This window comes from Vicia villosa, linkage group LG3, assembly GCF_029867415.1.
Source record: "Vicia villosa cultivar HV-30 ecotype Madison, WI linkage group LG3, Vvil1.0, whole genome shotgun sequence".
Taxonomy (NCBI): domain Eukaryota; kingdom Viridiplantae; phylum Streptophyta; class Magnoliopsida; order Fabales; family Fabaceae; genus Vicia; species Vicia villosa.
Window position 1 is genome coordinate 62,116,779 of NC_081182.1, and position 119,032 is coordinate 62,235,810.

The following is a 119,032-nucleotide window of genomic DNA, read 5'->3' on the forward strand; positions in this document are numbered from 1 at the left end:
ATGATTCATAGGATGAGAAGAAGCCCGTGGGCCGGGACCGAGACCAAGGCCTGCTAGGGTTGAGAAATTCGTAGATGCTGAAGATGCTGATGCTGCGAAAGGTGCAATCGGGCCACCGGTGAACTGTTGCACCATGGCACGGAAATTGGTGGTGTCTGTGTTTAGTAGAGTGGTCGGAGTTCGTCTTGAGGCGCGTGATCTTCTTCGGATGGGCTTTGAGACACGGCCGTCTGGGCCTAAGTTTGTGGCGGATGTTGGTGAGGTTGGGTTTATGGTCTCCGGCGGGGGTAAGGTTGTAGCGGGGGTGGTGTTGGTAGTAATAGTGGTGAAGTTAGGAGGGGGTTGGTTTGGGAAACTTTGGTGGTAGAATTGGAAAAAATCATTTGGTGGATCGGACATGGTTTGGAACATGTCAAGTGACCGTACAAGGAAAGGAAGAAGAAGAGTTAGAGGGAAGGAAACATGTGTGTCTTGTTGGGTATATATGGTGGATTTTTTTTGTTTTATTTTTTTTTTTGGGAATATATTTAGTAATATTTTAGTCAAAAGTGTGAACGTGAGGGGAAATCCTAGTTCGGATTTGGGAAAAACAGTAGTACATTCCTAAGGCGGCACCATGTGATGTGAGTCATCTGACACGTGAAAATAGATTTTTTTGGTAATAAAAAAAGTTGAACTTAATTCTTAGCATCATATTATACACTTGTGGGAATAACATACGTGAATCACATTCATGAATTATTTTTTAAATTTTGAATTATATGAAATTCTTTTTATATGATTTTGATTGATTTATTAATCATGTTACTTTTTATTTTTTATTATATAAAAAAGATGGTCGAAGCTCAAAGAGGAAACAATTACAATTTACAATGAAATCATCATTCGGATAGTGATCCTCAAACATTCACTAAAAATAAATGGTGGATAAACATCAAAATAAACACAACCATCATCCATATTACAATCAATATTGATTAAAGTATCTGCGCATTAGTTTGCTTCATGGTAAGTATGATGAACCAACACCTTCTCATCCAAATCTATTAACCATCGAATTTTTTCAACAAGACTTCTTCATCTGACACTACCAATACTTTCAATGCTATTGGATGTTATAACTTTGACAACCACCAAAGAGTCCACATGTAACTCTACACGATGGAAGTTCCTCATTTTCGCATACATAAGACCTTCAACCACACCCCATAACTCCACTAAATATACATTAATGACTAGCAAATTTAACAAAACCACATATCCATTCATTGTTGCTAAGAGTGAGAATAGGTCAGCCAATTAACAGGGACATATAACCTAACCTACACAAGTCCAAGCCAGGTCAGGTTTTTTTTTAAATAGAAAAGGTCTCTGCTTTTTTTATAAACATATTTAGCTCAAAAAGCTAGATCTCAGGCCATAAAAAAGACTTCTAAGCCTATCAAACTGGCCATCAAAATAAACATAAATAATTTTTTATTATTATAGAATTAAATTACAAAAATAAAACTTAATTATCTTAAAGAACTTATGAAAATATGATGAAAACTCATTATGAACAATGTCATAATTTGTTTTTCATAAGTAAATAGTCTCACAAAACTTATGTTACTAAGTAAGCTCAAATAATTCAATGCAAACTAACTTTTAGTATCATTGATCTTTTAGTTTTTATGTCTATAAAAACATTAATTTAATTACTAATTTACATATGTTTAAATGAAATAGGCTTTTAAGTATGATAACAAGCTAATCATACCTTCAAAAAGGTCAAACAAAATAAGCATATGACAAACTATAGGCTAGGCTTAGAAATTGTTAGTAGGTCAGGCTTAGACTTGGCAAAGCCTAACTCGACCTAGCCTATTTCCACCATTACACTACAAGAAAAACACTCCCTAGCCACGTGAAGTTGTGACGTGATTATCACGTGGGTAAAAAAAGTTAGTTGCGACGTGATAATCACGTCACTAATTTTTTTAATATTAAAATAATATACATAAGGTAAACATTGTGGGTGTCAGAACTTTATTTTTATTTAAAAAAAATTGCGGCGTGGGAATCACGTCGCAAAAATTTAAGAGGGAAATGGTCTGACTTGAGTAGGTGAGAGAAACAGGTCAGGTTTTTTTTTAAATAGAAAAGGTCTCTGCTTTTTTTATAAACATATTTAGCTCAAAAAGCTAGATCTCAGGCCATAAAAAAGACTTCTAAGCCTATCAAACTGGCCATCAAAATAAACATAAATAATTTTTTATTATTATAGAATTAAATTACAAAAATAAAACTTAATTATCTTAAAGAACTTATGAAAATATGATGAAAACTCATTATGAACAATGTCATAATTTGTTTTTCATAAGTAAATAGTCTCACAAAACTTATGTTACTAAGTAAGCTCAAATAATTCAATGCAAACTAACTTTTAGTATCATTGATCTTTTAGTTTTTATGTCTATAAAAACATTAATTTAATTACTAATTTACATATGTTTAAATGAAATAGGCTTTTAAGTATGATAACAAGCTAATCATACCTTCAAAAAGGTCAAACAAAATAAGCATATGACAAACTATAGGCTAGGCTTAGAAATTGTTAGTAGGTCAGGCTTAGACTTGGCAAAGCCTAACTCGACCTAGCCTATTTCCACCATTACACTACAAGAAAAACACTCCCTAGCCACGTGAAGTTGTGACGTGATTATCACGTGGGTAAAAAAAGTTAGTTGCGACGTGATAATCACGTCACTAATTTTTTTAATATTAAAATAATATACATAAGGTAAACATTGTGGGTGTCAGAACTTTATTTTTATTTAAAAAAAATTGCGTCGTGGGAATCACGTCGCAACCATAAAATTAAAATAAAAAATTGAAAAGGCAATGACGTTCACATGGGGGAGTTTGAAAATTTTCAAAATTTTAGTTGTGACGTGGGATTCACGTCGCAAAAATTTAAGAGGGAAATGGTCTGACTTGAGTAGGTGAGAGAAACAGCTTTTGCAGGTGAGAGAATATTAATTATGATTGTTGGGATGGTTGCGACGTGAATATCACGTGGCAAAGTTGTGACGTGATTTTCACGTCACTGATTGGCTTATATACACAACACGTTTCACTTTCCCCATAAGCCATTCGTTCCCATTTTTTCTCCTCTTCTCTTCTTCTCTTCCAATCTCATACCCACCATATCTATAGATTCAAATCTAAAAATTTTTTCTCACAAATTTCTTCCAAATCTTGTATCAAAGGTAAATTACATCAATTAATTTTTATCATTTCGTTTTTATAATTGCAACAATTAATATTTCTGTTTGTTAATTTAGTTTTTTTTAAAGGTTTTTGAAGAGAAGAAGATTGAAGAAAAAGAAGGTTGAAGAAGAAGAAGGTTGAAGGAGATTGAAGAAGAGGTATTTTTGTAATTTTTTTAATAAATTTTAATAGAATAATTGAAATTTTTGTTTAAATATTATATTTTGTTTTGTTATAAATTAATTTAAAACGGAATTATATATATTTTTTATTATATATTTTGTAAAAAGAATATATTATAAAAAAAAGAATTTGAGAAATGAATTTTCTTCAGTTAATTGGAGGTCTGAAATTGAATTAAATGTTGAGATTATTAATTTAATTTATATATTTTAATTTAATTAAATGTTGAATTAAATTGAATTAAATGTTGAGTATTTATTTTAATTAATTTAATTTATATATTTTAGTATATTTAGATTATTAATTTAATTTATATACAATTTATTAATTGGGTTTCAAAAATTATTTAAAAAAAAAAAAAGAATTAGTGACGTGATTTACATGTCACTAAATAGTGACATGGGAATCACGTCGCAACTCATCAATTAACTACAATTATTAGTGACGTGATTTTCACTTCACTAATTAGTGACATGAAAATCACGTGGCAAATAAAGCTGCTTTTCTAACACCATCTGTTGCGTCTGCTTTGAGTTAAATGTTGATAATCTCTATGCAAACATTTGCGACGTGATTTTCATGTGACTAATTAGTGAAGTGAAAATCACGTCACAACTTAGTTGCCACTTGCTCTCAGCGGCGTAATTACTCACGTCGCAAAAATCAGTTTGTGATGTGATTTTGCTTGTTGTGGCGTGAAATTCACGTCACTAATGAGCGTTTTTTTTGTAGTGTTAATTGTCGCTCCCTGTAACAATACCTCCACACCCTATATGACCATCTTCTTGACACGGACCACTCATGTTCAACCTTATCCATCCCCTAGCGGAAATTTCCACCTAATAAGATGTTCCACCCATCTACTCTTATTCTCACTTCTTAAAGCCTGATTTGCTGGAGCATAACTACATATATTTCTCATAACCTTCGAAGTTGGTGTAACAGGCCTAACAAAGTTAACACCATGCCTCTTCTTGTTTCTCCAACTTCGTGCTAAATGATAAGTTGTAGCCCACAAACAATGTTTCAAATGATGAAACAACTGTTGGCCTTCCTTCAATAATGGCTAGAGCCGATGCTTTTGAGTAACATTTATAGGAATAAGACTCAATTGATCAACAAAATGAGCTTGTGGATTTTTACTCCAGTAAGTGTATCAATAGAGATCTTAATTTTGACATTCTTGTGTGGTGGAAACACAATTCAGCATAATATTTTATTTTATCTACAAAAGCTAAGGATATTTTTGCCACACCGGTGTCTACAGTTGCATCAGAGAGTGTTTTCAGCATGGGAGGGAAAGTCTTATAAACTTATAAGAGCTCTCTAAAATCTGAAATGGCGGAGGCATTAATTTGCACCGAGAATTGGTTAAAGTCGTCTTTTACCTATTTCAAAGACATGAACCTCATGAAAGATTTTGAGCTTTCTGAAGATATTATCGCAGGTAAAATTATTAATTTATTTTGAATAAATATGATGTTGTAATGTTATATATTTTTAATAACTTATTTTTATTTCATTATTTCAAAGTTCGAAGAAAATTCTTCTGCAACAAGAGAAAATAAGTTATCTTGATTTTACTTTGCTGACTGAAACTACAATTTACAAGCTAGCTGTAAATACAAGGAACTGTATAATAAATTTTGAAGAGAATTATATGAATGTTTATAAACATGAATAATGGCTTAGAACATTAAGTTTTATGCTAAAATGTCATTTTTCCTTTCATTTTCAAAGTTACTAAATTATATAATATATAATATTTGTTCAAAATTAAAGCCCCCTTTCATTTCCTTTCAAAACTATCCATTCATTTCCTTTCAAAACCATCCATCCAAACACACTGTAATAGATTGAGCTTATTTGCTTTAATTGTTATAGGGTGTAATGAATAAGAAGCTATGGGATTCCATAAAGTCTTTGGAGGCACTGCAACTTAGTTCCAATGCTAAAAGCAATTATATTGGTAATAAATGTTGACTTAAATTTCTTAGTTTTCTATTAGGGAGGCATGTGACGACCAGAAGTGGGCAATTTTTATTTTTTAGGCTTGTGATATAGTGGCTACGACATAAAACTTTGTCGAAATGTTCCTATTTTACATCTTGGTGATTAGTCTTTTGTTTTCTTTTCACTTATTAGTTTCATTTTAAATAACGTCATATATTTATTTGCTTTCTTTTCACTTATGTTTGTTTACTGTTATATGTAAAATTCTTCTAACTAGCCATGCTTTTTCATATCTTCATGTTAGCTTCATTTTCATCTGATAGTTTGATGCTTGTTCAGAACAGCTTGAAATTGATGAGATTAGATGCAATTTTATTGGAGATAAGTTCATGCTGGCAGGTTTTATCGGGGGCTGCTCATGCTTCTCACGAAAGGCTTCCCACGTTGGCTCCATTTATGAGGCTTCTCATGATACTATTATTATTGGAAGGCCATTGATAATAGTTTATAATACTATTACTATTTAAATTATGGAAATTAGTTGTAATTTATATTTATGTGGATCTTTGATTTATGTTGTATAATTTAGATTATAGAAATTAGTTGTAATTTATATTTATGTTGATCTTTGATTTATGTTGTATAATTTAGATTATAGAAATTAGTTGTAATTTATATTTAAGTTGATCTTTGATTTATGTTGTATAATTTGGATTTATGTGGAGGTCATTGATTGGCCATTGGATTTAAGTTGTGGTAATTTGAATTTAGTTGTAGTAATTTTTAACTCAAAATGTGTTATTAAGCTCAACATAAAAGAGTCCAATAAATTGATTAAACCGATTAAACCGTTCATATTAACCCGCAATTTGTCCTAATCCAACCCGTCCAAACTGATAAAAAAGGGCAGAAATGGGCCTATATGGCTCAACTATGGATTGGGTTTGGTGAGCCTTTTGGGCCCGAAACTGCCAGAGCTGAAAAACAATCCCCGAATTTAATTAATTGGTTAATTAGATTAATTGAGGATTTAATTATCGGAAATTATCGAAGTTGGGATTTATCGGTATGATTCTAAGAGGCGTAATTAGATTAATATGTTGATTGGAATCGTTAAGTTTAAAGTCGGATTAATTAGTCGGACTAGTCGGAGAAGTATTAATTGCGAGTTGGTATTATTAAAATTATGGATCGATTGTAGTTGTGGAATATTGTTGGAAATAGTATTCAAATATGTTATGTGACTATTTAATTATTCGGAGTATTATAAGACAATATTATTATAGGCTTAATTAAGTGTCGATGGTAGTAGGAATAGGGGGTGTATTGTTAGGCCCAATAAGAACATTATTATTTGGTGAAGTTGAATAAAAGAATAGAACTTAGGTTTTTAGTGGTAGCGGGAAGAAGAGAAAAAGAGAAGTACGAGGGTTTGGTTGTGAAGAAAAGAAAAGAGGTACAAGAATAAGCTTGGAATTAACCGTAGAAGTTCAGACGAGGAAAAAGTTGGAAGCTGCGGCAAAGCGGAATTCGACCGGAAAACTATAGAGGGACCGTCAATCCAAGGTAAGGGTGGGGTTCAATCTCTATAACCGGGTATATGATAAACCGTATGTGGGTTGGTATTGTATGAATTTTGCCATGGACTATTCTGTTATTTCTGTGATGTTTTGATATTTAGAAATTGGTTGTTTGATCGATTTGTGGTCTTCTGATGAATTGTTGTTTGGGGAAGGAATTATTTACCGTTAATAAGTTGTTGTGTTGACGTTGTTGAATCGATTAATACTATTATTCGTGTTGCTGAAATTATGAAACGAGGAGAAGAAGAATTGAAATTGGTACGGGGGCCACCCACTAAGGGGAAGGCACCCCAGAGTTAGAAATGAGAAAGAAAATAAAACGTGGGCCACCCTAAGGATAGTGGGGCAGGCGACCCTTGGTGCTATTAGGGAGGAGGACGGGCGGCCCTTAGTAGAAGGAGCATGGGACGATCATCCCTTAGGGATGGTGGGGGCCATGTGTTCCTTTTTGTCTCAGTAGTTGCTGTTGGTTGCTCCAATATTTTCGTAATATATATATATATATATATATATATATATATATATATATATATATATATATATATATATATATATCAATTGCAGAATATATTTTAGTAGTAGCATACTAATAGAATTAAATAGAAAATGGATTAATAGAATTAATATAATTTGTAGGAATTGTGCAATTAACAGAGACGTATGAAAAATATTAGAGTAATAGCAGACTGATGGCAATAATATATTTGATGACCGTTGGGTTTTAATAATAGAAAATAAATAGTAGCATTAGTAGGAATAGTCTGGTAAATAATAGAACCATAGTAGAACTTTATAATCAGTGGCAGGGATATACTTTGATAGCAGGTTGAGTTTGGTAGAAGAATATGTTGTGTCAGTAGCCAAGAAAATTAGTAGTAGCTATGTTAATTAATTTCTACCAGTGCAGAAAATCAAAACAGTTATGATTAGCCGAATTAGCCTAATTAAGCGGTATAATTAGTTGTCCAGAATTGGTTGAAAGTTATAGGAGTAGCTCGTATGTACTTGTAAGTATTTTTGGTTGATTCATTGTGCTAGAACTATGTCGGATTTGTTGATTTGCAGGTGAAGTAAAATTATGTATATTTGTCCCAATCTATGGACATTATTAAGTTGCAGGTTTTATGACCAATGTTGTGTTAAGTCGAGCTCTTGCTATTATCAATTGTTGTTGATTACTTATTGATGAATATGTCGTTTTTGAATATGTTATTGTTGTTGATGAGTTGTTGTGGTTGTAAGTTATTGTTGCTGCGTTGATTAAGCCGTAGGCCTATGGCAAGTGTTGAAGTGACGATGAGTACCTCTAATTATTGGTACAATGGTGATATAGGTTTATGCATTTTGTTACGAGGATTATTGTTGTCTGTGATTGTTGCATTCATTGGGTCACATACATTTGCATTTTTGTGACGGCCTGAATTGGCAAATTAGAGACGAAGGCTTATGCCTTGATGCCTCTATTAACTGACAATTTTCTAAGTTGGGAGTTTTGCTTCATTATGAAGTTGGGAGATATGCTCCAATAGTACCACATGCATGTGCACAGTTGAGTCGCATCTTGAGTTGTGTGTTAAAATAATTTATTGTTATTAAGCTGTGTTGATTTAAGTTATTATGCTGATGTGATGATTAAATGAAGTTGTCTCGTGGATGTTATTATGTTGTTTGCCGGTTTTTGCATATTTGTTGTTATAAAGTGGTGATACTTGTATGATTTAATCTAATATATTGTTTATCATACACCTGTTTATATTGATTTGATATCTCACCCTTTCTTTTGTTTCGCCGTTACCTTTATACTGGTAACGTACAGATGATTCGGAGTGATGAAGATTTAGTAGCTTCATTGAGTCCAAGTTAGTGTTGTTGCTCTGATATGTAGCACTCGGGGGGATGAACGATAGTTATTTCTTTTGTGGTTTTAATTGTTGTTATTACTTTAGATGTTGAACTAAAAGTTGAAGTTATGAAAGTACTTGATGTTGTCTTATAATAAGTTGAATAGGAGTACGACGTTATGAATTATATTGAGTTAAATTAGTTGATTCCGCTGCGTAGTAATAATAAAATGACTTGTTTTCAAGAAGATTAATATAAATTGTTTGAGGTTCATCCAAGCATGTTGTGATATATATCTATGTGTTGAATGTGATTATTTGTCGTTGTTTTAAGTTGAAAATGTATCATCCCTTGTTGTGTTGAATTTTTATAACTCTGATTTTTGTTATAATTACCGATTATTAGTTGGGTAGAAATGGGGTGTTACATTAGTAGTATCAGAGTAGGTCGGTTCGTCTGATTAAGTTGTCTAATGTTGTTTATCCCTTAGTAAGCGACATGTGTGTGGAACACTGTCTGTACTTGTTTGCTTTGTTGTAGGAGTTAGTTTGAGCGAAGTGGGGGGAGAAGCTTTTCTTCTCGGGTGCGTTTCAGTTGCAAGTTGTGAAGGGAATTGTTGTCTCGGTGTTTCGGAAATTGAATTTCGGCGAAAGAATGTGCCTTGCGAGTTATGAGAAGTTGGGAGTTAGAGATATGTTAAGCGTTGTTTGGAATATGTCTAAGTTGAAAAAGGAGGAGTTTTGAAGTGGAATTTCCGTAAGCAAAACACATGGAAATTGTTGAATCGTTGTGAAACTTCAAAAATTCATAACTGAAGTTCTAGACATCCGATTCAAGTCCCGTTCGAAGCGTTGGAAAGCTAACGAGATGAAATTAATTTTAAAAATGGTTCCATCAGCTGTAATAGACTTATTTGTAACAGGATGATGTTGGAAAGAGGTGGAATTTATGGTTACGCTTGTCCTTGGAACTGGATTTGTTCGTTGGTGCCGCACGGGACGTCGGTGTCGGAGTTGAGTGAATTGAAGGAACAATTAAAAGGTTTGTTGAGAAGCAATTTTATGATCGAGTGTACCATTTGAGAAGCTTTAGTGTTATCGTGAAGTGTGTCAATGCATGACGTCGATGTTTGCATTTTCGGATGACGTTGAGAATTTGTGTCTTGTGTTTCGAATGTCAGATTGATGTTCCGTTTAAATTTTTGGAGGGATAAAAATGTGTTGTTGGCAAATAGATTGATGAAGGAGATGGTCTGCATTAATTAGGATGTGAAATATTGGAATGATGATGATGTAGGTGACTTGAGTACAAGTTCTGAAGGAACACTATTGTAGTTAGTAACGATAGTTTATACTCCATTATGATTGTCGGCTATCTATTGACAAATTGAAGAACTGATTACCCTTAATCTCTAGTTAATAGTGGGCAAAATCGTGAGTGGATGGTATGGACGTATCTTACTACCTTGATGGTGAGTGAAGCAATGGAGGTTGTATTGAAAGGATTGTCAAGATGATGCTGCGATGTTGTATAGTTAAGGATGACAGAGTGATGGTCGTTACTACTTTGTAAGTTGATATCCCAAGATATTGTTGGAGTGGTTAGCAAGTTAGTAATGGTTGACATGTGTGTAGTTGATTTAAGATGTGTTAATTGGTTGTTATATCGGAAGGTTAGACGTGAGAGTGAAGCTAAGTATGGTTATGTCGGATAGATTTTTAAGGACGAAAATATCCTAAGTGGGGGAGAGTTGTAACGCCCCGAATTTAATTAATTGGTTAACTAAATTAATTGAGGATTTAATTATCGGAAATCATTGAAGTTGAGATTTATCGGTATGATTCAAAGAGGCGTAATTGGATTAATATGTTGATTGGAACCGTTAAGTTTAAAGTCAGATTAATTAGTCAGACTAGTCGAAGAAGTACTAATCATGAGTTGGTATTATTAAAATTATGGAATATTCTTGGAAATAATATTCGAATATGTTATGTGACTATTTAATTATTCTGAGTATTATAAGACAATATTATTATGGGCTTAATTAAGTGTTGATGGTAGTATGAATGAGGGTGTGTTGTTAGGCCCAGTAGGAATATTATTATTTGGTGAATTTGAATAAAAAAATAGAACTTAGGTTTTTAGTGGTAGCAGGAAGAAGAGAAAAAGAGGAGTACGAGGGTTTGGTTGTGAAGAAAAGAAAAGAGGCACAAGAAGAAGCTTGGAATTAACCGTAGAAGTTCAAATGAGGAAAAAGTTGGAAGCTGCGGCGAAGCGGAATTTGACCGAAAAATTATAGAGGGACCATCAATCCAAGATAAGGGTGGAATTCAATCTCTATAACCGAGTATATGATAGTCCGTATGTGGGTTGAGATTGTATGAATTTTTCCATGGATTGTTCTGTTATTTTTGTGATGTTTTGATATTTAGAATTTAGTTGTTTGGTCGATTTGTGGTCTTCTGATGATTTGTTGTTTCGGGAAAGGAATTATTTACCGTTAATAAGTTGTTGTATTGATGTTGTTGAATCGATTAATACTATTATTCGTGTTGTTGGAATTATGGGACGAGGAGAAGAAGAATTGAAATTGGGACGGGGGCTACCCACTAAGGGGCGGGCACCCCAGAGTTAGAAAGGAGAAAGAAAATAAAACGTGGACCACCCTGAAGATAGTGGGGCGGGCGCCCCTTGGTGCTATTAGGGAGGAGGACGGGATGGCCTTAGTAGAAGGAGCATGGAACGACCGTCCCTTAGGGATGGTGGGGGCCATGTGTTCCTTTTTGTATTATTAGTTGTTGTTAGTTGCTCCAATATTTTGGTTATATATATATATATATATATATATATATATATATATATATATATATATATATATATATATATATATTTGCTCTAATTTGAATAAACCAATTACATAATATATTTTAGTAGTAACATACTAATAGAATTAAATAGAAAATAGATTAATAGAATTAATAGAATTTGTGCAATTAACAGAGAATAATATATTTGATGACTGTTGGGTTTTAATAACAGAAAATAAATAGTAGCATTAGCAGGAACAATATGGTAAATAATAGAACCATAGTAGAACAATATAAGCAGTGGCAGGGATATACTTTGATAGCAGGTTGGGTTTGGTAGCAGAATATGTTGTGTCAGTAGCCAAGAAAATTAGTAGTACTTGTGTTAATTAATCAGTAGCAGTGCAGAAAATAAAAATAGTACCGATTAGCCGAATTAGCCTAATTAAGCGGTATAATTAGTTGTCCAGAATTGGTTGAAAATTGTAGGAGTAACTCGTATGTACTTGTAAGTACTTTTGGTTGATTCGTTGTGCTAGAACTATGTCGAATTTGTTGATTTGCAGGTGAAGTATAATTATGTAGATTTGTCCCAATGTATGGACATTATTAAGTTGCAAGTTTTATTACCAATGACATGTTAAGTCGAGTTGTTGCTATTATCAGTTGTTGCTAATTACTTATTGATGAATATGTCGTTTTTGAATATGTTATTTAAAAACGTACCTATAATATTGTGACACAAAAGGAAATAATTCAGCCTTGTTATGTAAAATACAAACAATAGCATGAACACATGGAATGCCACTTAACAAGGCTGAACTATTTCCTTTTGTGTCACAATATTATAGGTACGTTTTTAAGCTTTTGTTTGAACATACTGTTGCAGTTTTTTTACATTTGAATGATATTGTGTGCACTGTTAGTTATTGGTTTGTGATGATGAGTCATGGATCCTTTGGAGTCTTTCATTGCATCCTGAGTTTTTATCGAGTGAAATAGTTGGACAATTGCAGGAACTCTTGTGTTTTCCAATTGTCTCATTCTTCATTCAAGAAAAACAAAAATCAGATTCATTGCCAAGAAAACAGTTTATAACAGACAGATAACCTTTTATCATCTCAAACCAATGAATATATAAATTTCTCACCTTTCTAGTACTGCTAGTTGTTGCAACAGCTGCTAAATTAGCTTGAGCAGTAGCAAGATTCTGAGTAAGCTTTATATTCTGAGCATATGAATGATATTGATTGAGCATATGCTGCTGTTTATACATTTAAATGCTACTGCAGAATTTATACATTTAAATGCTACTGTTTGCAGAATTTTTAGATTTGAATTTATACATATGTTGCACGTTTCGAATGTATACTAATGTGGCTGAATTTATCTGCTGCAGAATAGAACCATTTATGTGGCTGAATTGCATACTAATACTGTTATATATATTGCAACAGGAAATCGAACTTTTTGGCTACTTACTCGTATATTGTGCTGCCGTCTAATGGACCTAGACTATGGCCTGCTGCAACTACTGGGGAAATGATAAATCCACCGGTTATGAGAAGAGCTCCGGGACGACCTAAGAAGAAAAGAAACAGGGCTAATGATGAACCAACGTCAAGCAATGTACTACCAAGAAATTTGACCACTGTTAAGTGTAAAAGTTGTGGTACTTTAGGACACAACTCAAGAACTTGCAAAGGGAAAACAGCAGCGGATCGAAAATTAGCAAAAGGTAGTAACAAGGCTAAGAAGCAAAAGAAGACAAAGGAATCACACACTGTGTTGACACAAGGATCACAAGCACCACAAACTCAAGAGACTAATTGATTGAAAATGTTGTCAAATGTCTCTTTTTTTGTTGAAACAACTTTTTGTGTTATGGAACATGAATGTTTATTATGTAATGGGTCACATGTTTATTGTGAAACCTTTTTTTGGTGTAATGGTTAACATGTTTATAGTGACAAGTTATGGATCATATGCTATTATGAAACCTTTTTACTCGTTACTTTTTGTACTTGATCCATTATTAATGATAAGTTTTGAGTTAAAAGGTTATGGCAATAGCAGAATAACGAAATAGCAGAATAGCAGAATAAGTTTTGGCAATAGAAGAATAACAAAATTTTAACATTGTATCATAACAAAATGAAAATTTTTGAACATAAATCTCATAACAGAATTACATTACTTCATAATTATAGTAACATTACATCAAAAACTCATTACATTACTAATCCTTTTGTCTAATAATGTACCATTACATAAAAACCCAATTCTAGTGGTGATTACAACAAAATCACATCATCCAACCAAGTTTCTTATGATCAATATGATGATCAAAACCCAAGAAAAAATCAATAAAATAACCAAAATCTTCATCTTCTTTTTGAGGTCATCATCAATCTTCTTAACTAAACCATCATTCTTCTTCAAATCATTAACCTTCTTCAAAAGTGAGTTAATCACTTCCTGTGAACGATCTGTAATTTGCTCATCGTACCAGTCAAAAAAGGAACACCCTTTTCTTCCTTGTAGCTGAATCATACAAACAAGATAGTGGAAGTAACAAATTAACCAGAAATGTCTGAATTTAAAATCCAAATATACAAACTAAAAATTAGGTTTTAAAGGTACCTTGTACAACCCACATCCATAGAACCTCCGCCCTGGATTTTGAGATGTCCACGAAGTTACAAGTGGTGAATCCAAGCCACAGTAATAGTGTAACCTTCTCCTCCTAGAATGGGAAGAAGAACTTGATATTTGAACTGACTCAGAACCCATGATTTGAAACAAACACATAAACGATGGAGAACAATGGAGATTTGAAACGAAGACAAGGATGAAGATTTAAATCGAAACAAATACTCAGAGAAGGATGAAGGACGAAGAGAACAATGGAGATTTACTTTTTCAGAAGCGTGAACTAGGGCAGCAAATACCCAGCCCTTTTATTTTAACTATTATATTTAAATTAATTAAATAATTAATTTTTGTTATTTATAAATGACTTGGAATTAAATAATATGACACGTATTAAAAAATTGACACATAGGCGCTTTTTTAGACAAAAATTGGAATGGGGGATCAAAATTGTTTAAAAAGAAAATAGGGGGACTAAAACCGTGAGTAGACTAAAACAGGGGGACCAAAACTGTAATTTAGCCTTTTTTTTTATTACATAAAGCTCTTGAAAGTTGAAACAACACAAAGGTGAAATAGAATCAGCACGTAGGTAGTAGCATTGAAAATATAAAGTGTCATTAATGAATTTGGGGTTAAATTACAATTATCTAAAAATTCAAATGTTAATAAAGAGTACACAAAATTGACACATAAGCATTTAGTTGGGTTAGATTACCCAACTTTTTAAAGAGGATAGATAAGAATTCACCTTTATAAATAAATTGTTCAAATTACTGAAATACGTTTAAGACCAGACTCAAATAATATATTCTGATCTCATATATTATAATAGAATATTTTAATCCTATCTTATAAAATAAAGTCAAGTCGTGTGATAGTGTAACTAGGACCGAGTAGTTCTAACTATCAGAACAACGGAAAATACTTACGTAGACACAACCATAACACATGTACTTACACACAGTCAATCACATTTTTTTTATTAATTAAAAATAAAATTGTCTCTCTCCTCTTTTATCTCAACCACTCCCAAGATGTCAATTAAAAACGAAATTAAAATTTAAATAAATTTATATTCTCTCTCTTTTTATTGGTTGTGTCTAAAAATACGAATTTAGGTTCGTATCCATGCAAGTATTTCTCCAGAACAACATGTGTATCAAATTAACAGTCATGGATCTTAGATTGTTAATTACATACGAAAGACTTTAAATCTTATTAGAAGAAAAATGTAAAAGAGAAAGTTAAAGTGCTCATAGATAGAACAGAAGAGCATCTGATCAGTGGTTAAATCATTAATCATTTTTATATTTTAAATGAGTTAAAGTAGTCAAAAACATAAAAATGTTAAGAAGAATATAAGACTTATATTTCATAAAAACAAAATACTTAAGTTTGATAATTCTTAATCGTTTTAAAATCAATTAGAATTAGAATTATTTTAATTTTATGTAGGCAGTGTATCTAACTTTGTCTGTGGGTGGGGTTGATGTTTCTTAGGGTTCTGGAAGACGTCGTTTGGAAGGTATATGTATGTATCAATGATGACATCAACCATTGAATATTTACACATCAGCATAAGACTTGTGTTGTGTTTTGGTTGCTGCTGGTTGGTAGGTGAATATGGGTTGGCGACTTGGTCAATGATGACATCAACCATTGAATATTTACACATCAGCATAAGACTTGTGTTGTGTTTTGGTTGCTGCTGGTTGGTAGGTGAATATGGGTTGGCGACTTGGTCTTTGTATGAACCTGCCAAGCACCTTCCATTATAAAATAAAATTGCACTCCTTTCATTTTCTCACTATCACACACACACACACTTCTTTCTTTTTTGTCAATGGTCAATTCAATGGAATGAATAAATCAACCTCTTGAGACCATCATTAAATATTAATGTTAGGTCGCTATAAAAAACATATACTAATGTATAGGAGGATTATTGTCTTGTGCATTGGCAGAGCCAGAAATTGTAGGCAGCCTGGGCAAAAACTTTACACCATTTATTATTCATCTGTTTTAATTTTCACACCTTATTTTTACTAATTTTGCCCTTAATTTTACCCCTAATTTTATCTAAAAATTGACTATTACATTGGAGGAATACAAAGAAAATAGGGGTTGAGCCCGGGCGCCTGCCCGGGCTGGCTGGGCCTTGGCTCCGCCCCTGGTCTTGTGAATAATGTTTAGACTTTCAGAATTGAATGCATCACTTATTAATTTAAGACAAATTTCTATTTTGAACGTGTATTTTAAGGTATTTGTTAACATTTCTCGAATGTGTTTATATATTTTATATGGGATTGACATGTTTTAGATTTGAGTGGTGAACAATTAAGATATTGTCAACAAAAATTATAAAACAACCAACATGATGCAATTTCTTCTCTCATTAGATGAAAAAATCAAGTATAAGTATAAAGAAATGTAGTTGGGTCTAACTCATCTTTACAAAATCGGTTAGTAGGGTCAAAATTGCTCCCACTATAAAAACATGTTCATGCTATATAATTGATCGACGTCGTGAGACTCTTAATATACCCCCTCACGTCCAGAACTAAATAATTAGAACGTGAAAATAAATGATAGATGATCCGATAACGAAAACCATAATAGATGACACAACATATCTAAATATAAAAAAAAAAAAAAATTAGCCAAACATGAAAGAAGAAACTAAAAAAAATTGTAACTTAATAAATGATACTTTTGCAACACATGTTAAAAGACGGAGTTGCTTAGAGTGGCGGATCTTTCTTAAAGTTTTAGGAAGAATACCAAATACAAAAGGCATGTAATAGAGATATGGATAATATATTGAAGAGAATTGTTATTCATACATCAAAACTCTTACACTTATATTTGAGAAATGTTATATGTACACTTAATAATGTTACATATACACCCTATAATAATAAGGTTTGAGTTTTTTTTTTTTAAATCTGCAATAATAATTTTTTATTTGTTATAAGACAAACAATCACCTGGCCAAGCTCTATTTTTATACGGTGTACACCTAGGTGTTAAATTTTAGTGTACACATATACCAAGCCTCTTTATATTTATATCATGTGAAATACATCAAAGACATATGTTAATATGTATATATTAAAAGAAGTGAAAAAATAATTATTAAATATAATAAAAAAAAACTAAACTGTATAAATGTTGTCATGTTTAAACATAGAGTAATGTTATTTAGTACGAAGGAAATTGGAGAAGAAATGCAAAAATGTCCACATGTCACTATATTATAGGGAAGTTTTTAATTTATTTTTAATTCAATTTCCTTTTTAATAGGAATCATGGGGATTGTGGTGATAATGAATGGTTGAAATTTATTCTTACTTTTATTGTTTTTATGTTTTCTTAACGATTAACATTTTCCTTAAACATATCATTACTCTTATATTGAAAAACAATCAAAGCTTGAAACAAGGTGTTAATGCATTTCACAATTAATCAAATGAGAACAAAAGATAATATCAATTCTTTACGTATTAATAAATAAATCAATTGTTTAGAAATTTGATTATAGTCAAACCTAAACTTTTACAAATTAACACTATAAATGCAATAAATTTATGAAACATACAATTCTAGATAAATGCAAAATATAAAATATATATATATATATATATATATATATATATATATATATATATATATATATATATATATATATATATATATATATATATATATATATATATATATATATATATATATATATATATATATATATATATATATATATATATATATATATAAAGAGAGAGCACTATGATACATATTGGTTTGATGTTATTCAATGAAAACAAAAGATAAACTATGATTATACAATATATCTTCTTCCTTGTGTTTTTGTTAAACTTGTCTGTAACTAGCTACAACCACTATTATCCTTTTGTTAAACTTGTCTGTAACTAGCTACAATCACTATTATCCTTGATCTTCAACCTTTGACGGGCTTCAATGATAAGTTCTTTGCTTTTCACCCTATCTAAAAGTTATATGCCTTGAATCCTTCCCTTCAACAAGTTAGCAAATCCTTAGAAAAACTCTACAACAATGAGCCTTTGAATTCCCAAGATTAAATTTATGCTTGCAAGAACTACACATTTCAAATAAAAAATTAAATTCTTAATGTTTCCTCACAACCAATTATCACACACAATCATTATAGTGATTCTCCATAAATATAATGAAGGTGATGATTTGAAAGATATGAAGATGTATTTGCAAACCTTTTTCTCTCTAAATTTTTTTATCTGACTTAATCTTGATTGAGAGTTTTCACATTAAGTTATTAAAGAAAATGAAAAGAAAAAACTATTTATATGTGCATGATTAGAAGCGCAAAAATGAGTAGAAATTCACTAAATGAATTAATTTAAGATTGTAATAAATTGATTCAAAGTTTAAAGATAGTTGAAAAAATGACTTGAGTCAAAGCCAAAACGAATAAAGTATTTTGCTAAATTTGACTTGATTCGACAAGGCCATAACTTGAGTCGTTTCTGTCTCTGACTCAAGTCATGTAGGAGAATGACTCAAGTCTTGCAAACAGAGCCAAAAATACACTAAGAGACAGTTTAATGAAATGAGTATCGTGAGCCATGATCCGAGTCAAACGTGCAAAACTAAATGAATTAAGTCATTGACAAAATGAATATATTCTTGCAAATAGAATAAAAAACACTTAGAGATAACTTATTGAATCGATTCTTACTGTAAATGAATCAAGTCAAATTTTCAAAATGAATCAATCGATTCAGGAGCAGCATTGAATAAATTCCAATTGCCTTGGCTTATTGAATCAAGTCATACAACACTTGAATCGAGTTAAAAAGAGTTGACTTTAGTCAACACTTCAAAAATGCATGAAAAGTCATTATTTTCATTTTTCTAATGAGAAATTCAACGAGGAAACTAAAAATTATGATAAATCATAAAATGCAAAGTGTCAAAACAACCGAGTAAATGATAATATGCTAAAGGGAAATTTTAATCTTCCGCTTTTTTAATGTTTGGCAAAACTTTAGTAATTTTTAAGTGAAATGGAGCTATGCTCCTCCTGCATCAAATACTTATTGGATCAGTCAAATGTATTTCAAGTTGAAATCCTTCTCCCCCATTGATAAAATCAAAAAGGATGGATGAACAAAAAAATGAGAAATGATGGAATCACACAAGAATAACACACAACCAATATATATCAATACACATGCAACCATAGATCACAATGATAACCGATAAGAAACTTTCAGAAAGAAAATCACACACAGGATATAATAGTAAAAAAGACAACAGAATCATATACAACTGATTACTAAAAAAATACTTAGATACCAGATTTCTAAGGTAATTAAAAGGTAGCATAACAAAAACCTTGAACAAATTTTAGAATATTCATAAGATAAACAAAAATTTACATGTCAATTTCTTTAAATGTAAATCCATTCAAACATGGAAACATGTAAATAAGATTGCATTTAAAAAGAGATCAAATGCGGAGAAGAAAACTAAACATGTATGAGATGAAATATAACAAAGAATAAACACACATATGAAAAGCTACACAGACATATAAATTGATCAGATACAAAAAAAAAAAAAGATAAATGTATTTGAGAGATCATACCATATGAGATTGATTGCATAGAAATTTTCTACACAAGATACGATTAGTAAAACAGAAATTATGAGACAATAAATAAATATAGATCATTACTTATTCAAAGCAAGGGGGTCGAGAATCCCTATTTTCTTTGAATCTTGTGGAACGGCTCCGATGATAATGCTTTAGCGAATATAAACAAGTTGATTTTTAGTATCCACATATTCAAAAATTTCATCGTCTTTTTCCACATGATCAGAAAGAAAATGATGCTTAATATCTATATGTTTAATGTAGCACAAGGCTTTTGGTTAGACTTATAGCACTAATGTTGTCACATTTGATCGACACATGTCCTAGTTTTAAATCATAATCAAATAATTGTTGGTTAAGTCAAAGAACTTGTGCATAACAATTATCGATAGTTACGTATTATGCCTCAACGGTAGAAAGTGTTGGACACGTAATTTCACACACGGGGGGGGGGGGGGGGGGGGGGGGTTGAATTCCGTATTTCATAAAAACATGGGTTTGAAACACTTTTTGGATTTTTTTTACAGAAGCACTTTTTGGATTAAATTTAGAGTTTAAAAACATTTTTAGAAAAGTTTTGAAAGCAAGCAGCGAAAAATAAAATTCAAAAGGTAAAGAGCGGAACATAAAAGTTAAGGAAAAAAGAAGACACGAGGAATTATATAGGTTCACTAACAAACGACTTAGTCATGCCCTAATATTTGGTCTTGAGATTATCGAATAAACTTAAGAGCTTTTAGTAGGCTGAACTTAAAAGGTTCATATCCCTTCTTTATTTAACTTGAAGCAAGAATGATTTCCTGCACTTGCAATCCATCATTGAGAATTTTTCCAAGATTTTTTAAGTTCCAAAATTTCATTATCTTGAGTAAATATTATCAAGAAAATGCTTTCACAAGAAAGATATATAGTGGTGGATGTAGATAGTTTGTTGTAGATTGAAGTCTTGACAATATCTTGAGCGTTATTTCTTTAAGAATGTAGGGTAGAGATTCATTGTTGTAGCTGTGTAATATATTCCCTGGGTTTTAAAAAAACGAGGGAAAACGTATTTTCTATTTCAAATAGAAAAATAAAATAAGACAACTAATCCCCTCGACTTTAGAATAAAATCTGGTTTGTTAGTAGAACACTAAAAAAAATTGTCTTGTAATTCATCTCGAAGAATGATACGTACTAGTTTGGGGCGGCAACATACAAGTTAAGTTTAGGATAAATATGTTTAACGAGTATTTTTATAGTAAAATATGTTTATGTCATCCCTCAGTTTTTAAGGAAACTGGAGGGATAGATCATTTTGTTAGACGCTGGCCTATAGATCTAGAGGGGGGGGTGAATAGATCTCACTAAGTTTTTACAGATTTTTCTACAGACTCGAGCGAAAGCGGTTCTGAATCGACTTGCGTCTATTCTGGACCGCTATTGCAAAGGTCATATGTGTTTCAAAACCAAAGAGTAAGTGGAATTAATGGTGAAGTAATATGATAGCTAACCAATACGTTTAACAACTGAAATCCAATTAACTTCTAGATTGACAACTTTGATTTGCAATGCAGTAAGATTGGATTAAGCAAAAACACAAACACTTGGTGATAGGTTCAAATTGATAGTGATTCAAGTTGTGGTGAATTGTGATGTTTGTGCAGAACTTTAATTCACAATTTTAACACTTGAATCGTTAATCAATTTTGCACTTATAACCAATTATGAACAGAAAGTAAAAGAGAAAGTAAAAGCGACAAGAACACGATATTTGTTTAGGCAGTTCGTCGATCGTCCTCGCTACGACTACGTCTGCCCCCAATTCCAAATTGAAATTGGGTAATCTTTCATTAATGTTGAAAGTAGTATATACAAAGAAGATAACAAAGCGATAAACGATAAACCAATTATGTCGATCCTTTGAATCTTCTTCCCCCTTAATCTTGAGCCAGATCAAGGTTATCCAAGAGCTTCACTTTGATTCCCTTCTGCAGTGTCTTGATTCCTTGAACTCCCCGTTCCTCAATCGTTACACTCAGCCGAATCCTCAATGAACGCCTCTTGATAAAAACCCCCAAGAACCACCCGTCGTGGAGGACAAAACCCGCAGATTTTATTCACCAACAAACCCCACAAACCTTCACCCACTAGGAATCTTCAATTCCGTTCCATGGACGTTATCGAACTCATCACTAACCCGCAACGCAAGAATGATTATGTGTAATTGTGTTGGAGATGATGAAGAACGAAGATGAGAAGCGTTTGTGTATCTTTCAGTCGTTGGTGTTGCTTGAATAATTACCCTTGTACAATATATATGATTGCATAACAGTTAGAAACAAGAAAAACTGATTTTTGAACTTTCTTGATCAGTTAGGTCGACCACTTGTAGTGCTTAGGTCGACCTAACAGAGCTTGCAGAATTTTGCTCCCAGTTAGGTCGACCTGTTGAAGGAGTAGGTCGACCAGAATCCTCTTCTGATGCATTCTGGGGACATTTTCACAGATTAGGTCGACCTAGTTGATGTGTAGGTCGACCTAACAGGCTGTTATGTAGAATTCATCAATTTAGGTCGACCTAAATGATGTGTGAGTCGACCTAACAGGGACATATGAGTTTTTCTCCATTTTAGGTCGACCTGGGTTGATGGTAGGTCGACCTAACTGCTGTTTTTCTGCATTCTTCTTGTTTTGCTTGTGTTGAGGCAACCTATAAACACATACACATAATGGGTTGACTTATGAGTGATCAATGCTTGCTTTTCTTTAAGTTTTCTGCTTCAGTCTTGTTGTTTGAATGCTTATTTGAGTTTGCCATGAATCAAAAACATCTTTGAGTGTAATCTTGTATTCACATACTCCCCCTTTTTGATGATGGCAAACCATTCGACTAAGCTCTGGTAGTAAATGATAAAGACTCAGCAGAGCTCCCCCGTACATCCAGCATCTATCTCTCAACGGGGCAATCTCTCAACAAAGCTCCCCCGTACATCCAGCATCTATCTCCCCCTTTGTCAACATCAAAAAGAGAAAACAGGAGAATAGAAGAGTAACAAGAGAACCATAGATAATAATGCTAGCATGTATAGTATAGTAGGTAAAAGGTAGTTAATGGTAGAATGAGACACATATGTGAGCAGGAGCAGTTTTTATGCATGAGGTCACTATAAGCATGTTAATTGATAGCATATTATAGTATCAATGATATTTTTGGAAGTGAACAACAATTACGTTACCGCTTTTTCAATATGACGCCTGGCTTGATGATGAACTACCTTTATGCCAAAAAAATATTAGCAAGACAAATAGATATATACATAAAGTAAAGAAATAATATTAAGAGAAAACAAACGTAATTAGCCCAAATTAGAGATATCGAGTATCCCTAATTCCCTACGAATGTTGAAATATTGCTCCGTTGCTAGCGGTTTGGTGAAGATGTCAGCTAGTTGCTTCTTGCTTTCTACATGTTCAAAAGTAACGTCTCCTTTCTCTACATGATCTCGTAGAAAGTGATGCCTTATTTCAATGTGTTTGGTACGTGAGTGTAAGACAGGATTTTTACTCAAGTTTATGGCGCTTGTGTTGTCGCACATGATAGGTATGTGATCAAGCTTAATACCAAAGTCAAGAAGTTGTTGCTTGAGCCATAATATTTGTGCACAGCAGCTTCCAGCAGCTACATATTCTGCCTCAGCAGTGGATAATGCAACCGATACTTGTTTCTTACTATGCCAACTTATTAATGAGTTTGAGAATAGATGACACGTTCCACTAGTGCTTTTTCTATCGGATTTGCAGCCAGCAAAATCTGAATCGGAGAATCCTACCAAATGACACTCATTTCCTTTTGGATACCATAGGCCATATGTAGTAGTTCCACGTAAGTATCGCAGAATTCTTTTGACAGCTTTCAAGTGAGATTCTTTTGGACAAGATTGATATCTTGCACACATACACACACTAAACATAATGTCTGGTCTTGAAGCAGTAAGATACAATAGTGAACCTATCATACCTCGGTATAATTTCACGTCAACCTCTTTACCTTTCTCATCTTTGTCTAGATTTGTATTTGTTGCCATAGGTGTGTCAATTTCCTTTGCTTCACTCATTCCAAATCTTTTGAGCAGCTCCGTACAATATTTAGTTTGATTCACAAACGTTCCATGACTGAGTTGCTTGATTTGTAGGCCAAGGAAGAAATTTAGCTCACCCATGAGACTCATCTCAAATTCACTCTGCATAAGCTTAGAAAAGTCTTTGACAAGTTTTGCATTAGTGGACCCAAATATAATATCATCTACATAAATTTGGACTAAGAGAATATCCTTATCTTTTCTTTTAATAAAGAGAGTAGTATCAACTTTACCCCTAGAGTACCCTTGACTAAGGAGAAATTTGCTCAAACGTTCGTACCAAGCCCGAGGGGCTTGTTTAAGACCGTATAGAGCACGTTTCAGCTTATAAACATGAGTTGGATACATGTAATTCTCAAAGCCGGGTGGCTGAGCAACATAGACTTCTTCATTTATATAGCCATTTAGAAAGGCACTCTTAACATCCATTTGGAATAGTTTGAAGTCTTTAGAACAAGCATAAGCAAGTAAAAGGCGAATAGCTTCGAGACGTGCTACAGGAGCGTATGTCTCTTCATAATCAATACCTTCCTCTTGATTGTAACCTTGAGCAACTAATCTAGCTTTGTTTCTAGTAATAACACCGTTTTCATCAAGTTTGTTACGAAAAACCCATCTAGTGCCTATTACTTGATGATCTCCCGGATGAGGGACTAAGTCCCAAACATCATTCCGTTTAAATTGGTTTAATTCTTCTTGCATGGCCATTAGCCAATGCTCATCAAGTAATGCGTCCTTAGCGTTTTTCGGCTCAACTTGTGAAACAAAAGCAAAATGATGGCAGAAGTTACTTATCTTTGAGCGTGTTGTAACGCCCCTTGAGATGTCTCCTATTATATTGTCAATTGGATGGTCTTTCACGTTTGTCCAGGCCTTGGGAAGTTCTTCATTGTTTGAGATGCTTTCTTTTTCATTTTCATTGTGAGACTCATCTTTCTCTCTCTCAGCATCTTTCTTTACAATACTTTCATCCTCATCTTCCTTATCCTTTACAATGTCTTCAGTGGATGGGCCTGCACCATTAAATGAAAGACCTTTCTCGACATATTTTGCATAAGATTCATCAAAAGAAACGTGTACTGACTCTTCTACTATAAGTAATCTCTTATTATATATTCGATATGCTTTGCTAGATTGTGAGTAACCAAGGAATATGCCCTCATCAGCTTTAGCATCGAATTTGCCAAGATTATCCTTACCATTGTTCAAAACAAAACACTTGCAACCGAATACATGGAGATGAGATACATTTGGTTTTCTACCCTTTAGTAATTCATAGGGAGTTTTGTTCAGTATAGGACGTATTGTTATCCTATTCAAAACATAACATGCTGTACTAATCGCGTCAGCCCAGAAATACTTTGGTAGATTACCCTCATTCAGCATTGTTCTTGCCAGCTCCTCTAGAACTCGATTTTTACGTTCAACTACTCCGTTTTGTTGAGGTGTTCTAGGAGCTGAAAAGTTATGCTCAATTCCATGTTTATCACAGTATTTTTCAAAAAGAATGTTTTCAAATTCTCCACCGTGATCACTTCGAATTGCAATTATTTTGTTGTTCATTTTGTTTTGACATAATCTTGCAAATTGAGTAAAGGCTGAAAAAGTTTGATCCTTACTAGGTAAAAAGATTGTCCAACAAAATCTCGAGTAATCATCGACAATGACAAAACCATAGGTGTTTCCACCTATGCTTTTAGTCCTTGAAGGGCCAAAGAGATCCATGTGAAGTAGTTCAAGAGGGCGTGATGTTGAAACCACGTTCTTTGATTTAAAAGAGATTTTTGTTTGCTTTCCCTTTTGACAAGCATCACATAGATGATCTTTTGAAAACTTCATTTTGGGTAAGCCGATTACTAAATCTTTTGAGACAACTTTATTTAGTAAGTCAAAATTTATGTGGGCGAGACGTCTATGCCAAAGCCATGAGTCATCGCCTAGAGCAACTAGACATTTGGTACTAGACTTAGATACCTCATCCAAGTTTAGCATGTAGATGTTGTTTACTCTTAAGCCCTTAAACATAATGTCTCTTTTCTTAGTATGTTCTATTGTGCATCCAGAATTTGTAAACATTACTTTAAAATCTTTGTCGCACAATTGACTTATACTTAAAAGATTATGTTTAAGACCTTCTACTAGCAGCACATCAGTTATAGTAGTGGTAGAAGGGTTACCAACACTTCCTTTACCAAGTATGGCTCCACGATTGTTATCTCCATAGGTGACATACCCCTTTTTCTTTGCTTGAAACTCAACGAAAAGAGATAGGTCTCCAGTCATGTGTCTTGAACATCCGCTATCAAGGAACCACAACCTTTCGGCAATGTCAAGACACTTTTCCTGCAAGATTAATTTAAAGAGGGAGGTCCCCAATTTTCATTGGGTCCTTGGTAGTGAGTACACAATTTGTTGCACTTAGGCAACCATTGAAATACTCCTTTAGGAACTAAAATTCTCCTAAATTTGCATTTTTCAATGGTATGTCCCTTTTTGCAACAATAATGACAGGTAATATGATGAGAATATGGAGTTTTGCTAGTTGATACTTTTGGTACAAAAGTGTATTTACTATATAAAGGAGTATACGATCTTTTGAACTTGTTTGGATCAACCGCAAAAGTCACTTTTGGTTGTAGAGCCTTGTCTAACTTGGCTTTTAGATCTCTCACTTCTTTTTGCCAAATGTGACATGTCTCACAACCAAACCATGATGTAGGATCTAATTCAACTTTGTCCTTTTGAATGTCTAGCATAGATTGTTTTAAGGCAAAATACCCTTTTTGGTCCCTTATGTTAACCTCGGGGTTCACTTTGGTCCCTTAACTTCAAAAAGTGTCATATTGGTCCCTTAACTCTTCAAAAGGTGTCATTTTAGTCCTTTCTGTCATATTAGCGACGAAAATAGCGACCGATTTTTGAGTTTTTCCGTCGCTAATGTGACAAAAAGGACTAAAATGACACCTTTTGAAGAGTTAAGGGACCAATGTGACACTTTTTGAAGTTAAGGGACCAAAATGAACCCCGAGGTTAACATAAGGGACCAAAAAGAGTATTTTGCCTTGTTTTAAAGCTTCCATATCCCTTTCGGTTTTCTCAACTTTTGATTCAAGATATGAAAATATTTTCTTATTTAAGGCCAAAAATTTGAAGGCTTTAATTGCATCTCTATGTAATTCTTCAAAAGCAAGTTTTAGTTGAGAATGAGATACCTTATCTACGAGTTCAGGTTTAAGATGACTTACAGCTTTCTTTTTCTTGTTTTGATGAGCCATGAAACATAGATTTGCTGATTCTTCTTCATCGCTTGACGAGCTTTCACTAGATGAATCACTTTCCCATGCTATGTAAGCTCTTTTAGATTTGTTATGACCTTTGCTTTGGTTCTTCTCCTTTTCTTTCTTAAGGTATGGACAATCCGGTTTGTAGTGACCGGCTTTCCCACAATTGAAGCAAAGACCTTTGATCTTTCCTTTGTTGTCGTCATCTTGTTTGAACATGTTTGATTGCTTTCTATAGTTGATCAATCCTTTGTCGGAATGTTTTGCTCCATTTTTCTTTAGATATTTGTTGTATCTTCGCACAAACAGTCCCATTTCCTCATCATCGGAGTCTTCGTCATCACTTGTGTCACTATCCTTTGGCTCTCATTTTGAGGTCTTGGAGCTCGAAGCTTTTAGAGCTATTGACTTCTTCTCTACCTCTTTCTCCATGTTCTTTTCTTTCTTTGTCCTCTTCTCATGCATGTCAAGGCATTTAAGATGCTGTTCATGTTCCTCTAGTTTACCAAAGAGAGTGGTAATGTCTAAAGTGTTGAGATCATTTGCTTCCTTAATTGTTGTAACTTTGGGCTGCCATTCCCTGTTCAAACACCTTAAGATTTTGTTAGTAGCAACTGCATTGGAAACAGGTCTATCAAGAGAATTTAATCGATTTTTCAGGTGAACGAATCTTTTCTGCATGCTTTCGATGGTTTCACCATCTTCCATGTGGAAAAGTTCGAACTCTTGAGTTAACGTATTGATCCTAGCTAGTTTGACATCATCCGTTCCCTCGTGGGCAACTTGCAATGTGTCCCACATAGCTTTAGCTGATCTACAATGGGAAACGCGATAGTATTCATCAACTCCTAGAGCTGAGATTAGAATGTTTCTCGCTTTCCAATCGTATGCATATTTCTTTTCATCTTCAGCATTCCAAGTATCTTCTGGTTTTGGAACAACTGCACCAGCTGCATTTGTCATAGTGATCTGAAATGGACCATTGACAATAGTTGTCCAGATGTTCCTATCAATTGCATTGATATGGACACACATACAATCCTTCCAATAGCCGTAGTTTTCTCCGTTGAAAACTGGAGCTCTATTATGAGCCCCTTTAGGTCCAGAAGCCATCTTTCCAATAAGTGTTTCACGTAGCACGGAATAAACCAGAGCTCTTGATGCCACTTGTTAGACGCTGGCCTATAGATCTAGAGGGGGAGTGAATAGATCTCACTAAGTTTTTACAGATTTTTCTACAGACTCGAGCGAAAGCGGTTCTGAATCGACTTGCGTCTATTCTGGACCGCTATTGCAAAGGTCATATGTGTTTCAAAACCAAAGAGTAAGTGGAATTAATGGTGAAGTAATATGATAGCTAACCAATACGTTTAACAACTGAAATCCAATTAACTTCTAGATTGACAACTTTGATTTGCAATGCAGTAAGATTGGATTAAGCAAAAACACAAACACTTGGTGATAGGTTCAAATTGATAGTGATTCAAGTTGTGGTGAATTGTGATGTTTGTGCAGAACTTTAATTCACAATTTTAACACTTGAATCGTTAATCAATTTTGCACTTATAACCAATTATGAACAGAAAGTAAAAGAGAAAGTAAAAGCGACAAGAACACGATATTTGTTTAGGCAGTTCGTCGATCGTCCTCGCTACGACTACGTCTGCCCCCAATTCCAAATTGAAATTGGGTAATCTTTCATTAATGTTGAAAGTAGTATATACAAAGAAGATAACAAAGCGATAAACGATAAACCAATTATGTCGATCCTTTGAATCTTCTTCCCCCTTAATCTTGAGCCAGATCAAGGTTATCCAAGAGCTTCACTTTGATTCCCTTCTGCAGTGTCTTGATTCCTTGAACTCCCCGTTCCTCAATCGTTACACTCAGCCGAATCCTCAATGAACGCCTCTTGATAAAAACCCCCAAGAACCACCCGTCGTGGAGGACAAAACCCGCAGATTTTATTCACCAACAAACCCCACAAACCTTCACCCACTAGGAATCTTCAATTCCGTTCCATGGACGTTATCGAACTCATCACTAACCCGCAACGCAAGAATGATTATGTGTAATTGTGTTGGAGATGATGAAGAACGAAGATGAGAAGCGTTTGTGTATCTTTCAGTCGTTGGTGTTGCTTGAATAATTACCCTTGTACAATATATATGATTGCATAACAGTTAGAAACAAGAAAAACTGATTTTTGAACTTTCTTGATCAGTTAGGTCGACCACTTGTAGTGCTTAGGTCGACCTAACAGAGCTTGCAGAATTTTGCTCCCAGTTAGGTCGACCTGTTGAAGGAGTAGGTCGACCAGAATCCTCTTCTGATGCATTCTGGGGACATTTTCACAGATTAGGTCGACCTAGTTGATGTGTAGGTCGACCTAACAGGCTGTTATGTAGAATTCATCAATTTAGGTCGACCTAAATGATGTGTGAGTCGACCTAACAGGGACATATGAGTTTTTCTCCATTTTAGGTCGACCTGGGTTGATGGTAGGTCGACCTAACTGCTGTTTTTCTGCATTCTTCTTGTTTTGCTTGTGTTGAGGCAACCTATAAACACATACACATAATGGGTTGACTTATGAGTGATCAATGCTTGCTTTTCTTTAAGTTTTCTGCTTCAGTCTTGTTGTTTGAATGCTTATTTGAGTTTGCCATGAATCAAAAACATCTTTGAGTGTAATCTTGTATTCACATACTCCCCCTTTTTGATGATGGCAAACCATTCGACTAAGCTCTGGTAGTAAATGATAAAGACTCAGCAGAGCTCCCCCGTACATCCAGCATCTATCTCTCAACGGGGCAATCTCTCAACAAAGCTCCCCCGTACATCCAGCATCTATCTCCCCCTTTGTCAACATCAAAAAGAGAAAACAGGAGAATAGAAGAGTAACAAGAGAACCATAGATAATAATGCTAGCATGTATAGTATAGTAGGTAAAAGGTAGTTAATGGTAGAATGAGACACATATGTGAGCAGGAGCAGTTTTTATGCATGAGGTCACTATAAGCATGTTAATTGATAGCATATTATAGTATCAATGATATTTTTGGAAGTGAACAACAATTACGTTACCGCTTTTTCAATATGACGCCTGGCTTGATGATGAACTACCTTTATGCCAAAAAAATATTAGCAAGACAAATAGATATATACATAAAGTAAAGAAATAATATTAAGAGAAAACAAACGTAATTAGCCCAAATTAGAGATATCGAGTATCCCTAATTCCCTACGAATGTTGAAATATTGCTCCGTTGCTAGCGGTTTGGTGAAGATGTCAGCTAGTTGCTTCTTGCTTTCTACATGTTCAAAAGTAACGTCTCCTTTCTCTACATGATCTCGTAGAAAGTGATGCCTTATTTCAATGTGTTTGGTACGTGAGTGTAAGACAGGATTTTTACTCAAGTTTATGGCGCTTGTGTTGTCGCACATGATAGGTATGTGATCAAGCTTAATACCAAAGTCAAGAAGTTGTTGCTTGAGCCATAATATTTGTGCACAGCAGCTTCCAGCAGCTACATATTCTGCCTCAGCAGTGGATAATGCAACCGATACTTGTTTCTTACTATGCCAACTTATTAATGAGTTTGAGAATAGATGACACGTTCCACTAGTGCTTTTTCTATCGGATTTGCAGCCAGCAAAATCTGAATCGGAGAATCCTACCAAATGACACTCATTTCCTTTTGGATACCATAGGCCATATGTAGTAGTTCCACGTAAGTATCGCAGAATTCTTTTGACAGCTTTCAAGTGAGATTCTTTTGGACAAGATTGATATCTTGCACACATACACACACTAAACATAATGTCTGGTCTTGAAGCAGTAAGATACAATAGTGAACCTATCATACCTCGGTATAATTTCACGTCAACCTCTTTACCTTTCTCATCTTTGTCTAGATTTGTATTTGTTGCCATAGGTGTGTCAATTTCCTTTGCTTCACTCATTCCAAATCTTTTGAGCAGCTCCGTACAATATTTAGTTTGATTCACAAACGTTCCATGACTGAGTTGCTTGATTTGTAGGCCAAGGAAGAAATTTAGCTCACCCATGAGACTCATCTCAAATTCACTCTGCATAAGCTTAGAAAAGTCTTTGACAAGTTTTGCATTAGTGGACCCAAATATAATATCATCTACATAAATTTGGACTAAGAGAATATCCTTATCTTTTCTTTTAATAAAGAGAGTAGTATCAACTTTACCCCTAGAGTACCCTTGACTAAGGAGAAATTTGCTCAAACGTTCGTACCAAGCCCGAGGGGCTTGTTTAAGACCGTATAGAGCACGTTTCAGCTTATAAACATGAGTTGGATACATGTAATTCTCAAAGCCGGGTGGCTGAGCAACATAGACTTCTTCATTTATATAGCCATTTAGAAAGGCACTCTTAACATCCATTTGGAATAGTTTGAAGTCTTTAGAACAAGCATAAGCAAGTAAAAGGCGAATAGCTTCGAGACGTGCTACAGGAGCGTATGTCTCTTCATAATCAATACCTTCCTCTTGATTGTAACCTTGAGCAACTAATCTAGCTTTGTTTCTAGTAATAACACCGTTTTCATCAAGTTTGTTACGAAAAACCCATCTAGTGCCTATTACTTGATGATCTCCCGGATGAGGGACTAAGTCCCAAACATCATTCCGTTTAAATTGGTTTAATTCTTCTTGCATGGCCATTAGCCAATGCTCATCAAGTAATGCGTCCTTAGCGTTTTTCGGCTCAACTTGTGAAACAAAAGCAAAATGATGGCAGAAGTTACTTATCTTTGAGCGTGTTGTAACGCCCCTTGAGATGTCTCCTATTATATTGTCAATTGGATGGTCTTTCACGTTTGTCCAGGCCTTGGGAAGTTCTTCATTGTTTGAGATGCTTTCTTTTTCATTTTCATTGTGAGACTCATCTTTCTCTCTCTCAGCATCTTTCTTTACAATACTTTCATCCTCATCTTCCTTATCCTTTACAATGTCTTCAGTGGATGGGCCTGCACCATTAAATGAAAGACCTTTCTCGACATATTTTGCATAAGATTCATCAAAAGAAACGTGTACTGACTCTTCTACTATAAGTAATCTCTTATTATATATTCGATATGCTTTGCTAGATTGTGAGTAACCAAGGAATATGCCCTCATCAGCTTTAGCATCGAATTTGCCAAGATTATCCTTACCATTGTTCAAAACAAAACACTTGCAACCGAATACATGGAGATGAGATACATTTGGTTTTCTACCCTTTAGTAATTCATAGGGAGTTTTGTTCAGTATAGGACGTATTGTTATCCTATTCAAAACATAACATGATGTACTAATCGCGTCAGCCCAGAAATACTTTGGTAGATTACCCTCATTCAGCATTGTTCTTGCCAGCTCCTCTAGAACTCGATTTTTACGTTCAACTACTCCGTTTTGTTGAGGTGTTCTAGGAGCTGAAAAGTTATGCTCAATTCCATGTTTATCACAGTATTTTTCAAAAAGAATGTTTTCAAATTCTCCACCGTGATCACTTCGAATTGCAATTATTTTGTTGTTCATTTTGTTTTGACATAATCTTGCAAATTGAGTAAAGGCTGAAAAAGTTTGATCCTTACTAGGTAAAAAGATTGTCCAACAAAATCTCGAGTAATCATCGACAATGACAAAACCATAGGTGTTTCCACCTATGCTTTTAGTCCTTGAAGGGCCAAAGAGATCCATGTGAAGTAGTTCAAGAGGGCGTGATGTTGAAACCACGTTCTTTGATTTAAAAGAGATTTTTGTTTGCTTTCCCTTTTGACAAGCATCACATAGATGATCTTTTGAAAACTTCATTTTGGGTAAGCCGATTACTAAATCTTTTGAGACAACTTTATTTAGTAAGTCAAAATTTATGTGGGCGAGACGTCTATGCCAAAGCCATGAGTCATCGCCTAGAGCAACTAGACATTTGGTACTAGACTTAGATACCTCATCCAAGTTTAGCATGTAGATGTTGTTTACTCTTAAGCCCTTAAACATAATGTCTCTTTTCTTAGTATGTTCTATTGTGCATCCAGAATTTGTAAACATTACTTTAAAATCTTTGTCGCACAATTGACTTATACTTAAAAGATTATGTTTAAGACCTTCTACTAGCAGCACATCAGTTATAGTAGTGGTAGAAGGGTTACCAACACTTCCTTTACCAAGTATGGCTCCACGATTGTTATCTCCATAGGTGACATGCCCCTTTTTCTTTGCTTGAAACTCAACGAAAAGAGATAGGTCTCCAGTCATGTGTCTTGAACATCCGCTATCAAGGAACCACAACCTTTCGGCAATGTCAAGACACTTTTCCTGCAAGATTAATTTAAAGAGGGAGGTCCCCAATTTTCATTGGGTCCTTGGTAGTGAGTACACAATTTGTTGCACTTAGGCAACCATTGAAATACTCCTTTAGGAACTAAAATTCTCCTAAATTTGCATTTTTCAATGGTATGTCCCTTTTTGCAACAATAATGACAGGTAATATGATGAGAATATGGAGTTTTGCTAGTTGATACTTTTGGTACAAAAGTGTATTTACTATATAAAGGAGTATACGATCTTTTGAACTTGTTTGGATCAACCGCAAAAGTCACTTTTGGTTGTAGAGCCTTGTCTAACTTGGCTTTTAGATCTCTCACTTCTTTTTGCCAAATGTGACATGTCTCACAACCAAACCAAGATGTAGGATCTAATTCAACTTTGTCCTTTTGAAAGATTTTAGTTTGAAGGGTTTTAGAGGATTTGATTTTCTTCATAACACCAAAAACCCCCTAATTTGGGGGAATTTAAAATTTGTATTAAAAGAAGATTTTGGAGAGCTTAGACAAAATGTTCAAATATAATTTTTGTTGTTATAGTATTTCAAAAAGTAAATATAGATTAATGATAAACATTATTTTATCATTCCAAACAAATTTTTTTTCAAAACATATTAAAAAAATTCTATATTTTAAAAAAAAATCAATTTTCGAAGCCCTCTCTTCTCTTCCTCTCCCCTCCAAACTCCCAAACATAGCCTAAAGAGATTGGTTAGTAACTTTAAGATCTCTTGTCCATGTATTATGTTCCGTCAACCATAGTGTAGGTTTGACAAATCAATAAAAATTGAACACATGCATGCCACTCATGTGTTTCAAGACAAAGTTTCAATGACTTTGCATTATTGTAACTTTGGTAACTTTAGTACACATTTCATTTTTTCACATCACTATAATATTCATTAATAATTCATTCATTTATTTTATGAAGTAAAGTTACCAAAGTTATGAAACAGTAAAGTCACCCAAGTCATTCCCTCTGTTTCATTGGTAGTTTCGTTGGTACTAAATGTTAGTGTGTGAGATAGTTTTAGTGAGGAGAGAAAGAGAAAGTAATAAAGGAAATAAGGATTATATTTTTTTTTAATTGTACAAATAATGATACAGACTATGACTATTTATATACAGCGTGATTAGACTTGGGCTTACACAACTGGAATTATATTTGATATTATTATAGTATATTTGATATTATATTAATAATATATCAACATACCCCCTATAATCCAAGTTGTCGAACATACTACCTATTTATTTGACATACTTCCTTTGATGTAACACCACACCTTGCTTCGACATTTGAAATTTCATGCCTAGAAAATAAGACAATTTTCCCAGATCCGACATTTCAAATTCCTTCATCATCCGCTCTTTGAACTTAAACAAGTTCTCCAAGCGATTTATTGTTACCAACAAGTCATCAACATATAAGCAGGTGATTGTTATGTCTTGTGCTACAACCTGAACATAGAATCCATACTCAGATTTGCATTTTAGAAATCCTAATTCGACAAAGTATGAGTCAATTTTCTTGTTTCATGCCCTAGGTGACTGCTTGAGACCATAGAGCGGTTTGTGCAACTTATATACTTTACTCGCTTCCTTCTGGCTCACAAACCCTGGTGGTTATGTGACATAGACCTCTTCGTCTAAAGGACCATTCATAAATGCTTATTTCACATTTAAATGAAATGTCGACCAGCCTCGTCTACATGCCAATGCTACCACTAGTCGAACAGTCTCCAATCTTGCTACTAGAGCAAATACTTCAGAGTAGTCGAGTGTTGCCCTTTGAAGAAAACCTAGAGCTACTAATCTTACTTTATATATTGCTATCGACCCATCAACATTGTGTTTTAACTAGAACACCCATTTTACATCGATAAATTTTGTATGTATTGTCAATTCGACTAACTCCCATATGTTATTTCTTTTGATTGCCTGTAACTCTTCGATCATAGCTAACTTCCACTGTTGAATCTTTAAAGCCTCGCTATAGATGATTGGTTCAACACCTGCAAGTAGAGAAAAATAAAATATTTCGCCATCTGAGGTGACTTAATCATCACCAGCCACTTCAAAATCTTAAAGTCTAGTGGGACAAACTCTAGTTCGTTTTTTAACTTGTTTTAACCACAACCTCTTCGACTTCGACTGTGTTAGGAATGTAAGTAACTGCTTCAACTTTGAATTCAACTGGATTCTTAGCAATTCCTTTGACTTATACTTCATCATTTTCTTTGTTAAAATCAGAGCTCATAAATGGCTCGTTAATTGATTAACTAGAGTTCTAATCCCAAGCATAATTTTCATCTACTACAATATCTCAAATCAACACAATCTTTGCATTAACTGGATTGAATAATCTGTAAGCACCAGTCTTATGATATCCTACCAGAATCATAGGTTCATTCTTGTCATAAAGCTTCCTTTTTCTTGCATCAGGAACATGGTTGTAACACATAGAGACAAACACCTTCAGATGACTCACCGATGTTCATTTGCTACTCCACACTTCTTCAAGAACCTTATTCTTCAACTTCTTGGTAGGGCACCTGTTTAAAATATAAACTGCAATCGAAATAGCTTTAACCCATAAGAATTTTGGCAAATTATTTTGCTTTAGCATGCATCTCACCATATATAATATGGTTATGTTTCTTCTTTCTACAATTCCATTATGTTGAGGTGTATAAGGAGCATTTACCTCTTGATTGATACCATGTTTTGCGCATAAATCTTTAAACATCTTGGATGTATATTTGCCACCTCTATTTGGTTGCATAATTTTGATTTTCTTTTCACTCTGATTTTTGACAAGTATCTTAAATCTCTTAAAGATTTCAAATACTTCATCTTTTCTCTTGATCACACAGATCCACAATTTTCAACTAAACTCATCGACAAACGAAACAAAATATATGTTCCCATCAATGGTATGTTGTTTGAATGGACCACATACATCGGAGTGTACCACTTCGAGTATGCGAGATGATCTCATTGGCATAGTGGAAGCGAAAGAATTTATGGATTACATTCCGACTAAATAACCTTCACAAAATTTGTTAGACATCTCAAGACTTGGAATACCAGTAACCATATCTAGAGTAATTAGTTGATTGAGTGATCAAAAATTCACATGTACAAAATTCAAATGCCACAACAAACTATACTTGTGGTTGACAACAATTTTTAGACATTCAATCGAACTGATCAAGGTATTAAATGTCTTGTTCTTCGACAGAGGAGATTTCAATATCAAATTATTCTGGGTGTCGAACAATTTTAAAACTCCATATGTCATGACAACTGAGAAACCTTGTTTGAATAGTTGTCCAACACTTAGAAGGTTGCACTCCATTATAGGTACATAGAGCACATCTTTGATATTAGCTTTCCCACTATTACTCATTTGAAAAACTATGTTGCCAGTACCTTCTTCTTGCAATGAACTATTATCAGCAAGTGTTATCTTGCTCTTCTTCGACTCGTCGAAATTTGCCAACCATACCTTTTGACCAGTCAAGTGATTCGAGCAATCTGAGTTGAGAAACCAGATATTGGATTCGACATGGTTATCTGCAACTATAGCCGTAACCACCATACTTTCATAATCATCTAAATCTTGGCGTGCAAGGTTCGCTCCTTCGTTCTTGCCTTTTGTCGATCCATTGTCTTTCTTGTACCAACAATATTTAGATAAGTAACCCCACTTTTCACAGTGATAGCACTGCACACCCTTCTTATCTTCTTTGTCCTTTCGATAGTTTCCTCCTCTTTTTGAGGATTCAGAAGTTCTGTCTTCGACCTTCTACTCGTGAGGGTTCAACCAAGGCTTCTTTCCCTGAGTCTTGTCGACTTTGCCTTTGAATTTGTTGGAACCGTTATTCTTTTTCAATGACTGAGCCTGCAAAGCTTGTATCAAATCTTTAATTCTTTTCCTTTCCACAATCCTAATCTTATGTGCTTCCAACGAACCAACCAAATCTTCTAATTTTAGGGTTTCAGTTTGATTGGATTCTTGAATAGCTACAAAAACGTGATTAAAGTGAGATGTCAACGTACGTATTACCTTCTTCACTATCATCTTATCAGTTAGGGTTTCACCACAACCCTTCATGAGATGAATGAATTTCAGCATCTTCGACACATACTCTGCAACATTTTCGTCTTCTCCTATTGACAACAATTCAAATTGTCGCTGCAAGGTCTGCAACTTGACAACCTTGACTTTCTCACCTCCTTCATAATACTTGACAAGAATATCACATGCCTCCTTCCTCGATTCAGCATGAGAGAATCTGTCGAAGTTAGTTGTACCGAGCATCGTTTGAATGCAATACGTAGCCTTACAATCCTTCGTCTTGGCTTCGGTGTGGGTAGTTTTCTGTGTGTCGGATGCATTTGCAGCCAGCGCTAAAACTCCATTAGTAACCACTTCCAGGGTTTCATGAAAGCCGAACAAAGATTGCTTATGTTTTCTCCATCGACTCCAACTCTTTCTTTCAAGCATTGGAAGAGAATTCAGAATAGTACCGTTCATCTTTGCAACAAATTGATTTACGTTTCCTAGAAACACGACCACTGGCGTGATGTTCTTGAAAACACAATCAAGAACAGTAATCGGAAGCTTTGATAACAATTTGTTAGTGTATGATGCACTTTTAATGAGGAGAGAAAGAGAGAGTAATAAAGAAAATAAAGATTATATTATTGAATTGAATTGTACAAATAATGATACAGACTATGACTATTCATATTCAACTCTGATTGGACTTGAGCTTACACAACTTGAATTATATTTGATATTATTATATTAAATTATATTTGATATTATATCAATAATATATCAATCCCAATAATATCTCAACACTAAATATTTCTTTCATTCTAAAAGAATTATTTTAGTTTATTATTTTACATATTAACTAACAAAATTGAATAAATAACATAAAAATTAATATTTTTATTAAATTGTTATGTACATGTATACTTATATTCATAATAAATAAAAATTAAAAAAATATTAAAATAAAAGTAATATAAAAATATTAATTAAATAATATAATTTTTAAAATTAAACAATATAATTAAAAAAATTAAACAATATAATCAAAAAAATTGAAAGAAGTCAATTATTATGTTACTTTTTCAATTTTCTATTAATTTAGAAATAGAATAGAAAGAGTAACATTGCTGATTAATATAATTTTCACAATGAATTGTAAACAAAAATTGTCAGATAGATAAAGCATATTAAAAAATATAGTTAGAATTCCAATAAATATTTTAGTAAATTATCAAAACTACCTCTATTACTAATAAATTAAATTATTGGAAATATTAAAATTTAAATTAAATGAGAAATAATTTATTATTAATGCTAAAGTAATATAAAAAACACAAAGAAATTATGATATTCATTTATATTCTATCCTAAATTCTTTTTTTTACCTATTTTATTTATATTTTATTATAGAAGAGGATACACTCACTCCATAAAATAAAATAAAAAACTAGTGCTGCTTTTCTAAAACCACAAATCAACAAAACAATTGAAATGTGAGTCAAAACTACTTTAAAACACCAATAAAAGTTAATTCAATGGTAAGAATTTGACTTATATTCTAAAAAGTTGTGAATTCAACTTCCATTATTTCCAATGTGAGAAAACTATTTATACAAAAAATTCTTTAAGATATATTGGTATTAGTTCTTTAGAATAACTAACCTGACTTATGTTTATGGTTGTCAAGCACAATTTAATAATTCAAGCATTTCAAAACTAATATATCTACTTCAAAAATCTAAGAAAATTGACTTGAACATTTATTCAATTAGACTATGCTTTTGGAATTTAAAGGTAGATATAAAAAGAATAGGATATTTAATTCCTTAACTACTTTATACATAAAATAAAAGAGCAGAGTGGAAATTATCATGAAAGGGATTAGTTGGTGGATCATAACAATTTTCAAGTATTAAAGAATGCTGCAATTTGTTTGGTGAATAAGGGAAAGTGAGAGAAAGTGAACAAAAAGATAACATGAGTCTTTCATTTGGTGCATAAGAAAAAGAAAGAAATGACACTTTACATTTTTTTTCTTCTATTTTTCTTTAAATAAAGAGTTCTAATTGAAAATATTATTTCTCTTATTTTTATCAAAATCCTATAAACAAAAAATTAAAAATACTTTTTCTTAACTTTTTTTACCACTAAACAATCCAAAATACTATTTTCAAATCAATTTTCTTAGTTTATTGTTCATTATTGCCAGCTTCTCCTCTGCATCTTCAATTCTTCATACTCAAGTATCACCGGAATCTCTCTTTGATGGACAAAGAAGGTGTTGAACTTCAAACTGATGCAGTTTCAATCATCACAGATTCTTCTCTTCTTCATCACCAGGTGATTTTCCAAAAAACCCTTTTTTTTGCTTCTTTGTTTGAAAAAACTCAATGCTTATGACCCTTTTGTCTATATAGCTTGATTTTTCTACAGATCAATTGGTTTCCATTTGGTTTCATCCACAAGGTGTAAAATAGTATAGATTCCTATTTTTTAGCATTTGGGTTAAAATAAAGTTTCCATTTTTATTATCCCCACTTTTAAAAAACAGTTTTTTTTAGGGTCAATTTTCACATTTTAATGAAGCAATGATACAGATTTCTATTTTTAAGCATCTGGGTCTAAGAAAGTTTCATTTTTTATTTTCTAGTTTTTTGTTTCAATTAGATATTTTTGTGTCACTTTCTGCATTTTGATGAACCAACTTTGAATTTGATAGGTTTCAAGAAGACCTAGTCTTTCCTCTTTACAGATACCAACAAGGTCACTTGAAAGTGCATTATCTTCTTCTACTAAGACAGATGGTCCTACATTATCAAGTCCGGGTTCCACTAGAGGACTGCCACCAAGGCCACATTCTACCAAAGTCAAATCCTCTATGAGAAATTTGCTTTCTGATAGGAGCTTTAGGACAAAAACTTGTTCGCAAGATTCTGAAAAGACGGTTTTGATTGTTCCTGATACTTTATCATCAGATGGTCCTTTGGATAAGCCTTCTACTTCGAGATCGCTTTCACTTAACAAGATTTTGTTCCCTTCATCGACAAAAGCTGCACATTCGTTGCCGGTTACTCCAATTGCAAATTCAGATGCAGATAATGTAAATGGAAGACATGCCGAGGGTGATTCTGATTTGAATGTATGTTTCTGCTGTTTTCGTTATTGTTTCGTGAAGTTTTTAATACACTTTTTATACATGAGAATATGATCTTGAAGTATGGTGCAGTGATGAATATCTTCTTTGTGTACAGAAAGTGAAAGTGAATAAGCATATGACTCGATCATTTTCAGTTCCGGTTAATGTTAAAGCAGCTAATTTAAGGCCTACAGATTCGAGGCGCCTGGTTCGTGTAATTTCAGCAAGACCACATACAGCAACTACCGATGGCATTTCAACTCGCAGTGATTCAATGCAAGAGATTGGTAAATCTTCATGATATATGAAACTTAGACTACTTTATCTATGTATCCCTTTTAAATTCAATAACTGAGTATGGTAACTTTTTACGTTTCGTCATTTGGTTCCTTTCAGTCATTGAAGATGCTTCTGAGGATATTCCAGAAGAAGAAGCAGTTTGTAGGATTTGTTTGGTGGAGCTTACGGAAGGGGGAGATACTCTTAGGATGGACTGCAGTTGTAAAGGCGAACTTGCACTTGCTCACCAAGACTGTGCAGTAAAGTGGTTTAGTATCAAAGGAAATAAGACTTGTGATGTATGCAAGCAGGATGTCCGGAACCTTCCAGTAACACTTTTAAAAATTCCTAATCCTCCAACTGTTGTTCGACATCCATTGAATGCATCGCAGCAGAGAGAAGTAGCTAATTACAGGTAAATCTAATGACAGAATCAGAATTACATCGCACAATTTTCGTAAAACAATATTTGTTAGGTCTACAAATCTAGCTTTCAAATAATAATGTAATCTACAGGATCTGGCAGGATGTACCGGTACTTGTCTTGGTCAGCACACTTGCATACTTTTGCTTTCTTGAGGAACTACTGGTATGCTATCGATCTTACAATGCTTTGTTCGATCATTTTACTTTTGAATACAAAACAAGTTGAAACGGCCTCTTTAGAACATTTTATACAAAATGGAAGTATTTCTGATTCGGTGAGTTTTAGTGTACCAGGTTTCGGATTTGGGTCCACGTGCTCTCGCCATTTCTTTGCCTTTCTCATGCATTTTAGGTCTCCTTTCATCTCTAATTGCCTCAAGCATGGGTAAAGTTGCTTCCTTCATTTTGCCTTAGCATGTCTAAGTAACTTCTTGTTACCGTAATCACTTGTTACCGAAAATGATTAATATGTTAAACAAATTTCAAATCACATCTGTTTTTTTTTTTTTTTGTGGCAGTGAGCCGGAGTTACATATGGGCGTATGCATGCTTCCAGTTTGCATTTGTCATTCTGTTTGCTCATGTATTCTATTCAATAGTAAGATTTTTGTGTTTCTTGTTTCTTGTTGCGCTTGTCATTTTCCTCCATGTTATAAAGATGTTATTTATGTTAACACGCGCATTTGATATATTTCTACTTGTAGCTTAATGTTGCTGCAATATTCTCGGTTCTTCTTTCAACATTCACCGGATTCGGGATTTCAATCAGCGTGAATTCTCTCTTAATGGAATATATTAGATGGAAAACAAGTAGACAGATTCAATCTTCTAATCAAAATATCATTTCTAGACAGCAGCAGCACCACCAAGAACATCAACAGCACCAATGACAATAGTTGATACTATCAATTTTCACAACTATGGAGAATTTTTCAGTTTCTTTTTATTTATTTTACTCAATTTTCTATGATACAATGATTGACATTCTTCTAATGTGTGGATCAAATTATTTAAATCCACCATGAGCTGCAGTATGTAAACTGCTGACACAGAATATAGGAATGTTTTTTCTAATATAAATATATTTAAAGAGTGCAAGTTTTCAATTTGCTTATAATATATGGCTCTCATTTTTTATCATTAAATTTTCTTTCAAGATTGTATAGTATAATAATAATGATATTAATTCAAAGATAACTGACTTATCCTTGGAATGATGGAATCCATTGAATTGTTTGTTTGAACATCTAGCACGTTCAATGTATGTTTTTATTATAATCAAATTTAATAAACTTCACACTTTTTAGTAAATTCAGTTTATAATTAATCTCCTTCGTTTGGAAAATAAGAATAAAGACATTTACGAAAATATAATTTTATGTTACATCGTTGACTCTTATCATTTCAGTTGCCGGCTAACACAATGTTTAAGTGTATTATGATAATAACATTAAATAGTTTTTTATATTAAAAATACAATATTATCCTCTCTTTCAAATTGATAGATAGATAAACAAAACAAATTCCGCTTAAAATAGAAAGAATAAAACTACGAACAAACTAACATAACAAAACAAATACTGCTTAAATTAAAAATGAATAAAAAAAATAAACTACGAAACAAAATATCACAAACTATCATCCAAATTAAAAATAAATAAATAAAATAAACTATGAAACAAAATATCACAAACTATCATCCAAGTTATGTTACGAGTCCTCCCTTCGTTCCAAATTATAAAACTTAATAATTAAAAAACTTTAAAATCATTGTATGGAAAAGGTATGAATTTACACTAATAGTAATGCCCTTCATAATTATCTATTAATAAGTCATCCTTACTGCCATTCTACATAATCATACATGAGATTTTCACCGCAAACAACTGCTCGTTCAATTCTCTTGACATGATTAGATTCTTTACCTCATTCGATAATCTCCACTTCTGCCCCCAATAACAAAAACTAGTTAAGTGAGTCACGATTTTACATTTTAGTTGAACACTTCTTTTTTTTTTTTCCTCAAAGGAGAAAATTATTTTTTTACTTTTACCAAACATATGTACATTCAATTATAATCTTATAATTAGAAGAATAAATCTCTCAACTTTAAAGGCGAACTCCGGCGACTAGATTATATGACAAAAATAAAATAAAATGTGTTGAAAACGTCAAAATTATTAATTGAATATGTATTAAATTTAAATGTAAGATGATAAGTTAATCAGAATCAAATGAATACTGCAACGAAACCAAAAAGAAACAACTCAAACAAAAAGAGGGGTGATTTTAGGTCCAAATTAATCCTAAATCACTCCTCTTAAACAAATAATGGAAAACAAAATGCAAAACTTATTTTAGACGTCTAAACCTTATTTTATATATATTCTTTCTCATTAACATAAAATAAAGTTAAAGGCTATTTTGCATATAATTGAGACCAAAGTACATTGACTAATAAAATGGTCTTATACGTTTTATCTCGTATCATTGCATTAGAAATGAATTCTCATCAGCTAAAATTTAAAAGTGACTATAGGGAGACCTTAACATAATAATAATTTCACAGTTGAAACTAAAACTTAAAAGTGATTATAGGTAGAATTTAACCATATAATAATCTCACAGTTGAAACTAAACGCCTTAAGTCACTGAATATGTTAAATTGATACCCCTTTAAATGAACTTGTACTATTTTCTTCTTGGATATTAAAATATTACAAATTTGAGAAAAGGGTTTGAGCATAACACTTCATTTTCAGTACAAAATTTGTTGATCTCTTTTCTTGAGAAAGAGATAGAATTAATAATATATGCACTAACAGCAATCTTACAGGTCCAATGCTAACTTAGAACATTCATATTTTAAAAATGTTATTTGAAATATAAAAATAAAATAAGGAACTCTGTATGGAGTAGCGCAACTGCGAGAAACTGACAATATAACTCAATCACTATATTCAAAACACCCATTGCAAAACAAGAGGGATTAAGATCAGCTAATCATTTGTCAGACAATACAAGGAATTCTATGAGCACAAAATTGTGAAAGTTCAAATATTGATACTTGATTCAACTGTGCTGCTGCATTTCAAATCTGTGAATATGCAAGTAAATTCCAAATAGTGCCTGGAATCTCTTGGAGATGCAGGAGAGTTGCTTCAAACTGTCATGACTGGTCTACTTTTTAGTCTTTGGTTTAGTTACAACTTCAATAAGTCTGAACATCCATCGGTCCAGCATCCCTGTTCATGTAATGTGTGGGTTTTACACAGAATTTGAGTGTAAGAAACAAAAATAAATCGAGGCAGGAAGAGTTTTAAGCCACGAGAATTCCATAAAATCAACATTTAAGAGCTTAATTACAAATATCATAAACTTTACATCCCTATTGATGCAAGGGTATATCACCTAATAAGCTTGAATTCTTGCTGAAAATGCTAAACCAGAGTCGAATAATCTAAATTATGTGGTTGGACTTAAATCATACTAAACCAGAAGAAATAATCATATCGAATAGATGTTGTGAAAACTGGCCTAGACCAATCTGGTTTGGCTCATCGAACCGAAAACCAATCAGATGTCTAGTTGAACCGATACAAAACCAGTGATAAGAACCAGCCATTTTCTTTTTTTAAAATAATTTTTCTGATTATTATTTTTATATAAAAAAATATATTTTTTTCACCCAAATTAAGGTCCAATGAAAAGTAAATATTCACATTGGTGAATTTTTATTAGTTATTTTACTTAATGCAAAATATAACTCAACACAATAATCATGGTACTCATTCAGTAGTTAATTAAAGGAAAAAATACCGGTTACAGCGAAGGTTCCGCCAAGCACGGCACAAAGCCGAGTAATAAAATGAAGAAAACTGCGGCGCTCTTCCTTGATAGTGACAGTAATAGGCGATAGATCATACAAAAAGTAGACAGCTGCATACACAATCAATATGGGAATTTATTAATATTTGAAAACTGAAACCAAAACTCAGAAATGTGCAATGCCAACTTCAAACTAAATCCAACCTGGCCATGTCCGATCAAATTGACTAGTAATGGGGGAAAAGTATTCTGTAACTGAGAACTGATTAGTCGGTAGAACTTCTTTTGAAATATACCTATATTCAGTTGGAACAATCTGCAACATAATTTGAAAGCTGCATTGTTAATCAGGCCAGGTTTAAAGAATATTCAAGAAAGAGCTCAATATTCAAACCTTAATATAGTATTTAAAAGTTCCACTCGCATCATGCAAAATCCTTGATGTCTCATCAAGTGGGTTATGAATTCCTGGATATTTGGGGCCAAATGACAAATCATGGATAACGTGACTAACGTTCACATTCTTTGCTCCGTCAAAGATCTGTAGAAATCAATCACGGGTGAATTAGGTATCTGACATACAACAAATCTTGACAAGCATCTTTGTAAGAAAATTTAAGACAGAAAATTCTGATACAAGCTGCTGATTGTCACATTGCAATAAACTTATCAGCAAATTCCTAATAAAGTAATTTCTTTGGTAGTAAACTCAATCTTCTTAGTAAGTTATCCTACATACTTTATTTACTTATTTGCATAATTATTTAACAGAATAAACTACTAAGAAGAATTCAAAGTAGTTTGTCGTTTTATGTGATGTTAAATTCTATGCAAACTTGCAAAGTACCTGCACCTTTAAGCTTTACGGAAAAAACGTCAAGGAATTATAATATTCATATATGTTTAGTCCGTGCACTAAAATATGGAATTTTAATGAAGAAAGAAGAATATCTTGCCATTTGTGCAACATATATGTTAAGTCCATGAACTGAAATATGGAAATTTCCAGCAACCCTTTGAACATCTAAAACGCCATAAACCTGCAATAGAGTTAAACTAAATATTAAGTTTATTTCAAAATGGACAGAAAACACCATAAGCAATTCATGATATAGTAACTGCAGAGTTTATACCCGGCATCCTTCCCCATTTTTTAATGCCTCCTTCACCTTCTTGATAGTATTTTCAGTGGCTTCATCAAAGGATTGTAAGTGAACTTTTTCTTCTGAATGCTCATGGTGATCTTTACCATCACCTGTTAGCAGTTTTTGAAATGATGTAAGTAACGAGAAAGTAACTATTAAAGAATGTAAGTCTAAGACAAATTGTGAGCTCTACACTTGTCATAATATGAACATGCTACACAGTCATGTATGTGCTTAACAGCTAAAGTCACACCGGTTAATCTTTATTATACTTAGAAAAATATGATTTATGGCATTCAATTTCAATATGACGGAGAATCTTGGGTTCTTTATACAAAATGATGGGGAAATAGAGACAAATGTAAATCATAGGATTCAAGAAGGGTGCATGAAATGGATGAATGTTGAGTTATGAGTGTCAGGATACATCCTCTCTCCAGATACAGTACATCCAATCAAATGCAGCGCGTGCAATTTAACCTATTGTTTTGAAATTACATGCATGATGTAACAAGAGATTACCATGACTGTGAGCAGCATGCTCCTTTTCAACAAGATCAGATATATATTCTGTGCCAATTATCTGGCCATAACTGTTCAAACGAAGCTGCAATAAATCCAAACAAATAACGGTAAATAACCATATGATACGAGAACACAAAACTATGGCTATAAAACAACAACTAACAACCACAGCAATAATTAACAATTTCCTATTTATTCATATATGATGAAAGTAAACAAATAAATAGTTGAGAAATATAATGAGACGTGTCTCACAGTCACATCTGCACAAGGGGTTGAATATACTCAATTTGGGTAATAAGTGCAACGATACAATTTTCTAACTATTATGAGCACATTATTTGATTAAAATAAAATGATACAATTTCCTAACTATTAACAATCACATTATTTGATTAAAATGCAACCTATACAATGAATCTAAACTTACTTGCAAAATATATTATTTTCATTACTCTCCATCGTACTAGAGCATATAGATCACGCACCATGCTGATTAAAATATAATTTATCCAAGAATATCCAAAGGGCTAAGTGAAAACATCTACATCTACTAGTTGATAATGTTATCTCCAAATAGGATCTTCGCTTTGATAAATAAAGTGACAACCTATCTCAATGTATGTTGGCATCTCAAGGAACATTGTATTCAAGGGTTTATGTGAAGCAAAATAAGTTTGCAAGTCTCTGATTTTTTATTACTAATGACAAATATAGCTCGAATTTTAATTATTTAACTCCATTATTCAGCAATTTTATTTGTGTTTTATAAATTATAAAATTATCCGAATTATATCTATTAGCTGCCATCCACTATGTTGTTTTTGGGATCAGCTGCTCCATGATGCTATCATGTACTCATTCGGGTGACCTTGTATCACTTAGAGTGAGAAACAGAATGTAGTTGTAGACATGTAAATTAACAGAAAGAACTGAAATTAAACAAATTGAGGAACCCACTACCAAAATCAAGCAAATATAACTAACGAAGAAATGGGTTCTTGGTTCATTGTTGGTGTACTAGCCGCTAAAATTGCAACCTTTCCTTCTCCACTGAAACTTTTAACAACATGCTAGCAACAACACTCTTTTTCTACAACACAATGTATTGATGTCGCCATGATAACACTATTACCCCACACAATACCCTGAAGTGAAACATCTATCAACAGAAGAACCTATCAATTCAGCATCAGAATATCGAACAATTTGAGTTATCTTCAAAGATGGGAAATTTCAAATCCTCTTTGAAATCATTACTTGTGGTTTGGACAGGAAATAAGTTTTGGAGGATTTTTTTTCCAAAACAGATTACTATTAATCTGAGGGTAAAACAGTAAAACTATAACTCAATGCACACTCGGCAATTTTCTAATTACGCGAAAGTAAGCAATATGAGAAAGAAGAGGTCTATGTCTTTCTAACATGAAAGGATACAATACATCAAGTAACCTTACAATAGACATCAACATGTTACAGAAATGATATAAAATGAAGCAAAATACATACTTTAAGAAAACAACAACACATGAAAAGATATCTATCTATAATAGACTACTAACAAACTTACTTTCCATATGTTAGTATCAAGATCCACCTCATGCTTGCCAGACATATCAATAGCATCCACACTTAAAACTGCCCACAGACAATAACAAAGAATATCATTCATAATCTTCATCATTATACATAATGACAAATCCAAAACAAAAAACAATCTCGAAAGCAACATCAAGCAGAATAAAAAAAGTTTGTTCTAACCATCACAAGGTAAAGAAGGGAATGTCATATTTATATGAATCGGAAGAGTCTCTCCACGATTCAAGTCCACTGACATCTGCAAAAGATCACAAGTTTTGCTAATATAAATATACAACTAGCTAGCATCATTGATATTAACATCAAATTAAGATTGTAAAAAAGAATGCAAACCTCATGAACAGTGTAAGTTGTGAGATAATAACCCATCTCGTGCAGAAACAGCGTAGCCATTATAATTAAACCAATTACCGAAACTGCAACCCAATAACAAAAAAATAAATATAAAATCTATATAAAAAAATCACCGAATAGGGAAAAATGGATCAGGGAAGAAAGAAAAGAGGATTACCGAGAGCACCGGATTGCGTTTTCTGCAATAAATGGTCCTCTGCGCGAGGAAATGCGTCGAGGTTTTTGATTACTTGTTTCATTCCCATTTTTCCCCTTTTTTGTTTGTATGATCGATTGAATTGAGAAAGAGAGTGTTGAGGATGATGAATCGGAAAAAGGAAAACGAAATTGGAGAGATAATTGACGGAGAAGGGGAATTGTGATGAGAACGGAAAATTCAAACGAGAGGAGGTTCCACCGTGCCGCTTCACCAACCCGCTTCCTTCTTCCGAGAAACGTGTTTCTTCTCTTCTCTTTTTCTTTGTCTTATTTTTCCAAGTCTTCTTCTTCTTTTTTTTTTTTAAATAAATATCTTACCCCATATCTTCTGGTGTAAATAAAATGTAAAACATGAGATTGATTACTGATTTACCGTATTAAAGTATATTATATTCTTATAATAACATTAAAATACTTAAAATTTAGAGAAAAATTTACACTATCAATCAATCACAATTATGTATCTAATTAAAACACACTTTTAATTTAAAAAAATTAATATGATATGACAAGAGTAAAAATTTTGATTAATTGTACGTGTAAATAAAATATTTTCAAACGAGTTTCAAAGTGTACAAACAATATATTTTGAGATTAATCTTATGTAATACTACTTTGAATCTGACTATTTTGATTCATAACCACTCTTATGTAATATTTTGATTGTGATTAAGACAAAAGCTAAACGATTATAAAAATTTGACGATAATAATTAATTGAGGAAGTGAAATTGCTTAAATTTAAAGGTAGTGTACTAACACTTTACACATATAACCTATCAAAATTTTTATACTTGTTATGTCATATTAGTTTTTAAAAACTAAAATTATAAAATATTTTATACTGTGAGGGAATATCCCTTTTTCTCATATTTCAATTAAATTCTATATTTTTATACTTGTTATATTATATATAAGTATTTTAAAATTAAATATATTTTTTAATTAAATATATGTCTCTTATTAATTAACATGGGTATTTCTTTTGAGTTTAAAGGTAATGCACTGTCAGTGTAAAAAATTTTACACGGTCAGTGCATCAAAACCTTTAAAAATAAATACTTTATATGTGATTTAAAGAAAAAGTCAAAAGTTTACAAAAATTAACGATTTGGATTTCATTGACAGTGTAAAACGGTTTTGCACTGTTGGTGTATTTTAAATTCATTTCTTTTTGTCTTATCAAAATTTTAGAAAAGTTATTAAAGTATAATATACTCCGATGATAAAATATTCAAACATTTACGTTCTTTTATTCATTAAATTTTTTATTACTTAGTACAAAAAATAATCTAAATTTCATTTTTAAATAAATAAATCTGTTTAATGTAAATAAAGGAGTCGTAAAGTTTTTTAAGGTGATATGTATAATGAGAATTCTTTTAAATAAAAGATATACAAAAAAGTAGAAAGAGCCACTAAAGATATAAAGATGTCCAATATAAAACAATAATAAGAGAAAACAACATAAAATAGAAAAAATACTTTGAATTGTACTTTCAAGTGTAAATAAATTCCCCATGCCTTGCTTTATCAATTATACTTTGAATTGTGAGATGATGGTATTGCTTCTTTTTCTTTCTTTCAGGGTGCTGTACTCAGGCTGCACTCAGTATTTTCAACTTCAATTAAAATTCTTTCATGGAATTTGGTTCATGGAATTTGGTCTCTCCCTGGCCTCAATGGAGTCACTTCTTGTATATAAGATGCTAGATTTTATGTGATCTTTTAAAATAATAAAAGGAAAATCCTTTGATGCATTCATTGAAGATAGAAGTATCAATTATTAACAAATAAAGATTAGCAGTTTCACTCTTCCATGTAACAAAAAAGTATAACATTTTATGATAAGAGGAACTTCTCTTTTTATTCCACAATTGGTAATATGGTATATGTAATAATTAGACACCAGAAACATATACACATTTTCTCATATAAGTTAAAGATTCAAACTGTTTACAGAAAATTACCAGGGTCTAGTATCAGATACCATGATAAACCAGTAACCTAAATGATATGGGATAACTAAAACAACCACGCCATTCTCACTGGGTAGATACTGGAGGATTATCTTCAGTAGCCATTGGCTCCACCAGAGGAGCCTTAATTGCGAGTGATTTTGGTATGTTGATGTACTCTTGGATACAGCGCTGCTGAGGATGTGACAATAGAACTAACACATGACGAAAAAGAATCCTTGCGGACGCATGTCCACTCTCAAAGATATAACCCTCGTAGTCTGTAACATGTTCAAGAGTATCGACCAGTGTATCATAGACCTCTTGGGGGCAATTGTCAGGGCCAGGTTTGTCATGAAGGTACAAGATATCCAAAGTGAAGAGCCTCTGGTTCTCAGGCCACTGATGTTGTGGGCGCCCAGTCGATCTGCAGTAGAATAGAATCTAGAAAGGAATAGCAAACAACATATTCCTATCCGTGAGTATATCCCGTAACAAATAAATTTTGAAAACTTCAAACCAAGCACATGATATCAGATTTACACAAACCAAGATACATGAAATGATTTGACAAACCACTGATGGCAGTCACTACTCACCACTCTGAAAATGCGACCCTGTGTACTGGATTTTTTAGCTTCATGAGCAGCAAGTTGGAACAAAGTAGTAAGGTCCGGTTGACTGCTAGATGTAGTAGCCGAAAGCCCTCGCATTGCTGCAATTGTTGACTCAACTTCGCTGCTAAATTCTTTCCTCAGCTGTAATAAATAATAATTATTAAAATGTAACAAACAACAAAGTTCAGTACACGCTTTGAGCATTTATGTTGCCATCTATGCTAATGTCCAATGCTAGATAGCACATCAAATTTGAAAGAACAAGAATATTTTCTCAAAATATGAATAGGAAAGATGAAGATGATAAACAACAAAACATATTTCCATTAGATAAAAATGGCCACATGGATCAATAATGACATATTGCTCAATCAATAAAACACATCTAAGTACAGATCATTCAACCCAAAACACTTGTAATGGTTTGAGTTACAATTTTCCTTTGTCCTCATCCTCTAACCATTGGTTTGTCCTGCAAGTAGCCTACCCTCCTCACTGTTGGCTCTACAAAACTACTTCGCACCCGTTCAAATCACCTAAAACAGATTTTATCATTTTCCAACAATAAAGGAAAGGCATCCTTCCTATGTTAAAGGAAAGAAATCATGAATTATAAAAGAAATCCATGACCGCTCCAAGGACAACAGTAAAACAGGGTTATCTATGATATTGTTATGGTCGTAACGGAATCTCTCGTTACCAGTTCAATGCAAAGCCTGCTCAATTGAAAAATCAAGTGAACAAGAAAGAGGAATGTGAAATCCCTCTAAAATCCTTCATTGGTTTACAATCTTTATCCATTTAAATCTGATTTTACACTAGAATTCTCAGAAAGAAAGGACCCTAAATATCATATATCATGCTTCCATTGCAGTTCATTCTTAAAGAGTATACTGATGCAGTAAATGCAAATACACAGATCCACAAAAATTTCAAGAATAATAACAAATAATCAGCGAAAAATATATTTTTTTTACTAAAAAGAATTACAAGAAACTGTAACGAAGCATGGAACCACTATTATATTCAATTGCAAAATTAGGGTTTAGATAAAGGAATAGAGAGAATGATGAAATACCCATGAAGCGGAATTGGAGAGAGTGGCGAAAGCGAAGCGGTGATGAGGATTGATGGTGAGTTTGGCATTGACGAAGAGAACGATGGCTTGTTTAATGGCGTCCAAACGGGAGAGGGGTCTTCCATTGGGTCCAGTGACACCTTTCATCTCAACCATGGATTGAGGATCAACGTCGATGCAGAAGAGTATATCTTCGTTGTCGATTTGTAAGGGTTGCAGTTTGAAAATGCTGCTGGTTCGTGTATCGTTGTTGCTTCCTTCTCCTTCGACTCTTTGTTCCATGGCGCTTTCTTGGTTCTCGTTAGGTTCTGTAACTGTGTTTTGAAAGAAAATGAAGGAAATGTTTTGAGAGAAATGAAATGAGGAAGATGAGTGGGTTTATATAGTGGAATGTATAGGGTTCAGATTGTTTTACTTTCTTTGACTGGACGGTTGAGATTAGATTTATAGATACATTAAAATAAAAAGATGAGGTTACTTTCATTTAATCAAAGAGGGATTATAAGTATTTCATGAAAAAAGATGGATCAAATTTTAAGCACTTTTGGTTGGTACATGATCCAATAACAAAATTTTGTTAATTTGTTAAATGACTTAAATGAATGGAACTCAAGATACTAACTACGAGGCGTTAACTATCGAGAAATGAGAGAGTGAGAGATGGAAACAAGTGAGCGTATGGAGGGGAGTAAGGGAATTGGATCGTGTTGTGAAGGATAGACCTACAACAGTTAAAGATGGAACAATTACATGTTATGTAAACATCTTATCCGCCGACATCAAAGAGATGGAGAGAGCTTTTACAAAATGGGGATAAGTGATGGATGTGTATATTATGAAGAAAATAAACAAGATGAGAATTTTTTTGGATTCGTTAGATTCACTAGAATAGACGACCAAATGTGGTTAGAGAATCAGCTAAATGACATATGATTTGGATCGTATAAAACATGGATCAACATATGTAAATTCGCAAGAACATATAGAAATCCGATGCATTTAATTAGTAATATGGTCAACACACAAAGAAAACCAAAGTTTAAACCTCTGGTGGATCAATAAATAATAGCAAACAATTTCAAGGAAAGGACTGAGATGTTTCAAAGCAGAAGAAGGGAAAGAAAATCGTATGCCGATGCAATCAAAAATAATACAAGGTCAAGAACAACTAAGGAACAATTGAGTGGAGACAAAAAGATGATAAGAAGGAAGAAATGCAAGAGGTTGCAATCATATCATTAGCGATAAGTGAGGAAGAAATGTAAGAGGTTGCAATCATATAAGTGAGGAAGAAATGTTATGGGAAAATAAAGGATTCGTGGGGTGCGTGCGAAACATAGAAGAAATACCATTTTACATCAAAGATTAATTTAGGTAGGTATTGTCACAATAAAAATCATTCCTTTGGGAGAGAAAAGGCGTTCCTAAAAATTGACAAAGACGGATACTTCTGAGAACTAGTAAAAGATTCAAATTAATTATTTAATAAATGGTTCATTGTAGTCAGAGAATAGGAAATAAGAGACATGGCAAAAGCTAGATATATATGGTGCCACATCTATAGGGTATTTGTCCATGCTTGAAATAATAAATTTGTGTAGTTCTGGAAACATCCTTTAGAAGATTAATGAAGATAGACTCTGCGACAGAAAACTTACATTGATTAGACATGGCTCGAGTCCTATTAAGGACATCATATAGGAAGAGGAAAATTCTAAGGTCAAATTGGTGTGCTTGATGAAGAAGAATTATTAAAGGAAAAAAAGGGCAGAACGAGTATTGAGGGGGAGAAGGGGAAAATTCAATTGGTTTGAAGTCAAATATAAATAAGGAGAGAAAGTTTAAAGGGGAAAAATTGAATTTTAATGCTAATAATGAGGAATAAGGCAGAGAACAAGAAGTACAAGAGTTAGGTGGAGAAACCCGTAAAATTTATCCTAGACCAGGTAAAGTAGAAATGGATCAAAGGGGTGACTCAGACTATGTTTTATCCAAAAGCCCATAATCAAATAAAAAGGAAATAATGAGGTGAGTGAAAAGTTAGGTTGTAACTATGAGGCAGACATTGACTTGGGTTTCGACCCACCTATTAATCTCAACAAGCAAATCAAATAATGTAACGAAGAATTTCTCCAATCCCTCAACCAATACAACGACTTCTGCACTAAAATTATTAAAACTCGACAGAGGAGCAAATCGAAGAAACATTTGCAAGATTCAAAAGGAGGAGCAACGAAAATACTTGAGCATTAGAAAAGTGTTATCGAGAACCATACAAAATCATCAAAAGACCAATCTTTAATCGGGGAGATTATGTATTTTAAGGAAATAAAAACAAGAAGATCAAAGATTTTAGAAGAAAAAAAGAATGAAGATGAATATGATGACTTCTAGCTTCAATTGTATCACCCGTAATGCTTCACAAAAATCATGTATGTCTTAATTCCAATTTAAATTTCGTGGGGAGTGAGGGAAAAAATTGTTAGGTCATTTTACATGGAGATGCTATAGAGGTGTTCAAAGATGTATGGAATTTAGGGAAAGAATTTGGCCTGGTTCACATATGTGAAGAGAGAGAAATCTTTCAAGAATTGGCAATTAGATTGAAAGGAGGAGAAGGAGATCCCTAAGTTATTAGATCGGGGTTTAGAAAATTTAATTAATCAAGTTAATCATTTACAATATTATGGATATAGGTGATTTGGCAAAGAAAAAATAAATTCAACATCTAATTTAGTCCCAAAAATTAACATTTATGAGTATTTAAGAAAAAAAGATTGAGGTTCTAGATAGAAAGATCTATTGTTTGTTATGGAGTTCTAATGACTTCGATTTTGCCAACAAATTATCAATAGAGATATATGGAGGAATTCTTATAGTATGGGGCAAAAGACAAATTTCAGCTCAAAATATTCAGAAGTTTGATTCTGATAAATAGGTAGAAGGGGGGTGGTGCTAAGACAAGATTAAAATAAAGATTATGAAAAATTTATGCACCATGTGACATCATAAGAAAAAGAGACTTATGGGATGAGTTATCGACAAGAATTTAAAGAGAATAATGGAGAACAAATATGTGTGTTAGGAGGCTTTAAGTCCATCAGGGTGGAAGAAGAAATAAGAGGAGCAACTGAGAACAACAGAAAAGAGGAAATGAAAGAATTTGATGGTTTCATCTTAGGCTTAGGCCTAATCGAACTACCACTTTGTAGTAGGGAGTTCACTTGGTCTAGGCTTCAGGGCACATCAATGAGTTGTCGGGACATGTTTTTGATATCAAAAGGCTGGTTCAAATTGTGGCCCAACAATACTCAATGGCCTTTAGACAATGGGCTATTAGATCACTATGCCATTTTTATTGGTATTTCAGTTCAAAAGGGGGAGTTGAAGCCTTTGTGCATGTTAAACTGTTGAAAGAACATTGAGGGTTATCATAACTTTGTTAAATAATAATGGCTAAATTTGAAGGTGGAGGGTTAAGGGATATTTGTATTGAAGGAAAAGTTAAATATGATCAAGATCAAATTAAAAAAAGTTTCACAAAACACATCTTAAAACTTTTAGGGGAAAATTAAAGAAACAAAATAAGAGCTTAATAATCTTGAGATTAAAGGTGAATAGATTGGGGCTAACATCAATGAAGATTATTTGTAAAAGAAAAGTAATTGCAGATTTATACAAACCCGTGAAACTTAACTATAGCATTAAATTCTAAAGATCGTGTAACATGTGGTTGAAAGGAGACGTAAAATCTAAATATTTCCATGGTTGTAATAATAAGAGAAGGAAAGACAACAAAATTCTTACACTATAAGTAAATGGAAGAATATTGAAAGAAGCAAATGATATTAAAAAAGATATTGCGATCATTTTCATAATCTTTTTTAGGGAAAAAGTGTGAGACTTGTTCCAGTCAACATCGAGTTCACAAAATTGGACGATATATATAGAGATTTATTGATTTGCGAACTTTTAGAAGCCAAGTCCATAGAGAAATTTAGGATTAAAAAAGCCCAAAAAGTTCAGGCTCAGATGGAGTTAATCTTGGGTTTATAAAAGAATTTTGGGATAAAATCAAAGGCAATTTTATGAGGGTCATGTAATAATTTCACACTTATGGTCGAATGGTTAAAGGAGAAAATTTCTCTTTCCAAGTTGTTATTCCAAAAAAAAGTAACACATCAAGGATTTTAGAATGTAGATTGATATATTTGATAGGATGTATTTACAAATTAATATTAAAGGTATTGATTATTAGATTAAAAAATGATCCATGCCATCATTTAGGAGACAAAATTTGCGTTCATTTTAGGCAGACAAATTTTAGATGGGCTTCTTGTAGCTAATGAAATTGTTGTAGAGGCTAGGTGAAATTATATGATTCAATTGAATATAATTTTCTATATATGTGATGGAAAAAATGGGATTTCACAATATATGGATGAATTGGATTTCAAAATATTTAAGATCTTCTTTAGTTTTGGTGTAAGTAAATGGAAACCCTACTAAGGAGTTCAAGATGGGTCAGGTATTAATACAATGAGACATCTTTCTCCATTCCTTTTTCTTAATAGTTAGTATCGGAAGGATTTAGCGTTCTGATAAAGAAAGTCGTGGAGATGGGGAAATTTGTGGGATAGAAATTTTAGATAGGCGAATATCCTTTCTCTCATATATAATACACAGACGACACCATGATCATAAGTGAGAAGATATGCTCTAACATTTAGATTGTAAAGGTAATTTTTTCTTCTCTTTGAGCCAATGTCTGAATTGAAATAAATTTTCATAAGAGTTCGATTGTTGGGATAAAATTTTCTAGCAATTGGATTGTTGAGGCATCAAAGATCTTAAATTGTAGATTAAGTTTGTTCCCTATCAATTATCCTAGTTATACATGTCGTTGCAGTGGTTTCCCTCCTCCCGAGTCCTCACAAGTCATAACCATGTTGCCTATATAGACCTCGAGGTTCTATCATATATGATACAAAAAGACAACATTCACCAACCTCTGGTAAGTGGGACACACATTCTTGAGTCTAAAAGGCATGACCTGGTAATAGTAAATACAATTGTTAGCTATAAAGGCGATTTTGGTTCAAATTAGAGGGTCCATATTAATCTGCTGGTTATACTTGGAGTAGGCGTCTATGGTGCTCAAGTTTTTATACCCTGACAATACTCCAATAAACTTATCTAAGTTAAGTAACAAACAGGGGGTTCATGGGGCACACCAGGTTTAGGTCTGTGAAGTCTATGCACATCCAAACAATTTCTAATGCTTTCTTACTAAAGCCCTATTTGTTAGCCAAGTGGGATATTTGATCTTTGTTATGAACCCAATTTTTTTAAACTTCCTTACCTCTTCACCGATGGAAATCATTTTTCCTCGCCCGCCTTATGCTTCCCTTGGATTACTAGTTTCATAGAGGTGTTGAGGGCGAGGCGATGATATACGAATCTAACATCAGTTTTTGGCATTTTAGAGGGAGCTAGGGAATATGGATAAATGTTTTTCTACAGAAAATCAACCATATTCCTTTCTTCGACTTATGTCAAGGAAGTGTCCAACTTTGTTGTTTGGAAGTCAAATGGGCCTATCCACACCTCTTCCAAATCTTATATGGGCATAATTCTTTCCCTTATATACTCTTCTCTAAGGTCCAGGTTGACGAAGTTCATTGTGGTTGTTTGGATTTAGTGCAACACATGTGGCCATTTTCATCTTCTTTATTCTCAAATTATTTTGATAGCCTTTTAGGGAAGTCTCTTGATCTCCTTTTATAATGTATGCTTTCCCATTGTCTAGTGGATACTTAATAGTGATGTAAAACATTGATAGGGCAGTCTCTAGAAGGTTGAAGGTGGGCCTCTCGATGATGGTGTTATACGATGAATAACGTTGAAGACAATATATCTCACACTGATCATCTTGGCATTTTCCTTCAAACCAAACACAGTTTTGAGGGTAATGTACCATATGACTTGGAATTCCTCGCCTGAAAATCCAAACAGGGAGCCTCTAAACGATTGCAGATTCTATGGATCCAATCATAGTCTTTCGAAAACATCCTAGTACAAGGCGTCATCTAATCTACCACAACTCGCTTTATTTCCTAGTCTGGCATATATATCTTTATCACCATGATCCACTTTGTGGGGCATAACTCTTGCAACACTTTTAAAAGAACATGATTTTGGACTCGGAAATTGACCTCGACTTAAAGGGGTATTGAAGATAATATATCTCACCTTAATCATATTGGCATTTTCCTTCAACCCAAACACAATTTTGAGGGTAAGGAACCATTTGACTTGGACTTCCTCACCCAAAAATCCAACAAGGGAGCCTCTGAGCAATCATAGATTCTCTGGATCCAAACGTAGTCTCTTGAAAGTGTCCTGGTACAAGACGCCAATTAATCTTTTAGGATCTATCATAACTCGCTTTATTTTCTAGTCTAATAGATATACCTTTATCACCATGGGATCATTTTCATAGGGAAAAACTCGTGCAACACCTTTACAAGATAACATGATTTCGGACTCAAAAGTTGACCTCAACTTCGGAGGTGAATCCCTAGAGGTCATTACTTGAAGGGCATATCTTCTTTGGGAGGATTTGAACTATCCCCTTTAACAACCCTCCGAAGATGATTTTGAGTGTATGGAGGACTGATATGTCCTCCATTCCTTCTCTTTACTCTTTTTGTTTTTTTTATATTGGGGCTTATAGTTTGGTCCCGCCCATGGGAGGAGATCTACTCCTTATTTGCTGAGAGTTTCCTTAGACATATTTTCTCAAATGAACTTCTTGGATAAGGCGTTTTATTTCCCTCTTCAGCTGGTGGTTATTGTTGTTATGATGCCCATTAACCTTGTGAAATTTGCACCACTTGTTGAGCTATTTTCCCATGACTTCCCACTTTGAGGTCGCGGGAACCAAGATGTTGTGAGTATGGAATACTTCATGCCAAATTTGTTTTTCGTTTGGTGTTGAGTGATATATAGTTGCTTGAGGGATTTCCAATGAATTAAAGGTCGTAATGTCTCGAACAAACGATGTGTAATGGATATTGCATTGTTGTTGGGAGGGTTCAAAACTTACAATGATGCGCTATTTTCCGTCTCTAGTCTTCTTATCTACACTGCTTTATTCTCCCTTTATGTAGCATCAGTTCGCGTTATCTCAGCCATGGAAGTAGCAGGATTTTGGGCGTGAGATTCGTTTAAGTGCCTGACTTTCAAGCCATTTTGAAATTCCCCCGCGAACATTTCTTTATTGGGTTTGACCACTTTCATGGTTATCTCGTTGAACCTAACGAGATAGTTCTTATATGATTCAGTGTGCCCTTGACGAACATTGATCACGGTGGTGGTCGAGAGCTTTCGATATTTACTTGTCAAAAAATGATGAATTAGCTTTCTCAAAAGGTCTTGGTAGCTAGTTAGTTATAGTCTAGGGAGGTTCATATACCACCTCGGTGTTTCCTTCTTAAACACATAGGATATTACATTTCAAGGAATCAGTGGTGTTTATTATTGCCATCTGAGTGTTGATGGCTACGATATGCTCTTGAAGACCACTCTTCCGTCGAACCTATCACGTACAGAGGCTTAAATATTTTTGGTATTAGAGCGTCCCAGGTTTTGTTGGAAAGTGGTTAGGGGATCTAGGATTTCGTTTCCATCTAGTGGGCCACCGTTATGTTGTTGTTGAAAGTGCATCATGTTGGTCTATAGAGCTTCGTTGGAGGGACTAAATTTTTTCCATATTGGCCTAAATCTCTAATATGGGTTCATCATTAATCTCTGATATGGGTTCATCATTACTGTTATTGTTGTTGGCGTTGCCTTGTCTCACCATCGCAGATGGATGGTTATGGGAACTGAAATTTTAGATGTAAGTGTGAATCATGTCAATTTTACTAGACTCTACGGTGGACACCAACTGTATTAATGGTAAGTACAATAAATAATACCGTGCTTGAGATAATATGCACTATAGAGCCTTTCTAGGTTCTAATTTGTGAAAAAGTGATTGATATTTTTCAACCGTGCAATTAAAATATTTATAGATCTGGCCTTTTGGCCAAGTTGTTACTAAGGAACCAGTTCCAAAACCTAATTTCATAGGAAGAGCACTTCCTAGACATGTGGGCATTGCACTTATCACGGTATCTGGTTTGTCATGCCCTTGTATGGCTCAGGGTTAGAGTGTGTTTGGTTGAACAATGTGTATTGAGCCAGCCTGGATGATATAATGTACTCGCCACATGATGTCGCCCTTCACGTCCAATCCTATCCTATATCATTCTTGAGTCAAAACGTGATGGGTCGGTCTATTTAAGGATCCTAAAAAATTGTAAGTATTATCCAATAAAACATATAAGATGCACAAAAATTTTACTATGATCAAAGAGATAATTTTTTAAATTCATATGATTTTAAAGAAACATAAAGTATAATGAGCAACTTTCTATTCATTTTAAAAAACTTAATGAATATACCAATATTGCACATTGATATAACTTCTTTTTAAAGCCTTCCGGAGAAAATAATCAGAGTTTTCAGTCAGGAAAATTTCCAGTTTAAGAATTAAGTCTTCTCATTGGCTTTTTTCTGACTTTTTTTTTTTTTTTGCGAAATTTGTTTATAACTTGTACCTAACATTCTGTCAAAACAGTAGATGAGAAATAAAGTAGGAGTATAACAAAAAATGTGAATATTGTGCAGCAGTCTTCATATGAGCTGGTAAACCAGGTGAACTTCATACTTCAAATTAAGCCTACAATCTATCAAACAAACTCGAGTGATTTGAATAATCAATTTCTTGTAGCTTAAACCTTAATTACAATATTATTCAGCGCAAACTTGAATTGAAGACACTGCATTCAAGTAGCAGAAAATCAGCAGCAAATTTCCTCTTTGCTGTCAATACAACACACAAAAAAACACTGCTTAACTACTTTGTCAAGCCTATAGTAATTTCTGGAACTACAAGTACAGTATTTAGTTAAAAATCATATCCCAGAACAGTGGCCAATCCTACCTTCAAGAAAATTCCTACAAAAATGTAAAACAATTGTGTGCATCACTATCACAATAGACAACCAATGAGATAGCACAACCTTCCACCCCAAAATTTGCATATGTGCGTCCCTACTATCATGACACAGTAGGCTAGCCTGTGATTGTGCAACACACTCAACAATATTAGGCAAATTCTTGAAGGTTACATGTCCATATAGACAAGAAAGCCTCAACAAATGTATATAACTGAACCTTATTGGTGAAGAAACTACCAAACACCCTCCAGACAGAAACTAACATCTCTAAGGCTATGTTTGGGAGTTTGGAGGGGAGGGGAGGGCTTCCGAAATCGAATTTTGAAAATAATATAGAAAAATATTTGACATTTTTTGAAAAAATGATTTTGTTTAGAATGATAAAAGACTCATTATCATTACAAAATTTTTAATTTTCAAAATAGTATAACAACCTAAATGATATTTGCAAAATTTATGTAAGCCCTCCAAAACCCTCTAAAACCCTCCTTCAATACCATTTTTGAGTTCCCCCATTTTATGGGGTTTTTGGTATTATGAATAAAATCAAATCCTCCAAAACCCTCATACCTTAAATCTTTTTATTCTTTTCACCCAATTCTTCCTATTTTCCAAAGCCCTCCCCTCCCTTCCCCTCCAAACTCCCAAACATAGCCTAAGTGAATTTTATGGCATTTTGAAATAGTCTTCATGGCAAGGTCGGACCTTCTCCGAAGTCTATTTTGATGTCTATTTTGATGGCTAGTCAAAATCATACATTTACCCCCTAGATAAACATAGTCCTCCAAAGCATTACATGATAGCACTGCTTTCATTTTCAAGATCATAATTCTTAGAATGTAGGTAATATATGGCTTATGGGATTGTAGTGTTTGTGACACTAGACTTTGGGTACCATTACCAATGGATATTTCCCACCAAAAATTTGCCAATCCCCTCGGACTGGTTGCTAGCCCATAGCCAGTTCTAAGCTCAACAAACTGAAACATCCTCTTGAACTCTTGTGACCCTCCTATAACCAAAGTTTCTGCATCTGAATTTATGCACAACAGGCCTCCAACATCACTAGCTAACATCAAATTTTCATTTTGCCTCCAACAACGACCATCATCGTTATCAAAAAGCTTGTCCAAGCAAGACCTAACACAAAGTTCAAATGCAAAGCAAATGAAATAGCCAAAAAAATGTACTTGGCAATCCACTGAGGTGTCAATATAATCTTGGACAGATTCACCTATGATTACCACTACTAGAAAGACATTCTCAACCAAGGTGTTGATGATCCCCCAATAAAACATAGCCTTGAATTGGTAATCGGATAAAATAGCAGACACAATTGGGACAATAACAAAAACACAAACAAGAATTGGCATAAGATTTGATAATGGAAGAAGAATTGACACACTACATATTCACATAGATGGTGAATGAATAACAAATTGAGATTCATCCATCCAATTCTGAAGCATCAATCTCTTCTTGCAATATGTCAATCACATGTAACAATTCAATCCTAATGGTTTAATAGCACCACCAGCACCTAGAATAGCCAAATCTGGTATGTGCATTTTTACGTAACATTTTTTCATGCTTCCAAATGGAATTCTTGTCTCATATTTGGTCACTTTCAACTGTTTTGTTTTAAAGCTTTTCAGAGAAAATAATCAGTTTACAGTCAGGAAAATTTACAGTTTAAGAATTAAGTTTTCTCATTGGTTTTTTTCAAACTTTGTTGTAGCGAAATTGTTTCTAACTTGTACCAACATTCTGTCAAAACAGTAGATGTGAGACATGAAACATCAATTGAAATAGCATTGCAAGGTTTATAGCAATGAGCAAGATGAAATAAAGTAGGACTTAACAAAAAAAAAAAAACTAGTCTACAGGAGTCTTCATATGAGCTGGTTAACCAGGTGAACTTCATATTTCAAATTAAAACTACAAGCTATTGAACTAACTTGAATGATTTGAATAATTAATTTCTTGTAGCTTAAGCCTGAATTACAACATTATTCAGCACATACTTGAACTGAAGACACTGCAATCAAGTAGCAGAAAAACCAAAAAATCAGCAGCGAACTTCCTTGTTGCTATCAATTCAACACCCAAACAAACACTGCTTGACCTCGGCCAGTGATTCAAGGTCTCTCAAACAAAAGTCAGGGTACACTCACGATCACTAAAAATTTGGGAAGCTGCTCTACAGCCTTCTAAAGCTACGCAAACACAAAGGATAAAAAATCCAAAAATGAATGAAGAGTGAAACCACCAAGTGATTTACTAATATTGAAGGGGTAGTTGCACACTCCGTTCCTTTGAAAAGGTTCGTGACAATTTGATAAAGCAGCATCGTACTCTTTCTCTCATGTCAAGATAGACTTGGATTTCATCTACGATAGATGAATTAATAAATCTTATGGCAGCATTAATCAGAACAAAGGCTGTACACTGTACAACAATAGGCCAGAACAGAAATTAAAGCTGGAGTCTTAAACATACAGATAGAATAAACCAGCAGTGATGTCCATTACAGTTTGCTCATTTATCATTGGAAGATAAAGAGATTGCAATAACATGACATTAAAAAAGAAAAATAATCTTCATTTTATGTTTTAAAGAACCAATGTCAACCCTATAGTGGCTTCTTATTTATCAATAAACCTGCTGCTACTCACATCACAGGACTCAGACAATGTGCAATTAGATGGCTGTAAGGGTTGCAATTAAATGCAGAAAATAAGCTGTGACTACAATGAGTGAAAGGGTCTTGTAGCAATTTGATTTAGTGAAACTTTATCAAATAAGACATTAATCCTAACCATCATAAGTCCCTCCTCAATTAACCTACAATTGAAAGTCCAAGACTCCCTCGGAAATCTAATGTTTAGTCTAGACTGCAGTTTGATATACGATAAAATAGAAAAATAGCATGGTGGGTAATGGTTAACTTTTGCACAAATCCAACTGGTAGAGCTATTAGTAAATTAGAATCTCTTCTACTCTTAAACCCACATCTCTACCTCATTCCAGATAGGAGAAGATGAACTTTGGATTTTTATGATCTGTTACATGTCCACCAATCTATCTTTCTTTTAAATTGCATCTCGTTCTCCTAAGTCCTAACCATCATAAGTCCCTCCTCAATTAACCTACGATTGGAAGTCCAAGACTCCCTCAGAGATTGAATGTTTGGTCTAGACTGCAGTTCTATATACGATATATAGAGAAAAATAGAATGGTTGTGATTCGGAGGACTAATAGTCGCGCAGTTTTCTCTACTTATGTGTTTTATGTTCAAGTCTAGCTCTGAAACAGCAGCTAACTAATTTCTGCATTGAGAGGCAGCAAGCTTCTTATGCAATAAATTATTTTGAGTTCTTGGAGGACACTGGGTATGCTCTCCCACCTTGGAGTACTTTCTCATCGTACATACATGGTCTATAGGTTTATGAAGGAAGGAGTCTAATGTTTTGTGGCCATATATAGTCAATGCAGTTCTATGGTACATTTGGTGGAATACTGGAAACAAACCGCCTTCATATTCAAGAATATACCTCTCCCTTTATAATTGGTAAGAGGCAGAATTGTGTTTACAAGTGACCTCTCTTTGGTTCTCTGCCCACTGTTATTTTATCTCAAAGGACGAGGATCTTCCATCATTGATGCGGAGACATTGAACAGATCTCATTACATGTTTGACCCCGTTTGGTTCAATATTTTGTTACTGTTTTACTTATAAGGATTTTTTTATCTTCAACTAGCAAAAACCACATACATGAATAAACAAATGAAGGATCAAGATAAATGATCCAAACACAAGGAACATTGCTGAAAACTGGAGTTAGCAAAGAGCGAGAAGACGGGACGCTAAGATTCGCGAGAATTGCAGAGCTAAGAGAGCGAGAGTTGCAGCACGGAGAGAGCGAGAGTTGAATCCGCGTGCCATATTACCAATCCAAACAACTCCATAGTGCCATAGTGATACAGATTTTGTGCTTCCTTCAAAAAAATACTGACTATGACCATATATACAGATACAACCAAAAGTAATTATAAGAAATTCATTAGGGGACCTATAAGAGCATAAAAGAATGTATTTCTCTTTAACTGTGTGCAAGAGTAAAATTCCTGCAGATACATTTATGTAGCTTTTTCGCAATTAAGTTACTATGTTACACTCTAAGCAACAGCCTAATAGCTATTCATAAAATACACATGAAGCTGAAAATGGAACATGCAATACTAGACATACCAAAATACATAGAGGACAGAAAAAAAATGGGGAAAAGCCCTTTTAAGAAAATTGAAGTTTTTATTGCATTACATGCAAGTTATGCAACACTATCCATGAGTATATGTTTCAAAGGAAATCCACAAGAAAGAAGCACTGAAGTGGCCAATATAATTAAGTGCTATGTTTTGTCCAACATTAATTAACGAAAATAAAGAAATCTGGGTATACTAGTGTCAACATTAAACAGGAGGAAGAGGAACTAAATAAGTTTTATTATAACAAAAAAGGCCAGTAAGAGATGTCAAACTCATCAACAATCACTTCAGAAAATTTCTCCTACAGTAGTTTTTGGCATGGAAATTGTAACCTAATAATAAAAGAATTACAAATACCAGGATTCTCACGTTAACGTCGCACTGCATAATGTTTAGGCCACTAAACTACCGCTTTGAGCCTCCATAGCCTCCTTTTCCGTTTCCTTGACGGCTCTAACTAGGGCTCGGGTGATGCCCTTGAGATATAAACCCTTTTCTTTCATTTCTTCTTGCAGCTTTTCTGCTCTTTCCCAATCCAAAGCCTTCAAGCAGAGAGACTGGATCAGCTTCTCGTATTCATCGGCAGAAGCACGTACACCAAAATCCTTCATCTCAGACAACAACTCCAAAGCCTCGTCAAATCTTTCCAATTTGCAATATCCACGGATTAGAGTGTGATAAATTACAGGGCTTAACTTTAAATGATTCTTTTTAGCTTCTTCCAAGATCTTCCTAGCCTGTTCCATCTCGCCTCCATTTGAATAAGCACTAGCAATAACAGAGTACGCGTACACATCGGGTTTCAAACCCCTACTTTCAAGTAGCCTCAAAATCTCCACAGCTTGCCCCATTTCCCCAGCTTTAGAGTAACCAGTAATAACATAATTGAAAACAGCATTTCCAGGAAGTGGACCATCCGTAATCATTTTCAAAACCAACTCCTTGGCCGCATCAACATCTTTAACCCTGCACAAGGCTCGGACAACAGCCGAAAACGGCTTGATTGCCCGCTTCCTCCTCTCCACCGGGATATCATTCAACACCTCCAAAGCCAGTGGTACAGTTTCATTTTTATGACATAAATGAGAAGCCAAAAAGTTAACAGAAGACAGAGGCGGATACCTCTTGTTCTCTATTGCTGCCATATACACTGCATGAGCTTCTTTAGCCTTTTCGCCCTTACACAACCAAGACAATATTCTAGCAATCTTTTCACCATCCGGAATTCTCTGAGCATCAAGCATCTTCTGACACACAGACCAAGCCAAATCAAAGTCCGATCTCCTAGAAAGTCCTTCAATCGTAAAATAATAAGTGTCTGCATCCGGCACACACTGAAACCCCTCGAATTTTTCAAACACCCCTAATGCAGCTTTCCCTTTTCCCAATTTAGAGAATGAGCTCACTAACTCATTAAGAATGGTTACATTGACAACCCCAATTTCTTTCTCCCCAATTTCCTTCACCAAATCCCACAGAGAGTATACATCTTTGTCCCTCAATGAACGACCGCTATTGCATATTGTGATAACAAAAGACTCTAGAACCTGTGTGGTCACCACAAGCGAATTCTCAGTCCAAGCCCATTTGAAAAACCTCACAAGATTCTCAGCCAAAACAGTTTCTACTGATTCAATAGCTTTGATAACGAAATCCTGACGTATAGTCAAATTCATGTTATCGAGAGAAGACTCAAACGACTCATCAGCACTAGTCTGCAGAAGAGACACAACTTTCTCCAATTTTTCATCATCAATCTGGAAAGCTTCCGTTTCCTCTTCTTCTACTACAAAATCGTGTTCATTACCGTCATCATTAGGAACAGCGACATCGTCATTTTCGAGGCGAACAGCGTCAAAGTGGTTTTCAGAAGAATGAGAATCAACGGGAACCTCATTTTCAGTGGCGATTTGTTGAGAGAAGAATCTAGGGTTGTTAATAGCGCTGGGAAAATGCGAAAATTGAGGAGAATCTAAGGAAGAAGAAATGGTTGATTGTGTGGGGTTTATTGCGAAATTAGAGAGAGGAACCTGAATTGGTGAGATGTATGCGGCCTTGTAGTTGCGAAGAACAGTGAATCTTTGTCTTGCAAGTAACGACCTCCACATTTTTTCTTTGGATCTGAAACTATGGCGGCGCTGCCTCTTCTCCGGTAGGGTTCAGTGAGCTAACGAGAATGCTATATGTTGCAGGGACATAATTGGAATATTATAATTTCACTAAGGTTTTACTTTTAATATTGTTCTCTCGTCTGATTTTGTATTTCACTACTTAAAAAAAAATTGGAAAAAAAAATTCAAATAACCATGTTTAATAATTTATTTACACCAAAAACCATCTTTTCGAAAAAATTACCGACCAGGTTTTAGAGGTGGTCTTCACATAGGAGCCACCTCAGGTGGCGCCAATGACCAATCTCTCCTAACCTATGTGCCACCCAGGGTGGCATCAATGTACATTTTTTCCTTTTTAGCCACCTAGGGTGGTGCCTATGCACATTTCTTTTTCTTTTTTTTTTTGTTTTTTTTTTGTTTTTTTTTTAAATGTTTATATACTATTTTTTTTATTTATTAATAAAATTGTTTTTAACATAAATAAATAAATTATATTTTGTTTTTTTATTCATTAATAAAATTGTTTTTATTTTAAAGTATTAAAAAAATATATATATTAAATTGCAACAGATAAGATCAGTGAATCAGCTAAGTCGAGCGTCCACGGAAAAGAGAAGTTCCTATACTAGTTTTTAATTTAACCAAAAATAATAATAACTTCTTGCATCACAATTGCCATTTCATCATTTGCTTCTTGGATCACTACTTCTTTGAATTTAAGGAGAATTACATTCATCACTCATGAATTATGTTAAAATGGCACTGCCATTTCCTTTAATTTTAGAATACACAAAAAAATTTACTAACAAGAAAAAAATATTGTAAATAAATGTTATTCATGCCTATATTTTTTTAGTTTTTATTAAAAATTATATGAGTGTCAGTGTTATTTTAATTAAACTTAGAGGATATTAATGCATATTTTAAAATTAGAATGGATGTTTATGTTATTTTAATAGACTTCGGAGGAAGTGACCCTATTATCCTCTTGAATTTAAGGATGTATCTGAAAAAAATATTTTGATGTTAAAATTACATATTGTGCTAGTAGCAAGTAGTGATTAGGTATATTGATTTCAGAAAATTGAATTTTGAATCTTACGTGTGCTAATTATATATGTTGAATAATTTCGATTGAGCTATGTTTGATTGGGTCCCCACATTTGGCCTTTGGTCGGCCCAAAACATTATGTTTGGGACGATGAAAGAAAAAATTGATTGGTTGTTCTACTGTCGATTCATTGCAATTAGGATAAGGGGTGACAAAACTTAAACTAATACTTGTATGGCATGGTTGGTTTAAGAATTTCTTTTAGAGAAAAAGCTAAAAATGTGGTTAAGTTATCACGTTTAGTGACATAAACAAATTAGCATCCTAGGAAAGAATCTTGGTTTAACCCGAAAGCAAATCTACTTTAAGATAAGAAGAAAATCGAGGGGTTTCGTCTATCGAATAGTTACCCATAAAAGCAAGATGCTACAGAAGGAGAAAAACTTGTTAACTACAATTTTCTAGTTGCCTTAACTGGTAAACCGAACATCTATGAGGATATCTGGGGTGTTCACATCACCTTTGGGAGAAATGCACGACTTGATAGCTCATCTGCAACCCTTCTCTTGTTCGGGTGATAAAAGTGCACTCTAGAGACTTTCCCGCTTAGTTACATAAACAAATAAGCTCCCTGAGGAAAGGAAAGTTACCCACCTCTTCCGCTCTAAAGGGTCAATGTGGGAAAAACATTTTCCACCGTATGAGTTAGGAAAGCTCGTATTTTGAATGAGTTAACAAACCTTTCCCCTTCATGGAGTAAGGTCGTCATAAGAAAGTTTTAGAAAATTGAAAATTTCCACTTAAAGAGCGATTTATCTCCATAGACTTGGATAAAATCAAATTGTCTTGACCTGACTTAAAAAGACGCAATTTACGTATGAACAAAGAAGATGTAGAGGGCTCGAGAGAGCTCTAAGATCAAACTTAAATGATTGTAAACGATCAGACATTACATGTCTAAAGAGTAAAGATTGACAATGAAGACGAATTAAATATTATTTAATCTTCAATATTAAGATACAATATGTTTAGAACCATTCGGAAGCTTTCAGCAATGCTTCCATTGGGCCTTGGAGGCTTAGGAATAGATGGGATATTTGTATTTAAGCTCTCAACAATCTCAACTTCATGGCAACTCACATCTACAGAGAAGAAAATCATTGTGTAGATAAAATTGTTAATTTATGTCTTTTAGTGGCTAACTATACTTGGTGGAATTGTTTACACCCCCAATGTAACTAGAGATTTTAATATAAACAATTTAGGTCTTCCTAACTTTCGTTTTTGTTAGGTTTGAGGTTTTGGACATTGTCCCCTCATTTTTGTGTCCTTTTTAAATCATGGACAAATACTCTCATTTAATTAAAAAAACATTATTTAGCAAAATTATTATAATTTAATTTAAAATAATAAAGTTAAAAAATATTTTTTTTTTAATAACTACTAGTATTAAAAAGAGTTTATAATAGGAGTAACTACACATTTAGCATTTAATTCCAACACTTTCTTTTTTTACCTTTTGTGAGAAAGGGAATGATAAAATTCAGACAAGATAGAATCTTGATATTTGTTATTTCATACTCGTGATGTGACGCGTGGTTCTCACTCTCGAATAGTTCAAGGAATTTTTTTTAAAAACTCAGTATAGAGGCGCGTGAGGTTTATTTGGGGTTTGAATTTGCTATGACACTTGCAGCTGTTTTTGATGTTGAAGTGTTTGTACAAAAGACAAAAAAAGAAAGTTACACGGTGGGATTATTAAAGTTTACAAAGTCACCTTTGTTTGATTAAATCTTAGGGTTAAATATATTTTTAGTCCCTTTAAAATTACTAAAAACTATTTTTAGTCCCTATTAAAAAAAAGTCGACTTTTAGTCCTTATAAAATTACTTTTGCACTCACTTTTAGTCCCTGTAGAGGGACTAAAAGTGAGTGCAAAAGTGATTTTATAGGGACTAAAAGTCATCAATAAAACTCAAACTCTATTCAAGTAAAACAATTCCTTTTAATTATGCATATTGCTTATAATTCCTTTTATTAATATTATTCATATCATTACAAAAATACTACACCAGAAAAAAAATCACCCGTGCGGAAGCACGGGTCTCTGACTAGTTAAAAGGTACATAGAAAATAACCAACAGAAAAAGATAAAGTAAAACATCTAAGAAATCACCACGGTTAAAACAATGTCATTAGGTCCATGCATCATTTGAATGGCATCAATGTCGTATTCCACGTTATCCCAGAAAGTTATCGTTGCTCCAGTCACATCATCAGCCCTTGTTTTAAGCCTCTTGATGCTTCTTATCTGTTCGCCGGCCTCGTACTCCCCCTCTAAAAATCTCGGGAGAGTCCTCTTGAGTTGCTCGACGGAAGAGATATTCCAAAACATAACTGGCATGGGAGGTTTGACGGCGGAGAATATGACATGTCCGTTCCTTCTGCGATACTCCGGTTCAGGTTCGGCACGCCATGTTGATCTCCGGGGCGGCAACTCTGTTGTCCGGTGACATCCATCTGGCCTAATGGTTGTCCGGCGAGGCATGGTTGTGTTTGTGTGATTGTTTGGTATATGGAGTTTGTGTATCTGTGTGTAAACTCAACCATAGGAGCCCCTAATTTATAATAGTAGTGGGTAAAAAATAGTAATGATGTTTCGTACTGTTTACAAGCACGCCTAACATGTACGATAAATGCAGACACACTGATCAATGACTGACTTGATGGGACTAGACGAAAGCATGCGTATTTGACTGACTGTCCAAAATAAAGAGTGGCAGTATGGGCCATGAAGACAATTTCACTACGAGACAAAGACATTAGACAGTAATGATTTTAATTTTTAAGTATGGGCCGTGTTTCTCGTAGGCAGTAAAGATTTTAATTTTTAAGTTAAGATTTTAATTTTTAAGTTAAGATTTTAATTTATTTTTTTTGACAAAAGAGATTTTAATTTTTTTTAAGCAATTTGGTTTAATTTACATGTAATGGTTTTATTTTGTTGACGAGTAGTACTTGTTATGAGGGGGCAAAGACCTGACCTCAAACCTATCTATACCTAAAAAAAGAAAAACCTACCTTGTTCTTGTTAAAATCCAACAAAACACTTGGAGGAACCACATTCCACCAAGTAAAACAGCTAACCTGTAAGCCTAGATTAACAATTTTATCTGCACATTGATTCCCCTCCCTAAAAATATGCGAAGCAAAAAAATTAAAGTTACACAACTTAAATAAGCAAGAATCCCATCTATTTCGAAGCTTCCACGGAACAACCATAGAGTTGCTAAAAGCCGAAACCACTAAAGAGGAATCAGACTCCAACCAAAGATTCAACCAACCGTTACCAATAGCAATCTCCATGGCAAGAATTGCCCCCATGAGCTCCGCGAAAAGAGCATTAGCAGATCCCAAATTACTGCAAAAACTACCGAGATGATCGCCCTCCTCGTTACAGAAGATACCGCCACACCCAACCAACTGAGGCAAACCCGCAGAAGCTTCGTCAACATTTTACCTTAACCCAACCTGGTTGAGGAGGGAACCAGAGAACTTCAATAGACGAACGAGTTCGAGGGGGATTGAGAGAAACCGGAAAATGCTTTAAAATAACAAAATCAGACATGGAAGAATTTGTAGGGCTCTGAGTTAGATTACCCGACATAGAAGAGAGGGAGATGATACTCGCACAATGAGACTTCCACAACAGCTTTTTATTCTGAAATCTAACCAAGTTTCTAGCATTCCAAATGCTAGCCACTGTATTAAGAATAGCAGCCAAGATAACCACATGGCATTGAGCAGAATGAGATCCTTCTAGAACAGAAATACAATCATTCAGGCTGCATATACCACTTCTAATATTTATCAAATTGCAGATCCACTTCCAAATAGAGATAGAATAAGTGCAATCGTAAAAAAAGATGTTGAATATATTCAGGATTCGAAAAGCAGAGATTGCAAACTGAAGGAAGGTGCTAACCTCGTAAACGAAGATTGTTATCAGTCGGTAATTTGCCATGAAACAATCTCCAAAAGAGAAGAGACTTCGAATGCGGGATGGCCCGGTTCCAAAGAACTCGACCCCAGGAACTTTGTATAGGCCTGCAGCAGAAATAATAAGCCTCTTTGAGGGTCAAAAAACCATTGTCTGAAGGCTTCCAGATCACACAATCCTGCGCTTGAGAATTAATCACCGTCGTCTCGCAAACTTGCCGCAAATCAGGACAAGAAACAAAAAGCTCTGGGGGGAGAACTATCTTGTCGTCATAAATGAAATCTTTCAGAATGCCGTTAAAAACCGCAAGAGGTTCTTCAATGAATCTATCCTTAAGAGGATACCCATTCCAATTGTCACTCCAAAGATTAATATTTTCCCCATTTCCAACCAGCCACATCGAACTGATCTCGATAATATTAAGAAAATACATGCTCCCGGACCAGATTGAAGAAAAAACATGGTATTGCACCCGTTTTCCTCTTTTGAAAACTCTAGATTTAAGAATCTGAGCCCAATCGTCCCGACCATTATAAATAGTCCAGCATTGTCTCAAGTCTGCAACATCATTGAGAGTCCTTAGAGATCTAATGCCCAATCCCCCATCTTTCAAACTTCTGCAACAAAGCTTCCAAGCCACGGTAACTAATTTCCTCTTATTCATATCGACACTCCATATGAAGTTACGACACCACCCTTCAATGATCTTAATAAGACTAATAGGCCAGGAGTAAACCATTATGGAATAAACTGTCATGCTTTGAATAACCGACATGACCAATTGCACTCTACCTGCTATCGAAAGCAAACTAGCTTTCCACGCAGCAAGCTTGGCTTTAATCTTATCCGCCAGAGGCTGGAAATAAATCGCTTTTGGTCTGCCTTTGAAAATCGGAACTCCCAAATAGTAAAACGGAAGCTGACCTTTGCAGAAGCCAACGAGGTTAGCTAACAAACTATGACGATCATTGGACATGGAACCTGCATAAATAACCGACTTGCTGGGGTTGCAAACCTGACCAGAACACTCAGCATAATAAGAGAACAACCCTTTAAAAGCTTCAATAGAGGAGATACAACCACGAGAGAAAAGGATAATATCATCGGCATACAAAGTGTGAGACGGAAACATGACGTTTCGCGAAGCATGCATAAGCTTGACTTTATTATCAGAAACAAGTTTAGAAATTACCCGACTTAGGACGTCTTCATCCAAACAAAAGAACATAGGCGAAAGCGGATCTCCTTGCCTAACCCCCCTTTGACAGTTGAAAAAGACATGTTGCTGCCCATTCAATGCAATAGAAACTTTAGCAGAGGATAAGATACATTTGATCCATAAACAGAACTTCTCGCAAAAACCAAATTGATGGAGAACCTTCAAAATGAACTTCCAACTCAAAGTATCGAACGCTTTTGCAATATCAACTTTCAAAATAATGTTTCCACCAAGAGTTTTCCTATGTAACGAATTGGCTGCTTCGGAAGTGAGACATATGCAGTCCCGAATGCTTCTTCCACTAATGAAACCATTTTTCTCCTTAGAAATAATGAGAGGAAGAACCTTAGCTAACCTGTCAGCAAGAATCTTTGTAATAATTTTGAACTTAAAATTAGCAAGCGCTATGGGACGAAACTGCTCAATACTGTCCGCTTCTTTAACTTTAGGGATTAGAACTAAAGTGTTAGAATTATACCCTGGAGAAATCCAACCATCTTTAAAAAAAATGAAGTGTAGCATTAAGAACATCTTCTTTTATCAAGTTCCAAAAAGTTTGAAAAAAAACTAGGACCAAACCCATCAGGACCGGCAGCACTATCCTTATTAAGATTGAAAATAGCAGAATGAACTTCCAGCTCAGTAGGAAGCATAGTAAGAAGAAAGTTAGTCTGGTCGGACACGAGCTTAAGAATGACATCCTCCACCAAAGAATTATCCTGCAAAACAGAAACATTGTCAAATAAATCTTTAAAATGGTTCACCGCATTCTCCGCTATAAGACCCGAGTTGTTGAAAGTAACACCCCCAAACTTCATAGAATGAATAGCCTTAGTAGCATTTCTAAGATATTCAACGATATTCAACGATTAATACCCTGTTAAGAGTGTATTAAGAGTTTAAGTTCAATTTTTTTAATAGAACTCTGTTTAAACTTTAGCCATATATAGCACCCCTATTTTTAAATCTCACACTCGCCATATTTCAATAATGGTCAAGTTACCCCCTTGGATAAATGAAGTTAAAAAATTCGGACGAAATATTTGGTAGTATAAACAAAATATCCAGTAATTACTTAAAAATTTAGTCGTTTATTCAAAATATGGGGAACTTACCTAAATATTTGATTGTTTATACAAAATGTCTAGCTCATCGGCAGAGCCGACCCTAGGGGTAGGCAAATTAGGCGTTTGCCTAGGACCTCTAAATTTCAATTTTTTTTAACCCTTACATTCAATAGCAGTTGATTGTAAAAAAACATTTCAATAATATTTAATTGATATTATTAGTGTTACTATTTTGGCCCTTTTCAATAAAGTGGTAATAATTAAGTTTAATATACCATTTTTTTCTAATTCTATTGCATCTCCCTGCTGTACTTATTACTTGACTTACTAGTATATCATCAATTTATATAAATCTTTCATCCATTAATTGTATTATTTTATAATATTAATTTATATAAACCTCCTATATTTTTCATTATTTGTATTATTGATGTCAATAAATTTATCAATTAATTTGTATAAAATATTATTCTTAAAGTCATAATAATCAAAAAAATTGATATCTTCCACGCATATTTATGTGAAAGGATTATTCGTAAACAAAAATAATTTAATGAAATTATTATCAACAACATTATAAAATTTTCAAAAATCATTGTAAACTCATATATAATATACTAAAATAATATTTTATTCTATTTGTAATCATATTTTTTATTTTATTTTTATTAATAAAAGGGTAATGTTAACGAGTGCTTCTGAGACACTGGTTAAGAGATTAAAAAGATAAGTTAAGTATTGAAAGTAAAAAGATAAATTTTTATCTAAAATATATGTATTTAATACATTAAAAACATAAATAATTAACTTAATGTAGCAATGCGGCTTTAACATCTTACAATGTCTTCTTTAGTTTGGTCTAAAGTATAATTGTACTTCAATGGAGCAGAAATTCTTGTAGAGTTTCGGGTTCCGACAAATAACGCATGTTTCACCATCTTGATATCTAAGTTGAATGATTTGTTGTCCGACACAAACAACAAAAATGTAAGAAAGATCAAATTTTGTGAAGATTGGATTGATACTAATGGACGAGTGAAATACAACCTTATTGAATTGAAGACCAATGAGAATTTGAAAGCTATGTGAAAATTGTTTGATGCGACAATTTCTAGATTTGTGGACGACTTAATCACGATGTAAAAATGACCAGAATCATGTGGTAGTGCCAAAATATTCTTATTTATTATTATTATTATTATTATTATTATTATTATTATTATTATTTCTTTTAGGGTATGTTTGGATATCACGAAATGAACGGAGTGGAATGGAATGGAGCGGAGTGAGATGGAGCGGAGTGGAACGGAGCGGAACGAATGTACCATTCTATTGTTTGGAAATTTTAGAACGGAATAAGACAAATTATTCATTCCGCCCAAATCGAAGGGGAAGGAATATGGTGGTAAGTGATGGAATGGAATGAAATCCATACCACTCCTTTCTGCTCCGCTCCATCCGTTTTTACATTATCCAAACAACGGAATATCATTTTATTCTATTCCATTCCGCTCCACTCCATCCGATCCCATCAATCCAAACAAAGCCTTAAGTTATGTAATCATTTAACAAATGTTAAGCTATGTGACAAAATATTATATAATAAACATTGTTGTAGAAATGTACGAGTAGTATACATAATATACAAATAAAAGTGTAATTCAATAAGATACAAATCTATTATTGGTTCCCGTATAAAAAAATTTATATCTTTTATTAGTGTATACTTCTTTTTCTGTACTTTTACAGAGTATCCTCAAAATATATTTTTTTAAAAAATTTTGCTGAAACAAAAACAAAAAAAAAATTGCTGAAACAAAAACAAAAACAAAAAAATATTGCTGAAACAAAAACAAAAACAAAAACAAAAACAAAAAAAATATTGCTGAAACAAAAACAAAAAAGAAAGTAAAAGTAAAAGTTGTTGAAAACAAAGAAGAAACCTTAACCAAATCGTAAGTTAAAGCCGTTGGAGAGAGATAGAGTACAGTTTGAGTGTATGTGTCTGTCTCTGAATCTTTTCTTTGTTATTTGTGAATTGAAAAAACAGAGCGATGTGGTTAAAGACATTAGTAACCTCTCCTATTTCCGTAATCGCACTTCTCGTCCTCTTGATCGCTCTCTTTCTCAGATTTCCCATCAACTTCCCCACTTCACACTCACAGGTTACTCACTCCCCATGATTTTTTTTTTAATTATTATTTTTTTAATTTTAAATTACAGTTATAGGTTAAGTCAATGATTTTGACTTTACATTCTGTGTAGAGATTGTTCAGTACAGAAGAGCTTTCATTGTTCAATGGAACTGATCAAGGGTTACCAATCCTTTTAGGAATTCTCGGGTACTTGTCTCTTTCTCTCTTACCTAATTTGCAATTCGCATAGTTGCAATTACAAACTCTAATATCTGTTTATGTATCTTTCATTGTATTTTTTATAGATCTGTTTTTGATGTAACCAAAGGAAAATCACATTATGGTTCAGGAGGAGGTTACAATCACTTTGCTGGAAGGCATCTTCTCATATCCTTTCATGTTTCAATTCCTATCAAATATCACAATTTCAACTCATGTTTTTTTTTTCTATCATTGTCATTTTAGGGATGCTTCTCGCGCATTTGTCTCTGGAAATTTCACAGGTGAATTACTTTTTTAGTCATCTCGTTTTGATTTCGCATAGCCTTATCAGAATTCTCAATTTCTGATTTTGTTACAGACTTTCGCCACTACTTGGCGCTGGAAAACTTGCACAATGATCTTCCTTTAGTTCTTTGAACAATATAGTATTGTTTTAATTCTTAATATACTTTCTTACTCATCATGTAGGAGACGGCCTCACAGACTCATTGCGCAATCTATCTAGCACTGAGGTTGTAATTCCCGTTTGCTCATTTTTCGAACATTGACTTACTCACATGATGCTTCACTACATCGAGATTTCTGATGAAAATATTCATTTCATTAAATTCTAGTCTTTTAAATATGTAGCCATCCTCTCTTGGCTTCATCACCTTAGAGTATTTCTGTACAAGTGTCAGTGTCTTGTTATCATGTTCTTCTTTCCAAGAACTTATTACTTTTATTTTTTTTCCGAACTAATCTGAAATATAGATGTAAACCTTATCCTGAATTAAACTGCATGCAGGTCAAGAGCGTTGTTGAGTGGAGAGATTTCTACCACAAATCTTACAAGTGAGTCATATTTCCTTCAATTTGTTACTTCCTTTTAACTATTAACTATCTGAGTAAGCCATGTTTGCTTTGCAAGAATAGAATAATACCGATACCTTCTTATGTCTCATTAATCATGATGGTTTTCTCAAGGATAGGATACTAAATTACCGGGTACATTTCTGTTCGACATCTGCTTCTGCAGTGTTATGTCTCTATCAATTAAACCTTTGGCACATCAGAAAGTGTTGGTGTTGTCCTTAGTTGTCTACCAGTCCGATAGGATAGTCTGAATTGATGCATTTTGATAAGTGTAGGTTTAGCAGAAATGAAGATTAATTTAATGCTAGTTGAATCAGTTCCCTTTATAGTGATTAGATATGGAATTTCAAATTTGATAATTTAATCATGGATTGAATTAGCTTGCTGGAATATTTATCCCTATTTATATAGGTACGTTGGTAAGTTAGTTGGTAGATACTACGATAGCCAAGGGAATCCTACAAAATATTTGAAAGGGGTTGAAGCAAAGGCTGCGAGAGGTGCTCAGCTTCTAGAAAAACAGAAGATCGAAGAGGCTAAACAACCTTCATGCAGTTCAAGTTGGAGTCAAGACGATGGTGGTCAGGTATACACCGTCGAAACTAAAATAATTAGCAGTTCAACCTACCTGCATAAATGCAGATTTTAACGCAGGTTTGTATATTTTGGTCAGGTATGGTGTGATGCTGGCTACCCGAGGTTGATTCTGCGACCGATAGAAATGGCTTTGACCGGGAAGATAAGTAAGCGATGCGCTTGCTTTGAAGAGTCTCAGTTAGGCCAATCTGGTTTAGAATTATACGAAGGATGCGACTACCATGCCAACAGGTGCAAAGCTTAGTCACGAATGTAACACCAATAGGAGAATACTTTTTGTCGGGTATACACGTGTTTTTGAATATGTATTTTAAAACTTAATTTAATGAATCTGGTATACTTGCACGAACAAAGTCTTCTACTTTCACAGTGACAAAATGTGTCTGCATCGATTTTGGGATTATCAAATATCTACTCAGATGTTTAAATTGTAAAACCGAATTTTGAAATTCCAATAGTGAACATTATTTATTTCAGAAGTACATTCAATCTCCTAAGCCATATGGAATGAATAATCATATGGAATACATCGTATCGCTTCGGAGGATCATTCACTACAAAATGTCTTTGCACTTTCTTAACACCTTCATACAATTTCATATATTTCTCATCAGATATACCCAACAAAATTTCCTTAAGCTTAGGAATTTCACTAACTTCAATCTGAAGAGAGAAAGAATCCCAATTAAGAACATCACTAAAAGGAAGCACATATTGTTGTGATACTATAATAGGTACACATTCTGCATAAATTGCCTCAACAATTCTTGGACTAGCAACTTCATAACCACTTGGACAAATACAGAATTTACTCTTCTTCATTGTTTCATGGTATGAAACATTCTCTGGAAGTTTTTCATAAACTAAAATATCTTTGTCTTTGTTCTCCCAATGCTGGAAAATCATTGGTCTGATTTTGCCATGCATTCTTCCTGCAAAGAAAGCCAAAACCGTTCTGTTTTGCGACGGATAGCCACCAAGTAAACCTTTTGTTTCTCCTAATAAGTTGATTTCGGGAAATGATGCATCTTTCTTCGGATTGAAATGCTCCGAGATATTTGCGTTGCATAGTACTCGAATTGCAACGAAATATAATTCCTTAACATACCAAGTCGCTCTTGGTCCCTGCGCACAACAATGTAAATATCAGTCTAAAAAAACACGAATAAGCTGAAAATGTGATTGGGTGTAATTAGTGACCAAATTGAAATTACCCAATCATGACAAGAAAGCATGAAATGATCAGCTCCATAACTTCGATTCCAATATGCATATTTGTGTGATATGATATCAACATAATCACCAATAGTTCTTCCCAAAACAGCTTTATCACGAATAACCGGATGAAAGAGATGTTGAATGATCATAACAACGCTAAACGGTAGAAAAAAGACATGAGCTTCATTTGGATTATGAGTTCGAAACACAGTATTGCTTTCCAATAAGTTGATAAATATTCCTTCCATTGAATATATATTCTTGCAAGGACCATAATGAAAAAGAGGAGGCTCTCCTTCTTCATACACATAGATTCTAAATAGCTTCTCCATCAAATGGTAACTCCTATAACAATTCAAAACAATGAAATTTTAAAGTTTGAAAAAAATGAAAGCTAAAGCCTTTGATATTATTAATAAAATGGTTGTCTTTAAAGGCACGTAAACCAAATTACCGTACATTGCACAGAATCTAAAATTTGTAACGATTAAACTGTTATTAAACAGAGATGAAAATTTGAGGCATCTCTGGTGATAAAATCATACCTATGAAAAGCAAAGGCATTTCTATAAATGTCTCCTTGTGGAACATAATCATGAGAATCCTCAATAGGAACAATGTCATTGGTTTTCAACAATGCTTGTTTTATCAAAGCTCTTGCTTTTGCAAGACTTGCTTCAACTTTCTTCAAATTTTCATCTCCTTGTATTGATATTCTTTTAGACAATTTGTGCAATTCTCTATTATAGGACATTGTCCTGTGTCTTCCCTCATGCTACATGGTACAAAAACAAAAACATCAATCCAAAACCTTAATCAACCTTAAACTATAGGTGCACAAAACAAAATTGCATGCATAAGATTATTGATGATACCTTGTATGAAGAAAGGATTGATCCTAAATGTTTCTTATGAAGCCTTTGATAATTCAACTTTGACACCCATTTAAAACCCTTAAATGAATCAATGCTAAATAACACCAAAAAGATAGAAAATGCAAGTAGACTCAATTTTATTTTGTTGAAATGCCACATTTTCTCAGAACTCAATGTGGATTCATTGCCATATCTCTCGTTTCATTCTTTGACGAAGTCTTTTTTTGTGGAAAGATAATGTATAATGTGAATTTTCCTAATTTTTTCCATGTGGCTAGAGCACAATATAGTCTAATAAAGTGTATATAAAGTCATTTATCTACAAAAAGACAAAAGATAAATTAAATTTGAGTTTGACTTGTAACCAAAAAAAACTTTTGATTCTGATTTCACCGAGTAAATTTTGGGACCATCTGAGGCTATAAAGTTTGGTGAATTGAGATTAGAAAAGTTTGCATGATAAATCTTGAGTTCATTACTTTACTTATTTGGTAAGATAATCTAAAACCAGCTTTATAAATAATTGAAGTAGAACTTAATCAATTTAGTCAATCATGGAATCCAATTCATTTAATCTTCTAACTTTTTTTAGCATTTAAGAAAAATGTAACTCTTTTTTTTGAGGAAATGTAGCTAGTATCTTCTAGCAAAAAAAGAAAAAGAAATGTAGCTAGTATCTTCTCAATAAATTTGCATTAATTTATTTCTTTCATAAGAAAAAAGAAAAAAGTGAATTTGCTTTTATTTATTTATTTATTTATTTATTTATTTTAATAATAATAATACTAATACAAAATTTAAATAAGTCATAAATATCCGAATAAACTAAATATATGAATTTCAACTATATTCAACATTTTTTAAATTTTTTTAATATTAATTATTATATCTTTTAAAATAAATTAATACTTTTTCAAAATATTAGCTTTATTTTAGTTTTTTTCTACTAAATAAGCATAAATATATTGAAAAAGAAGATAAATAAATCTAGAAAAAGCAGTCTTAGTCTATTCTTTTTTACGTTAATCCTGGCCAATACCAACTCAAAAGAAAATAAATCTAAAAAAACAATCATAGTCTATTCTTTTTTACATAATATTGCCCATTACTCAAATGTACTAAATAAAAAATTGTAAAGGAAGTAGATGTAAATTGACCATAAATATTCAATGGAGTTGAAATGCATATTAAGCTTTAATAGTTGTGCTTAGCCAAAGCCCTGATTAGGAGGAAAAGAATGATTGTTGTGTTGAATGAAATATATAACAAATGAATTGGGACTTGTGGAATACTCCCTCCGTTTTTTATCGTAAGTCGTTTTAGACTTTTTACACCGTTTAAGAAAAATAATAATTATTGTATGAAAATAAGAAATTATGAAGGTTTTTACAAAATTATCCTTCATTAATGATATATGGAAGATAAATTTATATAATTGAAAGGAGAGAGAATAATAAATATTTAAGGATATAATAGGAAAAATATCATTAATTATTCATTGGAATTGTAAAGCGACTTATATTTAAATACAATTTTTTTTTCTAAAACGACTTATAATAAAAACGGAGGGAGTAATATTTTAGAGTGATCATCTTAGTAGCATTCAATAAAGGTTATCCACACCAAAAATATTTTCATAAATTTATTTTGGATTCATCTCCTAGTAATTAACCACTAAGTTTAGTTACTTATAGTATTGAATTTAGGTTTCACACCATACCAAATTGATGACTAAACATGATAACTAATGATCTCTAAAGGTCTCAAAACTCAGTCTTTTATCAAAGAATCCCAGGTTTCTTCACTGATCAACATGTCACAACCTAGCTTTATGGTTGATGCCTCATTGAGCCACATTAAATATCTAATACATAATCCATAGTTGGATTAGGGGTATGTAAAAATATGATTAACTGAATCATATACTAACCAAATTGCATTGAAAAAAACAATTTGAACTATTTAGATCATTAATAAACTAAATAAAAAATTATAAACAATTCAGTTATCTAAATATAAGTTAAAGAGTAGTTTAAACTGTTAAATAACTATTTTAAAAAATAATTATTTAAATAAAAAATAGATTTTTTTTTTAAATTTAAAAATAATTTTTTTCTGAAAATTTAAAAAACTAAAAGTAAAAAATATATATTTCTAAAAGTATAAAAAATAATAATTTATGTATAATAGGCCCTAAGAAGGTGCTCTTTATTATACCGTTATAATTTCGATTGAGCTTTTTCCTTAAGTGACTAATATATATACACACTGAATCAGAATCGTAAAAGTAGAACTTTTAATACCTTAGAATTCGAAATTAGTAAAACATAACATAACACCGACTAGTTGATGTTATGCTAATAACTTTATTTAGAGAGAGTTTAATTCTATACAAAACTAATCTTACGTCATGATATTTATTGGCTATTACAGCCGCAGTCATAGACTAAATATTTTAACACAACTAGTGTCTCTACCCGTGCGAGGCACGGGATAAAATTTCTTATACTAAAAAAAATATTTTATAATTATTCATAATTTACAAATAAAGTTATATTAACATTATAATATGTCTTTGTTATTAGTTGCACACAATAAAACTTTTTATCAATAATAAACTATATTTTGTTTATAAAAATATTTCTATTGGAAAATTCTTAGGTGGACACATACCTAAGAAATTGTTTTACACACAACCAATCACAAAATTTTAATTAATTAAAAAAATAAATACTGATTTTCTTTCTCCTTCATAATCTCAATCATACCATGAATCCAATTAAAACCAAAATTAAAATTAAAATAAATTTAAAAAAGACTCTTTCTCATTGGTTGTGCCTAAGAATGTGGATTTAGGGTCGTGTCCATGCAAGAATTGCTCATTTCTATTACTTAAAAATTTAATTTATTTAACCATAAAACTTTTTTTTTTCATTTATAAATTATGATGCTAATTTAAAAATAATAGAATTTATTTTATTTTTTTGTCAATTATCAAAAAAATTATTTAGTCTTTAAATATATAATATCAATTAAGAAATTAAAATAAAAATCTTTTTTAAAGTTACTCGATACGAAATAAATAAATAAGATCTCATTTTAAAGATGACCTTCATTTCGGAGAAATAATCTATATGAAATCAATTTTAATTTAGAAAACTTATATATTTTTAGATTTTTGTGAATAAAAAATGATAAAGATTAGAATCCAATCAAAGAAATTATAAAAATTAAAAGTTTAAATATTTATAGTATGTTATTATCCGAAGAGATTTAGTTTTGGAAAACAACTTAGTTTTATTATTTCATGTTTCGAATAATTTATAGATTTAAAATGTCAAATAAAAACGTTTTAAATAATTTAAAATTAGTTTACTAATTACTACTATTAATTATTCTGTTAAATAATAAAACAAAATAAAAAATAGAGTTGTTAGGAATTAACAAATTAGATAATTAAAAAATAAGTTAAAGATATATATATATATATATATATATATATATATATATATATATATATATATATATATATATATATATATATATATATATATATATATATATATATAGAAAGTTTTCTATTAATAGCAAATTTAAAAATAAAAAATTTAAAAATAATAAATAAATATAATATAGTAATGGTAAAAAATGTATATAAAATATAAAAAGAATAACAAACATTTCTTTTCATTAGAAATTTGTGTATTCACCAATCATAATTATCTTTTTTTTATATAAAAAAATACTTGAATATTTTTTAGTATAAATGTTAACATTTTATCATTAAAAAATTAATGTTTTTTCAAGTCAAATTTATTTTGGGTGCGTGTGAAACACTTGGGTCCTGAGATTGTGCTCCTCTCAAGGTCTCAGGCTCGAAACCCACTAGATACAAATTGCTTATTAAAAAAAAATCAAATTTATTTTTTCTTATATCAAGTCATAATATCATATATCATTTTTTTATTAAGTATATGTTTGTTTATCAAAAAAAATATAAAAGAAATCATACTAAAGAGAAGTTGAATATTTTGTAGTAAATTTTAAAACATAAATATTTTTTTCTAATATCTTTTATTTGATTTTACACTTTGTCAGTTTAAAATTCTATGTTACGAAATTGAAATAATCAAAAAATAAATTAAATAATAAAAAAATCAAGTGATTAACCTATGTTTTGGTTATACTAAATTTAGATAAGTCAATCAATTGAAATAATATTAAAGGTAATTATTATTATGTTTACTATTTAAACTCAACAAAATAAAATTCTTAATCCTGCCCTTTTTTTGGGACGCAAGCGGTTGAAAATGAATTTTGTTTTAGATTTTGAGTAGCATTGCCGTTGGAAATATATAAATATTGATCCTATATGATAGGTTATACTTTGTTCAAAACCAACGCAAAATATTTATGAGTATCAAATACATATTTTTTTAAAAAAAACATCATAAATAAATACAATTATAAATATTTATTTGTTATATAATATTTTTTACATTATTTAATGTGATTAAATTTTTTTTTCTCGAGCTATTAGAATTTTGTGTACTAATTACAGCAAAAAAATAAATAATTATCTCTGGTTGTTTCTTATATTATATTAAAATGCTTCTTATACAATAAACTAAAATTGAATTGATAAAACCTCATGATATGTTTAAAAGTAGCATATTAATAAATTTTATTTTTCTTTATAATTTATTTTCTTATATGATGGTCAAACAAAAAAACTGGAACGTAGAAAAAAAGCATAAAATTATATCTTTTAATAAATACGACAACAACCCATTAAAAAATTGAATATTCATAATTATTTTTATTTAATTGTCTTCTTAAATGTTTATTTCTACGTATAAAACCAACGCATTAAATGACAATAATATTTATTAATACAAAGAAAATAACCTCAGCATTGGAAAAAGAAACAAAAATGAAATGATTAAAATTCTATAATAATACTATATTGGGAAGATATGAAAAATAAATTAAAGCAACACCATAAAAGATAATAATTTTTTTTAATCAGATATAAAGGCCAAATTCTTCTATGTCCAAGTCATTCAGTCAGGTAGACGTTGGCCATATATGCAATTGAAGCAAACATGGACGTTATAAGCAAACGTCATATATGAATATCTCCATCAAACTACTGTCAAATTAAGTTATTATAAATTGTTTAAGTTTTATTGAAACATTCATATAGCATCAATACAATATAAATCAAACTGGTATAAATCAACACAATTTTTGAAATATTAGTATGTATAAGAATAAGGACTTTATATAACTCAATGAAAAATCATACGACTAAAATGGCTAGTCATCACAACATTACAATGTAATCCAACAACCCTATAAATGGTGATGATGGCAAAACAAAATGTTATTTGTGTTATTGTTTTCCCACAATTTCTTTGTCTTCATCCTTCAAGCAATACATACACAACATCACACTTACTCACACAATTCGAACTAATTACAATATTAAAACTAAAATATAATAACAAAAACACAAATCTCAATGATGTTTCATCATTCTTTTAGAAAAACTTACGGAATAATAGAGCTAAATGTCACCACTAACAATATCTCTTCCAGTCATAGAAACCAAAATGCCCTTCATTTTTAAAACCAATATACACCAACATCACCAAAGAGTGTCAACAACACACCTCACTAAAAGATCACATGCAAGATTAAATAGAAATAGGTAAATTATAAGTAGTAACAGCAGAGTAGATTAAACATTACCATCCAAAATTATCATCACCAGAAGCAAGCAACTTCACAATTCCTTCAACCTATTTCTATAACAATCTTCACCAAATTGCAATAATGGGTTTGAAAAAGGTTTTGATTTTAAGAAATGGGTTTGAGAGCACTGAAACTTGAGATCTAAAATTTCCGATGGTAATAAAGAATCGAGTAAAATAATTACACCAACAGAAAAAGACATATGCAACATTGCAACATTGTTTCCAAGCAAGAGCAGATTTAAAAAAAAAAAAAAAACTCAATATGCTCTGTTTGTGTTACTGATAAATGAAGGTTGTGTTTGGTGTTTAAGTGATATTGACGGTGGAGGTGATGAATTTATAGAAAATGAATTTGCATAATCTCTAATTTTCTATGGAAATGGATAGATTCACGGCCAATTTATGTAGTTGCTTTGGAATATAAATCAATTTATGGGAATACATTTACTTTATGGGTAATGCTAACGAGTGCCCCAGGGGCACTGGTTAAGAGTTTAAAATGGTATATTTTGTTTATTAAATATTTTTATTAAATGTAGTGAAAATTAAAATAATTGACTATGGTAAGAAATAAAAGGTATGTTTTTCTTAAAAACACTTGTATTCAATGCATTGTAAGTTTAAATAATTGATTTATTTGAAGAATATTTTTTATATTTGGAATGCTTAACCAGTGCCCCTGGGGCACTCGTTAGCATGACCCTTACTTTATTATATTCATTATTATTATGACTGATTTTTTCGATTTACGGTGCATTGATATCATTCAGTATAGAAAGTAGATATTAGCAATAATAAATATAAATTGTATTGGAATACTAACGAAAATCCGAAATAAAATAAAAAACAATTAAAAATAAATTATAACAAATATAGTAAGATTACTTAAAATAGAAATTTTTTAAAATAGTAAGGTGTCTAAAATGCTGACACTTGGCAAACTTGCCCAAATTCTCATTTTGCTTTATTATATTGTATGATACCACCAAAATCAATAAATTATGTAATATTTGTTATAGAAAATTAAAAAAATAACTGAAAAATAAAATATATATTTTCTTATAAAAATAAGAAATATATTTTTTTCTTGATTTAAAAAAAAAAAGAAAACTAGAAATAATAAAAGTTATTTTTTAGAAAATAAAAATTATCTTTTTTCAAAAAAAAAAATCTGTAAATAATTTTTTCCTTAAAATTAAAAAATTTCTTTTTAAAATTTTTATTTTATTTCCAAAAAGAATTGGAAAAAATTGGTTCTAAAAGAGTTATAAATATAAAACCAGTATATTTTATGAATACAAACCGATTATAAACCAATTTATAAAAATAAACTGGTTCTAAATTAGTTTTAAACTAAACTTATATTGTTTTAGCAATTAATTGGTTTGTTATTAAAGTTGTTATTGAAAATTGAACCGAACCATTAATATGATTTGCTCCAGTGCAGTTCATGAACCAAGAATACTCCTACATTAGACTTAGGTCTGAATACTTTTTCCAGAATACAATCACCACACAATCACCACTTTCCTTTTGTTAACATCTCCGCTCCAAAAAAAGTTTCTAATGGCCATCTCAAGGGTTCAGAGGAGTGAGGTGGCCCAACAGTAGACACTAATTGAGCGAGTTAACATGTTGTGAACAAAATATTGAAACAAAAGTGTTCCACATGCTATACATAGATATGAAACTTTTCATACAGTCAGTTCGAAAATTATTTTGTCAGCTATTCGTCGGAGATGTCGTGATATAACTTTATCTAAGAGATTAATTGCCTGAGATGCTAAGAAAATGCAATTTTTTATGTTCCTCTCTCTAATAAAATCTTTCTTCTTCTTTAAAATCAGAGATGGCATGACATGAGTCAATCTATCTGCCATGATCTTGGAAATGATCATGAACTTAAAATTAGCCAAATTAATTGTTGTTTATCAATTTTGAAAAAATTGCCAGTGAGAAATTATCGGGTCGTGTTGCGGATTAGGTCTCTCTAAAACGTTTTGTGACACTGTCTAAAGTTGTACAAAACAATCAGTCAACCACGCTGCTTCCAAGATAAAACAAGTAAGTTCTATACAATACAATTATTACTTGCACGGTAAATAATCTGTCGAGAAGTACACTCTTTGATGGTAAAAAAACCATTTGAATATGGTATAAATATCAATCGTAGTATTGGATATAACGATCAATCGTAATAATTTCTCAAACCAAGAGAAATTCTAATAATTCTCCAAAGAAATTCCAATAATGGTCATTTGACCACTCAAAAATGATTTCTCAAACAAAGAGAAATTTGAAGAGTTCTCTAAAGAGAATCCAAAAATTGCGCTTGATAATTTTTCAACTAAAACGAGGAGAAATTAACATAATTCTCTATAGAGAATAGAGAATTCAAGAAAGCACTCAAAAAATTCAACGGGTAAAAAGAAAGGGGGAGAAATTAGTGTTTTGACAATTTGAAAGACGCAAAATTAAGAGAGTGAAAAAGGAAAAATTCGATAAGTTTTTGGTGTATTTTAGAATGAAACAAGGAATTTTCTTATATAATAAAGAGAGATAGCTAAGATATCACACCTAAGTAATATGAGACTAAGGAGTTTTTTCAACCAACACACAATGTTTGACTTAAAGAACTTTTTGAAATTCATCTTCATATATTGGAATATTTAGGGATGGCAAGTTGACCCAAACCCGCGGAGCCCACTCGCACCCGAATCCGAGTCAAGGTGGAGAAAACCCGAGTTTATTGAGTTTGGGTTTGGATGTCACCTGATATTTCGGGTGCGGGTTTGGGTAGTGTGAAACCCAAACCCGAAATCACACCCACTTTTAAATATAATATATATATATATATATATATATATATATATATTATATATTATATACATACTTATATATATATATATATATATATATATATATATATATATATATATATTATGGAAAGTTGTAGGAAAATTGAATTTTATGTATTTTACTGCGGGTTCGGGTTTGGGTGAAAAAACTCGAACCCAACGGGTGTGGGTGTTATTTTGCCACCCGAACATCCTTTGGGTTCGGGCTCGGGTGCGGGTTTGGGTAGTGTGAAACTCGCACCCGACCCGACCCGATGTCATCCTTAGGAATATTGATATATTGTTCCAATAATCCCCCACTTGAATTTAAAAAAGTGTTTCAGAAGTAACGTCAAACATTTTTTAGATTGTGCATAAACAGATGAGTCTACGACTTGAACCTTTGCGTAGCAAGTAGGATTTCGATTCAACAAAAGTTGCTCAATTGTCTTGAACTCTATATCAGACATCAAACCCACACACAACCTTTTCTTAAGGTGTTTTCTAATAACTCGTGCTTTAATGACCCAACACATGTATCCCAATTTAGTGAAGGCTCTAGGAATTCTGCCTCGAAATTCCATAGGAACCAGCCTAAGTTCCACAATCACATAGGTGGGTCTATCTATCAAGAGTACTCTTGTAGCCTAGGTACTCCCTCATACAGAGTATATAACTCATTAAGAGTTTCTATTATCTCATCCTTTTATTATAACACCACATTGAAATATGTAGTCATTGTGTATTTGTTTGTCAATTATATTGGCATAATTAAGGGTATGTAGTAAGGGTGAGCGTGAGGATTTGGTTTTAAAGGATTAATTTTAAATAAAAATCTTAGAATAATATTATAATGATAATATAGTGAATAATAGTATATTATTATTATTAACATTATTAGTAAATTTATTATTAATATTATTAATAGAATTAAGGAAAATGAAAATATATTAGGGAGAAGTTAGAAGGGATTGAGGGAGAATAGAGAACACGTGAAAAGAGAAATAGAGAGAAGGAAGAAGAGCTAGGGCAAGAGGGAGACTAAGGAATTATGCCATTCTTGAAGGTTCAAGCTCAAAACTAAGGTAGGGGGAATGGGTAATGGTGATTTAACATAAGACGGTAGTGAGAGTTTCTCCCCTCTTAAGATTTTGAGATTATATTTGAATTCTGAAATTATATGTGTTAATGTAAGTGATAGATGAAATTCTGAATTAGATTGCATGAGTATGATGAATGAGTTGTTGTATTGCAAATTTATGTTGTTTCCTTTTGGTGTGTTTGAATTGATGTGTATATAATGCAATGAATAATGAAATTGATGTGTAAATGTGTGTTAGATTGTTGTATGTTGATAGAGAATAGACTCGTAATTTGAATTCGTGTTTTGATCTGGAAAAATTAGAGTTTTGGGGTGAATGGGGAATGGTTTCGTAATTGAAAATTATGCAAAAATTGGCTCTGCGCAGGAGAAACCAGTTTCCAGTTTTGAGGAAACCTATTTCTTGAGTGAAAATTGGGGTTTTTGGGCTACTAGAAGTGCAGAAACTAGTTTCCAGTTTTGAGGAAACTGGTTTCTAGTTTTGAGGAAACCGATTTCCACCGAGTCGGACAGAAATATTTTTGAACTTCAAAAATTCATAACTTGAGTTGTGAATATCCGAATGACGCACCGTTCCCATAATTAATCATATTTAGTTCACATATCACTACGATGTCTCTTAATCTTTTTACTAAATTGAATTTCAATTTCTTTCACAAAATTCTTAATCATAGCAATTTCAAAATAATATCATTCTTAGTGATTGTGTACAAATCTATTCCAATAGACTAACTAAACCTTGTTTTTATCAGAAGAAAACCATAAACAAGATTTTATAGTTTCTGAAGTATGCATGAAATCCTTCAAGATTAAAGTCTTTTCAGAGGTGGACTATGTTCCACTTCTCTAATACAGACAACTTTAGTGGTGTGAGCTACTCCCAACAACAATTTCATTTCCGTGTATATTTTGAACATTGCAGGATCATAACATACATGACGAGAGGAGCCAGTGTATAACCACCAACCATCAGATTCACCAATCTTGTTCATTTTAGTGATCAAAGCCATAAATTGCTCATTAGTCAGGTTAACTTATGCATTAGGGATAGCATAAGGTTTAAGCCTAATCTTACATTTTTTTAATCATATGACTTAGTTTTTCACAATTGAACCGAGAGAAAAAATTAGTGTCATTTCTTTATGGTGGTGGTTGTTTCCTAACAATTAGAGTAATTGAGGCCCTTTAAGGGCTCTCATTCTTAGTTCGGTTCACAACATTGCGTATCCAATTCTTCAATCATTTGCAAAATGGCTTCAAAACTACATTGAATTTATTTTTGCTGTCGGAAACAACAAAGAATTTTTATTTTTAAACTTATCTCCAAGATTTATCTATATGCAATCTAATTTCGGCCTTTTTTAAATATCCAACATTTTTATTCATCATATGTACCTCTTGTTTCCACTGCTACATTGGTAAATCTAATGTACTCCTACATGGTCTCTTTCTTCTTTTGTGTGATCCTATTGAGTATGACTATAATGGTGGATTGTCGCTTTCGAGCGGTAAACTAAGCAGTGAAGGAGTCACATAGTTCCTTCTGTGAATCTATGCTCCCGTTTGGGAGGGTTTTAAAACAGGACATAACATGTCCCTTAAGGATTAAGGCAAAGAGTTAATTACAAAAAGGGTTAATGCAAAGAGTTTGCATTTCACAGCTCATTAGGCGTGGTAATAATTAAATATGTTGTTCACATGTTTTACGTGTTCGTCTGAATCCCCTGTACCATCGTAATTTTTTAGTTTTTGGGGATTCTCAAGGCATCTCGAGATCATGCTGTCAAAAATGCGTATGCAGAACGAGATTCTATTTTACTCAAAGGATTATGTATCTACATTATGCCTTTCTCATCTCTAAGAACGGTGGGGTATGACTTCCACTTTTCCCTCCGGAGTTGGGTGGACGAGTTTGATGCTCTCTATTTCGGATTCTGAGATCTTAGGATTTCTCAATGCTGTGAAGCCGCATTTATTGGAGTCGACTCCAATATGTTATAAAGATCTTGATGCATAAAGATCTCACACATGGTGCCAGTTCTTAGAGGAGCACACTATTGGTTCTCTTCAATCCTGAGTACCATGTCTGCCAAAGCTTGAAAGTTTTATTGTTGTACTAAGTTATATACATTGTTCACCATATCAGCAACTCCTTGCATGTCTAGGTTAGCTTGTAGTTGCTTAATATTTGATAGCATCTCTTGTTCATATAAAAACGATTACGAATGAGGTTGCTTCGAAGGTCGACATTGGTAAATTTGTTGCAAAGGTTGGAAAAGCTTAAGGGTTTGAAACATTCCCCAATCAAATGTCGAAAGAACAAAATCATGTATCGAAGATCACTAAAACTAAATCATCTTCTTTACTTGTTACTGAACCTTCTTCGTGAGCCATGCGGCGGCCAATCCACTACAACATCTATTGCTTCTGGCAACACTTTTTTATGCAACATGTGTAAATCGTTGCCTAAAAAAAGATTAGGCAACAATTTTTACTTGTTGCCAAAATAATTCTTGCAACACCTCACAAATGTTCCCTAAAATACTTCTGGATACGATTATCAAGCGATCCTATGATTTATATTTGGCAATAACAATTAAATGTTCTCTTAAATGCTTATGGGTACAATTTTAAGTTGTTGCATTATTTGTAATAAAAGGCTACATTTTTCAAATGCTGCATACAAACTTCAATAAAAAAAATTAAAGCTAACTTTCCCTCGCAACATCTTAATATTTTATTTAACCTTTCCTTCAAATATTATAATTTTTTAAATTTAATAATACAATATATATTTTATAAAATAAAAATTATTTTAGAAAAACTTTGAGCAAAGAAAAAAAATTCAACTTGACCATCATAACGAGTGTATAAGTTTTATTCTAGACATGTGATTTTTAAAATTCTTGACAAATTATAAAAAAAAGTAACATGAAAATATTTATTATAAGAATATATAAATAATACTATGAATTAAATAGAATCATTAATTAATTAATAATTTTTGATTATCAAACAACATAAATAATTAATATTATAAGTTATCTTTATCAATTTGTAATTAAATAAAATATATAAATTTTTAAACTTTTTAAATGATAGTATTCAATAAAAAGTGATTTTTTTTATATATAAAATTAAAGTGAGAGTTAGATGGAAGTTACATCCAGTTCTTTGTCAATTGTAAAAAACCCTCCAACGTAAAAAAGGGTTTTCCCTAATAAACCAATAACCCTCAAAATAGTGTGTTGGATTTCTCCATGTCGTGAGGATTGGAATAATGTGTTTGATTTATAACGAGGAAAGCCAAACCCTTGGCGGCGGGCGTTGATTTCTCCGTTGATAAACTCTGCGAATGTGGTTAGGGTATCTTCCACTTTTCCCTCCGGAGTTGGGTGGACGAGTTCGATGCTCTCTATTTCGGTTAGGATTCAGAGATCTTGGGATTTCTCAATGCTGTAAAGCCGCATCTATTGGAGTCTACTCCAATATGTTATAAAGATCTTGATGCATAAAGATCTCTCACACATGGTGCCAGTTCTTAGAGGAGCACGCTACTGGTTCTCTTCAATCATGAGTACCATGTCTGCCAAGGCTTGAAAGTTTTATTGTTGTATTAATTTGAGAGCATCTCTTGTTCATGTAAAAACGATTACGAATGAGGTTGCTTTGAAGGTCGACATTAGTAAAGTTGTTGCAAAGGTTGGAAAAACTTAAGGATTTAAAACATTCCCCAGTCAAATCTCGAAAGAACAAAATCATGACCGAAGATCACTAAAACTAAATTACTTTTTCCACTTATTACTGAATCTTCTTCATGATACGGGGGGCGGTCATATCAATTAAATGTTATTTTAAAATATATATTACTTTAAAATTCAAAGTTGAAAACTTCATTAAATGAATTATCTATCTTGAAAATAACATCTTGTATGTCTAAAATATCTCCCAAAGTATCTCAGCAGTCTTAAGTGAAGGACAAAAAACAGTTAGCATAGAAAAAAACACACATAGTACAAAAAAATTGATCGCCATATATAATTGTCTTAAGTGGTTGAAAAATTAATACGCTGTGTTTTACTCTTGGAATATTTGGTCCCAATCGTACATTATCTCATAAAACACTTCAACTAAAATATACAAAGAGTAAGGAAAAAAAAGCATGATGATCTGAATTCAATCACGTGAAAGAAATGGAAACACAAAAAGACATAACACATTGAGTGTGGTTTCACAAAGAAAGCAAAATTTCCAATTTAAGCAATTCCCACTTTGTTAAAGAGCAAGCAAATTTAGCTGCAAAGAAATTGAAGGCACGTGAAAATACTCACATTGAGTTACTGTGTGTGGTGTTAATTAATGAGAGAGCTACATTGCTATACAAATGTTTTTCTCATGTGTAACTCATTTCCCACGTGCCTATACTCATTCAATTCAACTTGCTCCAACACCTATATATACACTTTTCAAGTCTAGGTCTCATGCATTAATATACTCATGCATGTGTCCTCCTAAATATCTTGTGTTCTCCACTATGTAGCTTTTCTCATATTGTCAACATAAGAAGCTACTACATTGGAATCACAATGAAGAGAAATTGTTACTTTAATTCATTATCTCAAAAACCAATGTAAGTGAGTTATAAGTTTTTTCTTCATCTTCATCTTTTATTCTATTATTTTCTTTATTCAAAATTTTGTAGGAATGAGGAGTCGAAAGTAAACAAACATCTTGTTATCATTTCTCATGAACTTCATGAATTTGATGATAAAGAATTTCAGGTAATATATAGATAATAGATATACAGACAGACATATATTTTAGAATTGTACTTAGGGATAACAACGGGTTGGGTCGGATGCAGGTTTCATACTACCCAAATCCGCATCCGAAATCGATACCCGAATCCAAACTCAAACCTAAATGTTGTTCGGGTGGCAAAATAACACTCACACCCACACCCATTAGGTTCGACTTTTTCACCCAAATAAAAACCCGCAAGAAAATACATAAAATACATTTTTTCTACAATTTTCCTACAACTTTCCAATATATATATATATATATATATATATATATATATATATATATATATATATAGTACTATAAATAAGAGGGTGTGATTTTGAGTTTCGGGTGTGGGTTTCACACTATCCAAATTTGCATCCAAAATATCGGGTGACACCCAAACCCAAACTCAATCAATTCAAATTTTCGCATGTTGACTCGGATTTGGGTGCGGGTGGGCCTCGCGGATTTGGGTCTGCTTGTCATCCCTAATTGTACCAGTATGGTTTTCTTATTATTGGATGAAATTATTTGCAGGCCCGAGTGATAATATGGTTGGCAAATCAAGAAATGGAAGGAAGGAATGGTAGGAAAAAAATTCCTCCAACACTATCACTTTCATTGCAACCTCAAGTGTTATTAATGCATGCTTCACATGGCTTTTCCATAAAGCAGTCACTTCAAATTTTCCTTCAGAAGAGAAAGAGAAGGATTCAAAGTCACGCCTCTATTATAACGTGTCGTGATAGTAATGGTGCTACAAATTAGTGAAGTGATTGGAATCAATTCATGTGTTCATAATTTGTAGTAGGATATAATTGAAGCCTATGAGTGTGTGTATTTTAGCATATTTTTAATTGATGTAGCCATGACTAGATGGTGACAATTAATGCACGTTTTTTATTTTTAGTATGAATGAAGAATATTAACGCTTTCAGTCTACTACTAGAATCTAGAGCAATGATGCATATGTGCAAAATGTGGATCCGTCGCATTCAATATATTTTTATAGAGGTGTGCTATTTGTACACTGGATTTTCATACACCATAATTACACCGTATAAACTACAAGGCAAAATGTTCTTGGGCACAAAAACCAAAGTAAAATGAATTATTAAAAAAAATAAAACAGTAGATCTTATAGATACAACTACGGTATAGTTGTTAGAATATGGTGTTGACATATCTTTTCCCATTTTTATATATGACTTTGAAAAAGTAGGAAAAAAAATAGATACAAAATTGGTATGATCGTTAAGAGCAAAGACATGCAACGTGGGTGAAATGTTTGATAATTCATGGCAAAAGAAATATAAATTAGTTCTTACAAAAGACATAACAATAAAATGTGTTTTTTTTTAAGGCTTTGGATCATCTCCTTTCATACATCCCTCTCCTTCAATCAAACAAGTGTAATAATAATAATATTAGTAACAAATAATATATATAAAAAAAAGAGAAAATGTTAGAGAGAAATAGAGACAAATTTGTGAAGAAGATAATAAGAGAGAAATAATGGAAGGAGAAGATCCAATCCCATTTTGTATTCATATATTAACTTTTCACTAAATATGAGAAATTCATTCGGTTCCGATATGAAAATCAAGTTCATTACCAATGACGGTTGACCTTTGGGCACTTCCTTGAATACCAAGGTGGGCGTAGCATGTGTAAATAATATTTTTAATGGAGAATACTCATCCCAATTTATAGTGTGTTTGTATACCACCATGAAAAATTATAACTGTTTCTAAAATTCGGAGATAAATCTTCGAATGCACCATTTCTACATACATGTCAACTTAAATTGCTCAGACACCTTTATTTTGTTAAAAGTTAGTCCATAGATACATCTCCGTATCAGTATTAGGGTGAGTCTAAAGATGCATTTCTGTAACAACCCTTAATTTAATATTCAGTGAATTTTTTGGAGATGCATCTCCGAAATATGTTCGGTTAGGTCAAACCATAAACAATTAGAAACAATGGCAGAATGTTGGAAAAACAATATAAATTAACATCAAAATACTCAATATTACATAGGTAATCATTAACATAAATTTAACATTACATTTCATTACAAACAGGTGGTTCAGGACGTTGCAACATCCTTAGAATATATTTGGTCAATCTTGCAATCGTCGCATCCACTTCACTCGAACCCTTTGTTGACTAACGGTAAAATATACTGCACATAACTCTTCGATTTTCTGGATATCACAAGAGAGCATTCAGTTTGGACTTCAGATCAAGGAGATGTATATCCTCAGAGACCCGAAATTAAAGTGGGGACTTTGCACAATTGAAATATGTAACACCCAAGTTTAATTATTTATTTTTAATTGAATTTGTGTTATAATAATTAAGTGATATATATGATTTATTTAATTATTTGGTGAAGAGTAGAGATTTAGTTAGAATTATTGTTAATTTATTTAATTTAATTAATATTAAAAAATAGAATTTTATTAAAATTACAGAGAAATAAGTATTTTGATAGGAGTTGGGGGTGTGGTTAGATTTAGTAAAATAATAGAATTAGAGTAATATTTTAATTTAAAATAAAATATTGATTTTTAAAAAATAATAATAGGGTGTAGGGAGAGTTGAGGGGTGAGAGAAGTATTGAGATATATCAGGTTAATATAAATAGTTAAGTTGATGAAACTTTTGTACGCTACTTGCAAAAGTTGGAGAATAGACAGAAAGAGGTAGATTTAGAGAAATTTAGAGAGCGAGAAAACAATCTCAAAAGGCCAAAAATTTCCATCTATCGATAAATTCGAAGTATGGGATTATTCATATATGAGTGGCTAAACAGAGGGAAAGTGATGGTTCCTTGCCCTTTTGTCTTCTCGTTTTCTTATATGTGATTGTTATGTTTGTGGCCAAAAAGGGTTCGGGCAAAACCCTTTGAGGTGATTAATTATTGAACTTTCCCTTTATTCTAATGAAATATGAAATATGAAATTGTATAACTTGTAAATTTTTTTGCCTGGTTGATGCATTGTTGTTGTATAATGATATGTGGTTATGCCTTATTGCAAAATTATAATAATTAGATAATGGCATATATTTATCAGTGGCTGTTGGTTTGTAATTTTTTTTTTTTGGAAAATTCATAAAAGTCGTAGAAATAATAATAAAAGTAAAAAAATTGGAAAAAATTGAGAGTTGACTTTTTAGAGTTGTTTTGAGTATTATTATTACTTGTTTAAGACCGTCAAAATAAAAGAGTTGTGAATTAAGTTGTTAGAGTTAAAATTTGAGTAACTCTAACATATTTAGATTTGTGATGATATGTTTGTGAGTAATTTTTTTCATGTTTGTGGACTTACATGAGTAATAATATATTTTTTCCTGTTAATGAGTAATTGTGATTAATTATATAATTATTGAGTTGTAATTATATAATTTGTTGAGTTAAGTAGTTTAGAGAGGAAATACAATGTTGACCTTACATTGCAAAATTATGGGTTCATAGAGGAACCATTTTTGACTATGTATTTTGAATGTTAATCGTTGAAATTCATGCATTCATGTATAACGAAGATAGGTGGTTTAGAGATGGACTAATGACGATCTCAACTTCAGAGAGGAACCAGGTTCAAGGAGGAACCAAAGACATGGATAATTCAGTAACATAACTCTGGCATCCAAACATTGGTTCCACATGCATTTTGGAGGAGAAATGCATTGCATTGCATTTGAATTGATGATTATTTGAGTATTGTGAATTATTTTTTGAGATTGTGATTGTCATTGTTAAACTATCCTAACTGTTTACATACACCATTAACATTATCAACGTATTTATCACCCCATTAATTTTGTTATGTTGCTCGTTGCTATGATGTTGTAGATTCTCAAAAAGAGAATCATTAGATGCTGCTTGTTCGAAGGATCGGTGTATACGCCTACTTTTCTATGTTTATCGTTTTGAGTTTTAGTTTTTTGTGGTGTCGCTATGATAGTGTAACATTGGGACGATTTTCATTTATTTGATATTTTCTAATGATTGTTGACTTATTTGCTTATGTTGAGATTAACCCATTTGTTTTGATGAAGTATGAGATATTTCAGTCGATATATAATGATTTAAATTTTCTGTTGCGTTATTATAAAATTTTGAGAAGCATGTTTTTGAGAGAGATGTGACACTCTGTTGTTGAAATAATCTGATATTGCAAATTTTTTTAGAATTTATTTTTAGGGTGTTACCAGGGGTGGCAACCGGGCATGCCCACCCCGTATAGGCCCGCCCTACAAAAGCCTGAGAAAAAATAGGGCAGGGCGGGGCAGACATATTTGAGAGTGCGAGTCTAAAACCTTGCCCCTCCCTGCAAAGGCCCGCAGGCATTGAACCTTTCGACCTAAAAATAGTAAAATTGTATGAAAAAGCTTATGTTCACAAAAAACTGGGCGGGACGGACACATTAAAGAGAGCGAGCCTAAACCCTTGCCCCGCTCTACAAAAAGTGCGGGAAAAACAGGTTTTCCCCGCGGACTGGGTCTATTTTGCCACCCCTAGGTGTTACATAGTTGGTATCAGAGTAGGTCGGTCCATTCAGCCTAAGTTGTGAACGAGATTGTGCCTTTGCGTGCGACATGTGTGTGAGAATTATCGATACTTGTTTTTGTTATCTATTGTTTTCTTTGTTATTTACAATTAGTTAATCTGTCTTGGCTGATTGTGCAAAAAGAAATGGATGGAAGGAATGATCGTGCGATTTCTAATGCTTTGGCAGGAATGGCTCAGGTGATTGTGCAATCGAATGCGACTTTACAGGCGAATTAGAATAACAATTAGAGTGGTGGAGATGATTAGTTTCGTGGGATGGGAAAGTTTCAGAGGAACAATCTGCCTACGCTTAAGGGGAGGTATGATCCTGAGGGCGCTCAGACTTGGCTTTAGGAGATTGAGAAGATTTTCAGAGTTATGGCGTGCACTGATGAGCAGAATATGTTGTTCGAGACACATATGTTATATGAAGTGGTTGAGTATTGGTGAGGAAACACCCGTCAGAGAATTGAAGCTGCTGGTACTACTGTTACTTGGAGAATTTCAGGACTGAGTTTTTAGAGACGTACTTTCCAACTGATGTTCACAGTAGGAAGGAGATTGAGTTCTTGCAGCTAAAGCTAGGTAGTATAAATATGGCTGACTAAGTGGTCTAAAAGTCTCCCCTTGATTGGAAGATGCAACATGCACGAGACATCGTCCAGTGTGATGGACATCTCACCATGTGGAAGATGAAAATATGACGTCTCTGAGTACCATCTTTCTATAAACGCAGATAACATATCATGGTTAACTGTAACATAATCGATCTTGCACAAGTGTCTCAACCTATATAGTTGCATCATATCCTGAAACCCCTTCTCAAAAGGCTGCGGCAGACTCATAATCTTCCTTTCATGGTTAATGCATTTACAAGCATCATAGTCATGCAAAAAAATAAATCATCATCAGAAACTTCAAATATTATAACAAACATGTTTTTAAAAGAATGAATACAATTGAATTTTACCTCTCGGTTCTAGACATGTCTAGCATCACGGTTCGGGTATAAAGGTAACAACGATAAGTCGGACGAGTCTCCTACGGGAAAACAAAGGGGGAGATGCATAAGCCCTAGAAGTTGACGCCTCCGCATCAACCAAGCTAGAATCGACCGATGCTTGTGATGATTGAGCTTTTTCCCTCCAAACTGATGTGTGATGATTAAGTTTTTTTACCTTCGAATCGATATATATATATATATATATATATATATATATATATATATATATATATATATAGGGGTGGCAAAACGGGCCGGGGCCCGCCGGGCCGCCCGCGCACCCGCCAAAAATTGGCGGGTTGGGTTGGAATTTTAGGCTCGCCGCTCGCCAAAGCCCGCCCCGCCAAAACCCGCCGCCCGCCATACCCGCCTCGCCAAAGCCTGCCGCTCGCCAAAACCCGCTCCTCCTCCAAAACTCACTCTTGTTTAGTTAATTCTAGTAATTGCAATTCTTGATGGTTTATTTTATACATTTATTTATAAATATATGTAATAGTTTTTAGAGTAAATTTGTTAAAAAATTACTTTTATAAAAAATTGTTTTAAAAAATAAGTGAAAAGTTTAATTAAAAGGTAAAAAAAACATATTAATCTATTAAAAAAATATAAATAAAAATAGGCGGGTAAGCCCGCCGCCCGCCATCTTGGCGGGGAGGGTATGATTTTGATGCCCATTTTACTTAGCGGACATGCCCGCCCCGCTCGTTTTTTGGCGGGCATAAGGCGGGGCGGGCGGCCCGTTTTGCCACCCCTATATATATATATATATATATATATATATATATATATATATATATATATATATATATATATATATATATATATATATATATATATATATATATATATATATATATATATATTGCACAACTCAGTCGTGCCTTAATCTATCTTACTTATGAGCCATAATGTTTATAATTAAACCACATAAGTATTATACATATGAAACACAATAAAGTGAAGTCAAACTATGCAGACAGAAAAAAATCTGGAAATACATCTTCGGATTCTTGAAATCAAAACGTTGAAATAATCTGAGACATCTGCGTAATTTTCTTCAACTCAAAATCACAAAAATGGTGAAAATGCAATCTATTCCAACATTTAAAATATTGCATTAATCATTTAAACTACCTATCACACAACTCATTTAAATAACTTTTTAAAACTACATATGACATAATATAATGTTCAATTTCTATAAATGTATACAAAAAAAAATAGAAAAATAAAAAAACTTATCAAATGTGAGTTTAGTTTGATGTTGAGTGAGCTCTTTGATAGATTAGATGTTGATAGTGGAAACTTTGAGAGGTTGTGAGAGTTTGTGTTTTGAGAGAATATTTTGAGAAGTGAGGAAGGAGAAGAGTCTAACGCCTTTTTGATTAAAACAGTGTCGAAAAATGCATAATTGTAGGCTACACAAAGATGCATTTTCGTAATCATTTTTGACATTGTTTTAAGACCTAACTCAAAAACAAATGAAGCCAGGATGCATTTTCAAATTTAATTTTAATTTTTCACTGGTGGGGAAGCAATACTTAGGGTGCCTTAACTAATTACCAAAATTAATTAAAGGTGGATTGGGCTTTAATTATTAGCACACTCAAAGATGTCCGGCCCGGCCCAATAATTTAATTAGAGGCGAAAGCTGTTTCTTTTCACTCGGGGTAGCACGGGAAGACTGTGGAAGAAGAAGAAGAAGAAGCAATGGAAGACGCAGAGGAAGAGCAACGTCGTCGTTTGAAGCTTGAAGAAGCCCTTGAAATCCAATCCCTCAGACGCATCATTAGCGCTTACCTCAAGTACAATCATTCGTTCCTTCTCCACTCTTCAATTTTTCAACTTTATCGTAAATTATTATGATCCATTGAATTTTGTTCGTTTGGCATATTCTAGTTTGATAATACTCGTTGTATATTTTTGTTTCCATCATAATATTCAAAATTCAATGTTTACGTGTTCAAAGGTGTGAGCTTTGTAGTTAAAGTTTGATTTTGTAATCTCCATAGACATAGTTCAAAATTCAAATCCCTTTGAAACGGTTGTAAAATGTTACTTAGTGTCATAGCCAATTGCTCACTTTTCAGATAGTTAGTTGAATTTTGAAATCTATAGTAATCTGTTTTGAAATCTATAGATACACATTCACATAGTGTGATTCACTGGTTATCACTTAATACCGACTGCGCATTTCAATTATCGCGATTTTCTATATTTTTGAATCCTAATGATAAAGTAAAAATTGAGTATTTTCTTTGCTGTTTTCTGATGCAGCTATCCTGACGCCGCGGATGAGGATGTTAGAAGATATGAGAGATCTTTTAGGAAGCTTTCACCTACTCATAAGGTATTTGTCTCTTCTGAATTTGCTTGATATTTCGCTATTGATGCTTGAGTAAGACATGTATTGTTATTTCTAGGTTCTTTTAGAGTAATGATATAGAGAAAACTTATATACAGTTATGTAGGTCCTGTTAAGACTGTTCACCTTTTATATTGATAGGACATGTAAGCATCAAATTTTATGAAATTTAATGTCGTCTACCATTTCTTTTAAGAATCGTCATGTTTGACTTATGAATGAATCCTTCTCGATTCCCAATTTATCACTTTGAGGGGTGAAGTTTGATATCTAGGTTCCATTAGCATTCATGCTTGCTTCGACTTTTAAAAAAAAACATCATGTGGGTCAGCCTCCATGTTTGCAAGTTTGCAGCCCCTCACTGTAGTACTCCTAGGAAACCATGAACAGTCAAAACACCATCACTAACCTTTGACCAGCACCGCTATAGTCACCTTAAGAGACTCACATACACAGATTGAATGTCTTCTTCCAACACCAATACGAGTCTCACAAATAAACATCGCCCCCACCGCTCTGGTTACCACTTCCCCTCGACTCTTGCGAGATCAGTGTTGTCAATGGCGGAGAGGCAAAATCCTGCTATACCGGCCAATTTGCGGTGCCATTATAGTGGATTATGGCGGAAAGATCCGCAATATTGGCCGATATTGTTACCATTGCGGTGAGCCCAAAAACCGCCATGTATATTAGCCATAGCGCCGCCATGACCGCAATTTGATAACACTGCACTAGATATCCCTTACACCTACTAATTGTTTGAAAAAATATTGTAACCAGACATTGTCGCTCGCACCAACTACCCTGTTCTCCGCCTCTTATGTCATTGGTAAGTCAGTAACATCAAACTTGCTAGACAAGTTTTCAAAGCTTTGTCGCTCGCACCAACTACCCTGTTCTCAACCTCTTATGTCACCAGTAAGTCGGTACCATCAAACTTGCCAGACAAGTTTTCAAAGCTATGCCAGTTGCCATCCACTACGTCGTCACATGCCGCTCTCAAACTGTCTTTTTTTTCTTAGTCTTACGGAATACTGATGGTGTCGTATGAGATGGAACCACTGGGTCATGTGTGCTGTTGTTATAGGAGAACAGTTCCATCTGGATGTAGGGTAGTGTTATCAAATTGTGGCGCCATGGCCGCTATGACCGATATACATGGCGGTTTTTGGGCTCCGCAATGGTAAATATCGGCCGCTATTGCGGATTTTTCCGTCATAATCTGCAATAACGGCGCCACAAATCGGCTGGTATGGCGGGATTTTGGCTTTCCGCAATGGACCGCCATCCTCCATGGACAACACTGATGTAGGGTACTGGACCTAAGTTTCGTCCTAGTAATATACCTCAGTGTTCTGTTACTTCCGACTTTTTTGGGTCTTCCTAAGCTTGAGCAAGATATGTTCTCTTTGGTCAATTCAGACTGTAGAATTGAACTTTTTGAACTCATACCCGATACTGTTTGACATAAAGATGCAAAACAGGAAGGGCATGAAAATTTGAAAATGCCTTGTGGATCTCACCTTGCCTGGATTGCCACTTGCTCTTATTCTTTTTGCATTAGAATGACTGGTTAACGGCACGACTTGGTAAATAGACGAGTTGGAACTTGCTTTTATACCATTTATATATAAGGAGAGTATGGCCGAAATTATGTGGCAAATCAGTCTATGATAGCATAAATTCATTCTATATACATGATTTATTAGAGGAATTATTACATTAAATCTTATTTAGCTCCTACATTAAAGCATTAATTGACTGTACAATGTCTACTGTCTAATAGTTTAATCAACATAGTTTCTATCTGTTCTTTTTTTGTTTATACATTGTTTCTAGGAGTTTCTGTTAATTCTTTTGTTCCCCTGTTTATTGTACCTTTTTTCGTGTGTTTGTAGGATTTGCTATCCCACTATCCTCAAAAGTTTGAAAAATTACGCAGGTACATTTTCTTAATCTTTTTCAATACTTAGCTTTTCTCTTTTTCTAATCTTATATTTAGAAGTTAAAATGCCGAGATACTTCTAAGTTGATGCTGATGGCACTTAGAATAGGGGATGAATTGGACTTGTTGCTGCATGGTTAACTTTGATTCTTCATCATAAAACCACATATGGAGAATTTAGTGGTTGAAGCCTTTGAAAGTGCATATAAATAAGCTGTTTTAAGCTTTTAGCTTTTGTAGAAAGAAAAGCTTCTCTCATCATGTTTTGAATGTTGCATAATGTTAAGTGACACACCAATATAGTATTATTCTGAAAATGTTCAGGTTAATTGTATTAGAATTTATATTATACTTATATAAATATAAATATAATTAATTCTATATTTGTATCTTTGTATTTATTGCATTCAATTTATAAACATAGATAGAGTCTGAACTATAGTCAAAACACTGGGTTTTCAGCATATGCTGACATGCATATACACTCTCTCTACATAGTATTTTATGGTGTAGATGGAGGCAGCTGTAAAAATCTGGTCATGCGGCGTCGGTGGACCTGTTTTCCTCTTATGATATAATGGATCATTTGATGTTTTACTTAATAATAGAGAGGCCGAGTTTGATTGAAAAATGGAAATTTAACTCGGTTTTGAATCTCTGAAATTTATGGTTTTTGGTGCCTTCTGTTGCGCAGGTGTATATCAATGAACTCTCATTTCATATTCGGCATGCTTCAGGTGCGAACCTATTCTTTCTGTGGCTTGCTCTGTTTTTATGTTATGGTAATACTTGACATAGACATGATGAACTTTTGTAGGCATTTGAACCTCCACTTGATATGAGCCAGGACATAGATTTAAGTGCAGATCAACATCCTGAATATGCCCAAAAAGATCATTTAGTCCATGAAGGGATTAATTCTTGTTCATGTGAATCAGCCCCGTTGAGAATAACATGTTCTGTTTCTAATCGACATGGTTGTGTGGAAGGCAGCAATGATTCATGCAGATCATCAGTACCGGGGCATCCCAATGAGGTTTTTCTTCTGCATTCACGACTCTAATTTATTAGTTTAGTACATGGACTCTGTGATGTTTTGTTGGCTCTATTATTGTTTTTTTCATTTAGAAATTTGACTCTGTAGATAACGACAGGAGGTGAAAATTGAGAGTCACCATCAGTCAAATACTGGTAATGGTAGCCATCCTTCAAACATGTTACATTCTAAAGAGACTAGTGAATGTGGTGGAAGTGCTATTGCTGATTCCAATGGAAATGTAATTTCTTCTTGTCTGTGTCATTGTCAATTTTTCAGAGTAATTGGATAACTTTACTGGTGGTGATATCTTCCTTCACTATGGCACCGCAGGACTTTTTTTTCTTTCAAAATTAATATTCATTTGTTCCCCCTCACCCCTAGACATGTCTAGGAATGGCATGATGAGACCTTGTTGCTTGCAGAATTTTAGTGCATGTTGGTTATTATGGCCTGTTGTTTTATGGAGGAGATGAAGGAGTTCCTATAAATGTATCTGCTTTCTTCGTCTTCATTCATTCTTCTTGTGTGGCCATATCCGGGCAAAAGATAATTCATAATTTTTAGTTTGACAGCTATTATATTCCTAGACAAAAGGCTTTGACAAAGATGTCAATATATGTATCAAATTCAAATTGCTAAGCAATTTTTAGTAGAGTTGTTGATTATATGCTCATTTGGTTAAGGTTTTGGCTAAAGCAAATGGGATTGTTTAGTGTCCCTATGCACTTTTTCTCAAAGCAATGATTTATAGCTTCCACTTAAACTCCATTTGAGAGCTTCCAAAATCTAAAACCGAACAGACTTTGTCTTCTAGGGTAGTTTTAATTTCTTGTAGATTATACTAATGAACATGTTATTAATCATATACCTGCCTTTTTTTAGCCCGTGTTTCTTTGTTTATTTTAGGTCACAGACACCTCATCACAGCAAGAATGGATGGACCCATCTTTTCAGTTTAATGTTCCTTTAGTTGATGTTGAAAAGGTATATTTATGTCCAGCATCCATTCTTTCTTGTTGTCTTTTGTTTCAATGCTGACATTGGAAGGATTTTGATTTTAATGGGTAGAGGTTTTCATGGATGAATCAATGGTACAAAATAGATAATGAGTCCGTGACTGGATATCACTTGTTAAAGAAATAGAGCAGAGGATGAGAAGAACATGAATATAGACTTGACACCTAAGGTTTGAAATTGAATGCTTGAGTAGAAGCGTAGCTGACTGCAGACATGCTTTAATTCATAAATCTGCTCTTTTGTTTAGACAAAGAACTACTGTTTAGTTGACCTCTTATTTTGCAATAATCTGATAGGATGCCTAGGCATATCTAGAAGAAATTGGGGACAGAAGGGGAGATAATATGTTAGTTAACGAGGAGCACTGATATCATGGAAATTTTGTTATAATAGAGAGGGCCGGGGGAGTGAATCATTCGTTCAGAAATATTGTTAGAGTTGGTTAGGAGAGTTTTCTTTCTGCTTAGGAGCTTAGTGCTCTGATTAGGAGTCTTTGACTCTGGTTTATCTTTCATTGTGTTGCTGTTAGAGCTTTTGCTCTAAATTAGTGGGTTCTATCATAAACAGGAATAGAGTCCGAGTCCTATGAGGCTTGGAACTCTTCCGCTTGTCAGCTAAACCCTTAAGGGAAACTTGGATAACAATAGAGTGTGACTGTAGCCAATTTGCCCTGTCAGTGCTTTGTGTTTGCATTATTGTTAGTATAAGGATTTTAGTGATGTGACGGTTCTCATATGGTTTCGCTGCTACTTACATGCAATTTATCACTCCTTTTGTCTCAGGTGCGATGTGTTATAAGGAACGTAGTTAGGGACTGGGCTGTTGAGGTACTGTTTCTGTTGCTACTTTGTTTCAAATATTCTAATTATGGTGATAATATCAAAATTTAATTTGATATCTTTCCCCCACGATTGTATTTTATTAGGGTCAAAAGGAACGTGATCAGTGCTACAAACCTATTCTTGAAGAGCTTAACAGCTTATTTCCTAATCGCAGTAAAGAGAGGTAGACTGTAATGTTCTTAATAGTGATGGACAACGCTTATTTGGACTGAAGATTGTTTGTACAATTTTTTTGGTTGCTAAAATCATAAACTTTCTCAAACAGTCCACCTGCTTGTTTAGTTCCTGGTGCTGGACTCGGTCGGCTGGCTTTGGACATCTCATGTTTAGGTGTGTGTCGATTTCCAGGCCTACAAAGTAGTTACAAATAGATGTACCTTTGTTCAATGCCTAGCTAATGCATCTTACTATGGTGCAGGATTTATCAGTCAGGGGAATGAATTTTCATACTACATGATGATATGCTCAAGTTTTATTCTTAACCAGTAAGAACAAGGGTTTTATATTCCTTGTTGATATTTTAATGTTACAAATTATCTATTGACAAGTCACAAAGCAAAGATTGCTCTTCTGATTTTTACATTTTTTCTCTTCTTTTTTGTCAATCAATTGGCTCTTTTGGATAACTTAAGCTGTGAAACTGCGGGTGAGTGGACAATACATCCTTGGATTCACAGCAATTGCAATTCACTTTCAGATAGTGACCAACTTCGTCCTGTTTCAATTCCAGATATTCATCCTGCCAGGTACATACATGGATTCTCTTAATAAAAACAAGTAGTTAAAAGGAAAGAATGAATGAAAAGAAAGGAACCATATTATGCGTTAAACAGTCTACCATGGATATTCCGTGAAAGAAATAGGGATAGGGATTTCTTGTAAAAGAAACATCTCTTCCTCAATGTTTGTATTCTAGAGAGCCTTCCTCTTAAAAGCAAATTCTAAAAAGAAGAAAACAAGAATCATGCTAGACCTGGTTGAATGAATTTTTTTCTTCATCCTCTAATGGGTTTTCCCTTTAGTGAATCATCTTTTGCTGTCTGAAGTGTCATGATGATGAACTACTTTGTTGGTTGGTTCACATCCTAGGGAGACGTTGGTGACAGTTTTCCAAATTAGTGATCCATGCCAAATGAAGTTTTTTTTTTTTTTTTTGGAAATAAAGTGTATAGTAGCAATTGCTAGATTGACATCCAATCTATTCTTATGCCAACTGGAATCACCGTCAATAATTTGCTGTCAGTAGTAGAAGCTCATGGAAGGAAAGGGAGCAATGATCTACGGGCTAAAGCCATGTTTGCTAATGGAAGGAAAGGGCACAATGATCTACTGGCTAAAGCCATGTTTCAGATGTCGAATTTTCAGATGTTCCATGTTTGCTCAATAAGGATTGACAACAAAGGCAGCACACGTTATATATCTCCTTTCTCTTCTTCTATTGGTTCATAAGCAGGATAGTTTTTTTAGTTATATAAGAAATTCTTTAAAACAAAGAAGACGATGATCAGGAGAGGTAGGAAAATTGCGACAAGTTTCAACATTTTTCCCCTCAAATGATATTTTTCATTCTTCATATTTTATATTTCTGCCAATTGATTTGCTTAAATAAACTAAATTGAATTTTGCTTCTATCCAGCTAGCCCCCTTGTTTAGATTCAACAGTTTTTCTGTGAGACACTGGAAATGAGCCAAATGAAAGGCTATATGATGCACAAAAGTTTCTCTTGGCCACAATATTTAATTTTGATACCTTGTCCCTTTATTAACTGTTGGGCTAAAAAACAAGACCTATTCATGTAATATTTTCCCATGATCAAATATAGAAAAAAGGGGACATGCATAGCTTGTATAAATTCTAAATCAACGATAGTTTGTTTGATATAATATATATCTTTTAATCTTACTATTGTTTTGTTGCAATGTGTGAGAGCAGTGCAGGAATTACCGAAGGTTTTTCCATGTGTGGAGGTGACTTCGTTGAAGTCTACAGTGATGCAAGCCAAATAGGTAGGAGAAATTATCCTCAACTACATTTCTTTCTTATTTGTTATTTGTTATATTATATAAGTTGCTCAAAAAAGAGAACCGAAAATATTAGTCTTTTGGTTCTATTTCTTACGCGTAAACTTTGTTCTTTTTTGATCCATCATGTAAATTAAGCCAATTAAGAGCATCACAGGATTTAAATTAAGATAAATATTAGTGAAAAGTTATTTGCATAATTAGAACTTAGACATAATAATTTCTATTCTAGACAAACCTGTATCTAATTATCAATAATATAACACCCTATCCCTATTGTAATTTCTGACAAGGCTTTACAATGGCCGTGCAGGTGCATGGGATGCAGTTGTAACTTGTTTCTTTATTGATACTGCTCACAATATTGTTGAGTACATTGAAATTATTTCACAAATTTTGAAAGATGGAGGAGTAAGTTCTTTAATCGAAATTCAAATAGAACTAGTGTATCTCTTTTTTCCTTCTTGTCCGTTTATGCTCCTGTTGCCGTTCCCATTTCAATATTGACCTTCATATTAAATGAACTTGACACCGTGACAGGTTTGGATAAATTTGGGCCCTCTTCTTTATCACTTCGCTGATACGTATGGACAAGATGATGTAAGATTCTTTTCCCATACAATAGCAATAGCACCATCCTATGTGTGATCTCTGTATTATCTAATTTGTAATTTGTTTGTAGGAAATGTCAATTGAATTAAGTTTAGAAGATGTTAAAAGGATTGCATTGCATTATGGATTTGAGTTAGAGGTAATCTCATTTGATTTTGATAATGCCCCTTCTATTTATTCCCGCGACTAATCATATTCACATTATCTTGTCACGCAGAAAGAAAGGACCATTGAGACAACCTACACAACCAATCCTAAATCAATGATGCAAGTAAGTTTTCACTTAGATCAATGATGCAAGAAAAGAAAGTTTTCACTTGGATCAAAATTGTATAGTATTGGAAAATAGTTTGTGCTGCTACACATCACCTTATATTATATAAGAGGATGTGTTTCCTTCATAGACCATAGAAATCATAGCAAATCATTAACAATGAACATTCTGAAAACTTCTGTTTCTATTTATATTTGCTAAAAGAATTGTGATCCTCTTTGCAGAATCGTTATTTTGCTGCATTTTGGACTATGAGAAAAAAATCGGCAACAACTCAGCAGCAAGTGCCCTGAGGCGGGGAGGCATGATTATTGTGACATAAGTTAATAAATTAATTTTCTTTACTCGCCAGACTCCGTACATTTCCTTGAAGAAATGGAGAACATTCCTGCATTTGTGAAATCTTGACAATTTGGATTTTATTGGAAAGTTTAATTTGTGACATTTGGTTAAAGGAATGTATATCATGAATATTTGTTTTTGACAGTGATATGCATGCCAAGTAAGTAGTATGCATTGTTAGATACTCTAGAAAAACGAAAAGTTCAATGTGGATCTCATTATTAATAAAACAATGAAATATATATTTTTATAATCTACTTTTAATATAATAAAGTAGATGACATATGAAATTCTATCATTATCCCTCTAATCACCAATTTGAGGGTGATAAACGGGGACCTAGATGTAATTGCATCTTCTTTAATATTTTAATTAATAAATAAATTTTTTACTAAACCATTTAATTCTTTACACTAACCCATTTAATTGTTTCCACTAAAGCACGTATTGAAAACATCATCTTACACCCAGTAATTATGACTTTTTCTTGAAAACATTCAATTTTACTCTGAAACAATAACAATTTTTCCAATTCTCTTTCAATTTCTCAGAGCATTCATTACATTACTGTTGAATGCAGTATAGGGCAAGCAACAAAAAAAGATTTGGAAATATTGATCCGGGAATTATTGTCCTCAGAGATGGAGAGATGCCATTCAACAGTTTCTACGGTTTCGAGCTTGGGTTTGAATGAGCAAAAAGTAAACAAAGATATAGACAAGAAAAGAATAAACACATTCTTAGAAGAGAAATAACTTATCAGGAATGTAAATATATTCACTCTTCACAAACATACACTTACCAACCCATTATACTCAACATACGATACTCATCTATGTCATCACGTATCTCTCACATAAGCGTCCATCTCTGGAGCACAAACGAGATCATCTCACAACTAAGGTTATCTCTAACGCGAAGTCGCGAGAACATCCGTGTTCTCGCGTCGGCGATCTCTCGCGCGCCGCTCAAACACGAAAGCATTAAGTACAGATACCCACAGTGAATGCTAGCTCTAAATCTATCTCTAGAGTTCAGAACCAACAGATAATCATCCTAGATAAGGATTCAAGAAGTTTATCTCTAAAGCACCCCAAATCCCCAGCATAGAGCAAAAATCCAGGATAACATCAACACAGATTTGTAAAGCAAGTTAAACATAACATTATAATCAGTAAATATACATAAGATTCAAGTAAATATACAAACAAAACCCAACCAAAGAGAAATACACAAAGAAGAAGAGAAATGAACCGAAGATCTCCTGGTTTGTCAGCTCCGTTCGACGCTCAATCCACCCCCGATCATCCTTATGCAACCTCCGAAGTTGTTTTCTAAGCCAATTCTACTCTAAGAATGAAGTTGATGGTGTTGGGACTCAAAAATACCCAACCCATGACCTAAAAATGTGATTTTTGCCCCTTTTAACGAGCTGCTGTCTTAGCAGGTCCGCTTAGCGGACCTCCTCCGCTCAGCGGACTCAAAATTGCTTCCAAACGCTAATTTGCTCCGCTGGAGCTCAGCTCAACGGACCCCCTCCGCTTAGCGGAGTCTGCTAAAAATCAGATTTTGTTTTCGCCATAACTCGAGAACCGTAACTCCGAATTGCGCCCGGTTCGAAGCGTTGGAAAGCTTATTCAATGCTCTATCCAATAATTAATGAATGGAAACCAAAATGATGATTTTGATCATCCTTATTTTGAGTCTTTGGAAGTCCGCTCGATGGTGGCTAAGCGGGCTTGCACCAAAACTGCGAAATCGAAGCCGTGCCTTTGACACTTTATTCCTCAAGGCTCCAATAAGCATGAATACCTATAAAAACAAAGGAAAAACTAGCAAATGGTATAAAAGTATATGAAAATACAACTATTCACAAAGTATACGTATTTATACACAAAATGGGGAATTACTCAAACGGTGTTAACAAAAGTATCGATAAGTGCCACTATTTACATACACAAAATAAGTACATGTTGGCACTTATCAAACTCTCCCCAACTTGAAACTTTGTTTGTCCTCAATCAATGTCAAATAAATCAAAGAATCAAAAGCAATAAACCAAAGAATCATGAATCAACAAGTTTTGAAAACCAAAAACAAATGTATGGCTCAATACAAAAACGTATAAACAAAGTAAATACTTACCACTATCCTACAACGACAACATGTAAACGAAACGAATCCTAAGCACAAAAAGCATACAAAACATTCTAACACAATACATGCTCACATCATGAATCACACCTAGCAAAATTTCATCAATGGATGAAGAACACACAAAGGTGAAGGACTTTTAACACTCATCCAACAATCTTGCAAACAAAAGATTAAATTATGCATTCATCCAAAAATCACATTGAAGATATGAAAGCAAGAATCACAAGGACTTTTAAAGGTTGTAATGTGGCTAGGTTAACAAACAAGGGATATGTCCTAAGGCTAATCGAAACAAAAACTTGCCTAAACCTAAGGGAGTGATCAATCCACCAAAGTCCTAAGCAACAAAATCTCGATTAAACTTCTTCCTTAACCACAAGTTTCTCAAGCCAATCACAATACTTATTAGCACAATTATTCACTTCTCTTTTCTTTTTCTTTTTCAAAACTTTTTCATTTTTTTCTTTCTTTTTCTTTTTCTTTCCTTTTCACTTTTTTTTCTTTTCTTTTCTTTTTAACCTCATAGCAACAACCAAATAAGTACACAACCATTTCTCTCCCCAACTTGAATTCAACCACATCATCATATGAATACTCCCTACTTTCTAAGGCAAGGTAAAAATTCATACCAAAAATCATGGTTGAGGGTTCAAGAAAACAAAGAATCAATCATCCATGCAAAAATGAGAACTAAACACTCAAAAATAAGTATTTAGCAAAAACAACATGGACATTGACAAAAAGGCTCAGAAGGGTTAACAAATGATCACACACTCACAAGGTGAATTGACTATTTGGTTATGGTGGTTGTGCTCAAAATGAAACAAAATGCCTTGATCCTTTTCATGCTTTCATAAAATCAACATAAAAAAAAGATTAAGCATAATAAAATCCAGTTAAAACAAAGATTGTGGCCTCTAACATATGTAAACAATGGAAAGCTTCCTCACATTTATGGTTTGGGAACTAAAGTGATTCAATCAACAAGCAAGTAATGCAAAAGAATGAATGGTATGGTAATTGTACAAATGAAAAGTTTCCTAAACATGTTATGCTATAGAAAGCGATAAATGGGTACCTTGAATGATACAACTTCAAAAACAATATCCTACCATACATCCGCAAGTTGAAACACTCAAGCTTTGGAAAATCACCTCAAAAATCTTCGAATTACCGAACAAAATTTGAGTACAAACAACCAACAAAAGAATTAGAAAAACAAAACTAATATATACTACTAATTAGCCTTGGTGAAAGTGGGAAAAAGAGTGAACCAAGTGGAATGGGAACCCCACTGGTACAAAGCAGGAAAACAAAATTTTACTGTCATCGCTTAGCGGATGACAGAAAAACCAGAAAAATCAGAACAGAACATGTGTTTAGCTTGCTTCCACTTCACCTAAATACCTCATAATCATAAAAATAACCAAAACTTTACAACCGTTGGGGTTCCTCCCAACAAGCGCTTGTTTTACGTCGTTAGCTCGACGCCTTTATTGTTTTGGTGTTTGGAAAGTAGCTTCCTCTCGTCATGCCATGGTGACGTCTCACCGCGCAAGCCTAAAGAAAGTGTCCTAACCAACCACTTAACAAACGTTACGGGTACAAATATATACAATGATTAAACGAACATAAAAGAAAACGCAAGTATACAATTATGTACACAAACCAACACATATGCACAAGTATGGAACACAAACAACTATTATCATACAAAAAGAGAAAATTGGTGAATGTTGGATTCACAAATTGAAAAGTGAAGATTTGTTATTAAATAGCTCATCCGAGATCAACATGTTTCACCAACATTCACCAATAAAAGTATACTTATATGTAACATATACAAGTAAACTTATATGGTGAATATAAACAAGTAAACATATACAAGTAAGTAAGTATATATATATATACACGTGAAACTATACAATATATACATTATATACAAAGCTCAAAACCACGGAAACTATTGCGATGCAATCACAACCATCCACGGCAACGGCGCCATTTTGTTGAATGCAGTATAGGGCAAGCAACAAAAAAGATTTGGAAATATTGATCCGGGAATTATCGTCCTCAGAGATGGAGAGATGCCATTCAACAGTTTCTACGGTTTCGAGCTTGGGTTTGAATGAGCAAAAAGTAAACAAAGATATAGACAAGAAAAGAATAAACACATTCTTAGAAGAGAAATAACTTATCATGAATGTAAATATATTCACTCTTCACAAACATACACTTACCAACCCATTATACTCAACCTACGATACTCATCTATGTCATCACGTATCTCTCACATAAGCGTCCATCTCTGGAGCACAAACGAGATCATCTCACAACTAAGGTTATCTCTAACGCGAAGTCGCGAGAACATCCGTGTTCTCGCGTCGGCGATCTCTCGCGCGCCGCTCAAACACGAAAGCATTAAGTACAGATACCCACAGTGAATGCTAGCTCTAAATCTATCTCTAGAGTTCAGAACCAACAGATAATCATCCTAGATAAGGATTCAAGAAGTTTATCTCTAAAGCACCCCAAATCCCCAGCATAGAGCAAAAATCCAGGATAACATCAACACAGATTTGTAAAGCAAGTTAAACATAACATTATAATCAGTAAATATACATAAGATTCAAGTAAATATACAAACAAAACCCAACCAAAGAGAAATACACAAAGAATAAGAGAAATGAACCGAAGATCTCCTGGTTTGTCAGCTCCGTTCGACGCTCAATCCACCCCCGATCATCCTTATGCAACCTCCGAAGTTGTTTTCTAAGCCAATTCTACTCTAAGAATGAAGTTGATGGTGTTGGGACTCAAAAATACCCAACCCATGACCTAAAAATGTGATTTTTGCCCCTTTTAACGAGCTGCTGTCTTAGCAGGTCCGCTTAGCGGACCCCCTCCGCTCAGCGGACTCAAAATTGCTTCCAGACGCTGATTTGCTCCGCTGGAGCTCCGCTCAGCGGACCCCCTCCGCTTAGCGGAGTCTGCTAAAAATCAGATTTTGTTTTCGCCATAACTCGAGAACCGTAACTCCGAATTGCGCCCGGTTCGAAGCGTTGGAAAGCTTATTCAATGCTCTATCCAATCATTAATGAATGGAAACCAAAATGATGATTTTGATCATCCTTATTTTGAGTCTTTGGAAGTCCGCTTAATGGTGGCTAAGCGGGCTTGCACCAAAACTGCGAAATCGAAGCCGTGCCTTTGACACTTTATTCCTCAAGGCTCCAATAAGCATGAATACCTATAAAAACAAAGGAAAAACTAGCAAATGGTATAAAAGTATATGAAAATACAACTATTCACAAAATATACGTATTTATACACAAAACGGGGAATTACTCAAACGGTGTTAACAAAAGTATCGATAAGTGCCACTATTTACATACACAAAATAAGTACATGTTGGCACTTATCAATTACTTGAATGTGTTATTTTTATTGGGAACACTGAAAAAAAATTTGGACTCCCCCCCTTTCTCTTTGTCCATTTGCAATTATTTATTTCCAACTTCTTTAGTGTTCCCATAGAAAGGAAAAAACGAACAATATGGCTTCAAAATAGTTTTTATACACTCTTTCCTTTTCCTCACCGAAAACGCATGAAAGATGTCATCTCCTCACCATTCATTTTTCTTTCAGAACAATAGAATCAAATCAAAAGCAACACAAATCCAAAAATTTCTCAACTATCTAAAAAACCAGAACCAATCGATGTGGTTGCGGTGCAAGTTGACCAGGTCTGAGTGGCGAAGGTCTTCAGAGATTCGTGGTCGACAAATTCAACTTCATATTCTTCTTGCTACATCTGATTGCATTTTTCAAAATTTGTTTTCAATGATTTGTTGTTGTACGTTTATGTCTGTTGTTGTGATATTTCAGTCACATATCCAATTTACTTTTGATAGTGAGATATTACAAGGCTGAGATTTCTCGAATAAATTACAAAGGGGATATTTCATCAACTAGATTTGTGAAGGTGTTCTCATGATTAATCCTTAAGACATACCATCTATAAAACTCTACCTTCAAATTGATACATCTAAGATGACTTACGATTGGTTTTTTAGGTCTCTCATTTTCCCAAATCAATCATTTTTAGTTGTATTGAGCTTTGAATTATTGATTTGCTTGAAGGGTGGTAATTATTAATATTTGTATAACTCTTAATTGTGTTTGTGCAGAAGATAATTATTGGAGAACTGAATTGAAGTGACTGTTTATGATTTTGTGTTTAATGAGAAGTTTTTTTTTTTTCTTTCAAATTGAATTCTATGTTTTTCTATGTAGTTTGTTTTGGGTATTGTTTGTCTGATGTTTAATATTTTGGTTTTCTTTTCTACAATATGGATTTAGAGAAATATGCATGTGCAAGGGTCGAATTTTTGCGGACCATAGATTGTTGTTGTTCGTTGTTACGCTTAGATTGAGAGATGATAGGATTGTTTTTCCATGAGGATAGAAGCAGAGTTGGAAGACCGAGTAGTATACATCCATTTATTATATTATTCATTGATTTGGTTTTATATATTTTAGTTTACAAACAGTACTATACTTTGTATCATGATTGAGATTGAGATTTACTTTGCACGCATGCTGTCTTTTAATCTTTTCAAAACTTGCTTATTCCAATAAATTGCTTATTCCAATTAACTTTTTAAAACTGTCAAACTTACCTATGCCAATACATTGATAGTCGAATTTTTGCTGACCATAGATTGTTGTTGTTTGTTGTTACGTTTAGATTGAGAGACGAGAGGATTGTTTTTCCATGAGGATAGAAGCA

At 33.3% G+C, this 119,032-nt stretch overlaps 10 protein-coding genes across 10 annotated transcripts in view; 4 read left to right on the forward strand and 6 right to left on the reverse strand.

Moving 5' to 3' along the window:
* LOC131658193 (VQ motif-containing protein 22-like) overlaps positions 1-399 on the reverse strand; it is a 645-nt gene extending 246 nt beyond the window's left edge. The window contains exon 1 of the mRNA XM_058927518.1: positions 1-399. This exon is cut by the window's left edge and continues 246 nt beyond it. Within this exon, the coding sequence (XP_058783501.1) occupies positions 1-399 (399 nt within the window).
* Positions 400-39,745: 39,346 nt separating this feature from the next.
* LOC131655923 (uncharacterized) lies at positions 39,746-42,729 on the forward strand. The gene is made up of 8 exons (XM_058925724.1): positions 39,746-40,083; positions 40,463-40,882; positions 40,995-41,166; positions 41,276-41,573; positions 41,675-41,747; positions 41,879-41,969; positions 42,103-42,182; positions 42,289-42,729. Exons 1-8 carry the CDS (start codon positions 40,009-40,011, stop codon positions 42,472-42,474), a joined length of 1,395 nt encoding a protein of 464 aa, XP_058781707.1. The 5' UTR covers positions 39,746-40,008; the 3' UTR covers positions 42,475-42,729.
* Positions 42,730-44,500: 1,771 nt separating this feature from the next.
* LOC131661641 (uncharacterized) lies at positions 44,501-49,519 on the reverse strand. The gene is made up of 11 exons (XM_058931246.1): positions 49,193-49,519; positions 49,015-49,097; positions 48,844-48,919; positions 48,653-48,720; positions 47,080-47,164; positions 46,546-46,667; positions 46,369-46,452; positions 45,807-45,953; positions 45,617-45,728; positions 45,404-45,523; positions 44,501-44,829 (listed from the first exon to the last, which is right to left on the reverse strand). The coding sequence occupies exons 1-11, from the start codon at positions 49,278-49,280 to the stop codon at positions 44,765-44,767; spliced, it is 1,050 nt and encodes a 349-aa protein (XP_058787229.1). The 5' UTR covers positions 49,281-49,519; the 3' UTR covers positions 44,501-44,764.
* Positions 49,520-51,065: 1,546 nt separating this feature from the next.
* LOC131655924 (uncharacterized) lies at positions 51,066-53,253 on the reverse strand. The gene is made up of 3 exons (XM_058925725.1): positions 52,886-53,253; positions 51,790-51,948; positions 51,066-51,634 (listed from the first exon to the last, which is right to left on the reverse strand). Exons 1-3 carry the CDS (start codon positions 53,165-53,167, stop codon positions 51,278-51,280), a joined length of 798 nt encoding a protein of 265 aa, XP_058781708.1. The 5' UTR covers positions 53,168-53,253; the 3' UTR covers positions 51,066-51,277.
* A 13,187-nt stretch (positions 53,254-66,440) lies between these two features.
* On the reverse strand, positions 66,441-68,453 carry LOC131661642 (small ribosomal subunit protein mS80 (rPPR6)-like). The gene has a single exon (XM_058931247.1). It carries the CDS (start codon positions 68,328-68,330, stop codon positions 66,615-66,617), a length of 1,716 nt encoding a protein of 571 aa, XP_058787230.1. The 5' UTR covers positions 68,331-68,453; the 3' UTR covers positions 66,441-66,614.
* A 1,933-nt stretch (positions 68,454-70,386) lies between these two features.
* LOC131658194 (uncharacterized) lies at positions 70,387-75,424 on the reverse strand. The gene is made up of 5 exons (XM_058927519.1): positions 75,175-75,424; positions 73,373-75,085; positions 72,908-73,206; positions 72,615-72,834; positions 70,387-70,529 (listed from the first exon to the last, which is right to left on the reverse strand). The coding sequence occupies exons 1-5, from the start codon at positions 75,422-75,424 to the stop codon at positions 70,387-70,389; spliced, it is 2,625 nt and encodes an 874-aa protein (XP_058783502.1).
* Positions 75,425-77,577: 2,153 nt separating this feature from the next.
* LOC131655927 (membrane-associated progesterone-binding protein 4-like) lies at positions 77,578-79,950 on the forward strand. The gene is made up of 8 exons (XM_058925727.1): positions 77,578-77,838; positions 77,939-78,015; positions 78,114-78,185; positions 78,274-78,311; positions 78,499-78,542; positions 78,818-78,864; positions 79,297-79,471; positions 79,559-79,950. Exons 1-8 carry the CDS (start codon positions 77,728-77,730, stop codon positions 79,724-79,726), a joined length of 732 nt encoding a protein of 243 aa, XP_058781710.1. The 5' UTR covers positions 77,578-77,727; the 3' UTR covers positions 79,727-79,950.
* LOC131655926 (probable glycosyltransferase At3g07620) lies at positions 79,905-81,849 on the reverse strand. Its single transcript, XM_058925726.1, has 4 exons — positions 81,576-81,849; positions 81,246-81,475; positions 80,697-81,045; positions 79,905-80,607 (listed from the first exon to the last, which is right to left on the reverse strand). The coding sequence occupies exons 1-4, from the start codon at positions 81,732-81,734 to the stop codon at positions 79,951-79,953; spliced, it is 1,395 nt and encodes a 464-aa protein (XP_058781709.1). The 5' UTR covers positions 81,735-81,849; the 3' UTR covers positions 79,905-79,950.
* Positions 81,850-95,784: 13,935 nt separating this feature from the next.
* Positions 95,785-97,072, forward strand: LOC131655928 (uncharacterized). The gene is made up of 3 exons (XM_058925728.1): positions 95,785-95,903; positions 95,976-96,054; positions 96,599-97,072. Exons 1-3 carry the CDS (start codon positions 95,860-95,862, stop codon positions 96,827-96,829), a joined length of 354 nt encoding a protein of 117 aa, XP_058781711.1. The 5' UTR covers positions 95,785-95,859; the 3' UTR covers positions 96,830-97,072.
* Positions 97,073-103,303: 6,231 nt separating this feature from the next.
* Positions 103,304-112,269, forward strand: LOC131661643 (uncharacterized). The gene is made up of 18 exons (XM_058931248.1): positions 103,304-103,430; positions 103,903-103,975; positions 105,889-105,932; positions 106,630-106,672; positions 106,753-106,971; positions 107,090-107,212; positions 107,881-107,958; positions 108,774-108,818; positions 108,917-108,996; positions 109,099-109,163; positions 109,252-109,318; positions 109,466-109,579; positions 110,767-110,840; positions 111,169-111,266; positions 111,396-111,455; positions 111,538-111,606; positions 111,685-111,738; positions 111,966-112,269. The coding sequence occupies exons 1-18, from the start codon at positions 103,336-103,338 to the stop codon at positions 112,032-112,034; spliced, it is 1,470 nt and encodes a 489-aa protein (XP_058787231.1). The 5' UTR covers positions 103,304-103,335; the 3' UTR covers positions 112,035-112,269.
* The last annotated feature ends 6,763 nt before the right edge of the window (positions 112,270-119,032 follow it).

Excerpts from the sequence above, each read along its gene's own strand:
- LOC131655923 (XM_058925724.1), top strand. The coding sequence starts at position 40,009 with ATGGACAAAGAAGGTGTTGAACTTCAAACTGATGCAGTTTCAATCATC. Across the intron at positions 41,574-41,674 it reads AGAGAAGTAGCTAATTACAG|GATCTGGCAGGATGTACCGG; the intron begins GTAAATCTAATG and ends TGTAATCTACAG. Across the intron at positions 41,748-41,878 it reads GCTTTCTTGAGGAACTACTG|GTTTCGGATTTGGGTCCACG; the intron begins GTATGCTATCGA and ends TTAGTGTACCAG.
- LOC131661641 (XM_058931246.1), bottom strand. The coding sequence starts at position 49,280 with ATGGGAATGAAACAAGTAATCAAAAACCTCGACGCATTTCCTCGCGCA. Across the intron at positions 47,165-48,652 it reads TTGATACTAACATATGGAAA|CTTCGTTTGAACAGTTATGG; the intron begins GTAAGTTTGTTA and ends GATTTATTGCAG. Across the intron at positions 45,954-46,368 it reads ACATATATGTTGCACAAATG|ATCTTTGACGGAGCAAAGAA; the intron begins GCAAGATATTCT and ends TGATTTCTACAG.
- LOC131655924 (XM_058925725.1), bottom strand. The coding sequence starts at position 53,167 with ATGGAACAAAGAGTCGAAGGAGAAGGAAGCAACAACGATACACGAACC. Across the intron at positions 51,949-52,885 it reads TCTCCAATTCCGCTTCATGG|CTGAGGAAAGAATTTAGCAG; the intron begins GTATTTCATCAT and ends TATTTATTACAG. Across the intron at positions 51,635-51,789 it reads AGGGTCGCATTTTCAGAGTG|ATTCTATTCTACTGCAGATC; the intron begins GTGAGTAGTGAC and ends ATTCCTTTCTAG.
- LOC131661642 (XM_058931247.1), bottom strand. The coding sequence starts at position 68,330 with ATGTGGAGGTCGTTACTTGCAAGACAAAGATTCACTGTTCTTCGCAAC.
- LOC131658194 (XM_058927519.1), bottom strand. The coding sequence starts at position 75,424 with ATGAAGTTTGGGGGTGTTACTTTCAACAACTCGGGTCTTATAGCGGAG. Across the intron at positions 72,835-72,907 it reads CTCAACCAGGTTGGGTTAAG|GGCGATCATCTCGGTAGTTT; the intron begins GTAAAATGTTGA and ends TGTAACGAGGAG. Across the intron at positions 70,530-72,614 it reads TTCTTGCTTATTTAAGTTGT|ATGTGAGTTGCCATGAAGTT; the intron begins GTAACTTTAATT and ends TCTTCTCTGTAG.
- LOC131655927 (XM_058925727.1), top strand. The coding sequence starts at position 77,728 with ATGTGGTTAAAGACATTAGTAACCTCTCCTATTTCCGTAATCGCACTT. Across the intron at positions 78,312-78,498 it reads TGTCTCTGGAAATTTCACAG|GAGACGGCCTCACAGACTCA; the intron begins GTGAATTACTTT and ends CTCATCATGTAG. Across the intron at positions 79,472-79,558 it reads GTCAAGACGATGGTGGTCAG|GTATGGTGTGATGCTGGCTA; the intron begins GTATACACCGTC and ends TATTTTGGTCAG.
- LOC131655926 (XM_058925726.1), bottom strand. The coding sequence starts at position 81,734 with ATGTGGCATTTCAACAAAATAAAATTGAGTCTACTTGCATTTTCTATC. Across the intron at positions 81,476-81,575 it reads CAATCCTTTCTTCATACAAG|CATGAGGGAAGACACAGGAC; the intron begins GTATCATCAATA and ends TGTACCATGTAG. Across the intron at positions 81,046-81,245 it reads AATGCCTTTGCTTTTCATAG|GAGTTACCATTTGATGGAGA; the intron begins GTATGATTTTAT and ends GAATTGTTATAG.
- LOC131655928 (XM_058925728.1), top strand. The coding sequence starts at position 95,860 with ATGAAGAGAAATTGTTACTTTAATTCATTATCTCAAAAACCAAT. Across the intron at positions 95,904-95,975 it reads TCATTATCTCAAAAACCAAT|GAATGAGGAGTCGAAAGTAA; the intron begins GTAAGTGAGTTA and ends AAAATTTTGTAG. Across the intron at positions 96,055-96,598 it reads TTGATGATAAAGAATTTCAG|GCCCGAGTGATAATATGGTT; the intron begins GTAATATATAGA and ends AATTATTTGCAG.
- LOC131661643 (XM_058931248.1), top strand. The coding sequence starts at position 103,336 with ATGGAAGACGCAGAGGAAGAGCAACGTCGTCGTTTGAAGCTTGAAGAA. Across the intron at positions 107,959-108,773 it reads CTTTAGTTGATGTTGAAAAG|GTGCGATGTGTTATAAGGAA; the intron begins GTATATTTATGT and ends CTTTTGTCTCAG. Across the intron at positions 110,841-111,168 it reads CAGTGATGCAAGCCAAATAG|GTGCATGGGATGCAGTTGTA; the intron begins GTAGGAGAAATT and ends ATGGCCGTGCAG.